Here is a 138,233-nt window from a genome sequence, read left to right as displayed (position 1 = left end):
TTGGCCAATATTCATCGAGGGGGTGCGGGGTGTGTGTATGGAAAATGATATGTTTTAATGTGCGCCAAGCTTTAGGGTCAATTAACGGCTCCTCAGAGGGGTTGAGAATAATAATTCACATGCGCAATCAAGCCGAGAAAAGGGGGGGGGGGGGGGGTTATACAACGGTAATAAAAATGCAGCAGCCTCATTAGAAATTCCGCATCATTGATAAAGGTGAGGCGCGTCGTCACGGCAGTCGATCCATGTGCGTCTTATAATGCATGTTTCAAAACGAGGAGTCGCGCAGAAAAAGTCGGGCTGAGCTCCGTTGCTTTTAATTAGTGCGGGGAAGAACACTTTAAGTTAACCCTCGTGGGAAGAGAGAGTTGCTGCATTTTTTTTTCCTCCCCACCCCCGACGCCCACCCCCAGAGATTTGGCAGGAAAAGAGAAAACATATAAAGAAGAGCCATTAAATTATTCACAAATATTCTGCAACATAGTGTTGGCTCCACAGGAAAATGGCAAAAAAAAAACACCAGTTTCTCTTCAGCCATAACAAAGCGGGCTGCTTTATCAAAAAACATGGAGTGTTCCTGTAAAAGCTCAAATTCTTTTTCACTTGAGTGTAATCCAGTTGCTCTCAGCAAAAATTATTTATAACATAAATTTTGAGCATTAGCATAACCGGTGTTGCATTACAGGATAAAGTCAATAAGAAATAATGATAAAAAGTAAAAAAAAAAAATCAATAAAAAATAAAAATAAAAAAGTTGGAATTTTGCAGAAATTATTGCATTATATGTTAGATAATTCCAAAATACATGAAATACATTTCTTCCTAAAAGAAAATCAACAAAATGTGCGTCTTGCAAATTTATGACAAATCCCATCGAGCGATTCAGTAATCAGATAAAAATTGTGATCCTAATTGTCTTTTTTGATTGCTATCTTCTTCTGTATGGCACACAATTCTTCACGCCTGCCGATTTACATGCAGTCAGGTGGTATTTTTGCGCCGTTTAATCCCGAGCATCTCCCAGACTGACAGACGCAGACTTTGCTTCTCCTATCTCATCCGAGCAGCAGTTTTCATATTCCTGCCACATTACAATATTGATGCAACATATCAAGAGCAGCTACCGCCTCTTTGAAGTTGTCTTGTGCACAAGGGGGGGGGGGGGGGGGGGGGAGAGGGGAGGGGAGAGGGCTGGGTGGGGAAGGGAGTGAGGAAAATTCCAAATTAAACATTAAGGATGCAAGCACGTTGGCCGTGCATCTGGAATGGGATCCATACAGCAATAGATTATTTTGTATTTAGTGGAGCAGCTCCCAAGAGTGTCAATATCAGAGGATTACAGCAAAACACGAAATTAGCATTCAGTCCCCATCCTCTCGTACACAGCCAAGCGTGGCTCTCCATGCATGTATGTGTGTGTGCGCGCGCGTGTGTGGAGAGGGTAATTATTTGTGCCTATTTTTTTTTTTTCTCTCTCCCCGGCATGTGTAGCAAAGGCTCAGATAGAGCCGGGCTGAAACGTAGCTTAGGATCCATATGATTAGACCTACAGGATGTGTAAAACGGGACTAAATATAGGAGCTGCACTGTCATGAAGCACCTCGTTGGATGGGAGCTAATTATCGACTTGATGTCACAAGAGACGGCAACGTAAATGGGCCGACACTAGGTGGTCCCACTGAGATTCAAATGTCAAATTAACATTAGCAGGGAAAAAAAACAAGTGAAGCGTAGGAGATTGGTGCCGAATGCTTTAGCGAGCGAGCGTTTTGACAAACGACCTTACTTAAACCCTGTTTTGACTCGGTCTGCGGCAGTCTGACTTTTTCTCACCTCACCCACATCTGCTGTCTGAGCTCGCCTAATAACAACAACAAAAAAAAGGTCTCTCCTTACATATGAAATGCAATCCTGCGGGGGAGGCAAGCTCCTAATAGATTAAGAGCGTGCCATGCATTTCTCTGCTGTCAAGGTTCTGGCAGGGATTCAAAGTTAACATTTTTCCAACACAGACATGATATGAGCCTCACAAAAAAAAAAGAAAAAAGAAAAATAAGAGGAAAAAAAATTATGTTGACTATTGCCAGCTGTTGGTACAAACCAAACATGCTCCTCCAGGTGTATTCTTTCATTATATCGCATGTTATTTTAGGTTAGGTTACATAGATAACTTTATTGATCCCCATGGAAATCAATAACAGGAACTACAAAGAAGTGGGAATAAAAATATTTCATGAGAATAAAGTCATGCTATGAAGATAAAAAGTTAATTATGAAAGGAAAGCAGTCGGAATGTTACGAGAACAAAGCGTGGATAAAGTCTTCTTTTTGAGAAAATATCATTGGCATATAAAATACATGTTATATTATACGAAAATTAGTGAGAATGTAAGCGTGCATCATATGAAGAGAGTTTTTGAATTAACAAAAAAAAAAAAAGAACAATGTTGTTATGAAAGCAACAAATATCGTAAAAGCAAGAATTACGCCTTTGGTTTTAGGATGCTGTTCCAATCTCACCTTTCCCGGATCATCCTTAGAGCGAGGCACTTTGAGGAAACACTTGTTCAATGACAGATTGTGCCGTATCGAGTTCTGTTGGGGCAAAAACAAAGAGAGACAGGTGGAGAAGGTGAGTGGACGTACAAAAACAAATTCCAAGAAAGAAAAAGTGTGTCTTGTATTTTTTGGAGTTGGAGGCTGGCATGAACCTGTTTTCACTCGTTGCATAAGGTCAATGGGTGCGGTAGGGTCATTCGTCAGGTTTCATTTGTTTGTGATTGTCTCTAGACAATTATTTTGAAGACATTCTTAGCCCGAGTCAAAACTGACCATATGCAAGGAAAATAAACCGAATGTTTGGGTTAGAGTCCTTCCCCAAAAAGTGGAATCTATGACGGCATATGAAATTCCACATGCGCCAAAAACAGGAGCCAAGAGGAGTCCCACAATGGGATCGTAGCAAGAGTTTGATATTAATTAATACTCCAGCGGGCCCAGTGGGGGCAGAAAATAAATTATGCAGATCATCATCCCAAAGTTAACTCATTACACGCTTACAAGCTACTCCACAGCGGATAAGAGCGAGCTCCAACCAGCTGTCTCGTTGGGATGGAGAGCCAGACTCAAGTAGCCACCGGGGCCACACAGAAACACACCGGGAAAAAAAAAAAACGGAGCACCATGCACCATCATTTTATTTGGGAGTGCTATTGACAGATGGCCAAGCTAAAAAAAAAAAAAAAAAAAAAAAAAAGAGTTCTCCGTTCACTAACGGACGCTGGAGATGAGTGATGGGAAGTGAGCCGAGACCCCCAAGCGCACGAGATGGTTCGACACGAAAGGCAATTATACCACAGGAGGGACAATAATGACAGACTCGTTGTGTGATGCCGCCAATCGCGCCGCTGTGAAATGCCAATGGAAACCTGAGGATGCTTTCAATGTTCCCCGACAGAATAAAATGAGCCTCGCAGTCAGTGCCTGGAGGGGAAAGGAAAATTGTACCTCAAACTGTCTGTTGTGAGGAGCACTTAAGAGATGGAAGCGCGGCTGCTCTTGTTCGAAGGCAGCGCAACGTGGCTCGAGAGACACAATTCCAATGTTTTGTCCGCGACGACACGATGTAAGGGGACATAGAAAATCGAAATTCAATTGTGCTTATTACACTCCATTACAAAATTGGCATCATCGGAAAAATACAATTGATATGCATTAATATATAATGCACTATGTTTCTTTAAACAAGGAAAACTTACTTGAATTTGATCTTTTTTTTTAATAAATTTAGTTTGGAAGTTACAATTAATTAATTACAGTATTTCAAAAAATTAATCTGTCTAAATATTTTCTACACGTTTAAACATTTTCTTGTTTTGCACCCAAAACAGAAATGTTATAAAAATAAATAATTGTGAATTCAATGACGAGATTATCCAACGCTGCATTTACGATATCCCAAAGTTTGGTTTGAGCAATGCATGCTCTCCTGGAATTTCTTCACGTTTAGATAGAACAAAAAAAGGGGGGAAGTGAGGTCAAAGAGTGTTGCGGGAGGAAGATAAAGTGAGTCAGACAGTGCTCACTGCAGGGGTCCTGCACAAGTGCCACTCAGCATCTACCTGCAACCCCCACAGAGCCCCTTCAATATCTGACCTTAGTCTGCAGGTGTGCTGCCTCCCACACACCTAAAAAATAAATAAAAAAATAAATAAAAGCTTTGCACACATCCAGAGAAACTATGGTGATTTAACACACCAGGACAGGAGTGGAGGTGTAAGCAGCTCCTCCCTCGCATAAACCCCCGCCCTCCCAACGTCCCCCTGCCGAGGAGCGCCGGAGCTTAGCAAGAAGAGCCGCTGAAGGGAAAAAAGTAGGTCAGGCTGACCTCTGCGCTCGGCACGTCAAACATCCCGAGTGAGCCAAAGGGACAGGCCGCGTCAGAACCGGGCTCCTCACAGCTGGGGGACCGAAGAGCAACCCCTGGCGTGCGGTCAGGGAGCCCGGCGAGCGGCACACTGGGACAGACACGTGTAAGCAGTGAGCACAAGTAGCCGCTATGACATCGGCTTGAGTGCCAGCGACTCGAGAGGAGCACGGGGGAAATCCGTGCCCCAACTCTGGACATACGTTACAAAGCAGGGGCTCTTACAAACCAACAGACACAGTAAATCCCACAAGTTGGTACTAAATACATTGAACTGCATATTTGGATGTAATTGTTGAAAACATAAAAACAAAGGCTGAGAACTACAACTGAACTGTTTTCCCCCGCCATTTCAGTTTTGCTGACTTTTGGGGCGCCACGGCCAAAACAAAGCTTTCATTCTTGTCTTAGCTGGTCAGTATAAAATGGCAAATTCAACCCAAGTTGACAATAATAATAATAATACAGGAAGACCGGAATTGCAAAAAAAAAAAAAAAAAAAAGACAGACTGCTATCATTAGAAATTTTACAGAGATTTACAGATTTAAAATTCCATTATTTCCATTGTGGTTGACCTTTGAGGTTCCACTCTTTTGAGTTTACATGAAGCATTCCAAGGATCAGCTAAGGCTCTAATATGACCTACAGGTGCTTTTTTAAGTATTTGGATTAAACTCCTGAAAGAGGCAAACTTCAACGCCGCTGGATTTGCTGCCTTCCTGATCAAAGAGCTGAGAAGTGGTGGGGGAAAATAAAAACAGGCAGAGGTGAGCCGTTCCAGAGACAGTGGTTGAACATTACAATGACTGCCAGCACAGCAGCTGCTCATAAAAGGCAAATATGCAGAGTAAACTAATTCCTGAGATCCATTTACGTCCCAAAATAAAAAGTCCTGCCACGTGAGTGAGTTATGTACGCTTGAATGACGCAGTCCAACAACAGTATCCAACATCCATCTTTGAATTGACCTAAAAACAAAGCATATGAATGTTTTGGTGTAGAAGACATCAACTCTGTGTTTCCCTGTCGAAAATCTTGAATGAAGGCTTCTGCGCGGAGGAGTTCTACTCGCAAATCCAAAGAAAACATTCTTGTGAGCACTGTCACTTTGGAAGATAGGACCGCAACCTCTAATTGACCTGTCAGCAAACCTGAATGATGGAGGGATATAAAATACTGGACCAGTGCGTGGATGGATGAGTCAGACAGCCTCAAAAACACAAGTTTAAAAAAAAAAAATGTTTGGCATCTCCGGAGTCAATGGTCCAGTGGCCGTGGCAAAACAGAGCTTTGTCCCAAACACGAAAAAAAGAACTGCCACCCTCACAAGTGACTTGACCGCAAAGCACTTCTCCTTTTATTCATTCAAGCTGAGGCAGAAGAGATGAGTCAGTCCAAATATATACAGGTCTTTTGGAATATTTATTTTATTTTATCCTCACCACTATAGACAGGGTGTAGCTACACAACAGGTAGTGCAACTTGATATTTAAGCTAAATAAAAGCACAATTGCAGAAACAATAGCAAGGATTCATACGTGTTGATTGATCCCAAAGTGACTATTTGTCTTGAATATAAAGTTCACCAAAACCACGGATAGGTCAAATAAGTGAGGGTTGAATGTCAAAAGATTTTTGGCACTATTATGACCAAAATCGAGTCAAAATCGATGAGTCGATTATTTGACTTAGATTTAAGGACAGACTTGCACAATTTTCAAGTGACTGTGTGCCTTTCCTCATGTAAATACTAACAGCACACACTGTGACGATGAATGAAGACAAACCCCCCTGAAAAAAACGTGTTTCCCACAAATGCTGACAACAGAGTTCTGGAAAGGCTTCACTCTGGCTGGAGTTTTCATGCAAGTCTGTTTTGAGTTACCCAAAATTGAGCTTTTGTTCAGCACTTGGTTGAAAGGACAAAAGGCCCACTGCAATACAACACACAGAGTGTTTGTGTGCTCAATGCCTTCGAGTTAGTCAAAGCGAGAGCGGCGCAAAATTATTTTTAAGACACCAAAGTCGATAAAATGAAAGATAGTCTTGTTCGTAATGGCCTAGCTTGTTTTGGGTGCGTGTGCGTGAAATCAATGCAAAGAGACAAAGAAAGCGTGAGCCGGCACATAATACAGGAAGGAAGTGTAATTTTCGGCTCTTCGGATGGACCCCGTGGCAAGCCCACCAACACAGAACGTACACCTCTGCCTTAGGGGATCTGCACCGAGGCCACGGAATGTAGCACATCCACCGGCTATTTGTAGGGGATGTGGGAAGAAGGCATGTGGGATGCCACAGCAAGCAAGAGTCTTTGTTGAAAAAGGAGAGAGAAAAACAAAAAAAATGACACGCCTCGGCGCTTGGCTGTGGATGGTGACAGAGCACGCCGAAACTAGTAAGGTCAATGAGAAACGTTCCCGCATTGTCTTGAAAACTATTGTTACAAAGGAGACTGTTTTAAAACTGGCAGATTCATGCTCCAGGTATGATAAAAAAAATTAAGCAACATCTCATTTTATGTAAGGTTGCTTAGGAGAAGACCACAAAAAAAAAAAAAAATCCCCAGGTCATCTAACAGTGCACTGAGGTATTATATTAATTAAAACCCAACAGCCACTTCTGCAAAAGCAGATGACACCGTGGGGAAATTCCACCATAGCCAAACCTCCCCCCCAACAATGAGCATTTGGTTAAATTAAACCCATTTCTCACTTTGGGCCACCGATAATGAGGACAATGCATGCAGGACGGAAATTGGCTTTATAAGAGATGACCCATGTTGATTTCGAAGAAGTTAGTTAGCAGCAAAAACTTGCTTGGAGGCTTTTTTGAGCAACAGGCCACACATGGAGCAAAAGAATTAAAAATAAAAAATAAAATAAAAAAGCCGACGTGTGTTGTTGGCTGCAGAGGTGCATAATGGCAAAAGCACACAGTTGTTAGATAGGCGTGAACCCCGGTTTCAAGCAACGCTGCCTTATATGAATAAATAATATCCGAGTTTAATTCAAGGATTTTGCAACTTATGGAGCCCAGACAATCGACGAATGCAACACAAAACCTGTGCAGCTCTCTCGAGGCACATAAGAAGTTTATGAATGCAGCGCCAAGGATGTTGCCGCTTCAACACAAGCGCCGAGGGTGGAGACCAAACGCTCCCATATATCAATGTTCTGAACTCAATCCAACCCACATCCGGCACGCTTTTTTTTTTTTTTTTTATACACTTGCTTTTGTTGCCGTCAGGCCACTCGTGGAATAGAACTGCACAAATTTAAGGAGGTTGTTAGGGGTTCAGAGAAGAAGCAGACTCCTGCATTATTTGTGAGGTGCACTTGAGGCACCTAGCGTGAAAGCTACATTTAACCAGGACTTCCCAAAAAAAAATAAAAAATTTGTGGTGATGGGGTTGGTGCTCCGTTAATGCAACGCTGAATGGCAGGTCACTCATGAGGCATGGCTTGATCACAGCAACGCTTCAGAGAGCCGCCTGTCTGCTGCTCCTTTCTCTAGGGCCACTATTTGTGTCCCGATCTGTCTCGCTCACATTCAAAAGCGCTTTGTTAGAGCACCGGTCATGCCACACGAACCCACAATGCCACGTCGTGCACGGTGCTTCCATTAAATGGATAATTTCACCGCATCCCTGACCTTCCGTAGGGCCATCGCTGGCAAGAAGTAAATTGTGCCGCTTATGCGCCTCCTTCAAGATTGGCAGTCATTCACAAGGCCAACCAACTTGTCAATACAACACACCTGAGATGCGAACTAAGACCTGGAATTACTCGTACCGCCCATGGGGATAAGAAAGAAAAAAAAAGACTTTATGAACTCTCACAGTAGTGAATCTGGGCAGAGTAATGCAAAGCCCAGAAAGTTCCAGCTTTAACTGTGTATCTCCATTCTATGACGATTTCTGAAAATGGTTTCACTAAACAACAAAGGAGAACTGTTTTTTTAATTTAGTATTGAATTTAAAACTGTTATTTGCAAATCCTTTATATCTTTGGAGAATGGAAGGTCACAAAAGTTGTACAATAGCAAAAGTAAATTGCGGCGCTTGGTCTCGAACAACGGCATCACTGGCGGCGGCGATGACTTGGCATTTTCCCTTCCTGAAACAAGCCGAGGCGGTAGATTTGGGAAGACCAAAAAAGCCTTTCAAACAGCCCTGCGGGAAAATCAGACCCAGTTTGATTACATCAGAAAGCAGTGTTTTAGAAAAAAAAAAATCCCAGCCACCAATACAATTCCTGATTACGCCACATTAGTTGAAACGGGCTTTTCATGGCTCTCATTATGAACTATAAAGGTGAAAACACATTTAAGAAAGTGGTGGCTGAACACCTGCCAACATCCGCTGACAGGCCTTTTTTTGGCAAAGTGTACAAACATTTCGTAATGAAAGCTCATTGAAAGCGCCCTTTCTTTTAAGCTGGAACGCTGTGACCAGGCACATTTGTTATGTTGTGCTATACAACGACACAGTAGCTTTTCCATGCTTTGTTTTCCTGGACATAGTTTGTCGAGGGCCCAAAAAGAAATACACACAGCCAGATTGTCAAAGAGGAAAACAGACTATGTGGCTGACCACTGAGACAAACCAGGAAACTACAAACCGACGATATACGCAAAAGAGGGCTTTGTGTCGGTCGGCTCTGTAATTTTCTACTGCGTACACACTGCAGCAGCAAGCGGCGGCAGCGCAAGGCCAGGAAGGATTGGAGGCAAAGTGACGTCCCCCCCAGTTTATCCTCCCTGAAAGCCTTCGCATGCTCTCAGTTCCACATGAGAGATCTGATGAAAGCCGTTTGTCAGTACGCCACTTAATTATCGGCCTGAAGAAGAGGAAGAAGGGGAGCCTCCGACGCTGGCCTCTGACAATGGCTCACAGCAGCCTGCTGACGACAACGTGCGCTAACAATGAAGAAGCGAGCGCTACGACTAATGGTGACGGGGGCGGTGCCAACTGTCCATTTAGGAGTTTGGACGAATGGCGAAGCTGCGCAGAAAGTCATTGTGTGCCACTTCACTGTGCATTCTTTTCTTGTGTGTGTGCTTCAGCGGCATGGGGGATACGATTGCTGCAAAATGCCGTGCCGGGAATATCAAAATATGCTAAACCTCAACCTCTACATAAAGATAGAGCCTATTTTGTTAGACAATAAGAATGAGAGGATGATGAGACGAGATGGGGAAAAGAAAGAATTTGGGAAACACAAAGGAGACAAATGTCTGAAAATTTTAATTTGCATACCCTGTCCTTGTAATAATACCAATTTATATTTCAAACCCTTTTCTATGTCAAAGTGAGTTCGTTTTTCGGTTGGATGGTTATACCGTTGCATCTTCTGAAATCGTCCTTCACTGTCTTTAATCCACTCATGTCTCACCCTTTATTTTCTGTAGCGCTTGTTGTCATTACGGTCAAGGGTAAGATGGAACTTATATCTCAGCTGACCATTAGGCTGATGCATAAAGATGTAGGATTGTCTGGGGAAAGCGCCAAAGAAATCATGTGGCAACTTGCAAACTAATCTCATTGGATTCTTGGGTTTTGACGAGAAGACATCATTGTGACATTCTGCCCCTGAGGAAACCACCACAGACAGTAAATCCACAAAAGAGGGGCAAGCAGCAGCATCTTGCAAGCCACATGACTGAAGCATGACAGGGCAAGTCGACCTAAATATTTTCGTCATAATAATATTCATATGTGTGAATTTAACTGGCAAAATTCACCTGTTTTTAATCCATCTGAGGGGGCGGCCATTTTGCCACTTGCTGTCGACTGAAAATGACATCACAACCAGTCACAGCTCACCAGTTCTTTTAAATCTGAGCCGTGATTGAGACCTTTTTTTTTTTTTATTTACTTCCTCAAATTATCAAACATTTTCCATGTGATCCTCCACTAAGAGTGAAATCCAAGGTGCACTCCGCTGTCCATTAGCTGACTTTATAGGGAACTGCTAGACTTGCAGACCCATTAATAATATACAGCGGTGGTCAAAAGAGGCCAGAAACCTCCGTGCGCCCGCCATCCCTCCACGCGGCAACATTACCGCACTAATTTGGACGCAATTAAGAGGTGGGGAGAGGCTGTGGCCTTGCGGCTGTTGAAGGACTTTGGATTGTCAGCGCTGTGGGCAACCAAAAAAAGAAAACACGTGTTGTGCATTTAGTGAATAACCTCCACAAAGGGTGCGGGGAAAAACAAATTGCCATTTTCCATTTTTTTTGTCTTTTACACAACTCAAAATGTCAACCAAAACAAACCTCTGCAGTTCAAATCTTATTAGACTTAAGCTTTGCTAGCGACTAAAGGATTAACTCACCAAGTGAGGTTTATTAAGTCAGCGGAAACGACGACAAGTGATTACAAAAACGGAAAGTATAATGATGATCACAGAAATGCTAGGTGCTTTTGCAGTAGTCAAGCAAGAACAACCTGCCCTGGCAGCTAAATATAATATGACTAAAGAGACAAAGTTGAGACCTCTAATTACAGAACAAAATAACAATGAATCAACCATCCACGACAAAATGTTTAGGTGAAGAGAGTTACTGTACTTCTGCTTAAAATCATCCTTCAAATGAGCTAATTTGAGCCTATAAAAAGCTCCCCTGCCACAAAGTCAATCATACCAATGGAAAATTTAGAGTTTAAAATAAAACGATCATGTTTGATTTTAGAATGCGAAAGGAGGTCGCAGTTTAAATCTACAACCTCTCGAGCCTGAACGTGCTAACGTCTGCCCTATCAAAAATGAATGATAATCACTACATTAATCTCAATACTTATGCCTATGAATAATGCAAATAACGCTGTGACAAAATATTCAACCTGAATACAAATTTCAAAGCTGCCAGACAGCGAGCGGACCACGTCGACACTTTTACATACGTTCCATGCAGTGTTTCAACACTGTCAAGCGTAGAAGACGTGACATTGACAGATGTGCAATTCCGCCTCCGATCTTCACGTGTCATGTCCATGGCCAGCGTGACCCGCGATTAGCCCGGCCCGACGCTCACTTCAACAAGCGCGCCCGTCGATCCAGGCGTCGGGGAAGGCGGCGCGGCTCGTTTTGGCATATCATCCATCACCCGTTCCGCTCGACTGCCGCAGCTGTGCTGTCGTACCGCAACACGCACACACACAAACACACACGCTGACCCCACTGAGGACACGCTGACGGGATGATCAAATATCAAGGACAAGTGGTTGCTTCATTTACAAACATACTTTGAAGTATTGACATAAGTGTCAATGAGTTGCATTAAACAGCAGTTAAGTAAAGCCATTCATTAAAATAAAAAATGTGAGCGACTCAAGTGGGTACGTGGCGCAGAGGGTGAAAGCAAGAGGGGGGCGTTAAATAATTGCTGGAGCGAGGAAACTTATATTTCCAGCGTAATTGCTTGCCATGCAGATTTTATGAAAACGCCAATCATCGGGCGCCATTCTGCTCCTTTCATCAGATGTGAATGACCCGTTGTGTGGATGTCGGGCGGCTCCAAAGGTTGCACACCACTGAACGTGTACTGGCAGTCTCAGGTTGGTACACTTTGGATTTCATTTCAATTTTAAAAAAGATCCTTCTCCTGCCTCTGCCAATTAGTCCTCTAACTACGGGTACTATCTTTCACTGCATGTACGCTACAGTGGTGCCAGATAAGCTTGTTCTTTGGGGAGAACACACTCCCTTAATTACAAATCTTATTAATCACCTTCAAGATGAGATAAGAGATGGAATCTTCATTTTAAAAACATATTGGAAGTAGTTCAGCCCAAACATCAAAACATTTCAAGGTGAATTTTTAACACCTTAAAAAATGCCATATTGGTGAAAGCAGTCATTATGAATTAACAGTATGATGTGATAATTATAATAATAACATCAGTCATGTTTGACTCTTGTGCTTCTAATTTGTTTCACAGAAAACAAAGCGCTTGAGGAAAAACAACTCAAAAAAAAATACAACTATTATAGTATTGCAATTAGAGATGTAAAATGTATTGCTGAGCAACGTTTTGGAGTTAAAAAAGAAAACACAAACAAAAACATCAGAGCGGAATTCGATTGTTATTAGTAGAGGGGAGGCTTTATGATGGTAAAACTTTTACGCTAAAGAAAAACTAATTGACTTTACAACTGCTTTAAATATCACAAGTTGGAAGACAATCAGACGGCATCTAACGGACGGCATCCAAACTCAGAGTTTTCAATTTTAAATGGAAAATCACCACAGATTAAAAGACACGGACGGGTTAGTATTAAATCACAATTTGACGACTTGAAAGGCGACACCACTGGCAGCAGAAGCGGGAATAAGCCGGTGAGGACGAGTCGTACGGGCAGATTCACTGTTAAAGGCAGATTCCGAGGGCTCGGCTCTATTTTTAGCAAGCGGCAATCATCAGCGCACCCGTCTCGCTTCTCCCCTACCCTCCTGTGGGGGGGCAAAACATCTGAGCGCACATCCAAGCGGCAATAGTAAAAAGGCACCATCTGTGACACCAATGTGAATCGAAAGGTAGTGTGGTGTTTATCCGTCAATGAGGATGCTCTCTGACCTCTGCCATGCCAACTGAATTTGAGGTCAACCACAGTCAAATAGTGGATCCAGACGTATGAGCAAGTTTGCAGAAAACATTTGCCTTAAACGTCAAAAAACAAGCACGTCCAACAACAGTCACTTACGTCAATGCAGATCGACCAGAATCCCGACAATACTTTTTTGTCATGCGCCTTTTTTATCCAAAAATGATCCTCCCCATTTGTGAAGCGAATTCAACACAATCAAGAGAAAAGATATGCAGCTCATTCAGCACAAGTGTTTTATTATTGTCCTCAGCTCAATCACTTAACACTTCTAAAATATTCAACTACTTTTGAACTTGAATGCGCTGTGATGTGTATTCCATCAATATAAACACAGCCGTAATTGGGCGTGTTACTTGAAATGTCCATGGAAATAGACAGTCCCAAAAAAATAGAATACCTAACACTGAACACTCGGGCTTACAGTGTAAATCCAAGCCGTGGGAAAAAAACATGAAACATAAATGTCAATGTCATACATCTCGATTGTGACAGTCGGCTAAACACTTGGAAATAGTATACGGGTCAGACTGCATTCAACAAGTGGGTAACTAGCTGTAACTGGCTAACGACTACTCAGGGAGAGATCCAACAACCTGTGTTTCTCATACTTCTCGGTAATAGCCACATAAAAAAAAGCATGCCTCAACAATACAAAGTGATTAAGTGTTTTTGTGAAATGCCCCAAGCTGTACCTAAGACTGCTTGCAGAAATCAACACTGCTGGTTCTTTAAGTACAAAGGGGTGTGTCTTGGACTATGAGCTAGGTATTGACTTGAACATGTGCGCCATCATCGAGGAGGAAGTTCTCAGGGCGAACCTCGTTGATCGTTTTCGCCTCAACGGTATGCTGAGTATGGTGACAGAAAGAACACTTCTGAAGTGGCGTTAAAGGACTGTCACAAAAAAAATTCAGGGCAGCAACTCTTCGCAGGCCTGCGGGCCACAAGAGAAAGCGGTAGCAGCCTCAGGCCTTTTATGTTCTGCGCTGCAGTTAGCACTTGAGCAGAGTGCGGGGACAGCGGCTCCTTGCCAAAATGTGCGTGCGCCAAGGCCTGCCAGCCTGCCTGCCTGCTCTCCCCGCCCACTCCGAAGACCCAAGCGTGAGCGGTGGGGCGCCAGTAGGCGGGCGCAAGGTGAGCCTGGTGGGCGGGCGGCAAGGCTGGAGCTTCCTGACATGGGAACCTGCTGCACGGCAGGATCAAGCCGGCTGCCGAGTGAGTCACCACCCCTCCCTCCCTCCCTCCCTCCCTCCCTCCCTCCCACAAGCCGACAAAATCAGTTCCTGTCCAACGCCACCCAGCCTCTCGTGCTGCGCCGCGGAATTACGGACAAGACAAAAAAGTGGTCGCTCACGAGAATACGACTAAGTTTGCATATTGTCCCTGTTACTCCAGCTTGCTCCTACATTGCATGCATATTATTATTTGAATTTGAATTATTTTTATTGATTTTTGAATACTTTAATTTGTCAATGTAATGTAAAGAAATAGCCAAAATCAGATTTATAGCTTTCATTTAAAAAAAAATGATGGAAATGGGTGACCAATAGACATTAATCAGCTGTCATTTTTCAAAAACAGGTTAACGACAAAATATCTGCAAGTGATTTTATTTTATTGATTTTTTTTCCTTAATCTAAACTGGCAAATGACGATCAAAGCGCAACCTCTCACCTCGTCATTTCACACTTGGCAGAGGTTAAGAGACTCATGTTGCCAGATTTGAAACTAGACGATGAAGGGATCAGGCAATTTTACACTTTCGGGCCCTAAAAACCTGAGCCGGTGGAGGAAAGATCAGTCAGGTATTTACATTTGAACCCTTCTTTCCCTATCGCATTTAAATGAGCATCAGGAACGGGGATTTTTCACAGTGAAGCGAGTCACAAATCAGAAGCGGGAATATTATCTCCATAGTAATATCCTGAAGGTCTGGTTGCAGACCAAAACTCTCCATTAAACGTAGCCAACTGCCCAGGGCGGCCATTATGAAGCCTCAGATCCAAATGGAAGTTGAACCTTTGATCTGTTTAGGGTTGTGTGTATTTGCATTTTATAATGAGATTGGTGCAAATGTCCGGGGCCCCTGGAGAAGGCAGTTAGTCGTGCGTCCCATCTTTGCACGTCGGACCATTTAGGGACCAAAGCTGGATTTCGGGTGTTAAACGACATCAGGAGCGAGCGCTGGACTTAAGAAAAGCAGAGCGAGACTTGCTGTTTGTTGGGCAATCATGGCTAATTAACATCTTTTCGCTGATTTTCATTCAAGAAGCTCAAGAGTACCCAAGAGAAATCATAAAAATTACAACCATAGCAACAAGGTTGTCAAACTGCTTGAAATGTGCTCCAGATTTTCACCTGGAAGAAAAGCAAGCGGGCTTGTGGGATTTACGTGAGTTTTACCCAAGCGAGCCTCCAAGCATTCGAGAAAGGCTTTATAAATTGAGCGTGGAGGTCAATATCTGACAGCCGATGTGTAGGTGACCACACGTCTTGTTGAGCAGGTTTAACGTCAGTCTTATATTTTCAAAGTGCATAACCTGGCCTGGTAATTGAAGAGCCAGTGCACGCAGTTAGTGACTGAGCTGGACTAGCCTGGGTGTTTTTCCTTAGTAACAAATAAGACTTTAAAAAAAATCAATACGGCCAATTTAGGAAGCTTTAGGTTGTGGAGTTGCCAATATGTTTAGGGATGCAGTTCATAAAAATTCAGGTGAAGGTTGCAGCAAATACAGAATATACTGAAAAAAAATGTGGTAAACACTCAACAGGGATTTTCCACCTCCTATAAGGGAGCCTGACATTTTATCGCCTCAAGATTGAAAGTCTTTCAATTTCAATCTTTTCTAATAAATCGCCAATTATTTTGAAAATCGATCGTTCTGACCTTGCTTGAATTAAAATTGTCAAAATCCTTGGAGTTTCAAACACTCCAAAGTAAATATTAGTCCTGTATGAAAGCAGAGGACAATTACAAATCTGCTTTTACTTTGGAAAAAAAAGGACACTAAAGGAACACCCTCATCATAAAATAACAAAAGTCAACCAATGTCACGGAAAGTCAAACATGTATACGAGTCTGACTTTATGTATTTAATTAGTAGCCACATAAACCATTTACGTATCCGTAAACTGTAATGTATCCCAAACAAGCAAGTGATGCTTAGCCAAAACATCTTAAGTCCATTTACAATTCCTGAGATGTCACGGACCAACTTTGAGATTTTTGTTTTGTTTATTTGTTTTTTAAGGGCTAGGACTGCCAAACACATCGATACAGAATATTTCCATTTCAGAGAGTTTTCATGGAGAAGTCTCTCGGAATCCTTAAATCTGAAATGTCCTCAAGCTACTTGGCCACTCTTCAAAAAGCAATGCCCGCCCTACACAAGCGAGGGATACAGACCTGAATCATATACTCTAAAGACTGCTTAGAACTGGAAAGAGTGAGGCGACGTGCCAAAAGACTGCACTGACAACAACAAAAAAATATCCAAAAAGGTAATAACTTTCTCAGATTGCGTATTCCCAAAAGGTGACCTTCACAGTTTTTGGATTTTCCAGAGATGTCAGATAGCTCCTGACTCATTATTTCTTAAAGACCGCAGTCTTTAACGAGCTGGTTGTCCAATGAGTGCGTTAACATACGCGTGACCGGTCCCAAATTCCAGCTGTTGACGTATCCAGGAGAACAGAGCGGTGATGACTACATCCGACCTACATTCACCACGCCCAGACACCAGGCACGCGTGCTTCCAATCATTACGTACGCAAACAAGCTGAGCTCGGTGCGTTAGTGTCATACAGGGAGCACAAAAGTATACAAATCCAGTAACATTTAAACATCATAATCTTAGAAGATCATTTGTTCACGAGTGCCAAACATATACGAAGTAAAACATGATTCATTTGGTTCTTTTTTTGGGTCAATGTTGGCTCTGATGTTTGGCTAGCTAGCATGGCAAACCCCACGACATCTGCTACTGTTTGCACAACTATTTGCGTTTGGCAGAGCCAAACAGTGGATTGAGGTTAACAAATCCCAATTTGATGTTGTTTAATACCGTCAATTAAAAAGTGGCCCTTGAAGGACTGTTGCAGAAAAGCACATTATGGTAATGCCAAATTACAACCTTGGTTCAACATCTCAAATTTGTGTGGCAAATTCCGTTAAACTCCACATGAATCAGTTGAGTTGACCTAGTTAATTTTAGGCGTGACTTATTAGAGTTGTGTGTTTTATCATGACTCATCAAACTGCTGCCATCCGGTGCCCACACACAATCATAAAAACTAAATAAAAGCAGGTTCAAATTAGGTAGCACTTGAAAACAAATTCCCCAAAAAATGGCTGCTTCAAAAAAAAAAAAGTCAGGATTTTACCGGTGTTTTGAAATAAGCATGTGTGCATGCATGCGTGTTGGGATGTGGGAGAAAAAAAAAACCATTTGTAAAACACAAAGTATAGTGCGCTATTGGATTTCATTCAAAACGTCTTATGATGCAATGTGAAGAATTGACACATCTCTTAAGCAATCTATTTCGGTGTGGGCAGGGAACTGTATTAACTTGTGACTCAGGGTTCTTGCGCAAAACGTGCCAGAATCATTGGTGTCATTTTTTTTAGGCCTATTTCTACAATTGCAGCCTTCATTTTAAGCCAGCCCCTGTTTAGCAGTTACTCGACGCAAAAGTACTACAAATGTGTCGATTGAATACTCAATACAGAAATTTGACAATCAAAATTAATATGCATTCAAGACTCAACAGAAAGCAGTATCGACTGAATTACCCCCAGAAAAGCATTTACAGCTAACATCTTTGCAACCTTAAAGGAACCCTCATGAAAAAACAAGCGTGACTTTTGCCACACCTCGCAAGAGAAAACTTGTTGCATTAAAATTAACATTCCGAAAAAACATTACCAACAATAACTGTATCAATTTCAGTTTTCCCCACCCGGCGGTATGGGCTCGACTCAGCTAAACAAGCACACAGGGAAACACAAAAACAAATAAGGAGGGTGTCCTGTATTTACTTCTCAGCAGGTAAGGAATTTTATCTGATGGATTGAGGGCGGCGTGGAAAAAGAGATCATACAAAATGACCTCATCAGGCCCATAGCTGAGACACAATAACACCGGAACTGTGTGCATTTGTATACAGCGACTTGGGGTAGCATCCTGCAAGTCAGATGATCTGATCTGATGTTTGTTGGACATCATTATTTGCTTTAACGCTCACTTACTGCTTTACTTGCTGTTTTGCATGTGACTGCTTTATATTACTGCCAAGATTTTTTGATTTTTTTTTTTCTTTCCTACTGTAGTAATGACTTTGCTGCACTAGCGTCACATGAAAAGACAACAGTGAGTTTTAACTTACAAATTGGGTCTTGCTGCCATTGTAGAAACAAAACTAGAATTCTACATCTTTGTGTATATGTAAAACCATCAATAGCGATTTGAGCCGGGTTAAGTTGAGTAGGCGCCGTTAAACGCAATTGTAGTCAGACTGCCTTGACCCATTTTGTCCTATTTGCTGACTGACCGTTAATTAAGCACGGATGACGATAGAAGAGACGAGAGCATTATTTTCCAGAGCGAAGCTCAAGGCCCCCGAAGCATTAAAGATACCATATGCATTCTAATCTCAGGCCTCACTTACGAAGGCAGCAAGACACCTCCATACAGCCGTCCATACATGCGGCAGATCTTGTCGCCTCAGGAAATGGGCTTCATTCATCTTGTCTGACTGCAATAAAGCAGTGCCTAAGATTCTATTTCCAATAAATGCCGACTGATTGGAAAACTCATTCTAATATCAATTTCCATCTGGGCCTTTTAAAAGGCAATCAGCATGGCTTCATCTCCGTATATCACAAGCTCCTTGAGATGATGACACAGCACTGGCTTTCTCCTTCTGCATAATGGCCTCCTCCTATCAAGGCAGCTGCAATAAATAATGCCACCCGTGAATGGGCTATTTAGTGCGCGTTAGCACGGACAGACGCCACTTCTCGGAATATTTATCCTCAAATTTCGTACTTTACATGGGTCTGGCGGCCTGCATTGTGAGGCACTTTGTGTGATTTGGTGACACTTGCGGCTACTTTTGATACTTTTTGTCATAAGCGACAAGGTTGATTGGTGATGAGTCGTACGTTACTTTGTTGGTCTATGCCCACGAATCAATTTCCGTCGGAAAACAGAAACTTTCTTCCAAACATTGGCAACTTCTGCCAGAACATTTTGGTGGATGATTTTGGGGGGGTTCATTTCAATGTATATTGTAAAAGAGAATGACAAAATCTCAAGTGCTCTTTTCTTACCTTCCAGCCACTTCCTGCCTCTCTGTAGTAGGGAAAATTATCACAGATCCACTGGTAGATCTCGCTCAGCGTCATCTTCTTCTTTGGCGAGCTGTTGATGGCGAACGTAATCAGGCTGGCGTAGCTGTAAGGCGGCTTGCCGTCCTTGTGTTGTTGCACCTCTTCCTGGTCCAGCGTGGTGTTGGGATCGAGGAGGGCGCTCTTCTTACCCATGCCGGGGCCGTGGCCGTGCTGGCCGTCGCCCTTGCGGATGGCCGCCTGCATGGTAAGCTGAGGGAGCCAATCCATGGAGGTCAGGCTACTTTCCAGCTCCGACGTCATGTTGACGACAGGCCGGGCAGCGGGGAAGGGGGGAGGGGGGGTAAACCCTAAAACCTGGAGATAAACTGGCGGCCTATGTTGGAGCTCCACTGACTGGTGGGGAGAGGAGCAGGTGAGGGGGGGGATGGCTAAAGTCTGGGCCCTCCGATCAGGACATTAGCAAGCTGTCTTCGCCGAAGCAAGTCTGTGGAAAGAAGACATGCTTGTATCAGTTAAGCAACACAACGACTCCGGCAATTCACATCAGACAATTTGAATCGGATAGCCTGAAAAGGTACTATAAACAGCACCTGCTAGCGGCTGGTTCTGCTAGGGGGAAAGCAAGAGAAGCGAGACTCGAGTCCAATAGTGGGATGACATCACCACATATACGTGGGGAAAAGCACAAATAGTGAGTAGTCCGGGACTTTAGTGAGTCTCCATTGTGGACACGCCAAGTTGGGTTCACTGAGGATTCGAAATTGTCCTTACAGTAGGTGGGAATGCGAGTGCGTGCCTCGCAATTGACTCGTGGCCAGTCCAGCTTCTCTCGCCAAAGGTCAGCTGGGATCGGATCCAGCTCACCCGCAATCCAAAAAAGGATAAGCACGATGCTGTAGTAAATAAATGGCCATTCAATGAAAAGCAGAAAAAGCACGTATTGATGTTTTTTGATGTTGTTGTTGATTCAGAAGATTCTTTTTTGGTGTTTTTCATCTTAAAACGATTTTAAGTGAGCAAAAAAAACCAGAAGTAGCTTGCATGTTGTCTGCACATGCTTTAACTGGCTGTGCAGCAGATTATGAGACCACCACCTTCTCTTCACTGACTGCTCGCAAATCTGACTCATAGCTAAGACTCCATCTGCACCGAGGGAGAACGAGAGAGAGAAAGAGTGAGAGTAAATGCTGGCCAATTGTTTTCACAAGTGCCAGCCAAATGTGGCAATGGCTCAGGAAGAATTCTGAGTCTCTCTTGTGGCTAGTAAAAGCCCCTTTCCCCCTCCGTCTGCCCTGTCTTCCAGCTTGCCCGCCCACTCGCCTTGCAAAGCCTCTGCCATAAACAAGGCAGGCAGTGTCATCTTGCAAACTGTCCTCCACCCAGTATGTGTCTGCAACAGCCTCTCTGGCCGTCCTTTCTGGCACACTGCCCCGCTTGTCCGAAAATAGAGGGGCGGACCAGATAAGCCTTAAGTTCTAAATGTAGGTGAAGACGGGTATCTGTATAGGGGGTGGAAGGAGTGGGATGACACCTTGAACTGGTTGATGGCAAAAAAACATACGCTAATGTTTTTTGTGAATTTTTTTTCACTTTTGCATGTGTCAGACTGGGAATGAACACAGTCCCGATAGTTCTCAATAGGCCAAACACCGTAACCTTCAAAAATAGTCAATGTGAAATTCTATCCAGTTCTTTAGAGAATTTGCAAATGGTGACTCAAAAGTACCTGAAGACAGTAAGCGTTATCGTACTGAATCACTCTGACACCCTGGATCAAAATGTCATTTTCAAATCTTTTGATTTAGTTTTGAAGCTTTTCTTCATTTGTGTCCCGGATGACTGTATTATACTGCCCACCGGGAGGTAACACAACCAGAAGGAGCATAAGGGCTGGAACGGATTAGTTGCTTTTTCATTCATTTCAATTGGAAACGATTATTTGCAATGCAATACCGTAGTTTTTAAGGGCACAATTTCAAAACTTTCGATCAAGGTAACATATTACCACAACACTGTCTTGAAATGATGCTTGTCCACAATGGGTGAAATAAATATTTGAGACTAGACTTGCTTGTGAGGCTGTTAACGAGCTACCTAGCATGGCTTGATCCGTCTGTTTTTTGCTCTGGAATTCTTTCCGAAAGCGAAGAAGAGCAGAGTATCTACTCTGTATCCAGCCCCAGCATTGTCTTGAGCGGCATGAAACAACAGCCCTGTGTACCACCATTCATGAATAAAACATGTGTGGTCCATTTCAGAAGTTCTTAGAATGCATCCATTTTCTGATTTTCTCCCACAGTGGTCATATTAAAACTAGTAGGACGATAGCTTTCTTTCACTTGTATTTAAAAATACAACATGAGATTTGGTAAAACGACATTGACCATAACTTTTACAGCCCTGCAAATGATGAGAAAAAATTTTATTGTCTACTGGGTGACCGATAAAACGTGCTATATTAAAGAGTCAAATTTTGCGAGTGGAAATGGGTGTCATATATCATAGAAATAATTATCTACCGGGCTTCAATAAGGCACAGTGGGAAGACATTTCTAAAAGGAGAAAACTGCTTTGGCGTCAGCTGGTCAGAGGAAGTTTGCGCTTGCCAAGTCCATTGATCTCTAACAGCAGGAGGTTAGCAGAGGCGTAGCAGCCAATTCAATAACTGTTATGGGTACAGACATGAGCAGATGATTAAGGCTTTTTTTTTTCCATGTCAACAGAATTCCAAGAGGGACAAAGCTAGATCAAACTGGGGGAGATATTTAATGGGGTGCGGCATGAGTCTGTCCTAAATGATATCTCCTTCCTCGAATTCTCTTGTTTTCCTTCGGAAATGTTTTCACTGAATGGGTACTGCACGGACGGGATACAAATGATTTATCGCAATCTTCTTTCCGCCTGTTTTAGTCGCTGTTTGACATGCAAAAATGATCATTTTTGTTTGATAAAAATACCAAGAAATAAATTTAATACTAATAAAGCTGGCTGAAGTTTTTGCGTAAAGTTGTACAATGTTTCATAATGAAAAAGAACGTGCTGGAATTTGAAACGGTTACGATCACCGTTCCAAATTGTAATTATCATCACTACTGTAATTAGCGTCTCTGAGAGGAGTGCTGCTTTTCGGCAGATGATGGCTATATTTTATTTCCTCCTGCAAAAACGGCAAGAGTACAAATGTAGGCGTGTTTAGTTTTTTTATGAGACTGCAAATAATAATTCAAGTTAATTGCACTGCATGTGAAGAATGTGCGGGGCGGCGAATCACCGCAAGAGGGATGGAACATGTCAGCTACATAGAAAATATCTGTACTTGTTAGTTTCATGTTTTTATATTCCAACTAAAAAGGATTTCAACGTTCTATTATTTGTGTGACTGTTTTTTGTCTGTATTTATTTTAGCATGATCGTCGTAACACTGATAACTGTGACCATTCCGGGCTCATTTCATCCCTAGTGTTGTCGGAACAAACCATTGCAAATAAATTATGCTACTAAAATAGCAGATGTGGCTAACGTCAACTTTTTTACATTGCGAATGCAATGCCAGCATTGCTATTATGTAGAGACTGCATTTGAGCTGTCTGTGATTACTATATATCAAAATTACACACAACAGCATGCAATTTGAGTGGCCATATCGTCAAAGGCGGGGATTAGCAAATTGAGGCTACAATCGAATCTTGCTAGCAGTTGTGACACTGAGAACTCCCCCTTTGAGTTTGTAGAATGAGGTTTGACTATATTATGAAATATTAAATGCACTGAACAAATTTCTCTGTGTATCCAATAAATTGCAGTTATAATTGGTTATCTGCAAAGGCTACTATTTGTTGCCTATACACTGCACCCTGCAAAAAAAAGGCAGGGATACAATTCCAGTGGCTGCAGGAGGTAAGCTGGCAAAGGCACAAGTTGATGAAAGGCACCTCGCCCTGCTACACGGAGATGGCTGCCATTTGACCCGCCACGCTAATGATCCAGCTGCTTGGTAATCGGCGAGGCCGAGTTCGCGTCTTAATTAGAGGACCTCGGGTAGCGGCAGGAATTATGAAGCGCAACACCGCCGGGCAGTAACGACGCCCCCCCCCCGTCGCTGCATTCATTAGCCTGTCGAGCCGTGGGATGCACAGAGGCCGCCCTGGTCTATTGAGGAAAGCAGAAAATGGTTGAACTAGAAGTCAGAGGTGTATTTGTGAGGAATGAAGAAAAGGTGTCTTGCCATGTCAGCAACTCTATTTCCTGGCAAGAACTGAATCACACATCGTTGCTATTATTTGACAAGCGAGTATTTCCGTTGTCTCAAGCAAAATATTTCATTAACGTGCACCGCAATTGACTGTTATTAGACAGTTTCAGCGGCAGAAACATAAATCTGTCGTTTCACAGACATCGCTGCGTGTTGTAACGTTTACGCGGGCGTGTGTTAAAGTAATACTGGCTTCCTATGACAAAGTGATGTCTTACAAGTGGGTTCCTCTCAAATAAAGGTTTCCATAAACCTCACGTTGCATTGTATTTTAATTTCAACATAGAATTCAGCTACATTTATAAAGGTTAATGGAACCACCTGATCTTTGACCCGCATTAGAAAACATCATACAAGAGAGCAGAGCAAGTCACCGTAACTGCAGTCAAGAACAAAAAAATAATAATAATCTGGTTAATTTTAAACCTGTCAGAATGTCTTTATCCTTTCAGGATGAATGGCAATTTTCAAATGATTGTTAATTGACCTAGATTATTTGCCGACATGTCGAGACAACGTTTGCTCCATGACGAGAAAGCAGCCATTATGCGCCTGCGTCACAAAGTCTCAATCAACCTGTCAACATGGGGGCCTTCTTTGATTGAAGAATGGCCAATGAGGCAATAGGGCTGAGTAACATGCAGAGATTACTCAACGCAAGCCTGCTGAGTTAACGTCATGATGTCGACAGGTTGCCATCTGCGTCATCAACTTCGCTGCTGTTCCTTGCTTTGAGCTCCTGTGCCATTTGTGTTTCAAGTTTGGATGCAGAAGCTTCCTGGCTGAAATGCTCATTTCAAACCAGGATGGAGGAAACGAGAGTGATTTCCAGCATGGATACTAACAGCTAATGTTCAACAGAATAATTTAGAAAAAAAAAAAAATAGCATTTTAAAGCTGTAATTTTACTACTGTGATATATATATATATATATATATTTTTTTTTATATATATATATATATATTTTTTTTTTTGCTAATCATTCATCATTATCAAGCTCAGGAGACTGTTTTTTTTATCCATCCATCAATTTCCTGTACCGTGTGTTTTAAAATCAGCTTTCAAGTCTGTTGTTTTTAGTCAGCTGGGATAGGATCCAGGTCGCTTGTGATTCTAATGAGGACAAAAACTACAGAAAATGGATGGAAGGAAGGCAGTTCTGAACTCCAGCAGATAGCATATTATTTCCTTGGTCCCCATTTGCATGACAGCTGGGCTTCTATTTTCCATCATTTTACAACTCATCTCACATGAATTATTTCATTGCACCTATGATCTTACAGTGAATAAACTATTGTCCAGCTGTTAGCAAATATAATGACCACGGCTCGGTAAACAGAGCGGTCCAGGTGCATCATCCAAACCCAACTCGACGAGCCTCTTTTATTAGCACCTTTTGAAGGCCTACTTTGAATTGTCTTGTCACAATTGAATCACTTTCAGGGACCTCATGTGAGTATGGCACAGATGTCACATTATAAGCAGTTCGGATTTCCTGGATCGCTTTTGGCGAGGCTATTTGAGGATTGAATATGAAGAGGGCGAGAGATCGTGGGGTTGGGGAAGGGGAGACATTTTTGTTTTAAGTGTGAAAGCGTCAACATGGCTTGTTTGATATGTATGAAATCGGGCAATCATGGTAAAGTGATAAGATGAGACAGCATGCACAAGTCTTAGCCACAAGTTAATGCTTTTGTTTTACGCCTGCAATGTATATTTTCTGACCACGGGTTATACATTGTATATGTAAAACCGCCAAATAGCTTTGCTTTAAATCCTCTTAGCTTACTGCTAACACACAATGCAAAATGGCAGGCTAATGGATAGCATTGATCTAGCAGTGCTATAATGCTTTAAGCAACGGATATTCAAACGCATGGTTCGTCAACACATAGACAGATACTCAAAGATGATTCTGGTTTTGACTCTGGACCTGCCCCCTTTTTCTCCAAAAAAGAAGAAATTACAATTGAATGAGATTAGATTTAAATTAAGACTAAATTGGAGCTTTAATCACAGCAAAGCCTTGCTAAGCAACAACTGACTGAAATCGTTTGGCTTCCGTGCATTCGTGGCCACACAATGACCCTGATGGAACAGGTAAATCAAGTCATCACTTGCTCCACTAAATGCATGTTACACCCAAGAAGACTGTGTTTAGCAAAATATGCACATACGGTATAGCGACACTTTGAATTAACCGAGGACGGGAGAACTCAGGCAAGTTCACCGTTTTCCGCAATAGAGTCAAAACACTGTCACGTTATGTAATAATAACAATAATAATACTTCATTACAGAGAGTCTTATTTAATGTTTTGCCCGGAATTTCTGACTGCATGACGACAATAAGCTCCACTCAAATACCACACGCAACCCAGCAGCCATGATTTCCTCGGGCTATTCAAGCTCACAGTCCTGCACTTACACACAAAACCTGAGACAGGTACCAAACTGGTACTCTACTGCACTTATCTACGATTTTCAAAAACGAATCCCCTATTTCTTTTTCGTTTCGATCGCAGTCACGAATCTATCACAAGCAAACACAACATCGCACGTGTGATGGACGCTCCATTAAAAACATCGTCACTAAGACAGTAAATATTTAGACAAGTGATTGTTAAATGCTCGTCCAGACGATGTGTACAAAGGGAGCCACGCCGTGAAGGGGAAAAAAGGGTGAGATTATTATGACAAGAATCTTCCTGCGGTGTGATGATAACTTGGCATCAGGGAGGGTAATCGCTAAGTGCTCCACCTTCCATCACCCCTTAAGATGTTGGCACGCGTGCTCACAACAAAAGTGCTGTGATGTAACCTGGTAACAAGCCTTTGGTATCTTCACCCTTCCCTGAAACCTTGGTCATACCTTCCACAATCAAGGCCTTTATCTAGAGTGTGGGTGGGAGAAGGCCTTGTTTTCCTAGCGCTTGCAAGGGGATAATCAGGGCGGGGTGGGAACCGGGCTCACCTGCCCCTCAGTCACTCCTCACTTTTTCCAGCCCTTTAGGGCAAAGTATTTGGAAGCGTCTAAAATAGCAACGTGTTTGAGTTGCGCGAGCGCACGTGAGCGCTACTGTCGTGTAGCGAGCTACGCTAAGCCCCGTTTTCATTAAAACACAAAGAAGGAGGAATCGGGGATTTGCCGAAGCAATCGCTTTTAATGTCAGTGCTTCCTTTCAAACGAAGGAGGCTTAATGGCGCCGCGGAAAGCGTCCCTGTGAAGAAGGCATTCATCTCTTTTTTTCTTCAATTTTAGGAAATGTCAATTACGTGGCTTTTGGGATCCAAAAGTACAGCTGGGGGACTCCTCTCTTCCACTGCTTGGAAAAGTCGTCGTTTTCGTCATAGTCGCGATTTCGGTATGTTACTGGCAAGGTAGTATCAAAAAGCATAACGAGCAGAACAAGCAGTTGCGTTCAAGGTAATGGCAGAAAGAAAAGTTTAACACTCTGCCTAATTATCTGACTGGGAGAGGCAGATATGTCAGAGCCTCTTTTAAGAGAAATTGTTAAAGATCTCTGCTGGGTTTTTTTTTTTTGTTTCACACAGCTATCTAGCGCATGTGTCAGTGATATTGGCGGCCAGCAGATTTCTCCATGCCTGAAAAGAACAAAAAAAATGTAATCGCTCCCTTACTCCCTCATTCCCACTTCACCGGTGGTCGAGCAAATCACGTCCATAATTATTCTGCCAATCAATTTGGCAGCGCATGCACGGCAGTTAAACACTGACAAGAACGACCGGTCAGAAGAAAGAAAAATAGACGAGGGGAGCAAAGATAAAAATGGCCATTTCCTTTCTACACACTGAACTCTTCAGAAGGCAGAAGAGACCCCTTTGTCTCATCAATCAGAGCCAAACATAGTCTTCTAAGTACAGCTGTACGAGGTGGAGAGGCTAGTGGGAGAAAAGCTGTGGGGGGGGGGGTTGGCTGCGGATCAAGTGAGACACTTCAGGCTGCCTGGAGAGGCCTCTAAAATCAAGCAAGCTTTGCTGACCTGAATGCGGAAACGGAAACATTGAGAGACAAAAAATGTCCATAGTAATAAACAAAATATTGAAAGTGTTGTCAACTTGGCAAATAAGAGGAGAACCTGACAAAATCTGCATTCAATAGAAAGAAATAGAATCAAAAAATGGTATTTACATTAAAACAAATGAAATTAGTCACAAACCGCACGTCGCGTCGGAACATTTTGAATTCCAGCCAGCATCAATGAGCTAGCATGTCCCATTTGTGTGGAGAAAGTCACAACCCGACAAACATCAAAGTCAATTTAAAAGACAACCATCCCACCCGATTTCCTCAACTGGTAACAGAAAACCCAGCAGGATAAAAAGGGCCGTCCATTTCCAGACAGCTTGCGATTATAACACCCCACAGACAGCGTTAGCCGCTTTATAGTGAAAAAGATGCCCACATTCAACACTGTTGGCAAACCGGCTTTCAAAGAAATGCTGGAGACATTTGATCGGCAGTAAAAATTGCCGAAGGAAGAACATACTGAAGGAGATTCAGAATCTCGTTTTACTACACACATGCTTGCGGTATAAATAATTGGGTGCAATTTTTGTGTCTGATTTAATTTTTCGGGGTAATTTAAGGTATGTATAGTTCTGCTTATCATTACCATCGCTTGTGAAAAAATTGTAGTACGTAATTGTTTATGGAAAAATATATCGCCCTGATGGATGGATTAATAGATGTGTGGATGGACAGATGGAAACAGTATACTTTACTGTAAAGTACTTGTGGATATAAAATGCTTTAATTGTTCCCCAAGAGGAGATTTTGATTTCCACTTTGATGAGAAGTCAAAGTATTGAGTACCGTGCCGCAGTCCGAAACAAATTGGGTCAACGCAAAACAAACGAGTAGTCTCTCCAGCAACATGTATTTCTGTCTGCTCTGCAACAGACACTGAACCTGAGCGCCTCGAGTCCAAAGTGCTTACACACTAACCTATAACAGAAGAGGCCGTGAGACACGCCAGAAAAAGAAGACACTCATGATGCAATCTGCAAGTCATCATCAAGACATCCAACTTTGCAGTCATTGAAAAAAGTCTTTCCAGGGGTGTTGTGACCAGGACTGGTTGTGGTCTAAACAGCTTGCCGCATGGGAGTTGGCCTTTGTTTTAGGATGTGGCAGGGCCGCCCTGACACCGACCATGCGAACCCAATTACCTTGGTCCCGACGCCCGGGGGCCTGCATTAGCACACTTCCCCCCCCCATGAGAGGCGGACTCCTTGCCAGTCTGGCAGCCAGTGAAGGCCTGCTGCTGAATCACAAATAGACCACTTGTGTATGCACTGGCGCACCAAGTATTTTGGTGACAACTTGGAGGGGCCGACTTGGTGCGCGTTAAGCGACATCGAGTCGGCTTTAGGAGTTGCTGAACCTTTTGCTGAAGTTAATATCTGTTCAGTAGTGGACTTAGTTCACTGCCAGGGGCACACTTTGAGAACACCGTGATATATCAAAGCTGACCATCTGAGTTTATTTCCCTTGCAGAACGTAATACGTCTTCTCGCCCATCAATCTAGCTAGTAAGGCGTAGCATAGATTCAGTATCCGGTGGAGTCAAGTGTACAATAAAGGTTTTTATTGATTGTTTTAAGTGTTTGCAAAGTGTGTATCACTTTGGATGAGTTGTGATCCAGGCTCGCACAATTTAGGGAAGCACAACTAGAATCATCAGAGGTTATTCCGAGTGACTAAATCTGTTGAGTTAGCGGTACAATTAAGAACATTTAACTTGTAAATCAATATTCAATCTCTGAGGAATCATTAACAGAATATTTACAGGCAGACATAGCTAAGCACTTCAATATCATTAAGCAGCGCTTTCACACCTTCACGCATTTCCTGCGTAAAGCTCTTTTTAAAAGCTCCCGAAATCCTCGTAGTGTACCTGGAGATATTATGATTCTGCCGCTAACATGCCGAGCAAGACCTCTCTGTGTTGAACTAGAAACAACATGTCACCAATTGTGAGTTTCCCAAGGAAGACTGCAATCAAAGCTTTCAGAGCATATTGCGAAGGGGGCGGCCACCGGCCATAAATCAACGACCTTTCCTCTCGGCCATAATCCAGTCGGCGGGGTTACACAAGAGCACTGAGCGAAAGGTGTGAAGTCTCAGGAGGATGGTTTTATAATTTGGTTTTCTAATCTACAAAGACACCGGCCAAGCGATCACAGACTTTGACCAGGCTGGGACAAAACATCAATATTGTGCTTCGTATTGATTTAATGTCCATGAGTTTTTGATATGCATTTGAAGGAATAAGTTTTGCACTATTTCTTTCTGATTTATTTAGATATTATTTCATCTTGGAATGGACTCTCAACCTTCTTCAGTTGCATAGAAACTCTGATAATTCGTGCAACCCTATAAATCAATCGCTGCTATATCAACACATTGTTGGCAAACTTTTATGATTCTCCAGACTCAATAATCCTCGATCAACATGAGCGTCTGTTATACACATAGTCCATCCCCGCACAGGTGAAATACAACACAAGTGATAAATTATGAATAAAAAAGGGTGTGAACACGATCAACAAGGTAACCATCACCACACTCCTACAATGCTCCACACTGTCTGTGTTTATACAAGATGAGAAATTCCTTTGGCTTTCTTTTATTTACTATGGTTAAGGATTGGAAAGTCAAGCGTGACCAAAAATGAGCGGCAGATCCGAAATATGTTTGCACTGGGAATAAGCAGGTGTTAAGGTCTATATGCCTCTACCTGTTCTCTTCATGCTGCTCCCTTCCAGATCATTTCAATTAATTTGGTTACCTGGAGACAATGTTGCTATTTACCCAGGTGGGGACGAAGGGGAAGGGAAACAGCAGTCATTGGTGGTTTAAGCTTCGCAGGCAAAAGTCAAATTGAGTGGATTTAAGGTCACAATAGGTCGGCACGGAACATTGAGGCTTGATGCAGAAGGATTATGAAAAGGATACTCTATCCAGAATGACCACCAGACGACAGTGAGGGGACTGCCACCTGATGATGGCAGGAATGCAGGAACTCCCTCTGAGTGAAGACCGATTAGTCTGACAGCAGGAGAAGCTGACTGCTGTGTTTCTAACAGGGAACTCACTTTTGAAAGATGGGCAAGGTGAAAAGGCTTTTGACATTTTCATTTTTTCTGACAACCAATGGTAGAATATTTCTGTGTCTTTGCCATTTGACTTTCTGTTTAGCATTAGCATGCTGAGACCACAGACGGTTGAAATGTCCTTTTGGATTTGACTTCAGTGTGATGCGATTCAGAATGGCAAGCCGTACATTTGCACATATTAAACATGGGAAAAGCCCAACCAACATGACCAGTGAATCGTTAATCATTTGGAATGGTGCGTCCTGATCTGGTGCATGCTCGACGCCAATAGCAGTTGCAACTGCCAAGTATGAAAATTGCGTAATAAACACCATGCGATTTGCCAAAAAGAGGAACACCACATCCTGACTGATCATTTTTACAAACAGACTGAATTCTCTCTCTATTTTTTTGAAAAGACCAAACATTCTCATCCTGTTCCTTGTATTGAAGCAATCAATGAAGTATAGTGTCTGGTGACTAGACACAACTAACAACTGTTGTGTGACTAGTAACCAAGGGAACGGTTGCCAAAAAGTCTCATGATATCAATTGCTTATTTTTTAATATTTAGTCATTTCTTATTTAACAAGGGAAACTGGTGTCATGTACCGCATAAAGACAACAGTTCAAAACATTCCAAGAAAGATTCCCAGATCCCGCTAAAAGTGATATGTATAATCAAAATGATTGTAATTTTCCCCATCTTGAGAAATGAGGTAAATTTAGTCAAGTAAACTGTGATCAAGCTGTGGCGCTCGTCAATAATCTTGACATCGATGGATGGAGACAGAGGTCAAAGGAACACATTGACGGCCTTCATTTTTTATGGGTAAAATAAAATCAAAACGGCACAGCTAGTGAATTTCAGAGCACTGAATGATGAGATTTATCACACTCTTTGGGGGCCAAATGAATGACTGTAAATAAAAATTAATGTGGAGGCCATTTTCAAGGCAGTTAATCCTCAAGTTACTGGAATTAGGTATTTGATTGCATTTCCTTGATTGATGTGTTGAACAATTATTTGTGAAATATTTGAAATGGGATGCGATCTTCTGACAAATGTTGTGTTTTGATGCGATGGATTTTGTGACAATAGTGACGTCCTCTTTAGGCCCAAGGCTTGAAATAATTCTAAATTTGCAGCAAAACACAATCAATAACAAAATCGAGAATTTTTCTGATAATTGAACCGATAGTCCCAATTTTTTTTGCGAAACTGGACAATTAATAGAAACTTAATCGTGACTTTAATTTTAGCTTAGACTTTGAAGCGATTTATACTCCGGAGCGACTACAATCGCTACAAGAAAGTGCAAAATCTAATTTCTTCAACCTCAAAACACTCCAATCTAGGCTTTCGTCTCGCAAGTGTTTTAAGCTGCAAAACATTAGAAAATAAAATAAAGCTCCACTGCACTGCATGCTGATTAGCAGGGTGCATTGTGTTTCTTTTTTTTTTTCACACCCTGTCTTGCTGGTGTAAAAGATAAGGCTAATTAACTTGGCACCATTTGCATCTCGACTTGAGCGTCGGGATGAGCAGCCATAGAGAGCTAATCAAACATTTGATTCCAGAGGAAATATTCCGTCACTTCTAAAATTTGCGAATAAAAAAAATTCCCCCGATAAAGCTGTCAGCGTCTCACCTTTTTCCTCCACATTCCCCTTCTTCACTTTACATTCCTGAGTTTAACCTCCCCCTTCTCCTCTTCGCTCTTCGACTACCGCCACACAGGCTGCGCTCATTACGGCGGATTTGCATGTCTGCTCCAGAGTTCCATGAGAAGAGATGAAACAGAACTCCCAGTGGCTCCCTCTGCACAGCTTCACACATCTGACAGAGAGCGAGCGCTCCACGTTTGGGCCCCAGACGCAAGCTGGCAAACACCAAATGTAGACTTCACAGAGATATGAATTTACGCCTCACACGCAGTCGTCGGGCTCCGTACATTGGTGTAGGGAAATAAATTGGTAAAACAAGCCGAATCTTCCGGTGACTTCCTGCTCAGGTGATGAGGAGGAAGTTGTCTTATACAACTGTGACATCTGTGACTTTGATTTCACTTAGTTGTCGGACAGTAGAGCAACAAATTGACGTTGGTTCCCTTGCATTTATTTATTTTATTTCCGCTGCTGTAGTTCATCTATTATTGTTTATTTGGGAGGGGAACTAGCCTTTATTGTTGGTTGAAAGATAAAAGTATTGCTTTGACGCCACCTTGTGGCACCTCGGGTCCAATGAACTATGTTGAAGTGACTGGAGGAGCTTCATATCATTCTGAGGCATGCGTATCAAAATGTTGTATATCAGATTACAATCGTCCCTTGTCATTGCAATTTATTTTTTCAGTCTCTCGATCGCACATTTTTATATTGCACAAATTTAATTCCAGCTGACTATAGGCAGTAGGCGGGGACACCCTGAATTGGCTGCCAGCCAATCACAGGGCACACACAGACAACCAACCAGTCACACTCACACCTACGGACAATCTGGAGTGGTCAATTGGCCTACCGTCTATATTTTTGGAATGTGGGCGCCAACCGGAACACTCGGAGGAAACCCACGCAGGCACGGGGAGAACATAAGAAGGCCAAAGCTGGAGTCCAGCCCCGGATGTCAAGTATAGACCTCTGTCGGTGCACTAGCAACTCCTTAATTGAACAAAACGGTAACAAAAATAAGCCACGCAGATGTAGAAAGAGAGGATGGCAACCCTCAGTGGACAAAAATGTATGCAGATTTTCTATTTGTATTATGCATCAAGCTTTCAAATCCCTCTCCTTCGCCACGTGGGCCTGACCTTTAAAACAGGCAGAGAATCACAAAATCATGATCAACTTTTCATATACTTGGTAGGCTAGGCAAGACCTATTGTGGACTCAGAATAAATCTCTTAACAGTAGTCCAATTTGTAACTCCTGTGAGACTTCATATTGACCAGCCCTTAATGATTCATTTCAGACTACAAGCCAACAATGTGGATTTTGCTACAACAGCATGCCAGGTACCACACCAACAGGAAAACCACATGAATGGTTCACCAAACAAAAAATATCAATGACACCACCAATTAATCAACTTTGACTTTCATGACATCACAGTCAACTACGGTCGCTCAAGCCCTTTTTGTCTTGTCCTTTGTGGCCATTCCATTCGGGTCCTATTCAGGATGACTCACTCGGTGAAAGTGGCGCATCATGTGGCATGCGGCATGAGTCACAGCCAAAGATAAGGTCCGAGGCCACCGGCGAGGCGCACATGCAGTCGCCCTGTGTTGTTCTCACACTGACCACATCGTGAGCTCGCATTGAGGACAACATCGTTCGGAACGCAAGCGGCCACTGTCCCTGACGGCGGCGGCGTGAACGTCTTAATTGCGTCACGCCGACGAGGGAATTCTTATTCATGTGACTCACAAGCACGTGAGGGCCTGCCAAACTGAAGAAAACTTGGCCGTTATATTTATACACTAAACTTTCACATCCTTATTTTCAAAATTGTTTGGCCGGAATAATACAGTACATAACTTTGTCAGTTATGTTTGAACATGCCACGTCATATTTTCTTGCCAAATGAAGAACAACAAAAGGATTTTGGTTCTCTTTATATGTTGAGGTATTTGCTATTGACTCAAGTTCAATAATGGCGAGAAATCGCAAAGAATAGCAGCTGTGGAGGGGTTGCTTTATGAGAAAGATGAATGCCCCCAAAAAAAAAAAAAAAGAGACACTTCTTGAATGCCGGGTGAAATAACTGTGAAATCACAAAGAGAAGTGCACAAATGCTCGGTAAAATGTGTTAAAATCACTTTTCAGACAGCATTGAACACTGGAAACCAAACGAGCTCGGTCGACTGTGCGGCGCTTATGGAGCCCTTTTCGTCAACCCACTGCCCCCTCACTAACCTCCTACACAACCAGTGACCACCCCCAAGCCCCCCAGCGAGAATCCTTTCAGACCAAACACTGCTCTGCCTGCTGCATCTTAATAGGATGTGGGGAAACTAGAAGGGAAATGAAGGCACGGTAAGTCTTTAGGAGGAAGTCGAATAAATGAGCCAACACGCACCCCGGGGCGGGCACGCCGGGGGCTTTCCAGGAGGTCGGAGCGAGCGCGGCCAATCGTGTCAAGGCGAAGGCGGCAGACACAACCTAAACTGACATATCAAAGCGGCCGAGTCTTATCGAGGGAAGAAAGAGGCTGCTGAGGTGTCGCATTTGATGGCATGTTGCGGCATACAACCGGGACAGCATGCCACCCCTCCTAGAAGAAAAGCAATTAGAGATCAAGCAATCCGACAGAATCTTCAAATCAAAACCAAAAATATATTTTCCTTATGGGAAATCATAATACTTCAAATGCTACACTACGTATGCTCAATAATGTTCATCCTGGCCGGAGCTCATGTTACAGTGCACTAAAGCAGTTTGAAGAAGACACTTGGGAAAAATAAGTAATATCCTTTCCGTTGCCGTCTGCTTCTTCCTAATCCATATATTTAAAGCCACCTGTTCAAACTACGATTATTACTATAACAAAGTAACTACAGCTTCAGGCTACGTAGACCGGTTCATGCTAAAAAAGGATTTGTCGACACACATAATCTGACAACATGAATAGAGTGCAAACTGAAAAATGATCGCTTGTAAACAAATAGCAGAGCATAATGACTGCTCTCAAATTCGAGCGTGATTAGAGCAAGTTTTACATGATACCGACTTGTACTTTTAATTGACTAACAAAGCTCATCGACTATTATGCGATAATGAAGGGAATCCTCTGGGTTGGCTTTCCGTGCTGACGCAGCCTTAAAACTTGCTTCATCTAAAAATGGGCACCTTAAGTGCATTTCAAATGACTTATATTTACCCACTACATTGTCTCGCAAAGAAAACGGGGAATCTTCTGGCACTCCTCGAAGACTGAGAAAGTAGGTCACTCAGTCTCCTGTGAGTCAGAGGCTTTGGCAGGGGACCAAGAGGAGCAGGTATGACGGAGAGAGACGAGACGAATGGTAGACCGATAGACTTTTCATCAGCGCTTTCGAAAGGACACCAAGTTTACGTGCTGCAATATAATTTGATCACTGGCACATTTGTAAGTTTAAGGACGTGCTAAATGGCTGCGACATTATCTATTAATAGTGAGGCAAATTCCGTTTGTCTGCTCACAATTTGGCACCAATAAAGTTGAATACAATGTACAAGAGGCAATTGGATAACTTCAGAAAATAGTCAAATGTGAATTGACTAAAAAGTGGATTGATGCCAATAAAATTGGAAAATTGAAAAAGGACACATTGGATCGACTCTGTCAATGCACAATACTCTGTGAATTAATTAAAAACAAAACACTGGATGAATTAAAACTAAAGTCAAGCCAAATGTTCAAACTGTGCCCTCAACTTTTTCTTTAATTATAGTGCAGTGCTGTGTTAATAAAGTTCAGTTGTATTGAACTTTTAAGGACAATCTCATTTCTTCTTTGAAAAGTTTGTTTCCCAACATTTGTTTGGGTACTCTCTAATTTGCAAATTTCAAGACTTTAACTGAATTGCTCATTGACTACAGCTTTTATTTTCATACGTCTGCTCACAATGTGTTCAAACTGCGGCTTACAATAACATTAAAAGTACTTTTTTTATCATGAATTATGGGAATAAAATATTTAAAATCTTATTTTTCAAAATAGGACAAAAATAAATGTATTATTATCATTATTATTATTATTATTATTATTAAATTACTATTTGAATTTTCTCTCACAAATCCCAAATCAACCGAATACATGAAAGGCTACCAACGTGTATCCGCCATAGAAACGCACATGGCGATTCTCTCCCCTAAAACCAGGTCCCCAGACACGCCAAGTCCCAGCCTCCCAGCAGTCTTTTAATACTGCACACATTCCCTGTAAGTAAAGCTGGGTGATTTGTCAGCTCGCAGGTGCAGGCACACTGCTTTCCAGGGCTCTGGGCTTCCCTCCCAAAGCCGCAGCTTGCTGGCAGAGTGGCTAGCTGTCACGGTCAGAGCCCAATATTTCCAAACAATTCCTGATTTTTCTTTTTTTTTGGGGTGGTGACTCACACTTGTCGAAGCCATAGGTCACGCACTCACCTGGGGGATAGCCCACGTTCTGACGCCCGTGTCCCTTTACGAACCGACGCAAGCTTTTAATGACGGCGGGCACGAACGGCGTCGCCTTCACCGTAGCGTCCCCTCATCCCAAAGCGCTCCCGCCTGCTCATTCATCCACCCTGAGGGAGAGGCACGCAAGCCAGAGGAAGGATGACTCACCGGCGTAACAAGATGCATTCTTTGGAATTCTCTGCAGACGTGTTGTTTGCTAAACGAAGAGCACAGGAGGTGCAGAAAAGTAGTAATGCAGGCCAACATAAAAAAAAAACAACAAGAAAAATGAAGAGGTAATCAAGCGCCACTATGCCTGAGAGGGAGAAAGAAGCAAACGGTGGGGTTAATAGAGCCGGCGCAAGTCATCACTTGTGTGGGTTTCCTGGTCCACAGAGATCAACATTCTCTCCAAATCCAGAGAGAGAGAATCCTTGGCATTGATCGGGGGTTTTCTGAATCACACATGGAGACCGCAAACTCAACATCTAAGGCTAATACGTCAAGTTTTACATGAAGCCAGGCTCGAAGAGGTGTTGATAAATGATTCTGCCGAGTGTGTCAAGCCCTTGGAGACACCGAGGTATGAAGAGAAGCGTTTTAATGATCGGGTCCAACAGATCCACGGCGGCCCCTTCCAACTGAGGCCGCGTCACGACTTGGCGCTCGCCCGTGCGGATCACGAGCCTCGTGCACATTACACGCTCTCCAATTTATGCTTTTAAGCCCAAGTCTCCAAACTGACTGAACCCACATTTGCATGCAGTTGAGAACAGAATCCAAAATGGCAAGAGTTTGACTTTAGTAGACCGTATATTGCCGGGAACGTCTGCTGGTAATTTCCTGAGATAATGTTCAGATTGCGTGAAGCTATTCCTCTGTCACACTTGCCCGACAAATGATGAATTGTAGAACGGACGTGACTGATCGAGGCAATAAACACAATCTGCTTTGAACATTAGCAAACGTGCATTTGGCGAAATTTACATCGTCAGCCGGGGTCCGATCATTCTCATTTGGACGTTACTGACAGGTCTGTGCAGGACCTAAGAAAGGTGTGACATTACAGCCTCTTGAAGGGTTTAATGATTCATACTATTGCCTCACCTTGCCTCCTACGAACTTATTTGCCCTCAGAAGCAGTGAATTGGTCGCCATGATCAATTGTTCTTAAACAAGCCATCACCTTGGATGACTCACACGCTTTGCGAGACTTTGGATCTGAGTTTCGGAGGAAATGCTTGCAAGGTATGTGGTTTAATCATTACAGTAGCTCCTACTTTGTAGAACAAATGCATCATTGACAATGAGGTAAAACCCCAGCCACAACAATCTGGGCCGGAAAAGCAGCGACGGGGAATTTTCTCAAACTATAATGTGTTATGTCAGTAAGACTGTTTTTTTTTTTTTGTGGTTAAGCACATTATTAAAAATAAATATATATATAATAATTAAAAATAGCATTAAATTAGCATTCTTATTAGCATTCTCAATAACTGACTATAAAAACTGAAAATCAGTTTTACAGAATTGACAGCAATATTTTGGTGCAATGACCATTTGGAGACGATTGCCAGCAATCATAAATATGTAACCAAGCATACATGTTACGGTTTGTATTCTGGTGTTGAGCTTTCAGTACAGACGGACACTTAAAATACAACAGATGCATGGCTGCCTACCATCCACACGTTTGGTTGCTTTCAAACAAAAGAGTAGGCGACCGATTGCATATAAAGTGCGCAAGTGAGACCACAGTGGAAGATTTTAAATGTGGAGAATTATTCATTATGAACTGATGAGCTTTCCACTTGTGACTGGATGCATTTTATCTACTCATTCATTTACATGGCATTTTTTTAGCACGCGCCATTAGGCTCTTAATTGCACAGTTGGGAGCACGTGATGTATTTTCAACACAAAAGGTATATGCTAATTAGCCGCAGTCAGTTCTGAGAATGCAATGCAAGGAAAGAGCCAACTGAACGCTTGATTTGTTTTATAATATCGTGAACGGAATGAGTCAATGAGATACCATTCACTTCAGGCATTGCCACCCCCTTGTATGTTCTTTTTTTTTTTTTTTTAATATATGCCCAGCGAGCTCTTACAGTAAAATGTAACTGATGAGTCAGTTTGGTTAACTAAATTGTTAAGAATCGATAATGAATTACCATATAACTTTTTCTTTAATAAATGCAATGAGATTCTGCAAAATGACAGCATGAGAGGCGTAACAGAAGATTTCATTTTTTTTTTGGTTCCGTTATTTTTTGCCATCTATGATTCCACTGCTTTTACTGACGTTTTTGCCATGGTGCCATTTTGGTATCTCGAATATATCAAGGTATTCTATACAGGTAGAAAATCAGAGTCAAAATTTTGCTGACTCACCAAGCGCTTCATCGACTTACTGCACCCCAAGTAGATGCCTTCTCTTCCGGCTAAAAAAAAATTGGATAGCATCTGTTAGAGCAGACGACATTACCACGCTGAAAAATGGTATCTGTAAAGCTGCAGTCGATTTCAGAAAGTAAGTGTAAGTATTTCATGATTAAAAACTCCTCAACGGTGACGCGAAAAGAATTAAGAATCACTTTGCAGTTGATTAAAGCCACTGGCAACTATCTGAGGAATTACAGTAAGATGAGGCAAAACGGTGGATTCTTTAGCACATTTCACTCCATATCCAATTAGGAATCAGAGTAGGAGTCAGTGCTTACAGTTTATGGACGACTCAATAGACAAAAATTCCTTGAATTTATTAAAAAGAAAAAAGTATTGGGCTTCACTGAATATATTCTCCTCATCGTGATGGGTAGTGGGGAGAAGTTGTTCAAATGAAAACTGAGCGAGGGCCTCTTTAAAAATTCATTCATTTACAGCAAAAAAAAAAAATAGATTGAAGCGCCCGGCTCCAAAATTTGGCTCCGGAATCACATTAATGGTGAAGCATCTCCCACAACGCCTGGAGCTGTTGCCTGGTGAAAGACTGCACACCTTGAGAATCATTTCTTTTCAATTATTACTAAAACAATGCGTGTCTAATTGTCACATTTAATTAAGTCAATCTACGGAGGAGAAAATCAAGGGAGCTGAGCGAAAATCCTGCAAATCCTGCAAACCCTAATTAATATAAAAAATAAAAAAAAGATGAAGAATAAGTCATTCCCATGATGCCGTGCCAGTGTCGTTCTTTTCAACATTTGATATGTCGGCTTTAGAGACTCAATGACAGCTGCTCCCCCCCCCCCACCTTCCAAAAATGCCGAGAACTGCAGTTACAATAATTGCTCTGGCCAGCACTAAATGAGGTTCACTTAAGTGCAATTATCCCCCCTGACCCTCCCCCCCCCCCCTAAAGACACTTCTCTAACACAGAAGTGGGCTCACACAATGTGACGGCAAACAAGATTGAAATTGGAATCGGGGAGGCGCTTCCGAGCGGATGAATGGCTCCACGGCTCATCTGCATTCTAGTGAGGAGGCACGGTGGCTCTAATGAAGACTGAGCCACTTCCTCCTCCTTCTCCTCCTCCTCAGGCCTCCAACTTAAAGTGTGAGGAAGGATATTTTGGGGGAAAAAGCCTCCACTGGTCGCCATGGAGAAGCATTTGCAGCAGAGCAGAGTAAAAGGAAAGCTTTTAACCTCTGTTCAAGGTGAAAAAGGTCAGAGTTAAAACTCAGTCGTGTGACCAGATCTTACTTGAAATTCCACGCAAGAGAGGAATTTGAAAGCAGCACATCAAGGTGAAGAAATATGTCTGCACCTTACTAGAGCTGCATTAAAGGATTAACTATGCGTGTGTGTGTGTGTGTTGTGAGGGCAGCTAGTGTTTGGAAAGTCTGCCTCGCATTTCTGAGGTTCCAGGTTTGAAACCCAGGCTTTCTTGTGGTACGTGTACCAGTCTGCAAACCGTTGACACTCGGTTGTAGTCGCAGCAGCTCGTGTAATAACTGTGCGCATGTTTATTTTGTTCACCTAGGCATGCACTTGATCTTTTTAAAGAATGAAATGATCCCAAACTTTGGACATTCTTTGTCTTTTATGCACTCCATCCTCCTGGTTCGCAACCAACATATTTCTAGTCCAGTCCAAGGTGTACCCAGCCAGTATAGGCTCCAGCTCACCTGTAATTGACCAAGACAGTGTTCAAGGTAACTGTACTGGATTATTGTATATATAAAAATATATTCATGAATAAATTGCCTCCTACCAATAACGCAGCACAATAGAATTTTTGCCTGGGGGGCTGCGATGTGGTGGTCTAATACGGTTTTGCGGCAGACGGTACTTGTTGGTAGTGTGTGTGTACGTGTGTGTGTTTGCATGTGCAGTGGTGGGGTGGGAGGGTTGCGTGTCTGTGATGAGTCTGCATGTAGCCACAGGCTCAACTACCACCGGGAGGCTGATAACTGCACCTCACGGATGGCCATTTGAATAATCACTTCAACAAGGGGAGAAATTAAAAAGGCTCTCAGTGTGAAGGGGGGCTAGGCATTGGGCCATGCGCCGCATTCCAAATGAGGCACCGCTATTCCAACAGTGAAAGCCCCCCCCCCCGAACAATCACAAGCCTCGCCGTTGACATCCATCCCAAATTGTCGCGTGTCGCATCATGAGTAATCTATGAAATGATGCGCAGATGGGTGTTTTCTGTTCCGTGGCAATTAAATATCAAACCCCCACAAAAGCTGTAGAAACGGGGGAATGTTTTTTTTTTTACATATTTAATACATATCTGAAGGCATACGAATACTCGTACTGTACTGCAAAAGAAAACTAAAATGAAGCAAAACTACTTTTATAGATACCACTGCCACATAAAGTAAGTTCATCGCTAGCAAGAAAAAAAAGCTCACATTTAAAGGAAGGGTGATTAAAATGCAAAACCAAGTTTGACCTTTCATTGCGAACGCTGACTAATATTACTTCCAGTCTGAGGTGGCTTGAGATAGTTGGAGGATGGAGAGTTGCACAATCCACCCATCCATCCAATTTCTAACTAGTTTGCCATCATTCAAGTCACCGGGGAGGTGGAGCCTATCCCATCTGACTTGCATTCTGGACTGGGCGACAGCCAATCACAGGGCACAAGCTATAGACAAACAAACAAACAATCTTTAATGAACCTATCACGCATGTTTTTGGAATGTGGAAGAAAGACAGAGTACCGGGAGAAAACTCCCGCAAGCACTGGGAGAACATGTAAACTCCAGACTTGAACCTGGAACCCTCAACTAAGTTGCAAACATGCTAACCATTAGCGGGTATGCACTGCCCAGTCATAAATTGAACGCCAAGTCATGCTTAATGACAGTCATATGCTAGTTTCCATTTGACTATTTTAGAATTTTTCATACAAATATTTAACAAAATTATGGCTTAATTACAGTGCTAGCGTAAATTAGTAACTAGTGATTCCCAACCCACATGGTGCCATGGCTCATATACTTTTGGCCCCTGTTGGGCCATCATGAGCCAATTTGTGGTGGCCTAAACAGAACTGGCCCCCAAATTAAAACAATACTTTACACAAAAAAATCACAATTATATATGTCAGCTTACCAGTGAATGAAGTAGAGAAGAATGTAAATACAATCGAGTATGCAGTATCAGTGGGCAATCAAGGCAGCATTAAAAATATGTGCACTCCCAAAATTTATAATTATACATGTTAAATGGTGATCCCGGGCCCCCATTAATGTTGGACGCTGTAAAGCATTACAAGTCCTGGCACAAATTGAAGAAAAAGACATGAATATGACCGTAACAATGTATCACAAACTATAAAATTAAATATATTAAACACATTTCAACATTGCATTCAAATTTAAATAGCTTCCACCTGAAGTGCTCATGAACTTGCATATGACAAAGACTCAACAACACTAACAACCCAGGCTAAACTTGCTTACAGGATCTACTTCGGGTGACCGAATTGTTTTGATAACTGAACTTTATAGAGCCTAACTTTTTCGAACTTTACGCTATGCCGCCCTCCAAAAAAAATGAGGGTTACGATGAACTTAAATCATCCATTGACCTGATACGGCAAGACATTACCACACTTTTAGAGCAGCAAGCCACCCTGCTCCAGCTAACGTCTGAGCTAACGGAGCTTAAGAACTTATCGAAGGAGAAAGACGAGAAAATCCTGTCGCTTGATCGGAGAGTAGATGCACTGGAGCAGTACTCCCGACAAGAAGACCTCATAATCACGGGTCTAAAAACATCTCACCGCTCCTACGCCAGGGCGGCGGGTCCTTCGGATCCCTCGACAGATGACTCTCCATCGGACGAGCTGTCAACGCTCGAAGATCAGGTAGTACAGTTTTTCGAGAGTAAGCACATGGAACTCCAGAAAGGAAACATTGCCGCTTGTCACACACTCCCAAGAAACCGAAAACGACCACTGGATCCTCCGAAAATTATCATTCGGTTCGCAAATAGGAAACATAAAGTGGATCTTTTGAAGCAAGGGAGGAAGCTACAAGGAACGGGTGTTTACCTAAATGAGCACCTCACTAAGAAGAATGCTGAGATAGCCTGGAACGCACGCAAACTGAAGAAGGAAAACAAGATTCTCGCAACGTGGGTCAGGAACTGTAAAATATGGATTAAAACAAACGGAGCAACACCAGAAGATGTCAAAACTCTCGTTGTGAGTGAACTGGAGGAACTGAAGAAATGTGGCCTGGTGGTGGGGGAACCAAACATTTACAATGGCTGAACTAATGACCATTAACTGGTACCTATGGACCCTCCGGACGAAAATAATGGATTACAGCGAAGTACAACAAGGCAAACAGAGACTGGCAGGGAGGACATCCATCTCAGGTAGACAGTTCCCCTACACTTTTCATGCCATCCAGTGACATTCTCACAAATGCAGGAATTTCTGTCCCACCGAATCTTGACTCTTTACTATTTAATTCATTTGACCTAGAGAATGCTAATGCTGGTATCTATGAGTCCTTCCTTAACCCAGATACAAATTACACTCCCTTAAAATCTGTTGAAATGTCATGTGAATATTTTTCTGAAGATATGTTTAACAAACTGTGCAATACTCCTCCTGGCCACTGCCAAACAAATGTATTCTCCACTGTCCACTTCAATGTACGGAGTATCTCTAAAAATTATGATGGTCTAAAAACCTATTTATCAACCTTAACACATTCTTTTTCAGTAATAGCTCTTACTGAAACTTGGATGGTTGATAATACATCTAGCTATCCTCTCTCTCACTACACTCCTATACATTCCTGTAGACCAAACAAGCAAGGTGGAGGAGTCTCACTGTATGTGATTGATAACTTAAATTTCTCTCCCAGAAAGGATTTAAGTGTCAATTTTGACATGACTGTAGTAGAATCTGTGTTTATAGAACTCTCCTCTTGCTCACTTATAAACAACAAAAATGTGATAATTGGATGTATATATAGACCACCAGACTCTGATAAAATCACCTTCAATGAAGCCCTCGACTCTACTCTAGAAATTATAAACAAAGAAAACAAATTATGTGTCTTACTTGGTGACTATAATATTAATTTGCTTGAATCTAAGCAGTCACATACAGCAGACTTCCTTAATACATTATATTCCAGAAACTTTTTCCCTCTTATCAACAAACCCTCCAGGATCACAAGCTCAACGGCCACTCTCATAGACAATATCCTATTTAATTCTCTAGACTACAAGATAACATCTGGCCTTTTGATCTGTGATGTATCCGACCATCTACCTGTCTTCCATCTCATCCACAATGATAGTAGTCCTGAAATCAAAGATCATATTGGAGATCAAATGAAATTCCGCAAATTTACTGAGAAAAACATGGTATCTTTTATATCTATCATCAGCTCTGTGTCATGGGATGAGGTTATCCTGTTGCAAGATGTCAACAAAGCCTATCACTCCCTTCTAACAATACTCACAAATGCATTAGAGTTCTCCTTTCCTTTAACTTCTAGTCGTAAAAATAACTCTAAGGGGAAACCATGGATAACGGATGAACTAAAAAAATCTTCACGTAAAAAAAATAAACTATATAGAAAATCTATTGCAAATCCCATCCCTATAAATATAGAAACATACAAGAAATATAAAAACAGATTTACAGCTTTACTAAGGAAAACCAAACAAACTTACTATGCTGATAAATTTACACAAGCCTCCGGTGACATCAAAACAACGTGGAATCTTATCAACCATTTATTACATCGCAAGAAATCAAAAACATCGACCCCAAATGAGATGCTGGGGAAGAATAGAGCTCATTCAAACCCAATAGATATTTCTAATGGTTTCAATGATTTCTTTGTAAATGTTGGCGCTACCTTGGCATCTAGCTTCTCAACCTCTGATACAAGCCCCTGTTGCCTTATTAAAGGGCAGTTTCCTTCACTCTCCATTCTTGACCCTCCTAGTGTTGAGGAAGTTTACAACATCGTCATGAGCTTGAAAAACTCGGCCCCTGGCCATGATGAGATCAGAAGCATACTTATTAAGAAAATTATTCATTCAATAATAATTCCACTAACACACATTTTCTCCTTATCTTTAAAATTTGGCATTGTACCCCAAGAATTAAAAATTGCTAAAGTCATTCCTATCTTCAAAGCTGGTGAGACTAATGAATATGGTAATTATCGACCTATATCCGTACTTCCTTGCTTCTCCAAGATTCTAGAAAAACTGGTTTACTCAAGATTGGCAAAGCACCTAGAAACAAACAATATTCTCTATAAACATCAATACGGTTTCCGCAAAAAGTTTTCTACTGAGCATGCACTGCTTCAGCTTGCCAACCACATCTCAACGGCTCTTGACAATAAGAAATTCGCTCTTGGTGTCTTTCTAGATTTAAGCAAAGCATTTGATACTGTCGACCATAAGATCCTCATCGCTAAGCTAGAGAGATATGGAGTGAACGATTCTGCCCTGAAATGGTTCACAAACTATCTCGCCAACAGAGAACAATATGTATATATAAATGGTTGTTCTTCCAACAGATCTAAAATACTATTTGGGGTCCCGCAGGGCTCAATATTGGGTCCTCTATTATTTTTGGTGTACATAAATGATTTTTCCATGTCTTGTTCAAATTTTCTTCCTTTGTTATTTGCGGATGATACCAATCTCATTGCCACCCACGAGGATTTTAATTTCCTCATTGCACGTGTGAATACTGAGTTGCACGCTGTTACAAAATGGTTCAAAATAAATAAGTTGTCACTCAATATAAACAAATGTAACTTCATGATCTTCTGCAATATAAATAAATCTTACCCCAAAGAACAGGCCAAAATTTACATAAATAATAACGAAATCCATCAAGTTACTAGCACTAAATTCCTAGGAGTTATAGTAGATAAACACTTAAACTGGTCTGAACACATTGATTTGGTTTGCAAAAGATCCATGAAAACGCTAGGTATCTTACGAAAAGTTTGTCCCTTGGTCCATCCGTCTGCTCATCTCACTCTGTATTATAGTTTCCTCTTTCCTTTACTCAATTACTGCAACATAGTCTGGGCAGCTACATATCCAACATACCTCAGCAAATTACTCATCATACAAAAGAAGTTCCTAAAAATGATCTCTTTTTCAAATAGATATGAACCATCGGCACCATTGTTTAGAAACTATTCATTACTGCCAATTGATAAAGTAAATATTCATCAAACCTGTCTACTCACCCATAAATATATATACAGGAAACACTGTCTTCCAGCCACTTTTCATAATTTCTTCGCATTTGTATCGGAATTACATTCTTATCCTACAAGACAGGGGGACAATCTCCACCCACCGTCCTGTCGAACATCACGCCATCAATACAATATCCATTTTAGAGGGCCCTCACTCTGGAATGAGCTACCAATCCATATTCGATCCATATCTTCACAGGTTGCTTTTAGAAAGCACCTGAAACACCACCTTCTCCACTCATGATCCTACCAGTCCAAAATTACTCCACCGCACTCAGCTGATCCATACTAAGAACATCAACTTAAACCACTATTTATACCCTGATTCTTCCTTGTTTTGTTATTTTCTGTTTGCAGTTCTTCTGCTTCCGCTCAGCTATTTTCTTACCTGGTGTTTTTTGATTGTTTCAACATCACTAAAGTGTCAAATTTTGTTTCTCTTGTTTCTCATTTTGTATAGTGTATTTGTTTATGTATGTATACGTTCACTTTCGTATATATGCATATATAAATATGACGATTTAATATTTAGCTAGTTATGCTTGTGTTTATTCATTGATGTTTATTCATTTATATATATATATATATATATTATTATTATTTTTTTCTTTCTTAAACACTTGAATAATATTTGATGTCACAGCACTTTGTTTGTTGTGCACTTTGATTATACAGGAGTGGAGCTCCTTACAAGCCCTAGGCTTCGTCTCCCTCCCTGCACTGTTATTTGTTATAATAATATGTGCTAAACAATAAACTAAACTAAACTTAATAAATAATTTTCAGATCAGTTTGGTTAAACTGTATAAATAAACACCTGATGATCTCGCAGACATCAACTGTTAGGACTTCTGACAAATTCGTCGCTGTCGAAGCAACTAGACTGTGTAAATCGAGGAGCCCTCGATATTTACATGCGTGTGGGAACGACACGCCTCTAGTGGAAATCCAAACACAGCTTGGTTATCAGATTTTCAAGGGGCGATCCGACTGTGATGTTTTGAGGCCATGCGGGTGTACCTATTGTAGTGGCCGGCCGCCGGGTTGCGTATACCACACTTGTTGAGCCTCGGATCACAAGTATGAGTATATTTATGTTTGGGAAGAATTCAATGGCGGTGTGCGAGGAGGCGATTGACAGCGGGGGGGGGGACGCACTGCAACAGCTGTGAGTCAAATGCCACCAGGGCACGCAGGAAAGCCAAATGACACATAGCCTCACACACATGCATGCAAAGACACACGCGCGCACACACTTCCTACTGCACACGCATACCAAACAGCTAGCCTAGCTGTGGGAGAGAGCTGGGGGTACGTCACTACATTACACCCAGAAAAGAGGGTGTCTCCCCCCCAGCCAAACCACCCTCCGCGCGCCCCCCTGCCACGGCGAGCGGAAAGCTGTCAACCGGGGCCTGCGCGCCGGGTTCGTCCCCCCGCCCCTCCTCCCTCCTCGATGTGAGAACTTGAACGCAGCACACTTTGCCCGACAAAAAGTCGCTCATTTAGAGGACCCTGGTATAACTTCCATGCCCTTGTAGCGCACTTACTCTGTTGGGAGAGATAGCTGATGTTGACGGTGGTCTCCGTAATCCTCGCGGTAGTTTCGCACTTAACTGCTCCCGCGATCTGACGCCGTCTGCCTCCTGTGGGCCGGCGGGATCCCCGAGAGTGTCCCCCGCGCGCTCGAACGTTTGTCGTCCCGGGTAATGAGCCGCCGAAGGTTCGCCGGTGTGCCTGCGGTGCCGTGGCGTCCCTTCACTGCTTCTCTCTCTCTCTCTCTACGCCTGCCTTGCCTTCTCCCCGATTCGCCTCTCGCTCGGCAGCAGAGCCAACATCCGGGACTATCCACGCTCAAGTCGGATCTACTTTTTAGCGTACGCCGTTGCGCGCACGAAGGTTTAGTGTGCGCCCCCAACACACAAACGCGCACGCACATACTTCAGTCGCCGCCTGTTCCGCTCTGAAAAATAGTGCCACGTATAGAACGCAAGGAATCACATTTCTGTTGTCCGTGTAAAACGAGTAATACAATAATTCAATGCTTGATAGATGAAGTATATGATAATTGGAGGCAACTTGTCGAATTTGTTACTCATTTGGTTGACATTTTGATAGCTATAATAATCAATATTAAACATTAATATATATAAATGTGTAGTATCCAATACATTTACAGTATGTGCATGTGCTATAACTTTTATGTACAATAAGTTATTTTATAAAAAATCTACTATCGACAGTATAACTATTTTATAATAGATATTTCATCACTCATGATTTTCATGATCATTGTAATATAGCTTATTAAATTATTATTTATATCTAGGAGATGACCAAATATATCACATACTAAATTTAACATTAATCAAATGATGCGTCATTTATTTTTATGATATTTTTCATAGCCACACTAGTCCTGGATGCACTTAAGTCATTACTGCCACTGAAAATCAACAACACAAAAATTATTGCATGGTTTAATAAAATCGTCAATATGAATAAAGCCCCAAATAACATCTGTAAAAGGAACAAATAATATAACATACGCACGCACACACACACACACGAATATATAAAAAAAATCACTATTTCCTGCACCATAATACTTTTATCCGACACGATTTTCAGTTGCAGCATAACACAATCTGTGATAAGTGCATACTTAATTGATAAATTTGAAACTATATCCGTGCACAAACTGGCTAGATGACCACTAAGAATTGTGTGGAAAAGATTCCTCTGGATAGTGCGCTTGATTCAGCAATGCAACAGCGTCTCCTGTTGCTTCATCACTGGTACTATTAAGGCAGAGGTTGACATTTTACCACAGATTTTTTATGAATAAATAAAGATTTAATCAACGAACTAACTCATATGATTAACTAAGCACAAAATATTGAACTAAATTATTTAAACACAAGACCCACTTGAAAAAGACATAACACTACTATTCATAAAATGAACACCATACTGATACTGTGTCATCTTTCGGCCAGGAAACAAATAATAATAGATCATTTTTTAAGTCAGGAAATGCCTACTTAAACATCTGAACTCTATTTGGTATCATCCATCCTTCCATCGGCGTGGTAGTAGTACCACTATGTGAGGGCGCTATTTTGTTTCTTATCAAAGCGAAGAAGAGCGTTTCAGGAAGTGCCTAAATTGTGATCTGTGATAGACATACTTCTCATATTTCTTCACACTTTGGAGTCAAAAGTAAGTCTCCCCCTCGATGTGCTTTGTAGTTCCTTAATGATCAATGTATCGTTACGACACGGACACATGAGGGCGTCGCTGACAAACTTTTGTTTCTGCAAAAGTGACAGTTCTGTTATGAATGTACACTGCGTCAGCGAGCAATCGAAAATGAAAGTGATTGACTTAATTAAACTTCGCAACCAAAATGAAACCTGCAGCATCCTTTCGGTGGAGATTTATTCACATTTATTATCTTATCTTCATTATCTGTGCGATTAAACAATCAGTGCGTTTATGTTTTATAGAGGAGTACAGAAATGAAATTGATTTTACTTGAAAAAAACATTACTACTGGTAAATAAGAATAATTGAAAAACGACTTTGCTCACCCCGTGTCACGACTGGCCTACTGTACCTTGATTCCATCCCGTTTTGTTCATATCTGTGTGCCTCCTCTCTCTCTGCAGGCCATGGCAGAACCCAGAGTGTCTTCCATTGATGGCAAGCTGGCTGAAGAGTTTGCTGCTCCTTCCCATGTGGATGAGGTCCGGGAGAGGATAGCTGCTTTTGCCCGTCTCCACGCTGTGGCAGGCCGCCGTGTGGTTCTCATCTCATCGGGTGGCACCAAAGTCCCGCTGGAGTCACGCACCGTTCGCTTTCTGGATAATTTTAGCAGCGGCAGGAGGGGAGCGCAGTCCGCCGAGTACTTCTTGGAGACCGGTTACGCCGTTGTCTTCCTGCACAGGCATCGCTCACTCTACCCGTACGCTCGCACGCTCTCCTCCATCAACGTGCTGGACGCCCTGGAGTTCTCAGGCGGGGCTCAAGAACCGGACCGTGTGGTGGTGAACCCGCAGGTGCTCCCCAACATGGCCAAAGTGCTTAAGAAGTATCGGGAGGTCACAGATGCCCAACTCCTACTCCCTATCGAGTTCAGCACTTTGTCGGAGTATCTGCATCTCCTCAAGGCGTCAGCACAGTCCCTCAACGCCATAGGTCGGCATCAGTGCCCGTAGCGTCGACTGGTGTTAGCAGTTCTCTAACAAACTTGTGCGTTTTAGGATCAAAGGCCATGTTTTACTTGGCGGCGGCTGTGTCAGATTTCTACATCCCAGCGTGTGACATGCCGGAGCACAAAATTCAATCTTCCAACGGACCGCTTCAAGTGAGCCCCAGATAATTTAAACATGCTTAACCATTATGCCTATTTTGAGCATTTTTCCTGTTTTACTGACTGATTTAGCGAGGGATTACTGTATTTAATTTCTCAACAACAAATCCCTGTCTCCCTGCAGCTAAGCTTGAAGATGGTGCCCAAAATTCTATCACCGCTGGTGAAAGACTGGGCGCCGCAGGCCTTCGTCATATCCTTCAAACTGGAGACGGACGCCGCCATCTTGCTGGACAAGGCTCGACGAGCGCTGGAAACGTACAGGCACCAGGCGGTGGTCGCCAACGTGCTGGACTCACGGCGAGGCTACGTGGTGGTGGTGACGCCTACCAGCCAGCACGAGGTGGTCCTCTCCAAGGAGGACGTCAACAACCAGGTGGAGATCGAGGAGAGGATCGTTACTAATTTGACAGCGGCGCACGAGCGTTTCATTGAACAACAAGTGGGCTGACCGCCATCACAGTTTTCATCAGATGCATGTGGGCTTGATTTTTGGCTTTAATTGTAGAATAGTTTGAAACAAACAGACAATTTTGAGCCATACTTCAAAATTTGAAGAGGACTTTCCTGATCAGTCTTGTTTAAATATCACCAAGATAAATATCAGTATTTGTTAGGAATAATGTTCACGCTAACTTTAACTAAAATGTTCAATGTTTGACACTTTTTTTTTTCTGTTCAATTATCTTAACCTGTTAATGTAACAACTTATTAAAGATTGTAAAAAGATGAATGATGTCAGTTTTGCTATTGCAGGTTTTTAAAAGTGCAAGCACATTCCACTAGAAGCTTTGCAGTGCATTGAGGTGTTACTTGAGTTTGATACTCTTCTTGACTCCTGCACGGATACCGGACAGTTCTCCGCTGTATCTCGTCTCCTCTCGCCGAACCTCTCGGACCTGATGAAAACAAGCGGTCAATGTGGAACATAAGCGTACACTGAAATGCATTTATGTGGAGATGTTTGCGACTACACACCTGGCCCTTCCTGCGGATCTTCGCTCGCCTGAACTTCTCCCGGTGTTTGACTCGAGGATTGCGGTCGATCTTCTTCCTCTTGGGAGTGAGCCCCTTATTCTTGGCCATCTGCGACAAGATGATTGCATTTTTTTTGGGCAACTGAATTGTGTTATTCCATTACTCATTGCAGCCCTCGCTTACCTGGTACGTGATGCCTCTCTTCGCCTCTGAATCTAACTCCTCCTCGTCAACGTCCACCCTGCAAAATTGTTGACAATGAATAAAATAAACATTTGCTTTTTTTTATCCTGAGTTCATAAACTCCACTCACTCTTCATCTTTCTGTGGTTTTATCTTCCTCTTCGATTTCATCCTTCGCTCCACTTCTCTGTAGAATTGCAACGCCGCCTCCTCGTCCAGGTCCGAGTCAGAAGCAGCGACCATCTCTGGCACCTCTTTGGCGGAATCCTACGTCCGCAAACACGCCCTCATTAGAATCTGTGTCAGGATTCTGCCAGGAATTGCCATGCACGGCCGCACAGAGGTGTGGATGGCCACGTATTTCCCCTCGTCGCGTGTTTCTACTACTGCAATTTTTTTTTTTTAACCTGGTCTTTTTTGCCGGACAAACCAGCTTTCTTCTCAGCCGCTGCTCTGCGGGCGATCTCGTCGTCCTCTTGAGCAGCCAGCAGCTTACTGTACTGCGGCGCCAGGCGCTCATCAACTGAGCTCAGTTTATTGATGAGCTGCAGGCAGGAAAGCAGGGTTAGAAATTAAAATGTATCCTATGACAAAACTCATCCTTAACACAGAATATATAATGATTTAACAGCTTTGGTGCCACTCCACTGTTTGGACAAAAAGCATGAAAAGATGCTCAACAGTGTGATGATAATATATGCATGAATATGTCAAAGACTTACATTTCTGTAAGTGAGCAGTCGTTCGATGACCGGGTGGTTGTGAGCGGGGATTCGTTTGGCTTTGAGCACCAGGTAGAAGCTGATGTTTGTACAATAACTGAAACAGGAAGTGCTCAAGTTGAGGACTTGGCAAGTCAGACGGCTTCGTTCGTGAACGCCACACTTTTAAACCCGCATACTCACTTGAGGTAAAGCTGATGTTTTGTCTTCAGGTAGTCGGCACCCTTTTGGAAACAAAAGCAAAGGACAATGTTCTTGACATTCCAGGGTTAATCTCCATTCAAAAAAACAACAACAACATTGTTTTGTGTTTTTGAACACTATTTTGTTTTTGTGAGTTCCATAAGAAGACTAAGCTAGAAACTAAGCATCAAAGCAAACAACCACACATTACGTTATGCCAATAAGAAGTAAATAAAGGAACTAAATACAATAAAATAGGTCACCTTCCCCGGTGGAATTCTTCCATCTTTGACCATCTGCATGAGTGGCTGCAGTTGGTCCTTCATTTCTGTGAGCTGCACATGAACAATTCCATTTAGCTTCCACCTCATTTGGTTGCTTTACTAGCATCCATCACACTCCCTGTGTACCTTTGCCTTGAAGTCCTGAATGAGTTCAAGCAACTCGGGCGACTCCTTCTTGAGCAGTTTCATTTTCTCTTTGTGGGACATTTGCTTCAGGTCCTTGACGATCTTCTCCTTTTCCACAACTGTCTCCTCGGTCTGTTCCTCTGGAGCAAACTCCTTCATGTGGAGCCACGTGATTTATTTGCACAGGAGAGCATTTCCTGACAGGTAAAGCATGATGTTACAAATACCTGGAAAAAGTTCAAGTCGTAATCCTCCTCGCTGAGCTGTTCTGCCAAACGATTTTGGATTTTCTTGGCTTCTTCTTCCTCCTCCTCTTCCTCCTCTACCAACTCATCACGTGCCTTTTTTCCCTCTGGAAAAATTCAATGGAAACAGATTATGAGTAGTGGGATGTTTTCTTGTGGATTAACAATTTAAAAAAAAATAATAATAATGAATTTTTCATCCTCAATATTACAATTTTGTGTGCAATTCTTTTATACAGTATGCTCACTTGTGGCCACGTAGTCAGTGTCATAGAAAATCTTCTTTTTGGTGCCCCAGGCAAGTTCATTGGGAAGCTCTGAGGAGGACAATACAAACAAAGTTAAGCGAGCTCTACGTGCACTAGCGTCAGCATCTTACAGCCTTATGTCTTACCTTCCTCCTTCTTCCCCTCGAGATCGCTCTCCATGTCAGTGCCCTCCTCCTCTTCCTCCTCATCTTCATCGTCCTCGTCATCCGTTTCGGAATCATCCAAGGCCATCACTTCCTCCTGCAGAAATGAGCATACATTTCCTCTGGAACTCACATTTTATTTCATGTTAAACTCCAACAGGAAAACGGGATCCCACCTCATCATCCAGTTCCTCATCATCACTATGCAACTTGACTCCACTGGCGAGGAGTTTCTGTTTGGAAATTCCAAAATATAAACTCAGTCAAAAATAAATACAATTTAAAAAAAAACACACAGATAAAACCAAATACAAGTTTAAGAGGAACAAATATTAGCCCATTAAAATAAAAAGTATTCCAATAATAAGTTCAATAGTTCAAACACAAACGCAGCCATATCTCAAATACTTAGAAACACTTAAGAGTCCAAGCGCTGTACATAAGATCAAACATAATAAATATATAAAAACATATAATTACTGTACATTTACTAATAACAATAATACAAAAAGAAATAAATCAGATTTTTTTTACCTCAATCTTCTCATCGTGAAACTCATCAATTATGTCCTTGGAGTTCTGGCGATGAGAAATTAAAGATAGCAAAATTATTGCATACATTTTCATTCATATAATTTAACTGCTCCAACACTGTTAAGTTACTCAGTTACTTTTAGATACAAATTCCAACATTACCAAAACATACGAGGAAAAAAACGCTTACTTTATCAGGGACAGGCACGTTTTTGTATGCCTCTGGATCATCTTCATCAAATTGCTGCTGTTTAACAGGCTTCGGGATCTTTTTACGTCTGTTAGCAAAAAAACAAAGCGGCAATTCAAACACGATAAAGTGACAACAACAAAAAGACCTTAGTTACGTTGATGCTAACGTTAGCCAGACTTACCTTAATACTCGACCCATCGTACCTTCTCGATGCGTAAATAGCTCGGGTAGTAAAGATTTAACACATTGCTATGACTTGAACATGTGCTTCCGCAAACACTTCTTCTTCTTCAGCGTTTTGATGGAGAGCGACGTGAACGATGACACGAACAGCGCCACTTATTGGAGGACATTCAGAACCAGGATTTTAAAAATATGTTTTTACATAATGCTCTTCCAGCAAAACTGCAAAACCGTGCTTGCTAAAAATGAACTGAACTGATGGAAAAAGGGGATAAGACAACATTTCAACAAATAAGGAAAATACAAAGACACATATATGGTCTTTATTTTTTATTTTTTTTAAATAAGGATAATTGTGGCTAATCTTAAAGGTCACAACCTCAAGTCAGACAGGATTGTCAACTCAAAATCGTCGGTCACTCCCGGTCGTTTGTGGGAAGCATTTTGTTTTGTTTTATTGTATGAAGCACAGTGGAGGAGTGGTTAACATTTCAACCTCACAGTTCTGAGCTTCTGGCTTCAAATCTTATCTCCAGCAGTCTTATGTGGAAGAAGAAGAATTATCCCTTTTCTATTGCACTGAAATGAACCCTGCCAACTTCCCTATAAGTCAAAGACATTTTATTTAGATAGCAATTTATACAGAGAGCACTCACAAACTTCACATAGTTAAAATAGTCACATATAATTAAAAACAGACTGACAACATTTTACATTTGATGGTTAATACAAGAAAAATAAATCACTCACAGATGAGTTAGAGCCTATCTATGGATGGCGTTACACCAGCGTTTGGTGTAGCCCCACTTAACCCCCTCTGCATTTTATTATTCTATTCGAAACTATATGTATAAATTACTTTCTCAGCCCCACCGGCGTATATCGATCCAGCATGAACATGCTCACATTTTCACCTGTGGATCCAACATGTATGTTTTTGGAGAAGGCCAGACTACCAGGGAAAATGAAATCTCCAACATGAAGGTCGCAGATGAGATTCCAAGAGCAAAAACCTCACAAGTCGGAGTGGGACAGGCTAACTCCTCGTCCACAAAAATAGACTCGATCCAAGTCTTGAGTCAGCCTTTTTTCTTTTTCGAGTGTTTAATACTACAGAGGTAAGCGAGGTTTTGTAGTTTCTTTCAAGACAGATGGAGCTTGCTTATACTTTGCGGCAGCTCATTCCTCCTCCCCTTTTCTTTCCCTTAGAGGCTTCCAGTTCAAATCTAGGGCGAAGCTGCGAGGTCTGAGCTTGGAGGCCTGTGGAAGTCTTTGCAGGGCTGACTTGACCACATCGTTCCTTCTCTTCATCAGGATTAAGCCCGGTGTCATTTGGTCCAGCTCATAAGCCTGTGCATTAAAAACAAGGCTTTTAATCACGTCACATGAGGTCATGTGATTAGCAAAATGCAGCAGCATGGGCTTACGTTGAAATTAAGCCTCGGGACAGAGAATCTTCTCTCATCGGGAATCGGGTCGGCGCCGGGTGCATCCGCTCGGAGGTCCATCATGGAGAGGGTCGTCTCGGGCATGTTGTTCATGGAGCCTCTTCTGAAGAGTTCCGACTTCTTCTGAGGTTTGAATCTCTTCATGAGGTCATTCATCGAGTTGAAGCTCTCCGATTGCGGCACCCTCAAGATTAAGGGCTTCTACAAGCAGACACATTCAAATAAATCCTCAAATATGAAATTAAAAACTTGAAGAAGCGACTTACTCTTGAGGTGGCTACATTTTCTATGTTGGAGCTGATGTCATCCAAGTCGCTCTCCTCTCTCACGCGGGAATTTGGCCTTTCGTGCCATTTTTCCCTCGTTGAAGAAAATAAAAATTCATTTTGCTTCAAGTCGCTGTCTTTGTTGTCTCGCCACGCTGACAACGATCTGTCGTCCGCGCTGTTTCTCAGCTCTTTGGAGAACTGCCGGGATACTAACTCTTCTGTGTGATGTTCTGCCCAACTGGAAATGAGGAGAGGAACATTATTTTATTGTATGTACTTCATTACATTAAATTATTAAATTAATAACATTTTTGATGTCTTTTAAATACGGGTAGAAAAGCACATTTTTATATTTCACCAAAAATGTTTCATGTATCTCCCTTATAAAACTCACTTGGAAGGTTTTACGTTGTCCGGCAAATTGTTTGTCATTGGAGAGCTGTCCCATACCCTATGAGGTACACAAAAAAAAAAATCAGTCAAGGCTGGTGGCACAAATTCACATATCAGAATTGTCAATCAATAATTAATATATACACCTCTGAAATAAACAAATTACCTTGATAATCAATTCACAATATTCATCTAGTATGTTGATAGTGTTTACAATGTTTTACAATAATTAGCAACAATGATTTAGTGACTACCCATATGCATTTTGCCACTTGCTGTCGAGTGAAAATCACAGTCTTAAGTCAAAACCAATCACCAGTTTTCTGAAGCTGAGCCGTCAATTTAGCTAGAATTTATACAATAATCCCGCAAATCTACAATTTACTTAAAATGACCATGGTGACAAATTCATTATAAGAACAATAAAGTTAATGATTACCCAAGACTTTTTGCACTGTATGTTTTGAAGTTAGGATGCGAAACAACACCTCATCTACTGGGTACGTACCTTCCCGATGTCGTAGGCTTAGATCCATTCACAGTAAAAGTATCCAAAATGGCTGTGTTTTTATCAAACATCATATCATTCTGCAAGGCTGTTTCCTTTGCCACAACTTCCTCTTCCTCAAAAGGATTATCCGTCAAGGTTCCTCTTGGGATGACACCCATGGCCTCCCAGTCCAGGTGGACGTTCATCGGTGGAGAAGGAGGGTTGAGGATCTCTTGCTTCATGTGCAAGTGCCTGGGAGGACTCGGATCTTTGAAGTCTTTTTGCTGCTTTGTCATTTCCATGTGGGGAACGGCGTATTCCCAAAGGTTGGGAAACGGGGAGGAAGCAGCAAATAGGATCCGGAACTCTTTGTCGAAGACGTCCACAGCCGAGCCGGTGACAACGGTGACGAGATGTCGATGTAAGTGAGCATCCGTCCACGTGAGGCTGTCGAGAATGAAGACAACCTGATATAACATCAGCTGCTGTCATCAAAAAACTTTTTCATATGAATGTTTACCTGTAGCTACCATGAATAACAGTCTCCAAATCCACCAAAATAAATTTCTCTTTCAACTCGCCAACAATCATCTTTCCACTTTTCGAGCAGAAGCTTTTACCTCCAAGAACACGAACACGAATGTTCTGCAATTAAATTGAAACATAGTATTAGATGGATATGTATGATAGATATGTAACCCAGGATTCCTGGAAATGTCCTCACCAGGAATTATGGGTCCCAGGGACAATCAAGCCCTGTAGACAATTAAATTCTTGGAATATTAGACGCCCAAGAAAATATAGTTTTCAGTACAGTGAACTTTATGAAAATATGTCCTGGTAACGTAACACTGGGCTCCAACAAAGAGCAACCATCGACTAATATAAGACTATGATGAGTCTACAGCTATTCAATTAGCGGCCCAGAGTCAAACCTAAACTTGAATTGCACTCAAGATATGCAACAGGTATTTCAATTCATTTCCTAGTGTTTGATACCATGAATTTGGCCCAACTGAATTCCTAATTGAATAGCCCTGGTCTAAGTCTTGAAGTCATAATCGTTGAATGTCCTAATTGTCATTAGAACCTATTTGTTTCCAATCATTATGTCTTGTTGCCCTCGCTTGAAGCGCATCTTCTGTTGATTCTGCAACAGTAACAAGAACTGTCCTGAATGCTGCATAACCAGTTGAACTGTCGCTGGCGTTACCGTGATTACTGAGGCCTGCGACACCGTATCATAAGTCAAGTTCACAATGCAGTATATCAAGTTTGAAATCTTTTCTCACTTGGACCATATAGGAGAATCTGTTTGAGTGTGTCCACCTTCTGCTTCTGCAATCTTTCAAGCCCGACTCACCGGATGTCCCAGCCTGTGGAGTGTGTACTTCTCTTCAACGGTCCTTTGGTTGAGGATGATGTAAACCGGGACACCCCTGGAGGCTGCGTTGTGTAAATCCCTAATGATAGTGCTGTCTGTCAGCCGGTCAGTTACGATGCCAATTACCTAAAGAGACATAGTTTTTGCAAATTAGCTCTAGCCACGCTGAATGATAAGAATTCAAAGACGCATACTTGGCTGGCTTTCTGCAGATGCCGTCGGATGACCTCTCTGATGGCAGGTTCTCCCTCAGCGGGGGGATTTGTGTACACTGTGACGTTTTCCATGCGCACCCAAGGCGCCTCGGGCCAACCCAGCTCCAAACGCGGAGCGGGCACATCCGAGTGGGACGGGAAGTAGGACGAGGTGAGGTCAGCTGCATCCGGATTGACTTTCCCTCCAGTCTCTTCTTTTTCCAGGGGAGTAAAATGAAAGTCCTGAACCGAGCTGGTTATCTCGCCCACCTCATCGGGAGAGAGGAAGGAGCCAAAGAACTCTGCGCCGACGGCGTCGTAAAAGGCTTTGGGACCTTCACCCAGGAGCTTCTCCATAGAATGGCGCTCAAGTTCCGAGTAGAGGAACTCCGGGGAAGACGGGGTTACCGGCAGGAACACCGCATTCTCATCCAGACTGGCTTGCTGGGAGCCCGGCATGGCTGCGACCTCTATGAGGATATGTTAAATCTCTCAACTACTGACCTCGTCTCACGTCAGCCATCAGTCCAATGAGATCCGGAGGACCAAATGCTTGACGGCAAAGACATCCAATGACGATTACAGAGAGGAAGTCCCTTGAGTTATTATGTTGGTCTGGAGCTTCATATTGACTCTAAACACAAAGTCATAGAGGAGATTCATGCGGTCGGCGCATGTTTTCCGTTGTGGTGGTGTTGTCAATCTTACCTCCAGTGGAGCTTGTGTGACTGTGCTTCTCGCTTGACTCGTTCCCACCCTTGCCTGTCATCTCAGTCAGCCTTCCACTCCTTGTGGGCGACATTGTAATCGGATTCCGCAAATTCTGTGCTGCACTAGCGCTGACAGACTTCGTCGCCGTTCGCCCTCAATTACAACGTCGTCTCACTTTCACGCATTAACTCTTTGGTGCGTCCACTTTTTCTATCATCTGCATGATGCGATTGTCTGAGAAGCAAATATTGTCACACAGCCTTTCTTTAAGACACGTGATTTGTTTTGGACTGGTTCAGCCAGATTGGCAGCTTTACCAATCCAAAGTCTGTACACACTTGTGTTTTTGCAGAGCCTATTTCTTGCGAATTTCCTTTCCTGTACATTTCTGAATTCCTACTGCTATGCCAGAGAAAACATTGCTGACAGAATGCCTTTCGCAACCTGTTGAAAGGTGAGTAACCAAAGGCAGACACACCCCTAAGCACTACATTCAAACAGCTCTGTCTATTCATCTGACGCCAGAAAATCCACCCAAATCTTACCCTATTACTTTGATTAATCTTACATGGCAATACCGTGACGTCGCTAGAAGTCTGGCGAGTCGCAAAGAAGCATGAGCATCTTGGAAATAAAAATAAACCGTTGACAAATTGAGTGATTTTCCAAGGCCTTATGGGCCCTTACTGAAAAAGATAAGAAATTGTAAGATTACTAGTAAAGGCTGTAAAGCCATTCGAACGTTTTTATTGGAGAAATAAATAAACAAGGGTAAAGTTGTAATTTTAATGAGTGTATTTAAAAAAAAAAAAAAAAAAAAATCATTCAATTCTGACTTTTCACACACCTTGCCCTCTAGGCTGAGATACAAAACAAAATTAGGGCCACACTAGAAATGAAAGAAAAATTGGGATAAGCAAAAAAAGTTGTTGTTTTTCTTCCCCTTCATTCTTTCTTTCGCAAGTGTCCATACAGAATGCCACTGATCAACAAGAGGGGGACACAAAGCCACGCCAGGATGAAGCAATAACCGAAATGACCTTTGCCCAGATTGCTGGAGTCATTAAGGATCTCCTTCCTGTGAAAGGTGAAGATGAGGCAAGCTGCAAAGTCGGTGAAGCCTGCAAAAGTTACAGGTAAAGTAATGAAAATTAACATAAAGAATAGAAAATAATAAAATATTGATCAGCACTCGCAAAAACTGTCTGTATTCAATTTCAGTTTAGAAAATTCTTTTTAGAATTAGGACTTTTTTAAAAAATCCTGTCTATTTAAATTTTGTTTCAAGAAAATGAATATTCAATGATACAGTGTACAACTTCTACAAATAATATCATACCTGCAAAGGCTTGACAGAGTCCTGTCAAGTAGAAGAGCCCTCCTTTGGACATGGTGAAGAGCTGAGCTGCAAACACCAGCAGAGAGATGGACGAGAAGACCACGGACAGCACCATGAGGGCCTGCACCGACTGCAACCAGTCTGGAACGAGCGAAGACCCAACAGTTTTTAAACATCAGACGATATTATGGAATCGTGCAGAAATGCAAATGATCATTTACCGCTCTCATTGGTGGCGGCACACAGCCACGTATCTGTGGCATTGTCATGGAAACAGTTGTACCACAGGTCGCTGATTTCTGAATTGTTCCAGACCCACCAGGACTACGCACACACACACACACACACACTCAAAGTAAGCAAAGTCTATTTTTCGAGCACATTTCAACACAGCTCACAGAGTAAAAACAATGACCTCAATTGTGATGTCATTTAACTGAAGGAAGTTTTTGCCTTTCAGATTTTAATTATTTCCTGTCCAAAAGAGGCTGCATGGAATTTCTGGATTTAAGTCAGATGTACGGTTGAGAGCCATCTGCATAGAATATAATACATAATAATAATTGGAATTGGAGCTTGATACATTACATATCAAGGTTAGTTGTAGCAGGTGGAACAGCGCCATCTCGTGGACAAAAAGTGCCACTCACCTTCTGCAGGGTAGCCACAAGGAGCATGGACAGGGTGACAAGATGCAGTACGGTCAAGGATATGAGGAGGAACACCATGGCTGAGGCCGCTATAATAAAAACAAGAAAATATATTATTGGGCAGTGCCTTGAGGAAGTGTTGCAAGTGGGCCCGGTTATGAATCAGAGTCCAGCTTCCTCATAAAATGTCTCCAAGATGAGGGGCAGACTCCCGAAAAGAGCCTCATTTCATGACTCCCTCCCTTAAACATCTTTTATCTATTAGCAAGATCACAAACACACTTTCCCCTTTTCCCTCATTTTGCATTTTTGTCTCCATGACATCACAACCCACATACTCATAACTTTTTTTTCACTTGAGCATAAGTAGCAAGATTGTGCCTCTCCACCACCCCACTATGAACCCCAATTTAACCATTCAAAAAGTCCCTTTATTCCAAACAGGAACTGGAATTGAGACAATTTCTGTTTCGCTCTGTTTCGCTTTAGAGCGCGACCAAAGATTTGGGTATTAGATTACAGATAAAGCTGAGATTTTCCGTTGAACTTCATAATTATTAAATGAAGTAGGTTACAATGTGAGAAACGTATACTTGGTCAACGTCCAACACTTAAAATATATAATATATATAGTAATATCTGTAATTAGACACGAATATGAGCTTACTGACAGGGTGGATATTTTTGCTAATATTGACGTTTTATGAGCACATGGTTGACCTTCAGCAAGTAGTATGATTCACTTAACAATTTGACTGTTTAACCAATATATTTTCAATCTGAAATGCTGAATAGAGGAGCCCCACTATTCATTTGATGATAGGAACTGGGCCAGGCTGCAAATGGCAAGAATGATTGACGTATGCATTGAAAAGAGAGAAAAAGAAATAATTAAAAGAACAAAATTTAGGTAAAACAGAACAAAAAAACATCGATATGACATAATGACAGGATGGAGAGCAATTTTAAGAACAATATTTATCATTGTACTGGTATGGGAGCAAATGTTTTGCCACTATTAATGAGATTGCAAAGTTTCATTATTATGCAACATTTTCATGATGATTTTGATGAGAACACCAAAGGCATTCATAGTGCTACTATCGCCGATGTTTTTTTTTTTCTATTTCAATGAATGGACTGAGACAGTCTGGGGCAAAATTGTTCCCAGCGGTCCTCTCTGATGACATCATCATTGGTAGTGGCTTACGCTTGCTCACATTTGACTGTTCGTATGTTCAGTGCATTAAGTTCATGCAAGATACTGCAAGTCCTTCTGAATATGAACAAATTAATTTCCTGGATGAATAAAAAGACATGACGTATTCTTACCAGTTTTCCTGGATGCTTTGGAGTTTTATCCCAAGAGTTGATGTTATCCTCCTTTTGTGCTGTTTTCGTGGAGAGTCGGAATGTGTAGCGGCATAGGAGGAGTATTCGACACCCATTTCCTCTAAGCTTTACCCTCGCCTCCCCTCCTCCTTCTTGTGGCCCTCCCCCTCATAACTGTGGTTTGGAGGAAAATCAAATTCCCCTGGATCAGCTCAATTTGTGCCCCTCCTCTTCGCTGCCTCTTTTAAGAAATTTTATTAATGCACTTTATACTGAGGGGAAATGAAGTTGTACACGACAGCCTGGCACGAGTTTACGAGTAGGCGAACTTAGGCAGGATGTTCAAAGTCCTCGGAGGCAGCAACCCACTATGGATGGCCAACGTGCAGGAAGTGTAAGCCCACCCAAGACAAAACACAAACACGCGCACATGCAATGTCGAAATTGTCATGCACGCGTAAAAAGGAGAATACGGCAAATCTATCGTTTCAACTTTTTAAATTTTTTTTTAAAGAACATTCAAAGAAATGTACTTAATACTGGCTTAATGTCAGTTTTTAAATCAATTATTTAATTAAAAGAAATGAGTAATTTAATGTCAAAATTTGACTTTATTTGAATTAAAAATAAACTAAAACTGCCTCTGACAGCTGATGTGAGTTGGGGAAAAAAAAAAAAATCACTGGCCACTCTGTGAAGTTCGGATTATTGTTTTATTCTTTAAAAAGAGTTTGACAGTCAATCCTATGTTGTTTTTGTGTTAGGACACACGAGGCTACCACAATAATAAACAGATTGTTAAACTTAACACTATTGTCTTTGCAAAGGCAAATTTTGTGATATAAGATAACTCTTATTCGTATTAAATTGTGCGGGTGGACCTAATATGCCGGCCTCTGAGTTGAACCCGTTTTTTTTCTTTTTTTCTTATCAAAACATAGGTGATCTTAGGAGGGAATGTGGCCAAAAAGAATAAATACCAACGATACAAAAAAACTCAGCACATAATATTTACATCAACTTGGAACGCATACTAGAAGATACCTTAACGAGCATTAAAAAAGTTAGGGAGCGTATAAAAAAAGAACAATCTGTGACATCACAATAAATGTTATAAGTCTGTCCTTTTCAGGCCTCAAAGTGCTCATTAGACATAATCCAGATGCGTATATATATATATTTATAATTAATACAGAGGAAAGTATTACTGTACCTCCTCATAGGATATTAGTACACTCTGGCACTTTGTTTCTTGTTTTTGGTCGTACCCGAGTCCATATGGTTGTCGTCGTATACTAAACGGAGAGAGCGAGGTGATGTCGGGACAAAATGGCGGCCGCGCTCAGGTCTGAGGCATCCGTCCGGGGATGGTGGTGGGGGGCGTCGTTCCTCCGAGGCCCCCCGTGTTGCCCCGCTGCGTGCTTGCACATGTGCTTCATGAGGTAGGTCTCCTGCAATGCAAGGCGTGCAGATGGCTGGTGAGCGTTTTAGAGAAAAGAAATGTCGAAAAAAGTCAAAGGAAATTTCTGGGGCTTGTGGTCTGCGGCAGTTGGCCCCCCATGATTAAAATAATTCTAAGAAAATTAAGCTAGCAGTGACCATTCACTCACCGACGTGTACGCTCTGTCGCACGTGTTGCAGCAGTAGGCCCGAGCCGTCTTGATGGCGTGGGCGGAAAGGTGCATCTGCAGCGACGCCGCATCCGAGTAAGCCCGGAAGCAGTTGGAACACTTGAACGCCTTGTCTTTGTTGTGGTGCCTCTGGTGAGACTGCAAACAACAAAAATCGGGTATTTCATTTGCCCTAAAAGGTCAAATAAAATTTAAAAAACATACATAAAAAAATAAATAAATAACATAAATAATTCAGGTAAATTACATTACAATAATTGCTCTTATTAATAAAATACAAAATAAATGACAATAATAAAATACAAAATAAATGACAAACCTAGACATGTATATTATATTGCACATTACTATTGTTTTTGGAATGATAAAATAATGAAATAATGAAAAAAAAGAAAATATTTTCTTTTATCTATAAATAAAATTTATTAAAAAAAAAAGGTTTTATTGTCATAAAAATAAACCACAATATTTCAGTTTTGCCATAATAAAATACAAAACAATAATCACAAAACATACTATGTTGTTATAATGAATCAAGTAAAATTTAATTTGAGTTTACCTGAAGATTAGACAGCTGCGTGAAGGCCTTCTCACATCCGGGCTGGAAGCATTTATACGGACGATCCCCCGTGTGGATTCTGAATGAAAATTAATTGATAAACAACTCAAATGGAACACGACTGAAGCCATATTTCATACACAGAAGTCTTTTTGGAGCATCTCACCTGGTGTGCTGCTGCAGGTGCGAGAGCTGTCGAAAGCACTTCTCGCAGTAGGCGCACCGGTACGGCTTGAGGCCCAAGTGGATGCGCAGGTGCTGCGCCAGGTACGGGGCGTTGGCGAACGTCTTGGTGCAGTGAGGGCACTTGTACGCCTTGGCCTCCGTGTGCGTCTTCGAGTGAATCTGCATGTCCGACTTGGAGAAGAAGGTGAGCGGGCACACTTTACACCTGCGGTCGGGATACAAAGGAGACTCGTGATGCTTTGGATTGTGCTCGATAGATGGACAGGAAGAAGAAGGTAGTAGACATCTTGAGCCTCTCTAATCCACGGCCCGATTAGCGTACCTGTACGTTTTCTCTTTGGCAGTGATGCTGATGGCGGACTGGTCGTTGCTGGACGCCAGGATAGGGTACGGCACCACCAAGAGCGAGGAGCCGTTCTCCGCTTTGATTTTCCGACGCCCGTCTTTCGGCGGCTTGGACACCCCGAGTAGGCTCATGAGACCTCCGTTGGTTCTCCCGGGGTCCATCCCGTGGGGGTTGGCGAAGCTGGAGAGCAGGTGGGGTGTGGAGGCACCCGAGGGCGGCGTTGCGGGCGAGGTGACCTCAGAGTTGTTGAGGTTTCCTGTTCTGGATGCCAGAGAAACGCCTGAAGGACGAGAGGAGCCGATATCAATGATGCATTCGAGGAAACTGGGGAATTTGAATGTACTGCCTCGCATGTAAGCAAAGTCACAACGGCATCTTCAAAGCCTGAGTAGTTGACCGATATATCTCTTCATGCTAAAATATGAAAGTAATCATTGCCCGCGCAGATAAAATATTTTTTTTTATAAATCAGGAAAATCTAAATATTTGCATTAGACGATATGCCGTCACCTGAGAGGTGGTTTGCCCGAGCAGGGTGTTCAATGAGCTGACGCCAGTCCTCCCACAGTCCCCTGGCTTTGATGGCCGCTTTGCCGTCCAGGTTCAAGTTGACGTCGCCGAGAATTCGACCTTGAAGAAAACATCGGAGTCATATTTGTAGCAATTAGCAAGGACATTTTTCTAGGTTTACTCAGTTTTATAAACACAAGATGTGCTTTCCGTTATTTCCTTTCATGACTGAAAATGGTTCATGTTGAAATGTTTAATTTCAGTTATTTCGTCCATTTCTGTTAACTATAATAACCATGCTTGCCACGTATCACCAAAGTGATAAACTTCACAAACGTGAAAAGCTCGGTATGCAATCGTGACGACGTACCCGTGAGTGAGCTGGAGGTGGGCCGAGCGGGGCTGGAGTGCAGGACGACGTCCGACTGCTGGGCTTTGGACGTCACGTGCTGGTCGCCTTCTGGAGACAGCAAGGGCTGCTGGGAGGGGAGCGTCACAGGGGCTGGATGAGACGCTCGAATCTTCTCCGCCATCAGCTGCTCCTTCATTCCATCAAAAGAGAAGACTCATTAGGATGCTTTTTGTTTGTCAGAGTTTCTGTTCCTAAAATAGTTCAGTTTGAATGTGATCTGGTGTTTTTATATCTATATATATATATATTTTTTTGTACGATTCCCTACTGAATTCCTCGATCACGTTGCCAAGTAACTACGTGAATAATCAGAAAATTCAAAGGACTGAGGTATGCAAAAACACATCATTTTCCTCTGGAAAATTTAAAGAGAGCAGACTTGAAATAAGACTCACCTGCGTGACAGCCATGGCTGGTGGCGGGGGCCAAAAATAGGGACTGTTAAAGCGAGGTTCCGCCATTCTGGAATACATCGAGAAAAAAAGAAAATTTAGATCGGCTAGTTCTTATAGTGTTTTTTTTCTTAATTCGGCATGTTCATTTCATTTTTCAATGTGCTACTTAGACACTTTTTTCTTTAAAGTCCGACAGAGGCAAGTAGGAGGTGGATCTTTATTTAGCTCCTTGCGCAGACAAGGTGAAGTCATTTGCAAGAAGAGGCGTCCATGCCAGTTAGATATGCAATCACGTGAGAGGCGCTGTGGTTTAGGGGAGCCTTCACTGTCAAAGTGTTATCAGCGAAAACACAGGCATCACACACCAGGATGTTCAACAACTGACAAGCAGCAGTCAAAAGGTGAGTGAATCAAATAATGCCCTAAACATAATTTCTTTCTTAAAATTGGAATGTTATTAGAATATTTTTATTTCGCATTTAAAGTAAGCATTTAGGATTGGCGGTATTTGGACATTCATGAGGCACGTCAACAACTATTGCAATAATGCAAATTCCAGGTGGAAGGATCACAGTTGCAGAATTTCATTTAAAGCAAACGGAAGGTGGAAGAACCCAAGCCTGAAAAGGCAACAAAAATCTGACATTTTCATTTGAAGCAGTCATTTAGAATAATTTGACAGAAAGAGAAAATTGGGCAAAAGTTATCTTAGTTATGACTGAGATCCACATGGTCAAACTTATATCTTCCCCCGCCATGAAATAAATGGTATAATCCTGCACCATTCGTGAACCAAGTGTTGAATGTTAAATACTGACAAAAAATAGTAAATAATTCAGTTGTTAATAACTCAACTTTTTCAAGTTTCCCCCAAACCAGAAAGCAAATGGTAGTCCATGAACAACAAAGTAGCCTTTAAGCATTGTTGGGGGAGAAATACATCATTTTACAGCGGCAACACCATTTGCAAACCTAATCTCAGTAATAAAAAGAAATACTAAATATATCACAAATAAAATTACATGTAATACAAAATTATAATGATTTTGTCAAACTTTTTTCATTGGGCTCAAAGGACCACACCATTTTTGATTTTACAACAGGACCATACCATTTTATATAGCACGTTCTTCAGGGTTCTGACTTTAACAGGATTAATATTGGCTACTTATGATCCCCCTCCCTAGCTCCTCTATTTTTTAAACCAATTACATGAAAACCTAATCTGTTGTCATTCCTGCAAATTGTGGATGACGACAAGATTAGCACATTTGCTAGATGCTTTTGCAAATACCCAATGATTACTTGATACACAGACGACAGTATCTAAAAGTGCTTCAGAGCACTGTAATACTAAAAGCTATGCATTTTTTTTCAAGTGTCGTGCAAGTTAGACGAGCCTGCTGGAGGTGAAAGCGAACTACTGCGCCTGCCATCATTAGACAAATATTTAAGGGGGGGGGGGGTGTTACAGGACCAATGTTTTTTTTTTGTTGCTCTTGGCTGGCGTACGCGGCCTAGTGTTATGCCTCGGCTAAAGCAAACACACACAGGAATGGTTTAAGAGTGCCAAAGTATGCAATGAGAAATGTTTCCAAAAGACGAAAACCAATGGGGAAAAAAAAGAAAGATTTTTTTTTAGTGCATGCAAAAATTCGATTCTGCACATCTGGACCACATGTAAAGACGACCTCAGCCTACCACGGAATCGAATAGTCTCCAAGCATAATGTAGAGGCAAGAAGAACAGGGGCCCTCCGGTTGCGGCGTTCCGAGGTTATGAAAGGACAGTCATTTACGTAGCGGCGTAAGAATAGAAGAACTACTGACTTAGCATCTTAAGATAAAAGAGACTCAGTTTACAATACGAACTATCAAGTGACCCCATGTAAAAGGTTAAAAAAAAAAACAACACTACCAAAGAACTCTTGTCTCGTTTGTGAACGAACTGGCATAGGGTCTTTTATTTGACACAAAATTTCAAAACTGCCTTATCTCCTTCTTGCTGTTTGCGGCACACAAGTGCCAGTAATCGTAATTCGGGTCAGCTGTGACGTAAAACGGAAGCACTGTCGGTAATACTTTAACCCATGCTGATCAGGAGCTAGATACTAAGGCCAGATGCAAGAGGGGTAATCGATGAAATAATCGATAAGATAGAACCTATTCATATTCACATTTGATCCATGGCCTTTCGGTAAACATGGATGATCACTACTTTTCCAAGTGTATAGTGGGTAGTTTTGAGTGCCCTACATTTTTGACATTCGGAGACCTACAAAATGGCATAACCCCTTCACTTTATACGAAACAGTGTGCACATTCGGATACAGCCTTAGTTGAAATGTGCGACAGTTCATTTCCTTACTCCGCCTTATTCCTTGATTGTACAGTATTTGAGCTTGTATATTAAGATGACAACACCCCCCAAAACGCAATCCTTCCATCCACTATCTGAACTGCTTTATTCAGTTTTTGTTTTAATTCCTAATTCTTAAAAATGAGCATTAATTCAGATTTTTTGTATGCACTAAGAACTGACCAAGTTCATTAAAAAACTGAACTTTTAACTATTGCATAGATAACTAAACTTAAAAAACAAAATAAAATCACAGTATAAACGAAAAATGTAGAGTAAAAATTATTCGTAATAAAAATAGAAATTTTAAAGAGTCAAATGGAAGCAAATACACAAAACGGTTATTTAACGCTATACAATTTACATAGAAAAAACAACAATAAAATAAAAGTCAAACTAAGCTAAAAAACTGGTACATTTTATATTTATATCTATTTTATATTTTTGGAAATAACACGGCATGCAGGACTAAAACTGCTCGGTTTTGGGTTCCTGTTGTATAATCCATCATCATCGTCATCAATCACCATCAATGCAGTAACAGTAAAAACAATTATTACTACTGCGAGACGATTTGGGGGGAGGCTGTCATCTTCAGATGATATGAATAACAATCATCATGAAAATGTGAAGCTCCATCTTCAAAAGACGCAACGTTTTATTGTGCGCTGGCTCGTTGCAGACTGCCGTCTCCTCTCCTCTGCTCTGCTTTTGGCCCAAAACGAGACAAAAGGGAAACAAAAATGGCAGCCCATTCCTCGCTTTTATTTTTATAAGCAGCGGGCGATTCCGAGTAAGCACAGGCGAGCAATTGTCCCCGTGCACGTCGGGTGGCTGTTTCCCCCCCACCCAGCCAGCCAGCCAGCACCACTCTCTTTCGCCTTGTTGACTTGCATTTTGCAGCTTTAAATATCCCGGCTGCTTGAAGGGGAAAAAAAACACACACAACACTAATGACACTTCCTCCCACAAACACGACGTCTTTCATGGAGGATGTGCAGGAATCAACATTTTCAGTGCGCATACAGTGGTTGCGATGTACTGTAACGTAATGGTGGGATAAATACACATTTATCACAGGGGCGCCGCAGGGTGGCTCGTTTTTTTTTTTTTTTTTTTTTTTTTTAGGGGGGGGGGGGGTGGCAACTTAGTTTTTGCACGACTTGCGTAACAACGACGCTAACCCAGCGAGTTGAAAGCTCCGCGACGTCGACGGAATTATTTTTTTTTTTTTTTTAAGGAAAAGCCACATACCTGCTTGAGTGAGCGCGCAGCTGGCACGATGATTCTTTGGGCAACGATCGCCACTCGTCTTCTTTTCGTGTCGATTTGCAGTCAGGCGGACTTCAAACCTTCCGGGTCGCCTGTTGTTCACTTCTGGGTCCTGCAGGAGGCGAACCCCCGGCAGCAATACGATTTTTTCTTCTCTTTCTTTTTTTAACCCATTTTATGCCACATTTTGGGGGGAATTTTGGGGTAGAGAAGACGATGGGAGGGAACGTGAACGCGCTGCCTCTATGTTGGTGGAAATTCTGCACGTGAACGCGCGCGCTGATGTGCGCACATCAGCACCAGGTGGCGCTCTTAACACTTGACTGACTGAGCGGTCCGCGCGAGGAGCGTCATCACCATTATTATTACACTGGGCAACTTTTTTTTTTTTGCTTGCATAAAACATCTGGAGTGTATAAAACATCTGGAGTGTATAATTTTGACCATCATTTACAATATTTAGGCCTCTCACCAGCTGGCCTGTTGTTACTTTTTACTTTGTTATTGTCTTTTTATTTTTGATTTGATGACGTTTGGCATGCACAAATTTGGCCAATAAAGCTGATTCTAATTTAACTTTTAATTTTCGTTTCTGAAGACCAGAAAGCTGTATATGGGAGAAAAGCTGTTTTGAAGCTGAGAGAAGAGGACTTATCTATCTGTCAAGCAGAATCAAAAAATATTTTCTTTGCAAGGCTGGAACGGATTAATGGCACTTTCATTCATTAGAATAGGAAAAGTTACAAGCACAGTCAAGGAATGAATTAAACTCACATCAAGGCACCAATTGTACTTTCTGCAAAAAAGAAGTGCGAAAACGTAAAAAGAAAAAGCATGCAAAATTTCAATAATTACAATTAGGGAAAAAAATAGACGTTAAGAAAATCCAACAAGGCCTGAGGGAGGGAGGGTTCAGTGTATTAGCATGCAGTTGCCTGAACAAGTTCAATAATTCCCTCTCTGTTTCCCTCTAACCTTGTTTGTCTCGACACGCTCGTCTCGTGGTCCAGCTAGTTGCCCGACTGGTTCCCCGAGCCGTTCAAACAATGCCACACCCAGCACTGCTCCAGGTGCAAGCAAGCAAGGCGCCCTGGGAGGCCACGAGGGGAGGGGAGGGGAGGGGAGAGAGGGGGGTTATCAGCAACAGCAAAACGGGGTGTGGGGCGGTTAAAGGAAGAGAGTGTATTTAACAGCTCTAAAGTGACATGCGGCTCTGAAGACTCCCGGGAGGGGGGCGACCAGGTAATGAAAACTCACAATGGTGATATTTTTTTTATTTAGTTATTTTTACTGAGTGTCCATGCAACGTCCATGCAATGTTGTGTTGCTGATTTAAGTGAATATCACTGCGTGTGTGTGTGTGTGTGTGTGTGTGTGTGTGTGTGTGTGTGTGTGTGTGTGTGTGTGCGCGTGTGTGTGTGTGCGCGTGTGTGTGTCTGTGTGTGTGTGTGTCTGTGTGTGTGTGTGTGTGTGTGTGTGTGTGTGTGTGTGTGTGTGTGTGTGTGTGTGTGTGTGTGTGTGTGTGTGTAAATCTTATGGAGCTGTCAGTGGCATAATTCAGGATTACTTCTCAGTTCTCACGCACACTACTGAAACAATCTTACACATGCTGAGTTTTTTTTATCTTTTGCAGACATCCAAACTTGCAGTATATTTTCTGAGTGTATTTTAGTATGATTCATGATTCATTTGCGTGTGTGTATATGAGCAAAACAAAATCAGTTGGCTTCATGTGAGTCTTTCAGTATTGAACATGGAAGCATTTCAGTAGTGTTTGTTTGAAATCGTTTAAATGATGTCCCCGATGCTTCCTCTTAGTAAACAGTGCAAAGTTCAAGTATCGATCTCCAAGCACAGGATGAATAGAAACAAGTGCAGGAAAAATGATTACATTTCTAGCCTACTAAGCAGCTGACATTCCTGAGCTGCTACACCTCAAGGCAAAATTGGCAAACCTGTTTTGAGCTGCATGCGTGTCATTTCCTCGCAGATATGGACAGCGTGTTGGACGGCGCGTCTGTGTTGTGCGTCTTCAAAGTGGTGTGCAGCCTCCTAAGCCTGCCCTTGCTGGTGACGTCGCGAAGTCCTGTGGGATTCTGCGGCTGCTGCATCCTCATCTTCACCGATTTCCTGCTCGCAGGTGAGCGAGCGGCAAGGGTGCTCGCTAGTTGTAGCGCTGGCTACTAATGATTTCATTTCTAGCGCTCTCAAGTGGTTTAGAACCATTATTTGAAAGGCAGGACTTGACTGTGTGGTTGTTCTATATCCTACCCTGCCACTCTGTCATAGTGATGTTCCACAGGGGCAGTTTTAGGCCCCCTGTTGTTTTAATTGCTGCCCATGGGCTGCATTTAAAGAATGCATTGTATTTGCCAGTTAGATCTGTCCTGCATAGCAAGAACATTTATTTTTTGGTACTGTCTGAAGAAAATCAAAGCGGCACTAAACTGCTACCCCCCACACACACAGACACACAAATGTGTCCTTGGTGTTTTACAAATGTATGTTTTGTTTACAGTACACTGTTTTTTGTTCCTGGTGGACTTTGCCATCTTCAGCTTGAACCTGAACAGGAAGTTGAGTGAAAACATTGTCAAATGGTGTCTTTGTGCAGTTTACCTGAGCCTCCTGGGCCTCTTTGAGCGGTGGTTCGCCGAGCTGACGCCGCCGCCGGGCGTGATCGCCCTGCGCTTCCTGCTCTTCCTGAGCCACACCTACGGCGCTGTGCTGATGCTCATCACACCCCTTATCGCCGTGGAGCTTCTCACCCGATTTCTGTGGACGACGAGAGAAGAAGAGGAAGGGAAGGAGGAAGAGGAGGATGAAGATGATGCGGTGAATGGCGGCTGGCCGTGTCACGCCATTGGCTACTTGTGCTGTTTGTCGGTGTGGGTGGCGGTGGCCCTCAGCCTGCCGTGTCGATGGAAGTCAGAGGAAGCCAGGGCCATGGTTTGTTTGGTCGACAGCGGCTCTTTGATGCGTTGTCTGCCCAACCTGCTGAGCCCCCTACCCAGAGCGATGAGTCCCTGTTGGGGCGTGGCCTTCCTCTACTTGATCCTGATCCTGGTCACGTGCTCACTTCTCCTCCTCACACGAAAGATGGTGGGCGACGGCCGGGAATGTTCCTCCAAGGAGAAGGGATGCACGATGGTGCCCTTCGAGATGCTGCGCAGGGAGGGACGGCGGGATTCGAACTTGACGCTGGCCTCGCTGGCCGTGCTCGGCGTCCTGGTGCTTCCGCTTTACCTCGGTGTCAATGTCCTCCTGCTAACGAGCGTGGAGACCCTCCTGGAGGCCTGCGTCCGCCTGTTTTGGGGATCTACCCACAGAGGTTCCACCGCTGTTGTTGTCATGGCGGTGTGAAACGATTGGCCGCCGATTGGAAAGGGATTATGGTATTATGGGACAGTGTTTACATGCGAGGACTAGATGCTGAGAAGGCAGTTTGAGGGAGGCTTGCTGGCTAAAGCCGTAAAGGATTAGTGGTCACTTTGAGGACCACCACGCAATGAGACTGGCTCTAGGAAATAAAAATATATGATCAGTACCAGTTTTGACAGTGAAAATTAAAAAAAAAAAAAAAAAAAAAAGTGGGGGGGGGGGAGCAACTTTCCCCCAAAATGCACATTATAATTCAAAATTTAACAGACGTGATTGTGAGTGAATGGTTGTTGCTTCGAGCTGATACCTCCCTATAAGGTATGGTGACACGATGGTGTCAAAGCACTACCGTTAAACTAGACAAGAGTTTTAAACGGTTTGAATGGAGCTCCTCACCTCATTTCAACATAATTGAATTTTTTTTTCTTGGCACCAAAGCATTGAACTGACAAAATGAAGCTCCTCTTTCAACATGGTTCATAAGCCCCAAGATGCTGGAGGTTGTTGCCAAATCAAAACTATTGTATCCGACAGGGTGTGAGCACAACAATGGAAGTTTCAGTGGAAGTTTTAAAAAAGTATTTTAAGAAATTTAGCATATAGCTCAGAGCCAGCTGGGATAGCCTACAGTTCACCCGTAACCCCAATTAGAAAATATAAGTGGATGAATGTATTAATAAAAAATAAATAAAAAAAAGGGGGGGGGGGGGTTTGAAAAGGAATACGGATGGTTCTGGTGCTGCTTTGACTGTTACAACAAAACAATACTAGAATGCAATCAGGACAAAAAGAAAAAAATTAAGAAAATGAATACACTGTTCTGTTACACAACCAAATGATGCTGCCTTTGAAAAATGCGTTGATTAGTCTAATAAAAGAACACGAGGACAATGAGATATTTTTACAGATCCTGTATGACGCACAGGTGAGTATGAAAAATGGGTGGTTCAAACCATAACACAGGAAATCACAGGGAAAAACATTCCCATAAGTAAATGAATTCTTTTCCATTTTTTAAAAGACCTTAAAAATTTAATACTATATTTGAAGACTTGAAATATTTAAAATGGTATGAAGTGTTGTGAAGCATAGAGTTGCATGTTGCGTTTGATCTCATATTGTTTTCATAGTAGCTGGTGCTTGTGGCGACTATTGTTGCAAACGTAAACAAAGATGAAACTGAACTCACGCAATGAAAGACGAGACGAAGCAGCATCTCCCACGCTCACGCAACAGATTCAACACCAGAGGGCGCCATACGTTTCCTCGGAGAGTCTGAAGATGGAATGCGAGGAGGGAAACGGTGGAGATGGGGAAACTGAGAATTTCCTTTCCTGTGCTCAAAACAAAACGACAACAAGGTTTCTTCATAATAATTCCAAAGCAACCGACACGTCTCCCTGGAGTCTTTCCTCCTCTGAGTAGAACCCACACATAAAAAGATAAAAAAGCTGACTTTCTCCCTCAGGACACCTTGGAACCATCAAAGAGGAGTCACAAAGAAGACATCAGTGACTTTTTAATGGACAATTTCCCCTCGGGTTAAGGGGGGGTTGAAAAGATGACAGGGCGAGTTGTCACAGGGCGACTGTAAAAAAAAAAAAAGTCAAAGAGGATGAAACAATTGTTAAGTGTAGTAATAATAATGGTGCAAGACTTTCATTCAAACGTGAAATAAAGCAACAAGATTGTTTCATGTGGGCCGTCAAATGTCATGTCCGCCCAATGACAAATATTCACAAATAAAAAGGATATTGTGCAGTACACTGTCACAAGGCTCACGATTCTCTCATGCAACATACGTATGAATCTTAGCAAGGATACAGGTATACAATCCAAAAATATCCCCAAAAATGTACAAAGATGCATCATAACACAATGGGTCCTCACAAGAACAAAAAGGCACAATCCTTCTTCACATGCATCCAGACAAGGATAAAAGGGCAGACCGTCACAGGATATAGCCATAAACTGATTTAATAAAACTATGCGATGGATTTCCATAATAATTTGCTCACATGCACCAGGGACAAGGAAGTCAGGCTATGCATCCTAAAACGGTATAATCTCTCACAATCCTCTTGCTTTTTCCTTGACGTTTGTGTCATTTTGTAAAACAGCTCTTTATAATCCATATTACGTCTTTTTAACTTCCACAATGCAAGACTCTAATGTCCAAAATAGGGCAGAGATAATGAAAACGACCAACCGAGGATGATTTTAGCAGTCATTTATTGTACATTAAAATACATTTCCCCACACTGGAGTGTTTACAAGTCAATGGGAGCACAGCAGCCATCGTTCAAGGACACAATCATCGAGAGAATCATAAAAGTGTCATAGTCAACATCATCAATTCATAAACACATTAGGACGGTATTTCCGCCATCCTCGCTGCCTACTTAGCATCGCACAGTAATCTCATTTTAAATATTGAAACGCAAAACGGCAATGTCAATGAGGTGTCGCCAACGCGAGGACCCACTTTTGCAACCTTTCAGTTCCAGCGTCCTGATTGGTTGAGCCCTGTTTTTTTTTTTTTAAAGCAGACCAATGGATTGTACTCATCAGAAACATAACCCTGACAGATCGGTGCAAATCAACAACCACAACAACGACAACAAACACAAGCAACAATACAAACTTTGTCCTTTCCTGGTTAGCCACACAAGCAGGTAGAGGTGCAACATGACAAAAAACACAGTTTTGTTCCAGACTGGCTTAATGAAGGATGACTCACGCGCTGGATTCAAAACGTTCACAGACACGCAGTCACGCACACAAATCAGCCAGCGTGCTAGATTTGTCTGCGAGACGAGAGGTTCTTCGGACTCATGTGCCGCTTAAGCTGAATACTTGGAACGAACACGTCTGTGATTTTATCCCATGGATTAGCGGCGATATAGCACCACTAAGCATTGATTCAACATAACCTAGGAGAATACGTTTTTCCTATAGCTACATCAAAAACCACCAGGGAACGACAGAACTGGAAACGGAAGTCACTCCGAGAAAAGAAAGGTCCTGATGGATGAGAGCGATACAACTCAGTGAATGTCACAAAGCCGAACCTATAAAATACCGTTACGTGTCATTTACGATTTGCAACTTGGATGTCCCACACAAATAATGACTGTAATTTCGACTTGACTGAGGGGGTCATCATAGGTTAGTGATAGACGACGCCACATTCCCGCTTATCTAGCAATTCAAGTCATGTGGACTGCATAGGAATGTGAATGAGGACTCCCTGTATGTGAATCCTTTGTAGTAATTCTCATAAAGTGTGTTGCGAAGGGAGCATACAGAGAAAAGGATATACATTTTTCCCTCAATAGCAGCATTGTTTTCTGGTATAGACACCTTCAGGGTGGACAGACACAAAAGTGCAGAGACAGTGGAAGGTTCCACAGGTTCGAACAAAGAAAAAACAAAGAAAAGAGACAAAGAAGTCACCCGGAACAACATAAGCATTGCAAAACAGATGATCACTGCCGGATTTCATCTCCAGGGACAGACCCTTTGCTTCCATTTTGTTTTCTCTTAAGTGACAGCCATCACAAGTCAAACATCACTGAGGCTCAAAACGGAAAAACAAAAAAAGCAGCGGCACCATGTGACTGACTGAATTAAACGAGGGTGTTGTCAGCGTTTTGACCATTGTCAACTAGGACAGCTTGAAAATGGATAGTTGCGGCCCAATTTTAGCCCCTCAAGCAACACTGCTTCCATTTTGTGTTGGATCTCAAATGGAGTCTTTTGGTGGCGCAGACGTACACCTCAAACGCAACATTTTCAATTTTTCATCAAACCGAGGACGGCCGCGTGGATCTCTTAAAGGCGTACGGTATTAATCCGCAGAGGCTGCACATTCTTGCCGTTGGCGTGGCTCTGGCCAGGACTGAAATAAGGGAAGACCTTCATGGGGAATTTCTCACGGTAGGTGTACAGCCAGGACATGTCGTCGGCATTGTAGAAGATGAGCAGGCCTTTTGGGTAGTCCAGGTACACACCCACCTTCTCCAGCTTGCTTTTGACGTTGAGACGGGTCCAGGGCTCGGTGCAGGCGCTGTACTGGTTGCCGTCGTGCATGACTATGCAGTAGAAGCCGCGGCCCGGTTGGATCTGGATGCTGCCCTTGCGGCTTACCGTCTCGCTGGCCACGCCGATCATCCACTGGGTCTTCTCCGACACCATCACCTCCCAGTAGTGCACGCCGGACGCGAAGCCCTCGGCGCCCAGGACGGACACCTCCACGTCGAAGCGGCGTGGCGAGTCCTGCAGTGGCTGCGGGTGGAGGTTCCCATAGGCCACGATGGTACAGTCATCGGATAGGATCAGTCTTTGGTGGGCCGTGATGGGGTCTAGCGTCAAGGCGGCGGGCACTGACAAGTAAAAACACCATGGGGAGTTTAGAATTGAAGTCAGTTGAAGGGATCCCCCCTACAGTTGACTTTTTTTAGTACCATCAACTGCATTTTGTAAATAAAAAAATCTAACTACATGAGCCCACTGTGTGTAAGTAATTTCAAGCAGAGCGAATTGAAACAAAAGACTAAGCGAGAAGCTAAAAATGTGAGCTAACAAGCAAACAAAGTCTTAACGTCAACTTCCTTGTGTAAAATATTGTAGAAGCGCTGCAACCAACTCTCAATATAAGCGATTATATTGGAACAAATATTGTTCCTGTCCTGTTCCTGTCCTGGCTAGTCTAAAAAATATATAAATATATATACATATATATATATATATATATATATTTTTTTCTTTAAATATATTTTTTATATATTTATGTATTTTTTATATATATATATATATATATATATGATATATATGAATAAGCACGAATTATTGCGCAATACCATAAAGGCGATTCTGAATACCATAAATGGAAAAGATGTAACGGTTGATCCGCCCCAAAAATATAAGAATTACAGTCCTACATTCCGAGGCCTGAAACAGTGAGATAAAAATGCAATTTCGTAAGTTTGCAAAGTGCACGCCATGCATTATTGCAGGACCGTGTGAAGCGAGTATCATTTGGACAACCTTTTCCTCCCTGACGCAGGGGAGTAAGATTTACGAGTGAGAGGGAAGATACGTGCTGATTATATGCTGTATACGCTGAAGGAAAACAGTCCCCGTTATCATTTTGATACTAAGTGCACCCTTGCAAAAGATTCTCTCTTTCAGTGTAGGGAAGAAAGCGTCAATATCGCAAAGGCGATGGCGGTGAGTGCTCCGAGCTCAAAGATGACTGATGGCTTGTTATTGTGCGGCACGCCCGCCTGGCAGCATCACTTTGACAGAGCAGCGTTTAGAGACAGCCCAGAGCTATTTGATGTGCAATAATCTTGCTCAATTTTGCCAAAACGAGAGCGAGTCCAGCAGAATGGAGCAAGAGGAAGATTTGATCCTGCTCTCCCGTGTAAATGTTCTTTATGAATGTGACTGACACTGAAAAGTTAACCTCGCAATATTTGCGTTATAAAGTGGAATCCGATATTTCACTTCTCTCACATTGTTGTGTGGAAAGCAATTGTCGCTGTCCAACAAGTCACTTTGTTGACCATAAGGCAATAAATACCAAATTATGTGTGCCAGATTTTTTTGTGACAGCTTTAATTTTGCATAAAAAAAAAAGCTCGTGTTAAAAATAGCAAAGTGGTAAATGGCCGCCATCCAGCCGGCGGACAAAATGGAGCCTTTGCCACTTATGCTTTTTACAACCATTAAAGATTCACAATCCAAAGTGTGTGTTGTGAGAGACACACGGGAATAACAAACAACGGTCTTGTGGTGAGAACAGCTAACCAAACGATGGATGAAGGATGAACGTCTTTGTTTCGTCTCTGGCAACCCCCGCTGATGGATTGGAACCAATTGTTCCATTTGGCTGTCAGTCAAGGACAGAAGGGGGGAAAAAAAAAAAAAAGCCTGGCCTCCTCTCATTGGCAGAATGTTGAAATAGGAGTACTAACACAAACTCCTCTGCAAATAATTCGGTGTTAACAGACAAGGTGAATAAATAATGCCGCCTTTAGACGGCTGTGGTTATATAAAAACAAACTCCAGCCGTACCATGACTAGCTGAAGCGTCCATTCCCTCTGCTCCTGCTTACCTGGAGAAATATCCTGGAAGAGAGACTTCCAGATGGTGTACTGCAAAGGTCCCATGTACTTGGATGTGGGGAAGTCCTCATAAGTCAGGTTGGTCTCATGGATCTTCCCTTTAATCCTGCGACGGAAACAGATCAATGGCAATCTAAAGCCACTCAATTGCCGCTTGCTAATAATGCAGTGGCTGGCTCGACGCTGGTTGATTAATCTTGTCTGTCGGTGAAATGCCTCGCTCTTATTAGCATTAATTGACTTGAGTGACTGAATGGGGTTAGATGATGATGATGTCAACTCCTGTAGGACCTTGTTAATTCTTGCACTCAGAAGATTCAGCCTTTCTGGAAAGTTTATATTGCCAGGCGTGAAATAAAAACCTTGGAGTCTATGTAAAGACCTGGCACATACCTAGTGATCTGCAACTCTTCAATAAAAATGATTCGATACGTATTTCGATACATGATGTGCGATACGATTCAAAGACGATTTATTTTAAAGTGCAACGATTCGATCCGATGGAATCACGATCTGATTCAAAATGGCACGGCTCAGTTCTGTCACTTGACAATATGAATGAAATTGTCAGGAGGTAACTGGAAATGTGGCATCTCCTTAAAAGATTATTGTCTTCCTTAAAAGATGTTTTGATAGCAATTGATAGGCAATTTCAAGGAGCGGTCAATAGCATATTTTCTCCTTCAGAGAAAAATTGAAAATGAGCAAGTTTCCTGATTCAAAATGTTGAGTGACATTTTAATCCCACTAGCTCAATAACTAATCTCATGCTCCCGAATGGCGATATGATACGGTTCAATTAAAACGTCCTCTACGAACCTTCCCAGATTAAACCGGACAGCTGCTTTTCGGGGACTAAGACACCATCTGTGCAGGGATTATCGGGATTTGTCACACAAACCACGACTCGTTCCAAAATGTAAAGTTTTGTCAGGAGACCCTCACCTCTCGGATGTGACGGCCACGCCCTCGAGGAAGTCGTGGCGCCCCGTCTCGTCGAGACGTTCCTGCAGGATCTGGATGCCCTCCTTGACGTCGCGCAACTGCTGGCTATAGCGCTGGATCTTGTGCTCAATGTCAGTCAGTTTGCGGGCCGTATCCATCTCCAATTCTTCCAGCATGCTCTTCTGACGCTCACGCAAGAAGCGGTGGAGGCGCTCGAAGGCGTCTCCGATGGTGGCGCGGAGACCTTTGGCTGACGACTGTAAAGGAAACCGAATAACAACTCACTCGTGGCTCGCTACAATTTTTGTTCAAAACATTCATTAAAGGGCTTCAACAAGACGATGCTATAATTCCAAAAAAGACGAATGTTAATTATTGTGGTTGATTAAAAGGCTCACACACAGTTTTCAAGAGCTGTGAGGAGCTGAACAATTTGAAGGGAGCAGCCGGTGGTAAAGCAGAACACTTGAGCTCCCCGATTTGAGAGATAAATCGAAAGATCTCAAAGAGAATGAGTCATCCGAGTGCTATCAACGTGACTCAACAAAAAAGCTGTGAGGAGGTTCTCAAGTCTAAGCAGCAGCCAAAAAAACACTTTATGAAATATTTGGTTAACAGATTTTTCCATTATCTTGTGTTGACTTCCAAATCTGTTTCTATAAATGTTTATATGCCGTCATCTGAACTTCCCCCCCCCAAAAATAAATCCCTCAAGCATCCAACTACCGTATGCCTTTTTCTCTAACGTGTCCTGTGTCGCCGAGCCAAGTGTGGGCGAAAGGCAGACGAGACCCTAATTGGGTGACAGTCACCGAGCAGGAATCGATCTCACGCAGGCTACAAGAAATGTGTAACAACACGACACCACCGGTGACCTTCAATCTGGACATTTGTCTGGATGTACAATTAAATGAGCTCTTCTTTGAGATCAGGTGTTTGTCCTATGAGACACTCCATTGACACACGGTCATTGTTGTTTGGTAAATTACAATCATTAGGGCCCTTTGTTGCACAAAAACTACTTATTCTCTATATCGTATCAATCTTTCATCTGAACTTTAAGATTTAATTACAGTGGGCTAAAAGTTCCTCTTTCTTTCTTGGAGTGGGGGCAGGTACGCTCTCCCTGGGAATCGCTGAAAGGCTGTGATTTGTCAAAGAGCGTGACAGTTATGACATTAGGGCGGGCTGCGCGGCAGCCCTCCGAGGCAGTTGATGAGCGCAGTGGGCGGATGAAGCGGCTCCATGATCAGTCTCCTTGGCATGCAGCAGAACATGATGGTGCCGAGCAGGTGTCTGGAAATAAGGTTCTCCTCGCTTCATGCAGGAATAGGCACAAATATAGACTAAACAAGCGGCCCTTTAGGCGAGGACGGAAAAGTTCCCTAAACGCCTCAGACACAAATGTGTAGGTAACGTGTGTGTTCCAGAAAGGGGCCAAATCTAATTTGATTAGCCCACTGAAGAGTGGATGAAAGGATGGTATCCCGCAGTTAGTGCACGTCAACCCAATGGGTTGGTGTCGCTTTGACGGGAAGTGATGCGATGCTCCAACTTGGCACAGCAGGTGCGCTGCAGTGTTTCAGTCTCTATGTGTGTAATCTAGTAGAGTGTGCAATGGTAAGTGTCACTCCGGCTCTCTAGAGAAGACGGGCTTTCGTGAGAAAACGCATAAGCAAATATATGTGGAACCACAACGTCGCTTCGGAGTACAAATGGTACCAGTCAACAAAAACAACAACAAAATTGAGAAAGACAAGAAACATTTTTAACAGTCAACAAAAAAAATTAAGGAAAAAATATATAAATGTACCATATTTTTACCAGTCAACAAAAAAATAAGGGAAAAAATGACCAGTTAACAAAAAAATAAGGGAAAAAAATTATAATAAATAGTATACCATATTTTTACTGGTCAACAAAAAAAAAGGAAAAAAAAAAACATTTTTGAGAGGAAATTATTTCTACAAAAAACAAGACCAGGACTGTAGACCTCAGAATCCTCAGCAAACCTTTTACTTTTGGGGCATGACTGCTTCCGGAAAGAATTATTTGGAATTCTGGAAGACTGGTGACTGACAATAATGCACTAGCCAATGTTTTACGGTCTACTCTTATTCAGAATCCCTTACTCGCATAAATGTACATTTACAGGGTAGCTGGGTGAATGAGAATTGTTTGTTTAAGGAGGAGGATTGCTGCAGTACCTTGGTCTCAGTGAGTTGTCTCTGCAAGAGCTGCAGGGCCTCGGTGTGACCCTTCTCGCTGTCCTGCAGGGTGGCCAGCTGCTCCTTCATCTCCCTCTGCGACGCAACCAAATGACAAGCACAGGCCAGTCAGCGAGCCGTGATCAAGCCTAGCAGACAAACGCTAACAGATAACAAAACAATGCTTGACTTGCTCAAATGGTGCCTACAGGACAGCGACACGGAAATGCTAATGGGTGGTTTCAGCTCAACTCTATGCTGCTCTGTTGATCCAACTTTGCATTGTTTGTTGTTCTTACTCGCTGAGCTTGGGCACGGGTTAAAACCCACAGCGAGAAAACAAGGAATGCAGATGGAGAGCCGAGGCATGAAAAGATTGCATGAAATCGCAAGGGACGTTGAGGAAAGCGGCTCTCATCTCTCGTCTGGGCTCACGCTGGTTCTGCTCAGTTATCCTCAGGTCTCCTCACGCAAGGAGCAAGACTCTGTGGAGGGCGGCTGGGAAAGCTGTCACAAAGAATGCAGGTTTACACAGATCCCGTAAGATGGAGTACACTCACAACTGAGATGAGCAGATGTTGTTTCGTTCTTGAATTAGCACCTGCTTGGTGTTGTTTGGCTCATTTTCTTGTTCTATCATGTTGAGTGTTATGTATTTCACTTTCCTGGATGGATAGATTTAATTAAATCCTGTATTGAGTCCTTTACCCATCTCATGGCTCTACTGCAACAGTGAGTTGTGTTCTATGGATTTCTCAACCAAATATATCAGTATGGTGTTTCGAGTTACAAGTCGAAAGTCTTCCCATAAGAGTGTCAGATGTTCTAGACGCAATGGATTGTAGACTTGCCCACCTACCTCTAAGGAAAACCAATTATTGGGCATATGGGTGGTCTTCATGTCAGCATCTTTTCATTGCAATGCTTCTTTTCAGGGTGAAACAAATGGCAGAAACGCCAGCGTCATCTATTTTATATTCCACAGTTGAGGTAATCACACCGCCCGGTTGCTTGGCCCTGGTGTCACCTCCCTTGAACACTTACGGCAGCACAAATCGTCCAAATGGAGCTGTCGGTTAAGGCGAGGTGGGCGGCGGGAAGAAAATCACCGAGATTCTCAGTTGAAAGAAATATGAGAAAAGATCTCTGCTGACAAAGGAAAACTATAAGCATTTAAAACATGGAGCGGGATGGACGCAACAGGAGTACTTATATTCACTGAGCTCAAGAGCTTGCTAGAAAATGAACCGAGATGCTGCATTTCTCCTCTCAAGAACACCAGGAGAGGAAAACAAACGTAGTGAGCTCGGGTGGTGGAGGAGCGTGACTCTCCATGTTAATGATGGCGGTGCGGCAGCTGACAGACTGACTGAGAAAATGTGCTCCTCTGCTATTATGTTGAGTCTGCTGTGAAAATTGTTACAGACCATATAATGGTGGATGTGTTGTTACTATAACCCATCCATCCATCCCTCTTCTTCCGCTTATCCGGGGTCGGGTCGCAGCAGCTTCAGGAGGGACTCCCAGACTTCCCTCTCCCCAGCCACTTCATCCAGCTCATCCCGGGGGATCCCAAGGTGTTCCCAGGCCAGCTGAGAGACATAGTCTCTCCAGCGCGTCCTGAGTCGTCCCCGGGGTCTCCTACCGGTGGGACATGCCCGGAACACCTGCCCAGGTAGGCGTCCAGGAGGCATCCTGATGAGATGCCCGAGCCACCTCATTTGGCTCCTCTCAACGTGGAGGAGTAGCGACTCTACTCCGAGTCTCTCCCGGATGACCGAGCTTCTCACCCTATCTCTAAGGGAGAGCCCGGACATCCTGCGGAGAAAACTCATTTCGGCCGCTTGTATCCGGGATCTCGTTCTTTCGATCACGACCCATAGCTCATGACCATAGGTGAGGGTAGGAGCGTAAATCGACCGGTAAATTGAGAACTTTGCCTTTTGGCTCTTTACCATGACGGACCGGTACAGAGTCAGCATTACTGCCGACGCTGCACCGATCCGCCTGTCGAACTCGCGCTCCATCCTCCCCTCACTCGTGAACAAGACCCCAAGATACTTAAACTCCTCCACTTGGGGCAGGATCTCATCCCCGATCCGGAGAGGGCATTCCACCCTTTTCCGATCGAGGACCATGGACTCGGATTTGGAGGTGCTGACCCTCATCCCGACCGCTTCACACTCGGCTGCGAGACGTTCCCAGCAGACCCTCACAGAGCGTTTGGGTCTGCCAGGTCGGACCGGCATCTTCCCCCACCATCGGAGCCAACCCACCACCAGGTGGTGATCAGTTGACAGCTCCGCCCCTCTCTTTGCCCGAGTGTCCAAAACATGCGGCCACAAATCCGATGACACGACTACAAAGTCGATCATCGAACCGCGGCCTAGGGTGTCCTGGTGCCAAGTGCACACATGGACACCCTTATGTTTGAACATGGTGTTTATTATAGAAAATCCGTGTCGAGCACAGAAGTCCAATAATAGAACACCGCTCGGGTTCAGATCGGGGGGGGGCGTTCCTCCCAATCACGCCCTTCCAGGTCTCACTGTCATTGCCCACGTGAGCATTGAAGTCACCCAGTAGAACGATGGAGTCCCCAGAAGGAGCGCTCTCCAGCACTTCCTCCAGGGACTCCAAGAAGGGTGGGTACTCTGAGCTGCCGTTTGGTGCATAGACACAAACAACAGTCAGGACCCGTCCCCCCACCCGAAGGCGGAGGGAGGCTACCCTCTCGTTCACCGGGGTGAACCCCAATGTGCAGGCGCCCAGCCGGGGGGCAATAAGTACGTATACCCACACCTGCTCAACGCCTCTCACCGTGGGCAACTCCAGAGTGGAAGAGAGTCCAGCCCCTCTCGAGAGGGCTTGTACCGGAACCCAAACTGTGCGTGGAGGCAAGTCCGACTATGTCTAGTCGGAACCTTTCTGCCTCGCACACCAGCTCGGGCTCCTTTCCAGCCAGAGAGGTGACATTCCATGTCCCAAGAGCCAGCTTCTGCAGCCGGGGATCAGACCGCCAAGGTCCCTGCCTTTGGCCGCCGCCCAGCTTACACTGCACCCGACCCCTTTGGCCCCTCCCACAGGTGGTGAGCCCATGGGAAGGGGGACCCACGTTTCCTTTTCGGGCTGTGCCCGGCCGGGCCCCATGGGCGAAGGCCCGGCCACCAGACGCTCGCCTTCGAGCCCCACCTCCAGGCCTGGCTCCAGAGGGTGGCCCCGGTGACCCGTGTCCGGGCGAGGGAAAATGAAATCCATTTATGTTATTCATCATAAGGGGCTAGTGTGAGCCGTGCTTTGTTTGGCCCCTCACCTAGGACCCGTTTGCCATGGGTGACCTTACCAGGGGCATGAAGCCCCAGACAACATGGCTCCTAGGATCATAGGGGCACGCAAACCCCTCCACCACGATAAGGTGACGACTCACGGAGGGGTACTATAACCCTCCCCGTGAAATTTCAGGCAGGTCATGCATCTTACTGCTTACACCTCGGGGTGCCATGAAATTGGAGACCATCAACTTTGGCTTTGCAACCTAGCCACCGCTATCTGGAGGTTAATCCAGCAGAAGTGTTAAGAAGTCGAAAAGTCAACTCAAATATTAATGACCAGATGTGCTCTCAGTACGATAAAATCTTTATTATGGGAAAATAAATATGGTTCAATTTTTCAAATTTAGTCTTTGTGCAATAGAAGAATATGCCCAGCCATTTTTTTTTTTTTACCTCTCCAATTTGCCAACATGTCAGTTTGCAGAACAGGAGCAAAATAAAGAGCTAATTTAATTCTGCCAACCACACTTGGATTGAAATTACAGTGAAACTAAGGAGAGACATGATTCATGACCCGGAACTAACGAAGCGGAAATTTCCATTACTCTCCACAGATCAAACTGTTTGCAAACACAGCCAGCTCTGACCTCGGAACAGTGGATACACACACATCGATGTTTCTACACAAGACGAGGAAAACTTTTTTGTTTATGCGTATGACAGAAGCGGTTAGCCTCACTAATTTTGGCTATTCCAATCTTCATTAGTTTTAAAATATTCATACCAGCGAGACCGGCGGCGAGGAACGGGAGCAGCGGCGCGCAGCTAAGCTTTATTTTTGTTGCCACAATGTTGCATCCAATAATGCGTCGGCAACAACTTTGTAATAGAGAAAATTTCATTTCTATCCTAACAGTCACGCAGCAACATGGGCACACTTGTGTTGCTTTAAAACACCATATGCGACGAGCTGCATGCCTTATTTGAATTTTCTCGAGGCAATATTACCAGGATGAGACGTAAAAGCTCAAATTGTCAGATTGGATCATTTTGCGTTTCGTATGCATGACACTAATAATGAAGTCCTTCCCAGATGAAGGATGTCAATTTCCAGGCTCACCGTCATTCTCTCCTCCGTGCTGAAGGGCTTTATTCATTATTTATAGCGTCTAAAAGTGCACGCTTCCCCGTGGCTCTGCATTGAAAGCAAACGCAAACCCGCGCGTCCGCCCATACTGATGCCAGCTTTATTATTCCGGCCAGCTCCTGCAGGATATATAGCAGAGCGTTGGGTCAGCATGATGAAGAATCAAACAAAACATGCACCTTTGTAGGCCTGAAAAATGACTTTGAAAAGCCTCCAGGATGGGAAAAATATCCCCTTAATATTATCTGACATCCCACAGACTTAATTCCTGTATGCAGGTTGGCCAAAGATGAATGCTGCATAACTCCAACACATAAAGGAAATACAGCATATTTCACAAGTGAACTATATCAGAAAATTGTTTTATAGCTTCATTATTAAAATATCAAATGGTTATTAGTACTGAGTTGGATGACTTTTTAGTTTTACTTGAGTGATATTATTTAAAGGCCTTTTCACACTGCACTTAGGTTTTCTTGGTGTTCGCCGCAGGGCATCTTAAAAGGACAACAGTTGTTAATCTGGCATCATTATGATCATTTGTGATTAATTATGATATGATTCTTTATATTATTTAATCTGTAGTGCTATCCCAACTTTGAAGAGATGGCGATGAGAAAAGGTGATGTAGCGGCCGCTTGCAATTGTCAATAAATAGGGCGAGCCATGCAAATGATGACTTGGGGCTCTAAAGCACTAACTTGAAACGAGGAAGTATGCAAATGCGACACTCCAAATTGAAATAGCTAAAGAAACAACATGGCTCGGCTGTTTGAATAGTTTTGAATATTATTCATCCCTCAACTGTAAGGAATGGATTGTGGGATATCGTATCACGCACATAGTTGTGCCTTTGAGGTTGAATTTGTGAGTCACAAAAGGTTTCCAGGACTGATGCCACAAAAGATCACGCACTATTTTGAATTCAAGTATAGCACCTTCAGGAAAAAAAAGTTGGTCAGCATTTCTGTGCATTTCATTCTGTGCTCAACTTTGTCTTCCTGTAGGCAAAAAAATAAAAAATGCTGCCAAGGCAGACACTCGCATAGCTGCTGTGTTTATCAGAAGAACTTGTATACTGCATTCCACTCATTTTTCCATTTCCACTATTACTACAAACACGGCTGAAAAATGTAATCCAAACTTATCTTAAATTCACACTTCAACAAATTTATCAATCTCTTTCTGAGCATAAGCGGCAACGTCATTTCTGATGTTTATTTTCTCCAAACAAACAACAGAAGAAGTGGCTGGGTGACATCCACATGGAGATGAATGCACAACACAACGCTTTCATCTAAAAAAAAAAAGGTGGGGGGGTACAGCACACCCTGAAAATGACCCCCGAGATATGTTTGACTGCCAGAGGAATTTCACAATCCAATGAATGCCAGCAACATCTTTTTTTTTGGTAAAGCCTCTTAGGATTAGTCAGATCTCTAGTAGTCAGCATGTTATTAATATAAAACCATGTAGAATGTGTCAAGAACATAAATCTCCCGGTGAGAAAGTGTGATGGCGCTTCGGCCTAATGGAATGGATGCGGCCAAGGGGTCAGTGTACTCGACTTGTGAGCAATAAGCAGAGTTGGCTGACCTAATTAAATGCGCGCCTGGCTCTCCTATCGCCTGGTTCCTCCATCAGCCAAGACGGAATGAATAATTAATCAGAATAAATATTATTAATAATAATAAATTTATAATGTAGTTGAACTGTAATATAACGTCACATTGAGTTGTCACTTTTTATCATACACAATGAATGAATGAAGTTATATTTATTTACCTAAAGATTTTGGTTGCAGTCCTGAGGTACTACTGTACGTCTACTACAAATTTCTGACGCGAAGAAACCATTTTTTTTTGCCATACAAGAATAAAGTGTAATTGCACATCTACTACAGTAGGTGGCAGTGGTGCTCACATTGCCAGTGTGTGCAGGGACTATTAGCTGTAAGGAGATATAAATTGCAGTGAACAAACTCTTTCAAGACATCATGGATAAATATTTAACAAGGATGAAAAAAATCGAAGGAGATTTAAAAATCAATGTTAATATAGTTCTTTTTTCATAGGTTGATCTATATTTCATTTAATAAGGACACTGTCAGGCAGAGGTACACTTACAACCATTTTGAAGACATGATATTAATAGTCACGAAATGTTTTCTATCATCTAATAATTGAGAAGCAGTGAATTGGAACAACTTGGAAGTCAACCTGTATCATGACATTGGCGCAAACATTGTATTTGCCATATCAGTAGCACATTTGTAGGAGCTAGCCCGACTCATTGGCAATAAATTAGCACTTACAGCGAGAGTTGATAATAAGATTCCGCTTATATTAAACTGCAGCACACATTTGGCTTGAACCACGTCGCCGCGAGAAGAACTGCCTCGCGCTCATACTGCTGCAGGGAAGCTCATTTGTTATACAGTGACACATTAGCAATAAGTCACAGCCGCGTGACCGCCTCCGCTAATTAGCCTGACCATCAAACCTAAATGGCTATGGCTACCTAATGCCATTATGGATAATAGGAAATAAAGTTTGAGGGACTGTAAAGCTCATCACACGACAATTAGGCCCAAATTGGTGATTGCTAACATAACTTAAAAAATGCCAACTGGACACAAAGTGAGGTACACTTTTGTCCTATGGCTAGTTATCGAATATTGTGCATTTCAATTCGGCAATAGGTTTTTAAAGATGAAATTACTTTAACCTCTAGTGTTAGATGATCCCGAGTTTGGTCTATTTGGAATTCAACCAACATTTTGGCGAGTGAGAGCCCAGGTAATTGAGCATTGCGGAAATATTGTCAGATATTATTGCATAGTTTTATTTACTGGCAGCATACCCAGAGCCTTTTCTTATATTTTGCTCACCTCAAGTCGCTCTCGCCTCTCAATGGTATCTTTTGCAATGGATCTCATTATTTTGTTTGCATTTTACCTGAAGTGGTTGTCAAGTAGTGTTTAATCTAACAGGAGAAAATCAGTGTCGCTTCTGAAGCTGGTGATTACGCCGACATTGCTCCTGGTTATGGTGACAAGATTCCCCTGATTCTATAGATACTAAGAAGAGACTGAAAACGAGAAGTGTGGGAGTGCCCCGAGCTGTGCGGTATTCTACTGCAGCGGGACTCGAGCTGGAAACACAGGTTGGGAGGCAAACAGAAATTGACCATCACTTTTCCACTTTAACAAAAGAGACGTTTAACAGGTAAACAACCTCCGGCTTCAATTATAGAGGCGGCGCTTGGGTGATTGGAAGCTCGGCTCAAATTAAATCATCTGCTGCAAATCACAGGGACGGGGGGGAATTACAACAGATTACAGTCCGGCCGTGCCCATTGCCAGGGAACAACGGTCTCTAATCTGTTTTAATTCCACAGCTAATCAAGAATTCAGCAGCGGCTCCCATAATCCCAAACAAAACATCAAAGCGGCGTGGTCAAAACTCACAAGATACATATTTATGTCCGTCGCTTTACTGGTCCGTCTGCCTGAAAGGGAGGCGAAGTGAAAGCAACATCTTTGGCTGTCTGTTCACATGCATTTAATGTCATCTGTGAGCTGCTTTCACTTCTGATCTGCATCACATTGCGTGGAGGGAATGCCTCAACACTAAGCCTGGCTTTAAGCTGTGGAACTTTAAAAGCACCGCACTTCCTCTTTCAATTACTCAGTCCACCGGGAGGCCCCAGGCTTCAATTGTGAAATGATTCCAATAAAAAATCACCCCCAAAGTCTGACATTTTTGGAGTTCAACCAATCTTTTCTGGGGAAATAAAACCCATCACAGAAAGTTTTTGGATGGGTGGATTCAAAAACACAACAAAGTGACAGTATCACTCTGTAAACACCTTCTTGTTTCTATTAGACACGTTTTAATTTGGTGATAACTCAAATTATTATGCATGTCAGAATGCGCCACTAACGCAGTACTAAAGTCAAAATAACACTTAATACTTGTGAAAAACACTTGAGTTGACAAAGGTTTTATGATGTAGGCACACAAATAAATAACACAACTTGGAAGTCAACATGTGATTTAAATAACTCGGGAGGATCCACACAGGTTTACTGCTACTTTAAGCTCGCTGCCACCTTTTAATCGTCAAATCAATCTTTGGGGCTTTCTACTAAAATGGCTTCCAGAGCACGTACATGTTGCTAATGCACTACCACGGCATTTCGAATGCACAGCAGATACACCGACTTCTGAATCTCACTTAAGCTAAGTGCGGGCCAAAAGTAATCATCTTAACAAGACAAAATGTTGCCTTTGATAGATGCACTACCAGCTCCACTTTCTCGGTTAAGCGCTTCCATTTATCTTTTAATCTACCGACGATACATGCATAGATAAACACTCTGTCCTGTCACATGGCTTCCTGTTATTCCATTTCAGTTTCATTTTGCCAAGTATATTTTTTTGGGGGGGGGCAGTGCCCCACACAGCCACCCCTAGCTCCACCACTGATTATGACCAATAAATAAAGGAGAAAGAGAGTAAGTCAGTCCAGTTTAAATAAAAGCGTATGTAATGTGTAATATTTGTACTTTATTTACCGTTGTTCCTGAATGTAATGTGTAGTATTTGTACTTTATTTACCGATGTTCCTGAATTTTGAACAGTGATATATATTGTTTGTTGTTTTTTTTTTAATGTTTTTTATTCTTTAAATCATGTTCGAAATAAAGATTCATTCATTCGTTCAATGTCTGGTGATGACATGTCGTTTACCTAAATTTGGTTGTAAATATTGTAGTGGCGGTTTGCAATATCAATACAATATTGACTGTAGACGGGTAATTTAAGACATGAAATTTGCAATAGGCACATTAGCTTTGTTTGAGTGTGGAATGTGTGTGACTGTGAACTCTGCCTTTTACACACCCCTTTCTCCTGGCTCACAGTAATCGCTTGGCAGTAACACTCCATGTGGAAAAATAATCATAGCAAAATACAGTGACATAGAAAATATTACACGGCAAAAGCACAATAATAATAAAAAAAATATTTGAGCAGTGAAGTCGCAGTAAGATTGGATGAATGTATATTTTTCCTGGTGGATAGGCCAAGTGTTTGTTGCCCAACCAATCTTTCTGATACCGTGTGACAAATATCTTGCTTTGCAGGTTAGGTGGTAGATTAAATCCTTAGTCACCGAGAGCTTAAAAAAATGATTCACAGCGAAGACGGTCGAAAAAAGATGACTCCAAATGAACGAGAGGTGAAGCTGCAGGGGGAAAAGAGGGCAGGCGAGATGATGCGAAACCACAAAGGTGGTGGGGGCGGCATCTGTGGGTGTCCTTGAGAAGGCCTGACTCATTACTGCAGAGGCACAGCCAAGTGCCATGGCGATGCTCAGAAAAGTGAGCGGCGGCCTGCAAGAACACTTCAAAAATATGACAAAGACCGCCCGGTCTGGCATCGATGCAGGTGGCAGAAATGCAAATGGGCTTTTTATATTTCATGCGTCTGGCGGTCTGGTAATAGGGAACGGCGTTAATAGCAGATGACATGCAAGGTGCATCTGGATGCTTTCAATGGCAGAACGGCGTAGGCGGATTCATTTGAAGTCTCCAGCAGCGTGGGCTTTAGTCTACTACACAGCTGCCTGATGCTCTTATTGCTTCACATGCTGTCCACTGTATCCATCTACTTTCCAAATATGCTCTAATTAACAGACGCCATCATGCATCTGGTTGCTCGCGGCTGTCAAGTAGAGTGTAAAGCCTTCTTTAGGGCAAGCAGACAGCAGGAATGCTTGGTCACACACAGTCTCCATCATCCAATTATGGACTGAAATGTTCATGCAGAAGTGGTCATCTTTTGAAATGATTTTTATAATGGTCATGTTTCATATCTTTTTCATGATTTTTAACAGTGCAGTTGATAAAACGGCCATTAATGTCAGGAAAGGGAAACTACAAGTCGCCCAAGTCAGCTATTTATTGAAGTAGAATTGCTCACAGTGTGTTTTAATGAGTTTAAAGCTTGTGGGAAAGATAAAAAAAAAAAAAAAGCTGGCTGCTTCTACAGTGCAGCTTTTCACCTATAGCAGGGTGGTCTGGCTCAAAAAATATCTGCACTAAATTTGAAACAGAAGCCTCGCAAGGTTAGTTGTGCTTAACTACCAACATTACAAGTTTAAAAAAAAAAAAAAACTCTACTAATGTGGCTCCACACACTCTGCTCTTAACTGAATGTACTGTGTGCACGAAGAAGGTCACGCCCCGAGGAGATCCGTACATCACATTCAATAGGTTGTTTGGCATTGACCTTCTCCTTCACAACGGAATTACTGGATGTGCTCCAAATTCCGGCAGGATATATTTCATATTTAGAGTTCTCACATTGAGTCTGCCTTCGTTTGAGGAGAATTCATTAGCGGGTTACACTGTGTCCTGTGCACTGGTATAATGTCACACTGATTACAATGTCAGACACTGCTACCTCTGACCTGCACACACCTATTATTCTAAAAAAAAAAGAAAAAAAGCACTGAGGTTTCTTTGAAATGTAAAGTGCATTGTAAATACAATTATTATTATTATTAATATAATCAGCATTATTATTATTGCTGTATTTTATTATTATTATTGTTTTAGTTTTTATTTGAATTATTATTATTATTATTATAAAAGACATGTATGTCAGGCTTTAAAAAGTATTGTGGTGAACTAAAATGAACCACGTGGATGTTGAGAAATCAGTTTGTTTGCGCAACGCAAACATGGCCAAAAGATGCAAACCAGCGGGAGGTAAAGCCACCGCATGCAACACGTCTCAAGGGCCCGGCCGGGTCAGCCGAGTGACATGCCAGGCTAAGGAGATTACAGCCTGCTAACACACCAACTGAGGGCTGCCCTCTTTAGTAGCCACCGGCAAGCATAACATGTGGTCAACATGCACAAGTGTGCAATGCAAGGGGGGGGGGGGGGGTGTTCCTCGCTAAACAGTGCAGTTCAAACAAACACACTTGCTGATGTTCTTCTTTTATTAATGAGGCTTTTACAGGAGTAACTTGAGAAAAGCCAGAGCTTGCGTCATGTTCAGACCAGCCCGCCACCGAGCTAGAAGAACAATGACAGATTTATTTTTGTTTTGTCTTGCAACTAGGCTTGCAAAAGAAGACTGACAATGACACGCGCCGGTGCAGCGACACCACAACTTCGCTGTGATTTATCTTCAGGGCATTCGTCACGATGTCTGTATTGTCTACTGTATGTATGGAAAGATATTTGTGGCACTGATGGAGAAACAAAGGCACAGGGAGTCAGTGCTTGTTGTAAGGGTGAGACGATGACGCAAGCGACGGCAATAGAGGACTATTGCCGCACACGTAACCCTTGTAGGTTTTTGCCTCTATGTGTACACAGCTGTCCCTTGCTCCAAGATAAATTTCTCCTTCAGTTAACAAAACCTTGGGGGGGAAAAAAAAAACCTGACAAAAAGCCACACCATTTGACAGTGATAGCTTGCCACATACGATTTGGTAATACGAAGAGGAAGAAACAACACTGCCAGTGTTCTACAGCCTGAACATGAAATTCTGGCACTTGAGTAATTGATTGTGTCCGCGGGCGACATTCTTAAGCATGCTTCTATCTGACACGTCGTTCCTATTCGCTGGCTGGCAGGGAGGAGGAAACAATAGCAAACCTTTTTACAAGATGGACCATGTCAAAGATTAATTCTACATGAGAAGATCTTCTAAGGCTGTGCTTTGGTGTTGTTTCTTGGAGAATTCCCACTTGCTGGTTAAAAACCTCCCCATGAGATCCTGCTTTGATTCCAGTGCTCATAGTTCCCTTTCAGCGCGGCAAATCTGGGAAGCCTCCCAGGCTCCGGCCAGAATACAAAACGGCAGATTGTTGAAGAGCTTCCGAGCCGCGGGACAAGCTGGTAGAATCCGAGGAAAGAGAAACATCACGTGCTGCGCCTGATGACATGTCCTCTATCGCTGCACCATTTAACCTTTCTCAGGCTTCAAACACAGAGACCGGTTGCCATCGATATTTGCCGAGACGAGCATACACGGGGGATGAGCATTATCAATTACCGTAGTGTAGGTTCCTTGATCGACTGAAGGAGAATAGATTGGTTCTTTTTTAAATGTTGATTTTGATGAGGAGTACGGGAGAACCCCTAGTAGTTAAATCTGAAATTTGCATGATGCATATGTGCTGCAAATTTACACCAAAAGTACCAACCATTGCAACCTGATACAAAAGCCATGTCAAAGAAACTAGAACAAATGTTGCTAATTTGCCTGGTGACCCACATTAAATCCCCAGCGAGCGAGCCATCACTGGGACCTGTCCCGTTTTTTCGGTAGAATACCCTGAGCCATTCTGACATCTTATCTGCAACTCTTCTTTGAGGAAAGCAGTTGTTGGCAAAATAATCACTATCAAGCAATGTTTTCATGTTACATATTGTACAAGACAGAGAAAAGAAAAATGACTTCAATTGATTTCAATTCACATTTCCTTGAGTCCCTCGAACAGACATTCTGCCCCATTTTGGATGCCTCGTCTACCCGAGATCAAGAAAGTACTCCCTCATTTTTCAAGCAGGTTAAGAACAACAAAAACTGTTGTTGCTGTAAATATGGACATTATCGATCACAGCCCGTTTGAGCTCCCTAACTAGACAAAAGAGTTAGAGTACAGCATTCAAGCACTGGAACTTTTTATTCCTCTCTTCAGAGATGCAAGTAAATATTTTTTTTAGAAGAAATAATAATTTACAATTTTTTTTCTAGTTGTGTGTGTGTGTGTGTTTGTGTGACCAACCTGAATCTCCTCGTAGGCCTCGTCGATGGTGGTGACTTGGTGCTGCTCGTGGAGCGCCGGCTCGTCGCAGAAGAAGCACACCAGGCTCTTGTCGGTGAGGCAGAAGAGTTTGACCTTCTCGTGGTCCTTGCAGGGGTACGAGCTGCGCTGGGCGTTGAGGATGGCGTCGAGCGGGAAGGCCGAGTAGCGCTCCACGATGTTGGACAGCTTGAGGCTGGGCGACAGCAGCGGGTCGGCAAAGGTGCGCCTGCACTCGGGGCAGTCGCGCGCGCCGTGCGGCTCCTGCCGGCTCCAGTGCTCGGTGATGCACTTGCGGCAGAAGTAGTGCTCGCACCCGAAGCTGACCGGATCTTGGTAGATGCTGAGGCAGATAGAACACAGGAGCTCGTCCTTCAGACAGCAAGCCATTTGCAAAGAAAAGGGGAATGCCGCACCACACTCAGGCGCACTTAATCCTCACTTGGGCGGTTCATTGCAATGGAGGAGGAACAATTTGGAATCCTTTGATTCGTCTTGAATAAAAAAAAAAGAGAGAAATAAATCATTAATCATTAAATATGACCTCCAGTGAACATGCAGTGTCATGTAAGTGTCATTTTTGTGAACATGGGATAACGTTTGGTGGAATGCTACACCGTAATCCGGCCGGTAACCTCGCACTAAATTCAATAAAGAAGAAGAGGAACTTGATATGATAAACAAAGGACAACAATGGATGACATTTTGTGTTATTTCTTCTTGCCATATGGCTCATCCATTGAGCAGAGCAGCAAGTGGAAATCCCCCTACATGAGACTTCCACTCCAAAGTAGGTGTGGGCAAAGCATGGCCTGCTAAATTCTTGATTCTGACCCACCAAGTACTACTCCACCAGCTTGTCTCGAATGGATGCTCCTCTGACGTCACACCCCGCTGATCTTAGAATGAACACATTTAATTCGAAGGCACTTGCAGATGTTCAAAAATCAACATTCATCACACTGTGCACTACTAAGTGCAGTGTGAAAAAGCCTTCACAGTGCACATTCACATTTTAATGTATCAACATTGACTTCCATTGCAAGGAAGGTAATGAAGCGCACTTGATTGATTGCAAAATGAAAACCTTATACACTTTTTATTGTGAAATAGATGAGTTCGTAATATAAATTAAATGGATTAAAACTGAAACTAAATCAAAATGCAATGAAGGGATAGTTTAGGAAAGGAAGATGCCAGGTTTAAACCAAAAGAGCACTTAAAATGTGCACCTGTATACATTTATTTTTAATCACAACTGTCCACATTCAATCTGCAGTAGTCTGCAGTATCGAAGTTCCTCCCTGCCGGTGTCGCTATCTAACAAGCTGCCTTCTTTTCGTGGAGTTTATCAGCTTGGCTACACCGCAGAACGTTTTACATGCAGGCAGAAAAAAAAACCTGCTTTATTCCTGGCTCACTTGTTCACCTTTAGTTTGTCTTGTTTGAGGGTGAAGCAGATTTGTCTACACAAGCGACACGACCACCAGCAACAGCAGCAAAGGGGAAAGAGATGAGACCGGACAGAGACCCTTTAAATAGTCCTTTAAAAAGCTACGCGTAAAGCCGGAAACCGCAAGAGGTCGCGCTAAGGTTTAAATGCAAAGTACGTTTGACTGCAAAAAGTGAAATAACTGCTTAAAAAGAGAGAGATTGTTGGTCTTACCAGAAGCTGTGAAATGACATCAGCAGCTCCTCCGAGGTAAGTCTCCACCAGGAAGAAGAGCAACACACAGCGGCAACAAGCGCAACCAACTGGCCGGTAAGACGAGGGGTGCTCTTGAGGCAAATGTATTAATAGAAGCCGAGCAGTTGGTCAACTATTCATAAAAATCGACGGAAATCAAATTATATTTCTCTAGTGTTTTTCTTTTTTAAGTAGTTTTGCCACTGAGGCGTCCTCGTGAAATGTTGCAATTTAATTTTATTCTAATACCTTCCCTGAATGATTGAACGTTCCAGATTTCCTCCACGTTCTCGTCTTCGGTTTTGCTTAAATTAAAATGAAATATCCAAGCACTAGAATTCTTTATTACCACGTCGATGCAACGGTTTAATTTTTAAAGCATTTGAATTGAGAAGCAAAACAAGAAACCATAAGCATTTAATGCGCATTAATAGTAAAAAAAGAGCTGCTGTTTCTGCTATCATCCAGCAAGTGGCAGCATTATCTTACCAAAAGCTTATGAATGAACGTGCAAGCTTGGGTTACCTGTTTAATCCCCATACAGTACATACAATAAATATATTCCACTTACATGCACGTACGCACGCACACACCCACACTATTAGTTTTCTTCAATTTGGCCTTTACTGACCTTGACCACAAGAGGGCAAAAATGTTTCAATTAGGCCTGATTGCTGGTGTGTGCAAATTCCACTTTAAGAGGCATTCATGCATTTTATTCCACACTCTCCTGCTCAGGCAACTCTTTTCCCGTTTCCTGCTTTGGCATACTGAACTCTTCCTCCTGTCCAAGGCAGAGCTTCAAGTCTCCTGGTGGTATGGGTGAACCTCCATCTCCTATGTTGAACGTGATATTAACATTGACATGCGGACCGGCGCTCACAGGGCTGAAGGTGCATGAATGGACACTGGACCCTGATGGGGAATGCTGAGGGTGCAGGGCTCCAATGGACTCCTGGCTGCTGTGTGAAGAGGCAGTGTCGTCGCCGGAGTCGTGGCTGGAACTGATCTCGGTACTCTGCAGCAGGCAGTGTTGTTCCCTCGGCGAGATATCCACGAAGGAAGTACGCGCAATTTGGACCTGCGACAGGTGGAGGGAATCAGCATCACATTCTTTCATGTCCACAATAAACCACAAAATGATGATGATGATGACTCACTTCATCGCAACTCTCATTGTGTCCATTGGTGATGTCTTTGGTATTAAAGTGTGCAGTGCCTAACAGTGACAGCAGATCACATTAAAGTAAGTGTGAGTTTTGTCAGCGAAACACTGAATGTAGAATAGTGTTTGTAGAGTGATACTGTCACCTGGAGGCATTCTGCAAGTATTACTGGATTTACATGTATAGCATGTAAATTCAAGACAGACACAAGAAAGGCAAATAAAAAGCACAAACCTTTGGTCCAGCTTTTCTTATAAAGAACCAGGAGAATGATGGCGATGATGACAAAGAACACAACTGTCACGACAATGCTGGCAACTGCTGCAGCTGTGGTAAACAGAAACAGGATGATTTCAACAACAAATAATACATTATTATTCTTATTTGTAGGATTCATAAATTAAATGATGAAATAAATTAAAAACATTAAAAAATAAATACTAAGATGTTCTTATTTTATTACTTACAGTAAATGTATTATTTCCCAAACCTTAAGGTGCATTTTGACAAAACCATGCCATAGACACTTTATTCGGATAATTAAATTGTGAAGAAAAAAATTTCACCGTCAAGTCACATTTTCATAAATTAAGGCTCACGTGGTCACATACCTAGTTCACCGTCAGCTCCTGGGCTTTTTGTCAACGAGGATGACAATGATCCATCCAAAACAGCCGGTCCAAAGAAAGGGTCCACAGTCCCCCCTGAGACCACGCTCGTCTGAGTGTGTGGCAACAGGCCAGGCTTGCACACTGTATCGGACGTGGAAGTGCCTTCTCTTAGCACAGGCCTCCCGTAACAGCTACACACAAAACACGTCTGATAAGTAAGCTGTGAAACTGTCACACATAGCCAGAGGCACTTCACTCACTTTGTGTGAGGCCGACAAGGCTCCGTGGTGGAGGACGTGTCGGAGAATGTCCCGTTACGGCACCGTTTGCACTTGACGTTGGAGTCAGCCGTTCCTGGAAAACACAGCACGCCATCCGATCTACAAGGTTCTTTGGTAAAGAACAACTTTCTGAGAGATAGGGATAATCTTGACACCTGGCATAAAGACTTCATAACCAGCTTTGCAAGACGTGTGTTGATGACAGGCAGTGCAGTGTTCATCAGAATTCATGATGCAGTACATGCCAGGTCGACACGCACACTTGGACATGGCGCTGGGGGAGCAGGCGCTGGCAACCTGCAGGCCTTTGTCTTGGCAGATAAAAAGATAAAACGTCACACAATGTAGACAATGACAATATGGAGGGGATTTGTCACGACTCACGAGCTTTGCATTTGGCGCAAGGGAAGCAGTTTGGTGCGTAGTTCCAGCTCTCCATATACTGCTCATGTTGACATGGCTCACACACGCTTTCTGATGTTCCGTTGCACTCGCGCGTCAGCCGCGAACCTGCAAGAGGGAAAAAAATCTTCCATATTTTAATGTGCATTGTATAGTTTATTGCGTCTGTTGTATTACAATTTAAAATGTCAATTGTAATTCATCTACCACTAAAAACTGAAAAATTATTTTCTGTAGTAAATTTACAGAATAAAAAAATTATTCACGTATTGATTTAATTTTACACAGGATATTTCAATGCTTTTTAAATGTTGGAATTTAAATGTTTTGAAGTCCCTGAAAGTAGATGAAAATAAATGGAAATTTTAAAGTACTATTAAAATATTTGTCATGTCTCTTTATATTAAAAAACTCTTTATTATTGGAGCAAATGAGTTCTAATATTTCATAGTTATGTTGCTTTACACTTTATTTGTTATCTAATGAAAGCATTCCAAAATTTACCGGGAGGACACTTTTTGCAGCATAGGCCCGAAGCCTCCAACAAGTATTCGCGATCCGGGTTGTTGCACTTTCTGTTCGCCTCGACATGGTAGGGCAGCGACAACACCTGCTGGATAGAACAAAACGTCTTTGTTAACCTATGCAAACATTAAATTACCACTTAAAATGAAATACCTCGAAATATTTTGCTTAAATAAAATAAATAATACAACACAATATGATGAGAAAATTTCCCCTATGGGCAAAATCCACAACAAAATAAACCTGGGGGGGAAAAAGTTGATAAATTGTTTAATTTCACACTTGATGGGTGGGCAGGCACTCCAGAGATCCAACTATTTGTATATAACCCATATATTTTTTTTAATTCTTGATAGAGGAGCTTGAAACAGTAGCACACCATCTTACAAAAAAAGCTGCAGCAACAGGCATAAAGGCGGCCTTTGTTCCCCACCTGAGGCATAGCGAACGTTTATCTCGACCATCTGCGAAGCCTTGGAAAAATGCTTGCAACCGTATTTTCTACCTTACACCACAACAATATACTCACTGAAACATTTAGTTGACAAGCAATCATGCTGACAGCAGAGAAATTGTGTGACAGGAAACGACGGCTGCAACTCAGAAGTATCGGTTTAAGGAGAACAGTTTTTTTTTTTTAAGGCTGAACAATAAATTTACTAAGACTTCAAATTTAATAACCACCAAATATATTCATAATTAAAGTCGATGCTCGCAGCATTAAAGTCAATCAAAATATATCTTCATGGTTAAGTCACCATAAAATCCAAATGTAGCTCATGTTTAACAACTCCAAAAAGCAAAACAAATTGCACACCAACACTGACAAGCGACATGCAAACAAATGTAACACACCTTGAGCGTGTGCACACCCAGCAGCATCATCAGCAGCACCAAGATGTCCTTCATCCCGTCCCGTCAGAACATTCAAGTCGGCAGAGCTGTGCAAAAACATCAGCGGTTTCCTTCAAGTGATTGACTGGAGGAAGGAAATTCTGTAAGACTGCCGCTCGCAAGAACCCGCTCTCATGTGTGACCCCCCCCCACCCCACATGCAAACGACACACTGAAATTAACAAAATGCAGCAAATTGTACGATTATCTCACAATCACGAATGCAGTGGTGCCTTGAGATACGAGTTTCAGTCATTCCATGACCGTGCCCATTACTCAAAACATTTGCATTTATAATCATCATTCCCCGTTGAAATGAGTAACAATGTCATTAATCTGCCTCTTTAAAAAGAAAGCACATATTCAACTTTATAAAAACATAGGGTAGCAGTAAATTTAAGAATTAAACAGTTAGTATTAGCAGAATTTAGTCTACATGTGTTGCCCCACCATTTGTGTCCAAATCTCTATCACTACATGTCACTCAAATTGACGATTTCTGCCAACAGCAGCTGGAAGTGAATCTCCTTGATCTTCCCAATTATATTCTAATTCGCACATTTATCATTTGATGTGTGGTTCAACGACAGCATCTGCAATTAGATGGGAAGTTTTCTTTTTTAAATTTTGTCTGTGGTGGCTAATGATACTTCCTTCATTTGGACTTCTGAGAGACTAAATAAACTGCAGCCCCGGCAAGATTTTTGAAAATGACTCAACCCACAATTGTGAAATGTGCAAAGAAGAGCACTGTCTAAAAATAGCTTGTTCTTTTTGTCTTCCGTTTCCACAGCGGTGTAATGCTCAGACGTCTGCTTCACATCCTTGAGGCTGCTGACATTCACTTCAATGTCATTGTATGGTATTGTTACATTTTAAAACCTCTTCCTGATGTTTGCATTTCAATTTGCTTAGCAGTGGTAATAGATTAACCTAAGACTAACAGTTTGAAAATGTTGACGACAGTGATTTGACAGCAGCCTTGAGACCTCATATTGGCATTTTCTTTGTTCTTTCTGAAATGCCCTAAGACACCACAAGATGGCGCTAAAGCCCTGTTTAAATAGGAACAGTATTATGTACGTATAGAACATACACGCTTCCTGTATTTTTAAAGCTTGTGATGGAATAACGGTTTAACTGTTAGTGACATTTTTGGAGTCATAAATTACCTTTATTATCTACTTAATGGAACTGGGACTTTAGTGGACCAGCCAGGACATTGTATGAACTGTAAAGTGTTCTAAAATGATCAGTATATTTATTTGACATAACAGACATAATTACACAACATTCATAATTTCTTGTAAAATCTATTTTTGCCTTACAGTAAGAGATTCTGGGCACGAGCCCTCCTGTGTGGACTTTGTATAGTCTGACTTTCTCCTTCATTCCAAAAGTATGTTAGACTTATTAAAAAGTAAATAACTGCGGATTTGTCTACTCTATAATTGGCTGGCAACCAGTCCTAGATGAATCCTGCCTCTCGCACAAAAGTCACTCACAAGTTGGTCCAAATGAGAACAAGCCTTACATAATAAAAAAAAACAAAGGGACATTTTTTTTTAGGGTCTGTCATCTGCGAAACAAAGGTACACGTCGTTTTCTTTTCTTTTTGGGCGAGATGTGCTCAAAGTGGTAACGGGGCAATGGAGTAAGAGGTGGCGCTTGGTCAAATGAAAAGGCTGTGAACATGTCATCCTGAAAAAAGAATAAGAAGCAAAATAAAAACACTCTTGAGAAGTCTTCAGTCAACAAATTGTGGTTTAAGATTATGCAGGCATAGCATCTCGTGAGGTCAAGTGGATTGTCTCACCTTTGGTGGCTCAGTGCACTCTTCCACGTGACTTCGTAAGTCAAGGTTGCTGGGTGGTTGCAAATACTGGTAGCTCCGAACCGTGTTGGACCAGCCCAAGAGGCAATTCTGGATAACAGCAGGGACAAGACATGAAGAAGTGAATTGTTGTTTTTGTGATATTACTATAAAAGTAGTCTTGACTGGAAAAGTGACCCATTCCTTCGTAACGCGTTAGCAACATTAAAAATGCTAAATCCATTTTACTTACAGAGGACAACCCCAAACTATCAGCTGGATTGAAGTTATTGCGGCAAGGTGGTTTGTAGTCATAAGGTGGCAGCAGGGTGGAGTGAGGGATGCTAACCCTGAATAATAAACACGCAAAAACAAGAGACCATTTTATAAAACCAACCACATGAAACTTACTTCATTTTGCCTTAAAAACCCACCCTTCCCAAACTATTTTAAAAAAAAAATCCCAAAACTATGATAATTTGTATTTTCTATTGCTGTTGAGATGGAACACTTGTGCAGGATATGTATTTATGTTATTACCTGACGAGAGCTGGTTTATCATTTGTGTGGGGGTGGGACCATTTGGGCCTGCTGCACAGCGGACAGGATTCGTTGGGGTCAATAGGGACGGGGAACAGTCTACTATTCAGCTTGTACAAGAATGTGCCTGGATGAAAAGGAGCCCAGATGAGCATCATTAAAACAGTGGGCACACCATAAGTGCAAAATGATGAAGCGCTTACACTGATGATTATGTGTGTAGACATTCAGGCTGTCGTTGACTGCAAACAGTGACATGACAGACTGCTTATGTGATAAATATCTATGAGGAGAACCGTGTGATGATCAGTATCAGGTGAAGACAACAAGAACCGCACAACCAGTGGCGGCGGGATAGCTCACTTAGGTTGAGGCTGTTGCATGCATTCGCTTTCGTTTTGCATTCGAAAGTCTTGGAGATCATTGTAGAAATCATCTGAGCGTTCTTCCAGGGACTTTTCCACATCAAGGACACCTGAACAGCAACACATCAAAATTCTCCACGTGTTCCATTCAACGGGTATACTATACTGGAGAAGCAACTTCTCTCAAGGCTTCTCAGTACGGCAGTAATATTAGGGTTTTTTTTCCCCCCAATCCTTAATCCTTCATTCTTTAAATTAAATTCTTCATTCTTGGGAAAGTTTGGCTAAAGGATGTTGCAGTCATGTTATTTAGTTAGACCTGGGTGAGTTTTAAATTAAACATATGTACCTGCTATCCAGTCATATCCAAGTAACGGCGGCATACTAGGGCCGCTGTCTGAGACCGGTTTCTCCAGGTGTTGCCCATTCTGAAATGTGACTCGAGCATCCTTTCGCTGTTAAAAAAAAAAAAAAAAGAGATCTGTAAACTTTTTAAAATGGTTTTAGAGAAAATTGTGTCTCTATGGAAGTAGGACCTCTTGGACCGACGTGACATAGTTCTGCTCACCTGTTCTTTATTGTGATGCGCCAGGCATGACTTTACAGCAGAAGGCCCCCAGTCGTCATCCTTGTGTGTTGATGGTCGGACGCATTCAACGGCAAAAGATGGTGACCAAATCGAGCCACGAGTTGGTCCCTCATTCATATCTGATATGAATGAATGATTTTATTTTGATTTAGAACATCAGAAGCAGCAAAATGTTACCTCTCTCTAAGTGCTTATCGCTTAACAACTTTATGAGTGCACAGGTGATGTAGAAAAAGGTACCTCATTTTAACGTTTAAAGAGATGGAGTATCACTAGATGCAGATCGACAGAAGCACTATTTGCATTTTGACATGGTCAATTTTGTGTCTGTAGATTGATCGATCGATCGATGGAAGGCGATAGATACATGCACTATTTTTGTGAACGTTGGTGGGGGAAGGGCGTTTCAATACTGCAAAAAACTAACAGATTTTTTTTCAAGGTTAAACCACAGTTCCATATTCTAGGTATTCAACTTTGGTTGTTAGTTGTAAGTTTCCGAGACTTGCTATTTGTTTTTGCCGTTTCAGAGACTTATTGTAAGAGTTACTTACCTCAACCACTTTCTTTTATTTTTCTCTTACAGTTTTGGTAAACTATTTGATTACATACTGATTACGTTACAAGACAAACGTCGTTTCACTCTAATGACATCCGTTACGACATCAAATTCGCGTATTCGTATATTTTTAAATCCGCGTTTAGAAGTGACGCCATTGCATGCACTTCAAACCACCGCCCCGTCACCATCGTCATAGCAACACACAAACCCGGTCATTTGATTGGTTAAGAGAATTCTTACCCACCATGCCTTGCTGTGAGCGCTCTTAAAGCGGCAGGCACGTTAAATTTGTATTTTCTAAGCGCCAGAGGGCGCCATTTGTATATACAGCGGAGCCTCGGTTTTCGACCACAATCCGTTCCAGAAGGCTGTTCGGGAAGTGAATCGTTCGAATTCCGAACCATGTTTTCCCATTACAAATCATGGGGAAAAAAATCCGTTCCAAGCAAAAAAACCCGCCTTTTTTAAGCATTTTTTCATTTGCGCATTTTTGTCCGATCGTGCAACTGCAGCGCACCGCCGAACGCACAACCGTAGCGCGTCGCCGACCGCGCAACTGCACCGCGCTGGTCGCATTATTGTGACAGAGCGGTCGCTAAAATTTAGAAAATATTTTTAAAGTCCTAATGGACTTTCCAAAATTTAAGTGGACCTCAGTGCGCAGGGAGCTTAATTTGGTACGATCGCGCAACCGCAGCGCGCCGGGCGCTCACTGTCGCATTGCTTTACGAGCGTCTTTGTGTTTTAGGATGGCTTTACTGCTTCCACTTGCTTCCTTTGGAGGCATGATCAGAGTTGATGCAATCCTCAGAGTAACGAGAATGTAATAACGAACGGAGTCAGTTGGCATGCGGGTCCTCTCGGCTCATCTTGCGAGGTTCGACAACCGAATTTCGTCCGACATCCGAAGCAAAAAACCTCGAATATTTTGTTCGAATACCAATTTGTTCGAGAACCGGGACGTTCAAAAACCGAGGCTCCACTGTATAGACATTGATGCTTTCAATAACTATGACCTGATAGTGGTGGTATTCAGAGGTAAATTAAGACTGGTAAGGCCCAGGCTCTGTCACTCAACCGGGTGTCTGTATATTCGATATAATTCTGAGGCAAACCTTCAAGCGACCAAGTGAGGCAAACCTTCAACAGTGAAGTTCTCGTCACCAGGCAACATGTTGCACTTTAAAACAAGTCTTATCATAGTACGAAAGAACATATCCATCTTGGCCTCCCGTACATTAAAGCCATCCATCCGTGGTTGCACTAATAATGAACTATGCTGCAGGTGCTGCAGGGTCAGGGCCACATAATGACACGCCCCGATAGCCGCTCTGCCACCTTCCCTGCCGAGCCACTGATGCGGAGCGACTGGGCCCAGATGTCTACTCAGTATTCCGGTCACAGCTCACCAAGCAAGCCCAGTTGCGTTTTGATTAGTTGACCACACCGGCGCCCGGTTCCACCCCATTACGAGGGAACGGTGCCATTCGGCAGGTTATATATTCCTCCCTGCCTGTCCAATTAAACCCCCCGCTGGTGGGCTACCAGCATTATGGCCTGCCACTGTTGCTCATTAGGTGCAGATGAACAACAACATAAATTAAGGGAAAAAAAAAAATGTTCTCATTTCGATCAGATGAGCAAAGCAGTGTACGGTTTTAGTATTGTGTCAGAAAGTCAATAATGTTCTATTTGAACATAGTACAGTATAAATACAAAGTTGTTTAAAGCGACACTTTGGAGATGCATATCTTAAATGACCACTTTGGACAATCACCATTGGACAATCACCCGCTAAACATGAACTTTTTTGTTCGTTCATAATACGCTAATTTTATTCACATAAATTGATTTTGGAATATAAAACACTTCTCATAGTCATAGACTTTTCTTCTCATAAATGTTTTCTTCTTATAAATGTTTGTTATTCAATTAACATTACAATTTTATCCTTGTCTTTTTTTTGTGGTATCACAACTCTTTTCATTCTGTTTTTCTTTTTTATTCTATTAATAAAATGATTTAATTTGAACAAAAACGTTTCTCTTATATTACAATTTCTTTTTGATTGTTTGATGAAGATTTGATTTTTTTAAACATGACTTTTAAGATCAGATTAAAGGAAATGATTTATTTTTTTCAATATTGCTACTCCTACGTATATTATATATGTGATTATAAATATTATTTTGTTATTGCTAGTTTGTAGAAATAAAGCAAAATAAAAATACTGCACACTTAAGGAGTTAATCCTTTAAAGTTTAACCGAGGAGATGATACCGGATTTTGGAAAATAACTGATGGCAATCACTGTATAGCAGCAGTCCTGAAAGCCTCACTTGTTATAGGCACAGAGGAGGACCTCAATCTGTAGTGGTGCAAGCATCTCCTCACGGATTCTTGGGATTTATTGTGAGATGAGGTGACAAGAGGCCATCTGAATAATCTGATGGAGGAATAGGAGGATGACCAAAAGGGAAGGTAGAAAGGGTTGGAGAGGCACGGGGGTGGTGAGCGAAAGGTTCCTGTGCGATAACGAAAGGCAAACGGATCGATTGTGTGCGCCGGGCCTCCTGTGTTGGCCGTGTGCCGACGCCATTAAGATGAAGGAGATTATTGCTGCCACAATGTGAAGGGAAGGTAGAAAGCAGAATGAACAATATAGTTGGTTAAATATACATATATTTTATTATTATTGTTGGTATTAATATTATTATACTTGGACGAACAATTCACGGCTTCAAATGCGAACCTACCAACAGTTTGGTATACCAACATTCATTAAGTGTGGAAAGCAATATATCACGTTGCCATCACTATAGAAGCGATGCAAATGGTGATTATGCACGCTCACGTATTTTTCCGCTGTGTGGTCAGCCGTGTTTACAGCACAGTTTTGGCTCCTGATCGATGGAGGAGGGCGCTTGCCGTGACCTCGTTTCGACTTTTTGTGGCACTACGGGCCTGCTTATTCGGCCGTATGTTTTCGTGAGGTCTTTTAAATCAGCAGAGGAGCAAATAAACTGTTGATCAATTGGCGGCTGAGGGCTGACTCGCATGTCACTGGTAGGCCCATTTTACTCGACGCTTGTATTTTGTTCAGACTTACAGTGGAACTGACAGAAAAACAAATCATCTTTCCCCATTAAAATGAATGGAAACGCCATTACAGTACCGCATATTTTAATCGATGAATCGAATATTCGGATGAATTTTTTTGGCAGTTAAGTTTCATTTTAAAATCATTGTTTCAGATTACTGCTTGTTAATTGTTGTTATTTATTTTGTATAGTTTAATAATCAAACAAAACCAAATCATTTATTATTTCTCGTAATATTTAGAATTTATTCTCTTTTTTCAAATATGATTTAATTCTCTTACATTTGCAGTTCATTGCATTATTTCTCATAATACAATTTTTTTCCTTGAAAATATAAGTTTATTATTGCTTGTAATATTTCAACTTTAGTCTCAAAATGTTTGCCACAAAACCATGACGTGATTCCATGAAACTTATTTTTGATAAATGTTTAACTTACTGTTGCAATAATAGTTTCACAAGACGTTCTTGTTTAAATATTAAAACTTTGTCTCATAACATTCCAACTTATTTCTTGTAACATTGCATCTCCTTTTTCATAATATTCCAATGTTTTTCCCTCACTGACATTTATTGCTTCATCACAAAGCTGATTGCTTTGCTTTGGAAAATGATGCCAAATAAATAGTTAGCCTACATAGCAATAAAAAATCCATAACGACACAAAATAATGGCATGAGATAATTTTAGTGGTTTTTCTGCGTCCCCTGCCAGGTGGCCTAGCCTAACATTTGCAACGACATGGACAACATCCTAATTAAAAAGCTTTTAGCGTTTTTGTCTGTAAACATGATTAGTGGTGGAATACTGTGACAATGACCGTTTGGAACAAGCGACACGTGAGTGGACGGTGCTCCAAAACACAGCTGGCTGCAAAGCAGCTGGAGTTGAAGAAACACTGAGAAAAAGAGAGCAAGCGAGAGAGAAAGACACTCTTTAAAAGCACTCACGTTGAGTAGACACGCATTAGTAGGCAAGAAGAAAGCAGCTTTTGATGACTTTTTTTCTTCCCATTAAAGTAATTTGTGTCAACAGTGTTAAGGGAGGACTTATTTGAAAAGGATAACATAGTTAAAATTGAAAGTGCAAAAGTCTCTTGGCAGAAAATGTCATCTCAGAACAGTGGGCTGACTACACCTTTGACATTTTTAGGTTAAGTAGAAAAATGGTGACAGAAAAAGGCTTTTGGGTTTAAATATCCATATTGTAAGTTATAAAAACATACATAAATGACATAAATAAAATACATGAACTTAGTGTCTGCTCCAACTGTGATGATGTATCACACCATCACTTTATCCACGTAATATTTAGACTTTAGTCATATGAAATTGAAAATATCCAAAAGTGCAAACATACAGTATATTTATCATTTCCTTTCAGTAATCGCATGGGACAAAAACAGATTGTTTAATACGTCATTTGACCTCATATTAATCCCAGATAAATGATGCACGTATATTATTAATGATTGAAAGTCAAACAAAAGGCCGAACACGATGAATATTTGAGGTGAAGCTTCCTCTCTGCTCGATGAAATTCATTCATCAAATATTAAATCTTTTGCAAAGCTCCACTTCTCCCACCCGCCAGGCTGCGGGCCATCACTCATTATGCCGCAAGCTTATCAGCGTTCACGTCTCACCAATCTCTATAGTGCTGCATAGTAATATACCATATGAAGGTCGATCCTCATCTGGTCTTGTCTGAGCAAGCACTTAGTCTTGATGATCAGCTAATTAGAGCATTTAATCAGGTCCCATCACACAGGGGATGATAAAATGGTGACGGGCCAAATTTTTCACACATCGCTCAGTATGCTAAAAGGAAGTTGCACACCACACTACACAGTGATAGCTTAAAACTGAAAATCTCTATGAATTATTCTCGCAATATTACAATTTATATTATATTATATACTAGATTTTTTTCCAGAAAAAAATAGAACATTAATATTTATTACCATGATATTTTGAAAATATTGACATAAAAGTATAAATACATTACACAAATATGTACAAATATTTAAAAAAGATTTTTACTTACAGTACATGCATTTAAAATATAAAATGAAAAAAAATATTTTAATGACTGGAATGTCTCAATTCCTTTATCAGCTCGGCACTAATATTGCATGGAGGACAAAGAAAATATGTCTGTGAATTTGTCTGTCTACATGTGTTGCTTGCTCATTTGTGGGCAATCCATTTCTCATAAAGTTTTCGCACCGCAATGCAAACACACACACACACATAGTCCTGGCATTCCTTTTATCAGAAACACACCTACATCCCTCCCTCTCTCTCTCTCTTTCTCTCTCTCTCTCCGTCTGCCGCCTCCCTCGTCTCCCGCGAGCGCCACACGGGCTCACAAGTGGATCTCCCCCTCGAGCAAACTGCAGCACGGACTCATTTCTCCATGCACCAGCTCTGAGTGGATGCTCACTCAGCAGGGGTGTTTTGAGATATTAGCGCGCTGTGTGTGGAGGTGAGAGTGGGTGTGGTGGTGGGGGGGAGGGAAGCGACTCACCCACATCCACCATCCCCGTTCAAAGGTAAGATGCCGTTCTTTGTTGCCGGGGTGACCGCTAATGATGATAATGATGGGAGGATCACTTAGAGTGGTTGGGAAGTCTTCATTAAGTGCTAATTCTTCATGTTGTGGTTAAATACATTAATTTATTTATATTAGTGGTACTTTCTAAGATCCTTGGCCCCACTTTGACTAATTCCAAGAGGTGGGCTTACTGGGCAACTTTTAGCCTTTGCAATTTGACATTTGAAAAAAGGTCATTGTACAGACCTTTTGCTATTTCAATTTGTAGAAATGATCCTCAAATGTGTACTTAGCAGTTGGATTTGTACATTTTGCCTTGAAATGAAACAAGAAAGTGGCAACAGTTGTTTTGAGTAAATGCATATGACATATTTTGAATGTATTTAGCACAGTCTATGTTGCCTTCACCAGATCCTTAAAAAAATCTTAAAATGAGGGATGAGAAGTGTTCTATATATAAAGTTTTATCTTTCATTAATATTCTGTACACCTTTGTCACTTTCTTATGCCATTCATCATGCAATATCGTATTGCTGTCAAGCGATTAAAATATTTAATTGCGATTAATTGCATTGTTTGTATTGTTTACTCATAGTTAATACACACACACACACACACACACACACACACACACACACACACACACACACACACACACACACACACACACACACACACACACACACACACACACACACACACACACACACACACACACACACACACACACACACACACACACACACACACACACACACACACACACACACACACACACACACACACACACACAAACATATGTTTGGTCCATCACCAGCAGGAGAAAAACATGTGTAATATAGGAATGAAATAAAATATTAATCCAAATGTATGTTTGTAGATATAGATATATGATTTCTATGCAGAAAGTCCAACGTGCTCCAAATGTCTTTTAAATAAATGTACTGGGCATCAAATACACATTATAACGTTACAATATGTTACACCAGGCCTCCATTAAAAGCTTTTATAACTGCAGACAGATGCGTCTGGATGCATTCTGATGGCTCGCTAACAAGAACCACCTTCTGGCTCACTTTTCATTGCTAAACGTGCCACCATGAGTATTAATGAGGAGGGTCTTTTGGGGCTAATGCTCCCATTCGGTGTGACCCTGTGATTTACTGTCAGGCCAAATGATAGAGAAACAGGTGGCGCACAACTGAGGCGGCAGTACACTGCTGATTGACATTGTCTTTCCATCATCCTAGCCGCGCAAAATTGACTTCATGTGCATATAATTATGATATATGCAAATGAGCTCTATTGAAATAGGCTTACGGCTCAAGGCCTAATAATGTGTTTGTACGAATTTTAATAGTGAAATTAACCTTCGCCGAAATATTCAATTCTACGCCCAAACTATTCAAAGCATATGGCGAGCAGTGATAAGCCTGTAATGTTCTACATTGTGAGCGTTGTGTCTCATCAAGCTGGAAGAAAGGAATCACAACGCTATACTTATATGCATGGGAAATAAAGTGAATTTATGTGCGTCGGTCATAATAAAAACGGAATTAACTGACCAGATAACATTTTAAAAAATGACATTTATTTATTTATTTTGATTTGATCTATTCATCCATCCCTTAATATTGCCGTGGTGATTTACTATGTGACTATTATTTCAAGGTCCTTTTACCATGTTTTTTTTTTTTTTTAAACAAACAAGCAATCAAAAACTCTACCTTAATTGCCCCATTTTTTTCTCGCTTTTTTGACAGAGGCTACAGTCAGGAGAATGGGCAAATCGGAAAGCCAAATGGATATCATGGAGAAATCGGGTAAACCTGGCAAACGTGGATGGACGGTAGCAGAAATCGGTCTGTCTGTGCTCCTGCTGCTAGTCAGCTGCGCCTTGGCCGGCCTGGTGGTCCTCTACACATCGGTGCTCAAAGGTATCAATAAAGTTAATTTGCAGGACCCGAAGGCCATTATGTCATTCTGACCATCTAATTGAGTTGTGGCTTTCTAACAAATGTCTAATCCCTCCCCCCCTTCTTCCAGAACAATCTCAGCGTTCGAGTGGGTCGCGCAGCTCAGCAGACATGGGAGGTAAGCAATTCTAAAGCTCAGACAGTCAACACGGCACAGTGAAGTGGTGTCACGGGGCAAGCGCCACCTCGCTTAATACTCTAAAGTCTCATTGGTGCCAAGTCAGCAGCGCGGCACAAAAGTCAGTGCTGACGCACCAAAGTCGACTGTGCCGCCAATCCATCCCAAATGCTTTGCACAAGCAATCTCCGACTTCACTCAAAGTTACATTTGGTCAGACGGCATTCAAAAGATGGACTCAAATGCACCGACTGCAGACTCTTTTGTTCACCAAAAAATCGAGTCAATACCGCCGCTGGCTGAACACAATGTACTGGAGGAACTTACGAAAATAAAAGCAGTAAGAGAGCTAAATGGGGCTTAAGAGTCCTCCTTCTGACAAGTGTCATCATGACAATGAACACATGACATGTTTGATCTGCACTTAAAAACCAGACATTACCTGAAATGGGTTCTCAAGAATGGATTGCAAGTGGACATATCACCTCTCATCTGAGTAGGCTTCATCAGTTCATGAAAAAAAAAAAAACGCTTGGTGAGAGATAAAGCAGCAAAATGAGCCTCCAACCAACCATGAATGGTATCCTTTGTTTCCATGCAAAATTGTGAAGATGCCTTGCAGAGAGACTCAGCCGACGAAATGTCTTCAAAGGCAAACAGTCCAGTTGTGGTCGATTAAATGCCCTGACAAATAAATAAATGACTTTGCATGAAATGAACATTTTAATTGCTTGTATACAAATCAGGGCCTAACCAATGTGGATTTTTGCAGCCAATTTGGCAGAAACAATTTCTAAACCTATTAATTGGCTGATTTATTGACATATAGTACATCATGAGTAAAAGAACTTTTTTTTTTTGGTTTCTTAACACTTACAACAATATCTAACTTTGAAGTTGAAACTTTCATTGTAAGGCAAAATGGTAAAACATTTGAGGTACCAAAGTAATGAGTCGGTTTTTTTTCTATCCAGGTCAGCTGTTGCACTCCAACCTCGACAGTGTGTGCACAACTGCAGATTGCGTAACCGCAGGTGAGGCCTTCAGGACTTACAAACGTGTCGTAAAAATAAGTCTCATTTTGACAATCCAATCCTTCCTCTACAGCGTCACGGCTCCTGCAGAACATGGATGCGTCGGTGAAGCCCTGCGATAACTTCTACCAGTACGCCTGCGGGGGCTGGCTGGAGCGCCATGTCATCCCCGAGACCAGCTCGCGTCACAGCGTCTTTGACATTCTCAGGGACAAGCTGGAGATTGTTCTCAAAGGTCAGTGCGTGGCTCGAGCGCCGAATGACCAACTATGAGGTTGCGTCAATATTCTGAATTAAATCCAACAATGTTGAAAAAGCCCAACGTGTTGTCTCCTGTCTTTCAGGTGCTTTGGAGACGGAAAGCAAAGAAGACAGAGATGCCATCAAGAAAGCCAAAATACTTTACAGCTCCTGCTTGAATGAAAGTAAGCTCATCCATGTCTGAACCTAAAAGTCCACATGATTGAATAATTGATTCCAGGAAGTAGCCAGATGCATCTTGTAAGATTGAAAAACCTCAATTGGTGCCAGAATAGAATAATTATGATTACAGAACTTTGTAAGAGATCTTACTGAGATGTGACCTGTGCAGGTGTCCCTAATGTTGTGACCGCTTGATTTGTCTAGGCCTCATTGAGCAGCGCGACTCTCAGCCACTCCTGATGCTCATCGACATTATTGGCGACTGGCCTGTGGCTTCTGATGACTGGAACGCCACCTCTGGTAAAAGGAACTTTTGAGAACTGTGAGGCGGACCATGTCCACCATGCTGCCTTGAATTGCAAAATGTTCTTTTTTTTATTATCTGATGCTTACACGGCTGAAATCCTCAATATTTAATGTCTGCCTGCTCATTCAAATTGAACCTTAAAAGAAATGGAAGTGCTCCACAGATTATATTAAATTAGATTTTACTTCAGAGGAAGAATGGAACGTCGAGGACACGCTGGCCACAATGACCGCTCGCTTTCATAAGAAGGCTCTCCTGGACATGTCCGTGTGGACCGACGACCGAGATTCTCGGCGCCATATCGTTCATGTAAGATTGTCATCTCTTTATCGTCAACAAATTGTTTACTGTACATCCATATAAGTAACGACCATATAAGGGCAAAGGAGCCACATTTGGTTATCGATCAAATGAACAAGTCCTTTTACAAATTGGAAGGTATTTCAAGAAATATTTTCTGTTAAATCACCAACCACCAATATACTTGTATAAAAGTATAGTCACCGAAATATTCTGTTAAGGAATAACAGTAAAATCTTGTATTTTGTTTAGATTGACCAGCCGGGACTTGGGATGCCTTCGAGAGATTATTATTTTAACGATGGAAACTACAAAAGGGTGAGGGCCCATTTTGATTTGACGATCATTTTCTTAGATTCTACCATTTTTCAAGCTCTTTATAGATTGTCATAATTGTCAATAATGTCACCGTTAGGTTCGCGAGGCCTACCTCCACTTCATGGTCACCATCGCCAAGATGACCCGTGAGGACAGGAACCTGACGCAGGACGATGAACGCGTGTGGGAGGAAATGATGCAAGTCTTGGACCTGGAGACGGACATTGCCAACGTGAGTGTAACGATAAAGAGAGGAAACCGTCCTTGTATTGAAATACATGTCAAACATTTTTCTATTGGACAGACGGCGCACCCCTACCGACAAATCACCACTACACAGTTAAATTTGAAGCCACAACAATGAGCAGTAATCGCTTAATAGCACTCGTTCATGATTTGCCTCCATCCAGGCCACATTGCCGGCTGAGGAGCGTCAGGATGTCACCGTTCTTTACAACAAGATGACGGTGAACGAGCTGCAGAGTACTTTTGGCTTTAACGTGAGTGACGACTGCATGTCTGCTTCCAGAGATAACACAGAAGCAGTTGATTACAATGCTCCAGTCGGACAAAAGAAAAGTCATTAACAAAAATGTTGGAATTTACGAGAGCGGGCTGCTACACGTGATTTAAAAAAAATATATATATATACGTATTTTGCTTGAGACTTAGTGAAACAACCTGCAGCTCATTTTGCAAAGTTTGTTTTGGAACAATTAGATGTTATGGTCATAAGGCAGCAGCTGCTGTTAGTCTCACGACCTTATAGATTATTATTTGTTTTTTATTGCTCTATGCAATCTTTCTTCTTAATGCCCGATTAGATTTGCAATTTAGCATTGTTTATCTGTTTAGGATGTCTGCATTGGTTTGGAGCTCATTTGGACTAATTCCCTTATAGTCAAGTACGAGACTAGGAATAGACCCAAAATGGCTGCTTCAACACAAAATGGCCGACTTTCTGTTTCATAGCAGACAAGACTTTTTCGTATTCATCAAAAGACTTTGAATAAATACACTGATGTCAAACCTGGTGCCCTCTTGGCCCTTAAAAGAAACATTTTACAGTAATCTAGAATATAAGAAAAAAAAATGTTAACACTTGTTTTGCAGGGTTTTAACTGGACACGGTTTATTCGAGGCGTGCTATCCAGCGTGTCACTCAGTGTGGAGCTGGAAGAGGAAGTGGTGGTGTACAGCTCACCTTACCTGGACAAGATGAATGAAGTCCTCTCTAGACACAGTGTTCGGTCAGCAGTTGCACAAACAAGGAATCAAGATTGAAAGTAAAATGTGTGTTTATAGTAACATTTCATATATGCAGAACTATGCAGAACTATCTTACCTGGCAGCTGGTCATTGACAGAGTTAACAGCTTAAGTCGGCGTTTCAAAGACGCCAGGGCCCGTTACAGGAAGGTAGACTCCACCGCCGCTTCGTTCCTGAATAGGAAAATTTCTTTCTGGGTTAAAGTTTGTGTGCGTCTCAGACTCTGTATGGGACCACGGTGGAGGATGCCTGGTGGCGAGAATGTGTCCGATACGTCCAGAGCAGCATGGAGAATGCCGTCGGAGCGCTGTACGTACGAGAGACTTTTGCCGGGGAAAGCAAACGAATGGTGAGGAACATCTCACGTTCTCTCGATGAAAATTTTACAAAAAATTGCCATTATCCATCCAATCATTTCTATCCTTTAACTTATCCCAATTGAAGGCAGATGACACCCTAAATTGGTCGTCAGTCAATTACAGGGCGAGTTGTCATAATCATCTTTGTTTATTCATGATCATAGGTCAGTGACCTCATCGGAAAAATCCAAACAGCGTATGTGGAAACACTTGAGGAGCTAGGCTGGATGGATGCAACCTCCAAGGAGAAGGCCAGAGAGAAGGTAGCCTTATTATACATTATCCTTCACTCATTTGAGTCTTTGCAAGCAATGAGGGTCAAGTCTCCTCTGACTCTGGACACCTCTTTAAGCTTCAGTGGACCTCAAAGCAATCCCAGGCCAGTTGGGAGACATAGTCCCTCTAGCATCTTCCATGTCAGATCTGAGGTGTTTAAAATGGAATACCTAAATTTGAAATTGACATAGAAATAAATAGATATACATACTAGGCATAGTCAGTGACTATCACCGCATGCATGCATTAGTTAAAAATTGTCACTAAGTGTAGTGCATCTCCTGCAGGCCATGGCCATCAAAGAGCATATTGGCTATCCAGATCACATTCTGCAAGAAGATAACCAGAAACTGGACCAAGAGTATGCTCACGTAAGAAAACAGACTGTGTTTTAGTGGAGAACATAACAAAATACATTAAATCCACTCGTTTGTACTGCTTTCCCAAATCAGTTGAATTTTAGCGAGGAACAATACTTTGAGAACATTCTGGAGAATCTCAAGTCTGCGGCCCACAAGAGTTTGAAGAAGCTCAGAGAGCCGGTGGATCCTAACTTGTAAGTTAACACTCAACAAAGGGTATTTTGGGCATAGGAATGCTTGATGATGGGATTATAAACATTCCTGGTCGCTACTCAGGTGGATCATCGGTGCTGCAGTGGTGAATGCTTTTTACTCTCCCAACAGAAACCAGATCGGTAAAGTCTTTAATGGCGCCGCTGATTAGTATTTTTCAGCTACGCTCATGTGCACCTTCTTGTGTTTCCAGTGTTTCCCGCGGGCATCCTGCAGCCACCTTTCTTCAGTAAACATCAACAGCAGGCTTTGAACTTTGGTGGAATCGGAATGGTCATCGGTCATGAGATCACGCATGGATTTGATGATAATGGTAAGACTTTTAAGAGTTGTCTCTGGCAACTCCAGTTTTCTCTGAATATTCCAGTTTTTATTCCAGTTATCTCTGTCTCCTCCAAGGTTCCTAGGATATGGCTTTATTCGCTGGGTATTCTAATTTTTATGAATATTTTTTCTGCAATCCACTGCTCTGTAAATGCAGATAACTAAAATTTTACTCTGTATTGTATGTGACAAAATTAAATACGTAAGCTACAGCATAGGTCCCAAAGTCAAGGCCTGGGGGCCAGATACGGCCCGCCACATCATTTTATGTGGCCCCCGATGACAAACTGTACATCAACTTCATCTGTCAATACTAAAGTTACAAATTGTCTTCACTTTTTAAAAAAAATACAGATACTGCTAACAATTTTTGTTACCATTGATCTTTAAAAAATATTTGAACGGGTTTTACTAGTCTCCAGTTTCAAACTTAGTTATTCATCAGTTTGTTTACAGTCGTAATGGCCCTCGACAAAAACGAGTTTGACACCCCTGAAGGGTAGATCAACATGTACTCAAATTAATGTATCCTGCTTGGTATTCCATGGCAGGGCGTAATTTCGACAAGGACGGCAACATGCTCAACTGGTGGAGTAATTACTCGGCAGAACATTTCAAGGAGCAGTCACAGTGCATGGTGCAGCAGTACGGGAAGTTCAACTGGAAACTTGCTGGCGGACAAAACGTAAGACTTCTTCGTAACTGTAGATCAGCCTCACCGGGATATATTTCTGAGCATTATTTTATTTGTCATTTTAGGTGAGCGGAATCAGCACTTTAGGGGAGAACATAGCTGATAACGGAGGGGTTCGGCAAGCCTATAAGGTGTGATGTTACATTGATTTAATGGGTTTTATAATTGACGCTTGATTTGTTTAAAGGCTTACCTTAAGTGGGTGGAGACAGAAGGAGAAGAGCCTCGTCTGCCTGGTCTAGACATGGATCACAAGCAGTTGTTCTTTCTTAACTTTGCCCAAGTAAGCAAAACAACAAAAACAAGGATACCTGCGATTGCACAAGATTCAGAGACATTTATCAGTGGATTGATGCTTTTGAGAAATTACTACTCACAGCTCTAAATTATTACTCTGCTTCATCCAGGTTTGGTGCGGGGCGTATCGACCCGAATATGCCAGCCAATCCATTAAGACAGACTCTCACAGCCCTTTAGAATACAGGTAAGTGGTTGGTACTGTAAGATCCCTAGTTTGATTCAGTATTGAATTTTCTTGGTGGAGTTCACATGCTAGTACTCCATGTTTCTCTTTGTTTTTTGCCTTAGGGTTCTCGGTTCACTCCAGAATTTTGAAGCCTTCTCAGAGGCGTTCCAGTGCCAGAAAGGGAGCCCGATGAACCCAGAGCAAAAATGTCGCGTCTGGTAGTAGATTTTTGCTGTGACAACTAACTGAAAGGAGACACTGTCTTCATGCTGACAACTGCAACGGGCTCATTTATTTGGGGTGACGCCGAGTATTGAAGTCTAGTATTCTAGTGGCTAGAAAGAAAAGGGTCTGGTGGATTCACGAGGCAACAGTAACGTTTTACGTAAAGCATTTTCTTCTGGGAATTTTACTCATAAATCTTGAGAACAGATCTTTGTGATTAAATCGTGAATGTTCTCGCTCGACCGCCACGGAGTCAATCACGGCGAGCACTCTCAAAAGTGATCGGCGGCTACAAAAGACTTAGTTCCGCTCTGGGACTTTGTGTACTGGCTGCTAAAGTGCAGCTAATTACCTGAGAGACTTAAAACTTAAATCTTTGCAGCTTTAACCATGAATTAACATTTAAAGTGAGCTGCAGCTTTTCAACAAATTATTTAAATATTTAACTCTGGCTCTTCAGAAGCCTTTTGAGTGTCTCACACATGTACACTATTAATGGTGAATTTTCAGAACTTGACACAGCTTGACATGACTTGTTTGAATTTCAACTGATGGATTGAGGGGGAAAAACATTTTCATACACGACAGGTACATATTTGTGTAGTTAATTGTCAATTGTTATGTAAAAAGTTATTCGAGTAATGCTTAAGAGCAATGTAGAAAACAAAATTTCCACCTTGTCTTATCATAACTGATTCACAGCAAAAAAACGTTTTGCTTTTCAAACTGTAAAATAAGCAAAATCACTTCTTGTAGCTAATATGTAGAGAAAATAACAACAATAAAACAACGATTACGCTAGCTAGCGCGAGTACAGCATTTGACAATAAATTCCCTTTTCAGTTTTAGTGTTGTCATAAATATTTTCCTTGTCTGCTGATTATTTGTTGAGCCCCATCAAAAAAGTCATCTAAAATGAGCAAGACAAAAAAAGTTTGCTTGCCTACTATTATGAAATTAGTCAAAACAAACAAGACTTAAACTTTCCCTTGAAAATTATTGCTTCGTTTGTTCGCTATTTTGAGCACAGTACTGCTATGAGGAAACAATTTTAATTCTTCCTTGAATCTCAACATTAACTTTGTTGGCTTATCAACATTGATAAATAAAAAATTGATAAATAGATAAAATTCTACTTTGGGTGTTTGGGTGTGTTACGGTTGTTTCCACTGTATTAAAAAACGACAACGATCCTGCTAGCTCATAGCAATGATTTGAATCACCGTTAGCATCCCTCTGCTTCCACAACCGCACGTGACGACACAAAGCTACATTTGTCGAATTAGTACAACAACACGGACCAATACGTAAACATAGTTAAGACTGGACTCTTTGCCTTTCGTACACAACCGATTCCACGTGACCGGTGGACTGCTCAGGCAGCGGCAATCAGATGAAGCTCACATTGATTAATGGAGATGAAAGGAGGCCGAGGCCTTGTGACCGCCAATAAGAACCTGGACGAATGGGGCTGGGACTGTTATTTTCAAGCTTCATTACCATGTAATGGTAGGAGAATCAAAGCGGAGCATAGGAAGAGAGGTGGAAGCGTGTAGAGTGGGGTGATTAGTGTTGCTTCAGTGCTACAAAGAGCTTTAAAGAAAAAGATGAAAAATACATTCAGGATGCCTTGTGACTGTTTAGTCTGAATGTGCTCTATTCTACGTATTCTATTCTAAGTACTAGATATACATTAAATGTTCTTGTATTTGTTTGATGTTCTATACAGGACTATTTGTTTGATGTTCTATACAGGACTACATACATATAGACACTTCAGGTGACATCCATATGGTGAAACTGTGTTATTATTACCAGCCAAGTACTTTTTTGCTAGAGTATACAGTATATATCAGAACTATATTGGAAGAAGAAAAAAAAAAGAAATATGTGAGAGGAATTTATTTATCTATTTAAGAGATTGTTGCTTTGTCAGGTTCAAAAAGTAAAATAAAATAATGTTTTATGAATGTTCCTGCTGTTAATTTGATTTCTACAACGATTGCTATTTTTGTGATGCTGATCTGTAACGATTGCCATTAAAGTGAATGTCCCAACAACGTGAATTCAATGTATATTTCTTTCAAATTTTGAAAAAAATGCCGGACCACGACGAGCACTTTTATGTGAAAAACAATAGGTAAAAAATAGGTAAGCTTAAAAACGTTGTTAGCGTTAGCTCTTAGTTAACGTTGACATTTGGTGTACGGATATATATACACACAAACAAACAAGCTGAAAGAAAGAGGATGGCGTTGTAAAGTATGGTCTTGGTTTTATTAAAACGATTTTCGAAACAAATTGTTGATATAATCGTTTCTTTCCATTGGAATGTCATGTTTTGCTCCTGACTGGATGAGATTTGGATCAAACTTGACGTCCTCATCGAGTGCAAACATCATCATTACACTGCAAGGAAAAGAACTTGTCTGAAAAAGCTAAATTTCTCGGGAATCATCCGCTGAACTCGACACGTTCACAAGGCTTCACTGTATAAGACCCCCCCAAATAAGCGCGTCCGCTAGCTTGTGACTATGTGACTAGCACTATTTCTCCATCATTTGGAGCGCACGGAGCAACAACGATGTCTTTTGTGTTCAGGGAGGATGCGTGTTGCCCCTCGGACAGGCCACAGGGAGGTCGGGTGTGCTTGGAATGGACGATGGAACGTCACAAGCAGCCTGACAAAACTCATTGTCACAGGAGTGACTATCACAGTTTGTCTCAAACTTTAGTTTGCATTAGAAAAAGCACCAATAATAATCCTTTCCTGTTTTCAAAATAAGAATTCAAATGTTTGGCCATTGCTGGGCTCCCGTGTGACATGAGGACATCCCTAACCGTCTCAATGCCCTTCCTCAAACTTTGAGGACCCACGGGAGAAAAAAAAAAGATTTTGCAAATAATATGACGATCTCTCCATCGTGAATATCATAGTTCCTAATCAAATGAAGTAAAGTACAGTTGCAGAGCGGTGGACTGTGACGACTAAATAATGACCACGGTATTGTCCGTGGAGATGCCGATTGGATCCGCGCAATGATGCTGACGTAAAACCACCAAGGACTAATGTGTGGTTTGTGAACACATGTTTGTCCTGCAGTTCCGTTTAACCCCTCACTGGGAAGGTAATTGGGAATGACAATGACATTTTTTTTCTAGAATAACAGCAGTGTGTCTTACCACCGGCCTTTGACCCTCTTTTGCGTGGGATGAAATGGACAACGCTTTTGTTATGTCCTCCAAAGGTATATAGTCTCCTGGGGAGTCTTGGACAAAGTGCAGTAAGATCTTCTCCCCACCTTGGCAATCAGAAAAGATACAGATGATTCTGGTGAATAGACTATGCTTTGGTTACTTTACTGTTCGCTTATTTTGGCTTCATCCCATTGTCTTTTTCATTTATGACGATAATTGCATATATTACTGCTTTGTCACGTTGATATTTCACAAGTTTTCTTGTTTAAAATCACAATAAATCACAAAGAGAACGAAAATAGGTCAAAAATTAATATGAATGAATATGAAAAAAAATATTATAAAGGATTATTGGTTGGTCCATATTATTAGCACTTTTTTCCCGCATAGCTAAACACCAAAACTGGAAGTAAAAAAACAAGGACTTCTGTTCGTCAGTCTTCTCTCATATGGAGCAGCACTGCCCTCTTGTGGAGAAATTTCTACATACTGTATATTTTTAAATGTTCCAGCTATGCTGACAGTTCACTGCTCCCTTTTTGTTGTTATTTTTAGTGTTTTCCCCCCTTTTATACCTCTAATATCAAACACCGCTAAAGTCAAACCTCCGAGAAGCATTTTTCACAAAAAAATGGGAGTTGGATTCCGCTTCTCAAAAATGTAAAAAAAACAAAACACTTCACTTCATACTCTTATGGATAGAAAACCTTTTTTTTCTTTGTCAATTAGAATTAGAACGTTTGGGAACGTTTCTTATTGAAGTGTACCTTTGGCTACGATGAGCATGCCTCCACTCTGGAGCAGGTCACCGGCGAAGTTGCCCTGGATGCCGCCAGCGCTGGCCTGCGTGAAGCAGCAGCAATAAGAGACAAGTGTCATTTTACTGTACATTCCAGTAACGGGCGGGAGAATCGCAACAGCATGCAACTAAACACAGCTACCTTTGAAGCCGCTTCTCGTACTTTCTTCCCCAGCGCGGCGGGAACCACGCTCAAAGCTGTGTACCTAGCAAGTCAATACAAGTGGAGTGTGATTATCTTTGTAAAGGCAGAATGGTGACTCTAGTGACATATTTCAGATTTTTATTTTATTCGAGTGCCATGGTTAGGAACATGGAATTGGATATATGTAGCAGAATGGGTTTGGTAGTATGAGACACTTACTTGATGCTGTGTTCACAAAGGTAACATAGTCTACATCTATTTTCAGTGATTATTTTTAAACAAAGAAATAAACCTGTGTTCCTTGACTTTTATAAAATGGGTCAAGACTTAGGAAGATGTCAACAACAATTGAAAACCATCGCTTAAAGAAATTCTCAAAGTGAACATGGACGCCCTCTAGTGGTATGAGGAAGAATCACTGCCTGTTTCCAAGATGGGCAACTCGTTTACCTAATGTGGTGCGGTGCAGTGAGTTCCGGGAACAGAGGATTGACTCACCTTTTGAAGCCCAAATCCTTGTAGCATTTCTTTTGCTCATCAATGTAGATTGCTAAAAAGAAAAGACACGTTTTGCTTATTCATGGGATTGGAGTCACACTGGGGGCAGCGTGAAGAATTTCAGAACTTATTCCGAGAGCTGCAGTAATATTTATCATTTTTCGCAAAGGATAAAGAATACATGCATGTGAGAACTGTGATATGTACATGTACCTAAGTAGTTGTAAAGTCTCTTGAGTGAGCCGCAAGTGTGTCACATGAATGCCACTTACATCCTTTAAAGAACCCCAACTGTTTGAACTCGTCGAGGCCTAACTCCTCGGGCCCGATGCCCACCAGCGCCACGCCGTTGGCGCTCAGGTCAGGCTCCAGCTTACTTATCTCGGCCGCTGTCCAGCGGCACACCTGGCAACCAAAGCGTCGCAGGAAAAACAAGACCGCCGACCGGTCCTGCCACAGAGACTGCAGCTCCACATTCTGTGGAAAAAAGAAAAAACATGTTTGTTTGTTATGGATGTTGTTTTGTTATGAACTGGAACCGAGTATTTTATTCCAAAGGTATCTGAACATCTACATTCAGTACACAGGTTGAGTGAGTGACATTTGCCACATCATTAGGATAACAAGTCACCCCAGAGACACTTGACAGTGATTAGCCTCACTATGGGGTATAATAGCATCATGGATAGCATAATGGAATATAATGTCAGTAGGTCTCTAAGCAACACTGAAGGGATTGGCAACATGGGTCCAATAGATTTAAATGGAGTCATTGTAATTTGTAATACAGGGGTGCCCAATACGTCAATCGCGATCGACCGGTCGATCGCCAAGCCACTATTGGTCGATCGCGTGATATTAAAATATTTTTATTTTTTTTCGCACTTGACGCGTGTACAAACAACGGCGCTAACAACACAACACAAACACGCTAGCTCTCGAGTTCCCTCCAATTGTCAGAACCCTGTTTTTTCTCTTAAACTTAAGAAAGGGTATAAAAATGAGTGGGGCAGCTGGCCATAGAAAGAAGTATCACTTTCATAGGGAATGGGAGTAGGACTTTTTTTTCACGATGACATTTTATATATATATATATATATATATATATATATATATATATATATATACGTACATATATGTATATATATATACATATACATATATATATACACATATATATACATATACATATATATACATATACACACATATATACATATATATACACATATACACACATATATATACATATACACACATATATATACATATACACACATATATATACATATACACACACATATATACATATACACACACATATATATATATATATATATATATATATATAAAAATTTTAGTGGGTAGATCTTTGTGACTTGGTCATTTCAAAAGTAGCTCGCGAGCTGAAAAGGTTTGGGCACCCCTGTTGTAATACAACCTGCAGAATTTACTCAAGATAGTTTCTTCTCCGTTACTTTAGTCACTAAAGTTTAGTGTATTACCTCTCCAGTGTCCGCGCTCTTCAACAAGTTCTTCCCAACACGATTAAGATCGATGTTATCCATGTTTAAAAAAAAAATGCTCAATGCAGAGGGAACATGTAATAGTAAATATATGTAACGCAGCTGTTGCAAAACAACCACTTCCTGGTATGCCCATTGAGTTGTGCTGTCCAATCACATTAGGCTAGCTAGTAATAGCCAATCGGAATGCAAAGACTACAAAAAGAGGCGGGACATTCTCAAATTGGAGAAAATATGAGTTTGGAAGTTGAGCAAAGGTGAGCTGGTTTATGACATCAAAGTGTGCACTCTTCCACGCCTCATTTGCAGAGTTTTAATACCTTTACTACGGCTTGTTTTTAAATGAACTACAATACAATATTTACAATAGGTAAATGGCAAAAAGTCACTCACTTTTTCTTTAACAAATGCAGTTTGCAATAACGATATATATTGGTATTAAAGACACGTTTTACATATTTGAAAATACAAATAACCTACATATTCTATTGTCACGATTTTAATTTATTATGTTCAATAAAAACTGTTTAGTCTTTCTAATGTTTTCCCTAAATTATTATTTAGTTTATTTATTTTCAAATAATAGGGTTATTGTCATAACCTATGTTACATAGGCCAGGATAAATACATTATTATTATTATTATTATTATTGCATATAGTTATTTGGTTTCCCATGATAGATTGTATTTCTTTTCATACACATTTTAAAAATTACATATTTTCGAATAGGTTATGATTTTTTTTAAGTATTTTTGCTTAAACAATTTCTATGGAGGAATGCAGACGACGTTCGGTGGTGCTGATGCTGCAGGAGGGGCGTGACGTCACGGGAGAGACCGGCAGGAAGAGGCTTTGGGAGGGCGAAGAGGGGCTGGGGGGTAGAAAAACGAGACCTCGGATTGACTGCATCAAAGGAACCTAAAGAGCACCTGTCATGGCTCCCGTAATAAATTTGACGCCTCTTTTTATAAACCACCATTGTCGTTGTGTACGCATTGCGCGGTTATAAATGTCGAGGCAGCCCGACAAGGTAATTATCCATTTTTTTATTGGCGCCTCTTGTCTTTTTACGGACTCTCGATTGTGTAATTATACATCGATGTATTGGTTTGAATTTGAACGATAAACTTGAAGCTGTCATTGCATTGTGCGTTGCGCCATTAAATCCAGCTTCCTGCATGAAATATTGAAAAGGAAACACGCTTCACAATGCCGCATACTCACTGAGCGAACACATGGGCAATGCGCAGCAGCTACATGCGCAGTGGTGTCTGCAGTGTCCTGACCGGCGGTCGGTCTATCCCCCCTTCCTCCGCCCCCTTTTGACCATGAGCAATGACTTCTGCCCCCCCCCCCCCCCCCCCTTGTGACTATGAACCATGACTTCTGAAGCTGACCCACACCTCTATTTCTGCCACTAATACTAATAATTGATCATTCAAATGTTGCCGATAAACTTAAGGTGGAAAAATATTCACATTCTGTAGTGAAGAAAAAATTGGTTTATGCCTTGTTCCCTAGACTAAGCTGCCTTGAGAGAGATATGTCATCTCCGGGCATGGGCACCCCAAGTGACCCCCTCCTGGCCAGTCCCGGCATGGGGAGACTACCCTCAGTTCAGGAGGGACTCTGGAGGAACTCGCTACCCAAGACGGCCAGCTTCCCGACGTCCTCCACCCGACTCCTCAGTCACCGCGCCAACAACTTCCAGCGGCAGCCCAAGCGCCAGAAGCTGATCCGACCTTCTCCGCCTCCGCCGCCAAACACGCCGTGTCCCTTGGACAGGCTGGACCTCAGCGAGCTACCCCCAAGACGCGCTTTCCAGGAGCTGCTCTTCAACGGCTGCATCCTTTTCGGGATTGAATTCAGCTACGCCATGGAGACGGCTTATGTGACACCTGTACTTCTGCAGATGGGCTTGCCCGATCAGTTCTATAGCTTGGTGTGGTTCATTAGCCCCATACTTGGTAAGTCGGGACACAAACACTCACATTGGCACCACATTGGTTTATTAGCCTGCCTGTGTTTATCTTCAAGGATTCTTGGTTCAGCCTCTCATTGGAGCTTGGAGTGACCGTTGCACATCCCGGTTTGGACGCAGGAGGCCGTTTATTTTTGCTTTGGCAATAGGTAAGACGCACGCGTGTCTCTGCGATTTAGCCTCGCTCTGTTGAGTAGGGACTTGAAAGAGATGTGAGAGTAGGTGGTTTGTTGCTTTTTAATCCCTCATGTGGATTAAGGAAAATGTCATCCATGAAAAATACAGCAAAATTATCTATTATAAGGACTTCCTGACGCATTCGAGTACAAATTTTATGACTTTTAACATCCCCGAACTACAAAGTGGTTTTCGTACTTATCTCCAGGAGCGTTGTTCGGCCTGACTCTGGTGCTGAATGGACGAGACATTGGAGGAGCGTTGGCGGACACGGCGTCCAATCACAAATGGGGTATAATCCTGACGGTGTGCGGTGTGGTCCTGATGGACTTCAGCGCAGATTCGGCAGATAACCCGAGTCACGCCTACATGATGGACGTGTGCAGCCCGGAGGACCAAGATCGGGGTTTGAACATCCATGCTCTACTGGCAGGTGGGCTTTGGCTTGACTCATACTGTCCTTAACTAGATTGATAACTGGTGGGTCCATACAAAAATATTTTTAACAACTTCATCATTTGTCACAGGACTCGGGGGTGGCTTCGGGTACATCGTAGGCGGCATCAACTGGGACCAAACAAACTTCGGAAAGTCAATGGGTGGTCAGTTGCGGGTCATCTATATGTTCACCAGCATCACCCTGGTGATCGCCACAGCCATGACTCTGACAAGCATCCCAGAGCGACCGCTGCCCAAGAGCCAACCCTCTGCCAAAAGCAATCTAAAGAGCCCCAACGTTCTACTCCCTCCGTCGCCGCCCGCCCCACCGGGATCTGCGCTGGCAGTGGACGACGACGATGAGGAAGGTCACTACGGCTATCACTTGTCAAAGTCAAGCCACCCCGAGTCTTTGGCGTATTCCTGCAGCGCCAACGCCCGCCTCTGCGCCGGGCTCACTAGCCCCATATCGCCCATGAGCCCCCTTACGCCAAAGTACGGCAGCTTTATAAGTCGGGACAATTCGCTGACCGGCATCAATGAATTTGCCTCGTCACTGGGGACTTCCTACATAGACAGCGTTCTCATAGACTGCTATACGGGGCAACAGACACCACAGGGCCTCCTGGCCCCCAACTCTGTACCCATCCCTCCAGGTGACACTCCTGCCCCAGAAGGGTCCACCCAGCCAGAAAGGCAACCCGATAGGGAGTGTCACCCAGACACAGAGACTGCCCCACAATCCGAAGTAGCATCTCAGGTCACATCAGGGGCGCGGCCCGGTCTGGAACCACGTCGGGGCTCCGCCGCCGGAATCCTGAAACGACCTCAGAGTCTGGCACTCATGGAGGAGCCCATGGCGACCCAGATAGTCGGGATGGAGAATGGACGTAGGAGAACTGTGACGTTTAGCCAGCAGGTAAGATTTAAAATTCACGTTATAGCAGTGTATAGCATTAAAGGTTAATATCAGACTGGACCAAAACAAAGAAACTCCACAAAATGAAGAAAATTGATTTTTAAGAACAATTTAATTAAATGAATATAAAAATTTTGGTTTTATAGGTAGGTCAGTGCTTTTGATAGTGTTTAGGCCAACAGACAAGACCTCACTGGTGGTTCATTAATATATTTTAGTCACAATTCTCAAACTTACTTTTGTTTTTGTTGTGTCTGATGCAGGTCGCGAACATTTTGCTGAACGGCGTGCGCTATGAGAGCGATCTAAACGAGAATGCGGTGATGGGAGAATCTCAAATGTCAATGAAACTCCTTTGTATAGCCATCTATCGGATGCCCCCCTCTCTGCGGAGCTTATGTACTAACCATTTTTTGGGTGAGTAAATCAAATGGGCAAAAAAGTTACACCGTCACACCTTTGTAAGAACTGATACTTAAACAGGAACAGTGGCACAACATTTATAAAGATAATTACTCACTGGCATATATTCTTTATCCTCTGAAAAATTCATTAGGGTATTGCATCTTACTTTGTCTGCACTTATACTGCCCCCAGGTGGACAAGCGGTGCATGACCGTGGGAGCAGTACAATCAAATTAATAAAAAATGTATTTCACATTCTATTTATTCACTCTGTCATTATTGTAAGGACTATTTTTAGAAAGTACAATATTGTCGTGCAAGCAGTCATTTTTCCCTGGCCCACTTCAACATCCCAGCCCTGAAGTTCGCCTTATGGTTCATGCTGTGTTCTTGCAGGCTGGCTGTCCTTTGAAGGCATGCTGCTCTTCTACACAGACTTCATGGGCGAGGTCGTATTTGAAGGAGACCCCAAAGCGCCCCACGACTCCGAGGCCTACCAGCGCTATAACGCTGGGGTCAGCATGGGCTGCTGGGGCATGTGCATCTATGCATTCAGTGCTGCTTTCTACTCAGGTAAATCTTCTACCGCATTCTGACCTATCCAAAATCTATTTCAACCCTCTCTTAATCGGCCTTGTATATTTCCAGCCATATTAGAGAAACTAGAGGAGCGCTTCTCTCTGCGCACGCTCTACTTTTTCGCCTATCTGGCGTTCGGCCTGGGCACGGGTCTGGCCACGCTGTCCACCAACCTCTACGTGGTGCTGTCCCTTTGCGTCACCTATGGGGTGCTCTTCTCCTCGCTATGCACGCTGCCTTACTCACTGCTGTGTGAATATTACCAAAGCCCTCAGGTAAGTCCCGGCAATGCACGTGTGATCATACTGAAGATTCTTGTGCTGTGGATTCATCTCACGTTTTAAAAAAACATGTTTGTTAGGTTCACTGAAGACTCCAAATTGCCCTATTATTTGTTCATACATATTGGTCAAAATGGAATTGTTAAACAAGTAACATAAACAAAAACAACAGTGTCTCTGCGTCTCTACCTTTCAGTTCTGCGGCTCATCCGAGGAGGGCACCCGACGCGGGATGGGGGTGGACATCTCACTGCTCAGCTGCCAGTACTTCCTGGCGCAGATCCTGGTTTCGGTGGCGATGGGACCTCTGACATCGCTAGTGGGCGGCGCCCAGGGGGTGATGTACTTCGCCAGCCTGATGTCTTTTGTGGGCTGCGCATATTCATCCCTCTGCGTTGTGTACCAGCTGCCCGCCGCGGAGGGTGAGCCCGCCGAAAGCGAGACACGGCCGCTGCTGGCCCAAATTTAGCTTCGTCCGGATAAGACGCATCCTGCCGCGCACTGTACAGCACAAGCAGACATTCTTTTATAGCACAGCTAAACAGACATTGTGTTCATACAGTGTGTGTGCCCATGCATCATGCGTTTGCATTTTGTATATCTGCTTTGGACAGAAATCATTGCTTCACAGTAGGGGTGGGGAATCTACATACAACTGAATGTAGACCCAAGCAGCGTTGGGCAAGCTAGCATACAATCAACGCCTCAAGCTAGTAATATGACTCATAATCAAAAATGGGACGGACAAGCTCACATTTAAGAGCCATATTAAAACTAACTGAAACTAATAGGGTAATAGAATACAAATAATATACAAATGTGACAAATATAAGTCTCATTGTAGTTCTCTGTGGTTGGCTTAAGGAACAAATTGGGCTGCTTGTGGCGACAGGCCATATTTGTCACACCCTGTCTGAGAATGTTGTTTTTCTTTTCCAGAAACGTGACAATAATGTATGTGTTGATTCCAGTTGGATTTGAATGACATAGTAGCTTTATCTAAATCCTGCATTTATCCCTTTCATGCATCCAATAGCCATTGTCCTCATTAGGGTCTCCGGTGAGCTGGTTGTCCCTTACCTCTGACTTCACACATTTGCTCACCTTTTTATGGGTTGTCTTGCATGAGGTGCCATGTGATTGAGTTAGCATTAGCATGGCAACACACAAACACTTGAGTGTGCCTGGGATCCTTCCACCCACCAGGATTTTATCACTTTTTAAAAGCACGGTGCTGCATACACTGGTCATATGCTGTGACCCTCCTGGCCGACCAGTGCAATAATGGCAATCATTCTTGTCATTATCAGGAAGAGGAGAAGTTGAAACGGGGGTGTGAACATCAACATTGAGAAGACCCCCCCCCTCACCTGAAGGTGGACAACACTGAGCGCCAAAGACTCTTGGGTGCATTATAGCCAGCAGCAAATATCACATCCAATTCCATTAGGAAGCTATTTTTGTCTTCAAACACAGGCAAACATTCTACTTAAACAATTACTAGAAACGACTCTCGGTTCCTGCTGCCCCAGCAGAATGTCACTATTTGAAATACATGACACAAGCAGCTTTCTTTCAAAAACAACTGTTGCAATAGTTCATTTTGTTCAGTATGTTTGAAAAGAAGATTCAAATAAAAATGGATGATTTTTTTTCACTCCTGTGTCAATTGTTTTGTCTTCCATTTTGATTTTAAAGTACATGAGAGCCTGAACTTCTCACTTATGCCACACGGGGGAACTAGAGGACAAGTCGCTCTCTTTGCCAACGCCATTATCATCGTAATGTCTATGTATAAAATCTTTCCCTGCGTCCTACTCTCTATATATTATTTAGCACACCCATCAGTTAAATGAAATATAGTTAACAAAATCGCAACCTGCAAAGACAAGATGGCATGTAGATGACAATTCCAAACACAGCAAAAGCACTCGTTCTTGGACACTTTCTGCAGGTGGGTCAAATGACGTCATTTAAATGAACTCGCATTTAATCATGTCACCATACGCACACATGAGAAATTTAATTAAAAAGACATTTTATTTGTTTGAGAATATACAAAGCAGTGGCTGAAGTAACCATATGTCACGGCTGGTTGTTAAAGAGAGGCAGTCTTGGACAAAAAAAGCAGGTTACCCAGCCATAAATGTAAACTCCGTAAGAAAATGACAACAAAAGAAAAAAAATCAAACGTGTAAATGGTACAAACCTGCGTGGAATGCATACAGAACGAACAAGACCAAAGCATTAAGATTTAAGAGGGGTTAATTAACGTCAGCAAAACAACAGAAAGCTCACCTCTACCAAAATGGTGGTGGTGTGGAGGCCCTTTATTTCATGAGCACCATCTGTTATGCTAACAGGGCAGCTGAGGATTAACTAGCAGCTTAAACACCAACAAAAGGTTATGCAACAATTAATAATGTTCTTTATTATTAGCCCCCGCTTAAAACTTATCTTTGGTCCTTGAAGTGAACGTGAGCAGCTGCCTGAACGTTTGAGCAATTGGCTGGTCCGAGCTGACTTGATAGAGGTTGTGCTTACAAACAGAAGCAAGGAAATGGAAATTAACTCATCTCTTGGCATGGCCCTGTTTTGAACACACACATACACACAAAAAGCTCATTTTATAGACCAATAAATAACATCTTGTAAAAAAAAAAATAAAAATTAAAAGAAGAGGGCCACAATGTTTCACTCCAGTGCAATGTGAGAACATGGGAGCAAAATAATGAAAACAAAAAACAGAACAAAACCCAAAACCTTAGAAAAAGCACAAGCTCTACAACACCATGTTGACCAGTAAGCCAGAGCTGCATACAAAACCGGCATTTTTAAGCATCTACTTCTGCTTCTTTTGAATCTCCATTTTCCTCAGTCTTCTGTTTTTTGGTGTCCGCTTTCTCCTAGAGGGCGAGAAGGGGAACTAAATATAGTGAATAGTTTAAAGCAAAATCTTTTTTCTTAACTTGACAATGAGCTATAAACCTGTAGAATGTCTGAATGTGCTGAACACTGAGGTCAGAATGGTTTGAATAAATTGAGAAGCTCCATAATAGCAAGCAGTTAAAATAATAATGAAAGGAAAAAGAATATCATTTGACAAAAATGCATATTTTGGTATTTTTCATTTAAGTTTGCTAAGATGAGGACTGTCACTATCATTTTTTTAATCAATTAATCAGATCAAATTTCATTATGCATTATAGTGGGTCATAAGACAATTTTCCAATTCTTGTTTAATTAATTATGATTATTGTTTATTTGATATTGCTCCATGATTAAAAACAGCGAGACAACTAAGCAATATCACATGAGGGGAATGATGTATTCATACTTGTTTTAAGCTTATTCAGTTACTGGACATGACTGTCATCCAAAGCAAAAGTTTGCAAATGACTGATTTTGACTTAACAAATTATAATCAGTGTTCTCATGTAAAAATGGAAATATTTTTTTAATGTGGACTTTTGGGGGCTTGGGCAAGGTCTTTTCAATTGGGTGACTGATTTGAATTAAAATTGGTGAAAGATGGTGACAAATGAAGACAGCACACGTGACCCACCTCCTCGTCATCGGCAGCACGCTTCACTGGCTGTGCGTCCGTCTCCTCAGCAGGGGGCGCCTCTTCCTCTGCTTTCCCTGCAAAAAAGAAAAAAAAGAAAAACAGAGTTTGCCTTAGTGTCAAAGACAACCGGGAATCTCAATCCAATGAAATGAGACTAATAACGGAGCAGAAGATAAGTACCATCCCCATTCTTGTGCTCCTCTTCTTCTGTCGCATCTTCAACTTTGTCACTGTGGTTTGCACCATTCTGAAGGAGCAAAATGTCACATTTATAGTCCCGGCAGTTGGAACAATCCTCCACGGACACTCTAAGGACGAGGGAAGGGCGCATGGGGGGTGCTTTATGCTCTCCAGAGGATTAACCACCACTACCCGCAGCAGGCTCTCTGGGAAGACACCCCCAATGGAGGCGGCTCGCTTGCCAACAACATCTGTGCTATTTTCCACAAGGCACACAAAGAGGCCCAGGCAGAATGGCGACACCTGCACGACGAGGGGGCTTCTCACCATAAAACAAAAGCACCCCCACCTCGCTCGCTTGCTCGCCACACGAAAGCTGCCAGCAAACTCACAGTGCCATTAGCAGGTGCGTCCCCGTTGTCTGTTTTCTTCTCCTCCTCCTCCACTTCAACTTCTTTCTTTTCTTTCAGCTCCTAAAAAAAACGAAAAAAAAGACGATGAAATTGTCGCAATTTTTCTTTCTAATCTGAGGTACCGGTAAGGCCATAGCCGTGCTTTTTGGACCTATGACGTTTTTAATTGCTTCTTTTGTCAAATTAATGGAGTTTTTGCCTCGTTCCCTCGGCGCACGCGCGTGAGACGTGCTTCTCGAGATTTTCCCGCCCACAGCAAAAAGCACCGGCTGCTTTCTCCTCCTAGCTTTTGTCTATGTTCGACGCCAAAAAAAGCACCTTACACGCCGCTAAACACCTGAATCTCAACCAAAAATGACACACGAGGCATTCAAATATCGAAGAACGACCCCTGCTTGACGAAGGCGTCGAATTTCAATTTTTAATCGTCATTTGCAATACATTTGCAAAAACGCCATTTTATCCGCTAAATTGCATATTACGACCGACCCTTAGCCATCATTAGTAACTTTTACAACTTCTTAAGCATTAAACCCGACAAGTCGGAGTGAGTATAAAATGAATGAAACACACCTTGGCTGTAACCTCTGCAGTTGCGGTGGTGTCAACATCTGTGTCGGCCATGTCTACTTTGAGAGTAAATTGAGTTAAATTGATTGTTTAGTTCCTGTTTTTTGGGCTTTTCGTCGTCGTCGTCGCGGATACTAGTCCAATGACGCCGGGAGAGAAATGATGTCTGCCCGTCTCCGCTTTTTCTGTGGGAGCCGCTTGAAAACCACTCTTGTTGGAGGTAGAAGCTCAACTCGGCCCCCGATTGGACCGTGGCGACGCGCCTGGCGTTTCATTGGAGGAGCGCCACGCCAGTTCTCGAACAAGCACCCGCCTTCCACGTGTACTCGTCGTTGATTGGCCAGTGTTTTTAAAGCGCCGCTTCGATGTGACTTTTTGTTTTGCATTTTAATTCAAACAATGGATGCAAGTTGTGAAAGTTGCCATCGATTTATCGATTATAAGAAAGTTTCAATACATAACACAGCAATATTAAAGACAGCAAAATCATGTGAAACACGTGGCCAAGCCTATTGTTGGTATTCTTTTTTTTTTTTTTAAAGTTAGCGTTGTGTGGAGAAAGGTGTCAAATTACATTTAAGGAGGAACTATGTAAAGTGAGAAAGCATGGTTTGAAGCTTGAATCGGTTGGAAAAAAGGCTATTTATGGATTGTTTTTAAGTAATATTGTTTTGAATTGTTGGGATAAAAGCTATTTAAAAAACTATGTAAGTTCAATTCAAACAGGAGAAATCTAATGGAAAAAACGTTCCTTGCATTTTCTGGTTGTTAGGGACGCAAACAACGGACAAAAAAAAACATTTAAAAAAAAATCACTTTTATTTACCTGTCTAGAGAGCATAACAGGCCAAAAACTGTGACAAAATGTGTGATGGCTACAAAATATGCAGAATCTTGTGAAACATTTTTGGGGGAATATTCCTTAGCGATTTTAAAAGAAAATTTCACATCAAGAATGCTCAGTTGTCCGCAAACAATAAAAAGCCAAAAACAAATCATAAAACAGGCTGTGTTCAAGCAACATTACTAGGTGTCCTTCTTGTGGTAAACTGCAAAGCATGGATTGCTTGCCTTCAGACAGAGCACAGAACAGACACAGCGACCTCTGACATCACATTTTGGACTGTGCCTTGTCATAACAAATATCCTGCAGTGGACGTGTGACTGTCTTCTCTTCAGTGGAGCTAATGAGAGACAAGAAGGTCATCCAACTTCCGTTGTTTTCTTGGCATTCGGGAAACAGCAACCTGGAGCTGGAACTATTTTAGAGGTTGAATTGGAAAATCAATGGCACCCATGTGCTCATTTTTAACTTGTAATCAGAGCTGGACACAGTACGTCACCCTTGGCTTGTTATCCTTGTCCCAGCACTTGACTATTGCTGTAATTCCCACTGTGTTGTTAAGGAGAGTTACCCACTTGTCATCATTCCACTTGAGCGCAACGATCCCCTCTTATATGTTAGGATTTGTTCCATTTGGACAGTAATTTGTACATTTCTTTTAAAATTAAATTTCTGATGATGAATTATGAAATTGATTAAAAATAAGTTGATGAAGTGTGCATATGATAATATCGTCACTTGTTTTAGGCCAGGAAAGGTAAAAACAATGTGTGCGATGCATCTAATGTTGGCTTTCCTTCACATTTTCTTTTTGTTAATACTCTTTCTCTGTGGGAACTGGGGTCAAATTACACATTTTGCATTTCGAAGCGGTTATTTGCAGTAGGGGTGCCAAGGAAAATTCAAATTAGAAACAAACTGCACCGATACAAAAAGTATGTATGCAAAATTCATGATTTTAAAATTTCTAGGTTTAACCCTGTGTGTTTGTTCAACACTGGCGCAGACATCTGAAGACAAACGGTCTTCTTCCTGTTAATGACTAAGCCTTATAACCTGACCTGCCAGTTTTTTTTCTTCCTTTTAAGTTGACTTCCGTACTGCTTCAACTGGCTCATT

At 42.2% G+C, this 138,233-nt stretch overlaps 14 protein-coding genes and 2 long non-coding RNA genes across 30 annotated transcripts in view; 6 read left to right on the top strand and 10 right to left on the bottom strand.

Annotated features, from left to right (window-relative positions):
* foxj3 (forkhead box J3) overlaps nt 1-48,472 on the bottom strand; it is a 67,404-nt gene extending 18,932 nt beyond the window's left edge. The window contains exons 1-4 of one of the 3 annotated variants that reach the window (XM_037252670.1): nt 48,173-48,472; nt 39,297-39,346; nt 19,371-19,875; nt 2,521-2,595 (exon numbers count right to left, since the gene is read on the bottom strand). In XM_037252670.1, the coding sequence (XP_037108565.1) occupies nt 2,521-2,595; nt 19,371-19,691 (396 nt within the window). In that variant the 5' untranslated portion in view covers nt 19,692-19,875; nt 39,297-39,346; nt 48,173-48,472. Of the gene's footprint in view, nt 1-2,520; nt 2,596-19,370; nt 19,876-20,162; nt 20,258-39,296; nt 39,347-48,172 lie in introns of those variants that run through there. The other 2 variants (XM_037252669.1, XM_037252671.1) reach the window with 2 other exon arrangements.
* A 1,286-nt stretch (nt 48,473-49,758) lies between these two features.
* ppcs (phosphopantothenoylcysteine synthetase) lies at nt 49,759-51,730 on the top strand. The gene is made up of 4 exons (XM_037252673.1): nt 49,759-49,844; nt 50,294-50,822; nt 50,888-50,991; nt 51,122-51,730. The coding sequence occupies exons 2-4, from the start codon at nt 50,297-50,299 to the stop codon at nt 51,446-51,448; spliced, it is 957 nt and encodes a 318-aa protein (XP_037108568.1). The 5' UTR covers nt 49,759-49,844; nt 50,294-50,296; the 3' UTR covers nt 51,449-51,730.
* On the bottom strand, nt 51,478-55,152 carry utp3 (UTP3 small subunit processome component). Its single transcript, XM_037252672.1, has 16 exons — nt 55,039-55,152; nt 54,855-54,942; nt 54,665-54,709; nt 54,307-54,363; nt 54,113-54,227; nt 53,967-54,035; nt 53,701-53,825; nt 53,474-53,626; nt 53,327-53,398; nt 53,064-53,104; nt 52,881-52,977; nt 52,566-52,703; nt 52,289-52,425; nt 52,159-52,216; nt 51,976-52,083; nt 51,478-51,896 (listed from the first exon to the last, which is right to left on the bottom strand). The coding sequence occupies exons 1-16, from the start codon at nt 55,053-55,055 to the stop codon at nt 51,807-51,809; spliced, it is 1,410 nt and encodes a 469-aa protein (XP_037108567.1). The 5' UTR covers nt 55,056-55,152; the 3' UTR covers nt 51,478-51,806.
* A 340-nt stretch (nt 55,153-55,492) lies between these two features.
* Nucleotides 55,493-60,216, bottom strand: fam83e (family with sequence similarity 83 member E). Of its 2 annotated transcripts, none has more exons than XM_037252667.1 (9): nt 59,927-60,216; nt 59,219-59,852; nt 59,004-59,150; nt 58,161-58,285; nt 57,659-58,087; nt 57,152-57,208; nt 56,770-56,995; nt 56,468-56,689; nt 55,493-56,390 (listed from the first exon to the last, which is right to left on the bottom strand). In XM_037252667.1, the coding sequence occupies exons 2-9, from the start codon at nt 59,675-59,677 to the stop codon at nt 56,220-56,222; spliced, it is 1,836 nt and encodes a 611-aa protein (XP_037108562.1). In that variant the 5' UTR covers nt 59,678-59,852; nt 59,927-60,216; the 3' UTR covers nt 55,493-56,219. The 2 variants fall into 2 exon arrangements, with proteins under 2 accessions (XP_037108562.1, XP_037108561.1); XM_037252666.1 differs by having other exon boundaries at nt 56,755-56,995; nt 59,927-60,203.
* Nucleotides 60,217-60,709: 493 nt separating this feature from the next.
* On the bottom strand, nt 60,710-63,533 carry LOC119123509 (epithelial membrane protein 3-like). Of its 2 annotated transcripts, XM_037252675.1 has the most exons (5): nt 63,251-63,389; nt 61,919-62,007; nt 61,490-61,592; nt 61,269-61,409; nt 60,710-61,050 (listed from the first exon to the last, which is right to left on the bottom strand). In XM_037252675.1, the coding sequence occupies exons 2-5, from the start codon at nt 61,994-61,996 to the stop codon at nt 60,875-60,877; spliced, it is 498 nt and encodes a 165-aa protein (XP_037108570.1). In that variant the 5' UTR covers nt 61,997-62,007; nt 63,251-63,389; the 3' UTR covers nt 60,710-60,874. The 2 variants fall into 2 exon arrangements, with proteins under 2 accessions (XP_037108570.1, XP_037108569.1); XM_037252674.1 differs by lacking the exon at nt 61,490-61,592 and having other exon boundaries at nt 60,862-61,050; nt 63,251-63,533.
* Nucleotides 60,926-63,249, top strand: LOC119123510. Its single transcript, XR_005098092.1, has 2 exons — nt 60,926-61,065; nt 61,277-63,249. It is a non-coding gene; the product is annotated as an uncharacterized LOC119123510 (long non-coding RNA).
* A 411-nt stretch (nt 63,534-63,944) lies between the features above and the next one.
* On the bottom strand, nt 63,945-71,343 carry znf362a (zinc finger protein 362a). Of its 2 annotated transcripts, none has more exons than XM_037252716.1 (9): nt 70,902-71,343; nt 67,290-67,356; nt 66,853-67,018; nt 66,483-66,602; nt 65,949-66,252; nt 65,607-65,831; nt 65,441-65,519; nt 64,861-65,019; nt 63,945-64,701 (listed from the first exon to the last, which is right to left on the bottom strand). In XM_037252716.1, exons 2-9 carry the CDS (start codon nt 67,353-67,355, stop codon nt 64,546-64,548), a joined length of 1,275 nt encoding a protein of 424 aa, XP_037108611.1. In that variant the 5' UTR covers nt 67,356; nt 70,902-71,343; the 3' UTR covers nt 63,945-64,545. The 2 variants fall into 2 exon arrangements, with proteins under 2 accessions (XP_037108611.1, XP_037108610.1); XM_037252715.1 differs by having other exon boundaries at nt 66,853-67,024; nt 70,902-71,338.
* A 695-nt stretch (nt 71,344-72,038) lies between these two features.
* LOC119123536 lies at nt 72,039-74,987 on the top strand. The gene is made up of 3 exons (XM_037252721.1): nt 72,039-72,161; nt 72,910-73,059; nt 73,534-74,987. The coding sequence occupies exons 2-3, from the start codon at nt 72,912-72,914 to the stop codon at nt 74,280-74,282; spliced, it is 897 nt and encodes a 298-aa protein (XP_037108616.1). The 5' UTR covers nt 72,039-72,161; nt 72,910-72,911; the 3' UTR covers nt 74,283-74,987.
* Nucleotides 74,988-76,515: 1,528 nt separating this feature from the next.
* Nucleotides 76,516-98,592, bottom strand: trim62.1 (tripartite motif containing 62, tandem duplicate 1). The gene is made up of 6 exons (XM_037252714.1): nt 98,503-98,592; nt 96,819-97,330; nt 83,585-83,680; nt 81,378-81,634; nt 80,423-80,538; nt 76,516-78,685 (listed from the first exon to the last, which is right to left on the bottom strand). The coding sequence occupies exons 2-6, from the start codon at nt 97,224-97,226 to the stop codon at nt 78,135-78,137; spliced, it is 1,428 nt and encodes a 475-aa protein (XP_037108609.1). The 5' UTR covers nt 97,227-97,330; nt 98,503-98,592; the 3' UTR covers nt 76,516-78,134.
* Nucleotides 98,227-99,764, top strand: LOC119123539. The gene is made up of 2 exons (XR_005098098.1): nt 98,227-98,598; nt 99,262-99,764. It is a non-coding gene; the product is annotated as an uncharacterized LOC119123539 (long non-coding RNA).
* tnfrsf1b (tumor necrosis factor receptor superfamily, member 1B) lies at nt 98,920-102,519 on the bottom strand. Of its 4 annotated transcripts, XM_037252720.1 has the most exons (10): nt 102,364-102,519; nt 101,488-101,596; nt 100,966-101,091; nt 100,737-100,892; nt 100,561-100,654; nt 100,301-100,491; nt 99,924-100,016; nt 99,684-99,742; nt 99,468-99,604; nt 98,920-99,362 (listed from the first exon to the last, which is right to left on the bottom strand). In XM_037252720.1, the coding sequence occupies exons 1-10, from the start codon at nt 102,415-102,417 to the stop codon at nt 99,239-99,241; spliced, it is 1,143 nt and encodes a 380-aa protein (XP_037108615.1). In that variant the 5' UTR covers nt 102,418-102,519; the 3' UTR covers nt 98,920-99,238. The 4 variants fall into 4 exon arrangements, with proteins under 4 accessions (XP_037108615.1, XP_037108612.1, XP_037108613.1 ...); XM_037252717.1 differs by having other exon boundaries at nt 98,920-99,604; nt 102,364-102,517; XM_037252718.1 differs by having other exon boundaries at nt 98,920-99,604; nt 101,488-101,593; nt 102,364-102,517.
* On the top strand, nt 100,598-120,682 carry mmel1 (membrane metallo-endopeptidase-like 1). 3 transcript variants are annotated; one of them, XM_037252712.1, is made up of 24 exons: nt 100,598-100,717; nt 113,692-113,865; nt 113,975-114,022; nt 114,997-115,056; nt 115,130-115,291; nt 115,401-115,481; nt 115,684-115,779; nt 115,977-116,095; nt 116,339-116,404; nt 116,502-116,636; nt 116,815-116,904; nt 117,518-117,654; nt 117,729-117,822; nt 117,894-118,022; nt 118,197-118,295; nt 118,596-118,679; nt 118,761-118,864; nt 118,947-119,005; nt 119,077-119,196; nt 119,759-119,892; nt 119,967-120,032; nt 120,089-120,184; nt 120,309-120,385; nt 120,490-120,682. In XM_037252712.1, exons 2-24 carry the CDS (start codon nt 113,709-113,711, stop codon nt 120,587-120,589), a joined length of 2,313 nt encoding a protein of 770 aa, XP_037108607.1. In that variant the 5' UTR covers nt 100,598-100,717; nt 113,692-113,708; the 3' UTR covers nt 120,590-120,682. The 3 variants fall into 3 exon arrangements, with proteins under 3 accessions (XP_037108607.1, XP_037108605.1, XP_037108606.1); XM_037252710.1 differs by lacking the exon at nt 100,598-100,717 and adding an exon at nt 103,244-103,264; XM_037252711.1 differs by lacking the exon at nt 100,598-100,717 and adding an exon at nt 111,602-111,926.
* On the bottom strand, nt 103,647-106,474 carry LOC119123537 (migration and invasion inhibitory protein). The gene is made up of 9 exons (XM_037252723.1): nt 106,264-106,474; nt 105,689-105,828; nt 105,470-105,575; nt 105,119-105,230; nt 104,959-105,038; nt 104,756-104,882; nt 104,469-104,565; nt 104,219-104,326; nt 103,647-104,103 (listed from the first exon to the last, which is right to left on the bottom strand). Exons 2-9 carry the CDS (start codon nt 105,824-105,826, stop codon nt 103,978-103,980), a joined length of 894 nt encoding a protein of 297 aa, XP_037108618.1. The 5' UTR covers nt 105,827-105,828; nt 106,264-106,474; the 3' UTR covers nt 103,647-103,977.
* A 2,168-nt stretch (nt 120,683-122,850) lies between the features above and the next one.
* prxl2b (peroxiredoxin like 2B) lies at nt 122,851-126,896 on the bottom strand. Its single transcript, XM_037252724.1, has 7 exons — nt 126,738-126,896; nt 125,505-125,709; nt 125,233-125,284; nt 124,732-124,795; nt 124,558-124,633; nt 123,776-123,894; nt 122,851-123,001 (listed from the first exon to the last, which is right to left on the bottom strand). Exons 1-7 carry the CDS (start codon nt 126,798-126,800, stop codon nt 122,975-122,977), a joined length of 606 nt encoding a protein of 201 aa, XP_037108619.1. The 5' UTR covers nt 126,801-126,896; the 3' UTR covers nt 122,851-122,974.
* A 699-nt stretch (nt 126,897-127,595) lies between these two features.
* On the top strand, nt 127,596-133,194 carry slc45a1 (solute carrier family 45 member 1). 5 transcript variants are annotated; one of them, XM_037251797.1, is made up of 9 exons: nt 127,596-127,789; nt 128,281-128,726; nt 128,797-128,889; nt 129,126-129,350; nt 129,445-130,274; nt 130,538-130,691; nt 131,076-131,252; nt 131,328-131,533; nt 131,736-133,194. In XM_037251797.1, the coding sequence occupies exons 2-9, from the start codon at nt 128,303-128,305 to the stop codon at nt 132,006-132,008; spliced, it is 2,382 nt and encodes a 793-aa protein (XP_037107692.1). In that variant the 5' UTR covers nt 127,596-127,789; nt 128,281-128,302; the 3' UTR covers nt 132,009-133,194. The 5 variants fall into 5 exon arrangements, with proteins under 5 accessions (XP_037107692.1, XP_037107691.1, XP_037107693.1 ...); XM_037251796.1 differs by having other exon boundaries at nt 128,275-128,726; XM_037251798.1 differs by having other exon boundaries at nt 127,596-128,726; nt 131,736-131,961; nt 132,850-133,194.
* Nucleotides 133,195-133,560: 366 nt separating this feature from the next.
* Nucleotides 133,561-136,484, bottom strand: si:ch211-222l21.1 (prothymosin alpha). The gene is made up of 5 exons (XM_037251800.1): nt 136,274-136,484; nt 135,680-135,760; nt 135,288-135,354; nt 135,105-135,181; nt 133,561-134,445 (listed from the first exon to the last, which is right to left on the bottom strand). The coding sequence occupies exons 1-5, from the start codon at nt 136,322-136,324 to the stop codon at nt 134,374-134,376; spliced, it is 348 nt and encodes a 115-aa protein (XP_037107695.1). The 5' UTR covers nt 136,325-136,484; the 3' UTR covers nt 133,561-134,373.
* Nucleotides 136,485-138,233: the final 1,749 nt, after the last annotated feature.

This window comes from Syngnathus acus, chromosome 5, assembly GCF_901709675.1.
Source record: "Syngnathus acus chromosome 5, fSynAcu1.2, whole genome shotgun sequence".
Classification (NCBI taxonomy): domain Eukaryota; kingdom Metazoa; phylum Chordata; class Actinopteri; order Syngnathiformes; family Syngnathidae; genus Syngnathus; species Syngnathus acus.
Note: the sequence above shows the minus strand (reverse complement) of the source record. Positions and strands in the feature narration are given on the sequence as shown.

What these genes read in the sequence shown, in the direction of transcription:
- trim62.1 (XM_037252714.1), bottom strand. Translation starts at nt 97,226, where the DNA reads ATGGCTTGCTGTCTGAAGGACGAGCTCCTGTGTTCTATCTGCCTCAGC. An exon ending in AGGCCTACGAGGAGATTCAG is followed by an intron (nt 83,681 to 96,818) that starts GTTGGTCACACA and finishes GTTGCGTCGCAG; the next exon opens with AGGGAGATGAAGGAGCAGCT. An exon ending in GTGGCCGTCACATCCGAGAG is followed by an intron (nt 80,539 to 81,377) that starts GTGAGGGTCTCC and finishes TTTCCGTCGCAG; the next exon opens with GATTAAAGGGAAGATCCATG.
- prxl2b (XM_037252724.1), bottom strand. Translation starts at nt 126,800, where the DNA reads ATGGATAACATCGATCTTAATCGTGTTGGGAAGAACTTGTTGAAGAGC. An exon ending in TACGAGAAGCGGCTTCAAAG is followed by an intron (nt 124,634 to 124,731) that starts GTAGCTGTGTTT and finishes TGCTTCACGCAG; the next exon opens with GCCAGCGCTGGCGGCATCCA. An exon ending in CATGCTCATCGTAGCCAAAG is followed by an intron (nt 123,895 to 124,557) that starts GTACACTTCAAT and finishes CTGATTGCCAAG; the next exon opens with GTGGGGAGAAGATCTTACTG.
- mmel1 (XM_037252710.1), top strand. An exon ending in TGACTGGAACGCCACCTCTG is followed by an intron (nt 115,780 to 115,976) that starts GTAAAAGGAACT and finishes ATTTTACTTCAG; the next exon opens with AGGAAGAATGGAACGTCGAG. An exon ending in AGGAGAAGGCCAGAGAGAAG is followed by an intron (nt 118,296 to 118,595) that starts GTAGCCTTATTA and finishes CATCTCCTGCAG; the next exon opens with GCCATGGCCATCAAAGAGCA.
- ppcs (XM_037252673.1), top strand. Translation starts at nt 50,297, where the DNA reads ATGGCAGAACCCAGAGTGTCTTCCATTGATGGCAAGCTGGCTGAAGAG. An exon ending in ACAGTCCCTCAACGCCATAG is followed by an intron (nt 50,823 to 50,887) that starts GTCGGCATCAGT and finishes TGTGCGTTTTAG; the next exon opens with GATCAAAGGCCATGTTTTAC. An exon ending in CTTCCAACGGACCGCTTCAA is followed by an intron (nt 50,992 to 51,121) that starts GTGAGCCCCAGA and finishes GTCTCCCTGCAG; the next exon opens with CTAAGCTTGAAGATGGTGCC.
- LOC119123537 (XM_037252723.1), bottom strand. Translation starts at nt 105,826, where the DNA reads ATGAATGAGGGACCAACTCGTGGCTCGATTTGGTCACCATCTTTTGCC. An exon ending in CGCATCACAATAAAGAACAG is followed by an intron (nt 105,576 to 105,688) that starts GTGAGCAGAACT and finishes TTTTTTTAACAG; the next exon opens with CGAAAGGATGCTCGAGTCAC. An exon ending in GATAAACCAGCTCTCGTCAG is followed by an intron (nt 104,566 to 104,755) that starts GTAATAACATAA and finishes TTTATTATTCAG; the next exon opens with GGTTAGCATCCCTCACTCCA.
- si:ch211-222l21.1 (XM_037251800.1), bottom strand. Translation starts at nt 136,324, where the DNA reads ATGGCCGACACAGATGTTGACACCACCGCAACTGCAGAGGTTACAGCC. An exon ending in CTGCAGAGGTTACAGCCAAG is followed by an intron (nt 135,761 to 136,273) that starts GTGTGTTTCATT and finishes CGTTTTTTTTAG; the next exon opens with GAGCTGAAAGAAAAGAAAGA. An exon ending in ACGCACCTGCTAATGGCACT is followed by an intron (nt 135,355 to 135,679) that starts GTGAGTTTGCTG and finishes TTGCTCCTTCAG; the next exon opens with AATGGTGCAAACCACAGTGA.
- LOC119123509 (XM_037252674.1), bottom strand. Translation starts at nt 63,366, where the DNA reads ATGGGTGTCGAATACTCCTCCTATGCCGCTACACATTCCGACTCTCCA. An exon ending in CAAAGCATCCAGGAAAACTG is followed by an intron (nt 62,008 to 63,250) that starts GTAAGAATACGT and finishes TTTTTATTATAG; the next exon opens with CGGCCTCAGCCATGGTGTTC. An exon ending in TTGTGGCTACCCTGCAGAAG is followed by an intron (nt 61,410 to 61,918) that starts GTGAGTGGCACT and finishes CGCTCGTTCCAG; the next exon opens with ACTGGTTGCAGTCGGTGCAG.
- znf362a (XM_037252715.1), bottom strand. Translation starts at nt 67,355, where the DNA reads ATGGCGGAACCTCGCTTTAACAGTCCCTATTTTTGGCCCCCGCCACCA. An exon ending in GCCAAAGAGAAAACGTACAG is followed by an intron (nt 65,832 to 65,948) that starts GTACGCTAATCG and finishes TCCCGACCGCAG; the next exon opens with GTGTAAAGTGTGCCCGCTCA. An exon ending in CACCTGCAGCAGCACACCAG is followed by an intron (nt 65,520 to 65,606) that starts GTGAGATGCTCC and finishes ATTTTCATTCAG; the next exon opens with AATCCACACGGGGGATCGTC.
- tnfrsf1b (XM_037252717.1), bottom strand. Translation starts at nt 102,417, where the DNA reads ATGAAGGACATCTTGGTGCTGCTGATGATGCTGCTGGGTGTGCACACG. An exon ending in TGGGTGTGCACACGCTCAAG is followed by an intron (nt 101,597 to 102,363) that starts GTGTGTTACATT and finishes TGTTCTATCCAG; the next exon opens with CAGGTGTTGTCGCTGCCCTA. An exon ending in TTGCGCCAAATGCAAAGCTC is followed by an intron (nt 100,893 to 100,965) that starts GTGAGTCGTGAC and finishes TTATCTGCCAAG; the next exon opens with ACAAAGGCCTGCAGGTTGCC.
- slc45a1 (XM_037251797.1), top strand. Translation starts at nt 128,303, where the DNA reads ATGTCATCTCCGGGCATGGGCACCCCAAGTGACCCCCTCCTGGCCAGT. An exon ending in GTTCATTAGCCCCATACTTG is followed by an intron (nt 128,727 to 128,796) that starts GTAAGTCGGGAC and finishes TTTATCTTCAAG; the next exon opens with GATTCTTGGTTCAGCCTCTC. An exon ending in CTGTGACGTTTAGCCAGCAG is followed by an intron (nt 130,275 to 130,537) that starts GTAAGATTTAAA and finishes TGTCTGATGCAG; the next exon opens with GTCGCGAACATTTTGCTGAA.
- utp3 (XM_037252672.1), bottom strand. An exon ending in CACTGACTACGTGGCCACAA is followed by an intron (nt 53,826 to 53,966) that starts GTGAGCATACTG and finishes GAATTTTTCCAG; the next exon opens with AGGGAAAAAAGGCACGTGAT. An exon ending in ACGACTTGAACTTTTTCCAG is followed by an intron (nt 53,627 to 53,700) that starts GTATTTGTAACA and finishes CTCCACATGAAG; the next exon opens with GAGTTTGCTCCAGAGGAACA.
- LOC119123536 (XM_037252721.1), top strand. Translation starts at nt 72,912, where the DNA reads ATGGACAGCGTGTTGGACGGCGCGTCTGTGTTGTGCGTCTTCAAAGTG. An exon ending in CACCGATTTCCTGCTCGCAG is followed by an intron (nt 73,060 to 73,533) that starts GTGAGCGAGCGG and finishes GTCTTTGTGCAG; the next exon opens with TTTACCTGAGCCTCCTGGGC.
- fam83e (XM_037252666.1), bottom strand. Translation starts at nt 59,677, where the DNA reads ATGCCGGGCTCCCAGCAAGCCAGTCTGGATGAGAATGCGGTGTTCCTG. An exon ending in TCCACAGGCTGGGACATCCG is followed by an intron (nt 58,286 to 59,003) that starts GTGAGTCGGGCT and finishes ATTTAATTGCAG; the next exon opens with AACATTCGTGTTCGTGTTCT. An exon ending in AAGCCTACGACATCGGGAAG is followed by an intron (nt 57,209 to 57,658) that starts GTACGTACCCAG and finishes TGTACCTCATAG; the next exon opens with GGTATGGGACAGCTCTCCAA.